Source organism: Lygodium microphyllum, chromosome 16, assembly GCF_053477565.2.
Source record: "Lygodium microphyllum isolate KBCC chromosome 16, Lygodium_microphyllum_v1.1.10, whole genome shotgun sequence".
NCBI classification, from domain to species: Eukaryota; Viridiplantae; Streptophyta; class Polypodiopsida; order Schizaeales; family Lygodiaceae; genus Lygodium; species Lygodium microphyllum.
This window is the reverse complement of record NC_141150.1, coordinates 61,142,939-61,287,117: the sequence shown is the minus strand read 5'-3', so window position 1 is coordinate 61,287,117 and position 144,179 is coordinate 61,142,939.

Here is a 144,179-nt window from a genome sequence, read left to right as displayed (position 1 = left end):
TCTAAATAGCTTTTGCTAGTAGTAATTTACTAGTTAAAACTAGTAAAATCCAAAAGTTTGTAGTTATCTCAACATTCTTACTAGTTATACAAGAAGTTACTATATAATGTTGTTGAATAGGGCTTTAATATTCAAGGTAGTAACTAGAAAAAAGAGCACCTGGACATTGTAGACCAAGAGTGAATTGGATCAGTTTAATCAACTGCCATACCACTACTTAGAGTGGAATCAATCTTGGAGCTACGACCACCAGGGGAAACTCCTTCTTCCAGTGTGAAGGCTTTGAGTGTTCAGCTTTAGAGGACTTCTAACTTAGAGTTGAACTTAAAGCCTTCAAGCTGAACACCAATCTCAACCAAGACAATCAAGTCCTCAAGCACAACAAATCCTAGATAATGACAAAAAAAAATTCCTAGTCTAATCAAACAGAAAATTTAGCTTGAAAATAACAAAACAAACAATCATGAAAACAATTAAGCATAAAAATTCCTACCTAAAAGATACATTATTAGGGATTTTTAGATTACATGAAAACATGTGACATATTTAGCCCTCACCCTAGTTTGTAAGTATTTATGCATAGTGATAGCTCTCATAAAACCATGAAACATCTACAAGCTAGTCAAAACTCAAGTTCAAAGATCTATCCCCAAGCTCAACACACGCCATATCCAAAAAATCAATGTCACATCAAACTCAAACAACTCCTCGTTAAATAAACAAAAACATCCATTAAATTCTGTTCAGAATGAACAAATTTTTTCAACTCAAAAACCTCAAAAAAACCCACACTATCTAAGAAAAATACATCATCTACAAAAATCTACATATCCCTCCCAACCACCCTAGAAGAAAACATGATAACTCTAGAGTTATTGAACAAGGTTTCAACCCTTTCTTTCTAGCCTAAGTCAGTCCACACATTTAAACAACTAGATACTTCAACACAAGTCGAGTCTCCATTACTACAAAATAACCAATCATATCATCACACACATCAAACCACATCACCTCTTAATAAACAACATCACATGATCCATTCTCATCAAGACATGGGTTTACTCTAGACTACCTAACCCCATCTCTTAACTCATCAAGAATACAAGTCTCCAACTTGTTTACCACATATCTAGAATGGTCACCACCTTTCATATCATCCTCACAATTAACTTCAAGAGAAACCTCACAAGAAACTAAAGAAGCTCCCAAGTCAAAAACATCACATCCAACATCATCACAAGGAAAAAATTTGGGGTCATAAACCTCATCCAAATACTCCTTAACTCCCCAATCTTCTACTACCACATCCCAATCACCTTCAATCTCCCTTTCTTTGGTTTTAGACCTCTTTTCTCTCAATTTTTCAATTCTTTTCATAGCCTTACTCAAGTTTTCTCTCACATTCTCATCGTTTTCACTCTCAATATCCTCAAAACCCCGATCTATATCTTCATAAACATCATTATCATGGGAAGTCAAATAAACTACTTGTTTTTTGGACAAAGTTTTGTCTTCTTCATTGTTTCCCAAATCAAATATAAAAGCATGAGCACACACATCAAGAAGTATGAAGTTAGATCCACTCCTAGCAACATCAACAATGTCACAAATAGAAGCCTCACTAATGCTTCTTAAATCGTCATAAGATAACTCACAAGACTTACCAAAGTCACAAACAATAGCATTACAATAAGAGTTCGAATCCATAACCTCAATACTCTCTTGATTAGCCTCTTCATTACTACACTAGACTAAAATAATCTCATTAAGAAACAACTCCAAGTCCTCAAATTCATTTAAAAATCTTCCTATTTCCAAGCCTTCCCTCTCGTGATCCTCTAAAAATATCAAAAAATTCATGATCCTCTAAAAATCTCAAAAAGTCCTCTTCATCTCTTAAACACTCATGTCTATCACTTTTCTCATCATCAGAGCAAACAAAAATAATTTGACTCTGTTGTCTCTCCCTATCACTCTATGGATTTACTCATTCTACTGCAATTGATAAGACTTCTTGATCAAATTACTTTTAGAACTCTCATTCTCACTATCATCTTCCTCAGAGTACTATCACTCTCTTCCTCCTCTTCTCTATCACTATCATCCTCATTCACTAGTTCTTTCCTTGAAGCCATATTGAACCTTTTTTCTATTCCTCTACAATCATAGATTGTTATGGTCCCTCTACCCCGATCTTGTATTGCACCCACCTTCCTAAGCAATGATTTACCAAGGATAAGAGGAAAAACTCCCACCCTTGCTAACATAACATGGAAATTGGTTTTCATAGATACACCATTAACCTTGATCTCCAAATTTTACACTACAAGATACAGGCCTCATGTCGACGTTCAAAGCAACAAAAATATTCATTAAAAAATTTATCCTCGTTGTTGCAAAAAATGTCAGTATTAGTGACGCCATATAACTGTTGCTATAATCGTCACTATAGGCGTCGCTATGAATGTCGCAAGTGCGACACCATAGAACCCTCACTATAATCGTCACTATAGGCGTCACTATCAGCGTATGCAATGCTGATAGCAACGCAAATAGTGATAATTTGCGATGCTAACTGCGATGCTAATAGCAACATGTGTAGTAAATTTGTGACGTTAATAGCGATGGTTATAGGGGAAAAAAATTTGTGGTAGGGGGGCCATACAAAAGAGTTACAGTAAAGTGTACAATGCTCCTCAAAATGAAGGCAAAGTGTACTTGAATCCATAAGAATGATACATAAAGTAAATATAAGATCGCGTAATGAAAGCAAAGGTAGAATCATGACAAGATACAAAGGTTGATAGTAACATAGTGCATAGAAAATGCCTACATAAATCACATGACCAAAAAAGAAGAGGATGTGCACTTCACGGATCCAAGGGCAAGCTATAGATCCTCACCATCCAAAATATCATCCCGTTGCAAAGGAGCATCGAACAGACTTTGCAAAAAAATAAACAACTACACATCAGTCCACCATATAATAATGTATTTTAATTAAAATCAGTAAGTATGCACAAGAAAGATGAGTGATTTACTGGGCCGTCAAGCCTATACAATCAATCAATCAATAAAACCTATATCTAATCGTTCAAAACCAATATATGGTAATATTACTAACATGGAGATAGCAGATGACAATCCAACAAATAATGATGATGTGCATGATGACACCATAATGGATGATATGCGTGATATAGTACAAGATGAACCTTGCGATGATGTTCAAGGAAACGCAGAAGAAGACAATAATGTGATTGTTGATGATATTGATGAAGTTATTGAGCAATATAGCAAGACATCTGATAGTGGGATAGACTTATTTGTTTCGTTACCTCTTGGTAACATAGACCTAGAAGTAGATAGTTTAGCAAGGGCTGATCTCATTGAAGATGAGATGGATCATTCACTGTAACATACTTAATTTGCTTATTGATTCAATATATGTGTATTCCTAATTCTATGCTTTTTATCATGCGCACACGTGCATATTCAAGAATCAATAGTCAATTTTAAAGCAAGCATTGAATTTTCCATAATAAAAAGGAAGTATCTTTTATCATCTTTAAGTACATAGAGAAATTACGAGATACATATTGCAATGCTTGCTACTAATTGTAAGGTTTCTGTTGCTTGCCGCTAATTACTTATATCAGGCTTGTCAACTGGAGGAATTGCCATTCATTAGAGAGCAATGAAAAAGTAATTATTAACTCTATCTTTTTAATTCAATGATTCAATGTGTATTCTTAATTCTATGGTTTTTATCATGCGCACATGTGCATGCTCAAGAATCAATTTCAAGTGGTTAAATAATTATTAACTTTGGTTTTTCAATTATGTGAATTGCTAATTTTAGGTGGTTAAATAATTGTGCGTCTGATAGCGCCTCTATATTAGCGTCTATTTGCGCGGATATATAGACGCAAAATTCGCGTCTATTTCCACACACGTTTACACGCATTTATAGACGCTCTGATAGACGCGCCCGACTTTGCACGTCTAACGTGCGCGTCTATGCCTCGTTTCTGTTGTAGTGTTTGTGTCGCTATTTGCATCGGTATTTGAGTCGCAAAAATACTGATGCAAATAGCGACGGTCCACAGGGGAAAAAAACGGGCCGAAATTGAGCGTGGCTTTATTTCGCGTTTTCACGTTTTGTGTTTCGAGAGCGAGAGCGAGGGAGAGAGCGACCGTCGTGAGAGAAGGAGAGGAAGAAGACTTGCCGCCGCCGCCGCCGTTGTTCGAAAGGAGAGGAGGAGCCTTCATCGCAAAGAGGAGCCGCCCGACACTCGCCATATCTCATCAGTGAGTCTCCCTCTCTCCTTCTTTTGCTTGTTTAAGGTTTAAATCACTTTCTCTTTTGCTTGTTTAGGAGAGAAAATGAGAGAGAAAGAGAGGGAGAGGGAGAGAGAGGGAGAGAAAGAGAAAGAGAAAGAGAAAGAGAAAGAGAGGGAGAGGGAGAGGGAGGGGGAGAAAATGAGAGAGGGAGAGAAAGAGAAAGAGAGGGAGAGGGAGGGAGAGTGCATTCTCTCTCTCCCTCTCCCTTTTGCTTTTGGAGAGTGTTAGGATATATTGTGAGAGGGAGAGGAAATGAGAGAGAAAGAGAGGGAAAGGGAGAGGGAGGGAGAGAAAGAGAGAGAGAGAGGGAGAAAGAGAAAGAGACAGAGAGGGAGAGGGAGAGGGAGGGGGAGGAAATGAGAGAGGGAGAGAAAGAGAAAGAGAGGGAGAGGGAGAGGGAGGGAGAGTGCATTCTCTCTTTCCCTCTCTCTTTTGCTTTTGGAGAGTGTTAGGATATATTGTGAGAGGGAGTGGAAATGAGAGAGAAAGAGAGGGAGAGGGAGAGAGAGGGAGAGAAAGAGAAAGAGATGTATACTCAAATGGATAGCTTTATGGAGATGTATGTCTACTCAAATGGATAGCCTTTGTCTACTCAAGATGTAGTCCACCTGTGTGTGTATATATTGGAACGATAACATATCCATGATTATGGTAATGGTATGCACTTTGCTTTTTTTATGGGTACCATTACATCGACTCCTTAAGAGGGCTAAAAATTGGTCATACACTTTATAAAGTCTAATTAGGAGATTTAAGATGCACGATAATAGACTTATCGATAATGGTATGCAATGTGCTTTGCCATGGGCCACGTACATTGGTGACTCTTTAAGATGGCTTAAAATTGGTCATATCCATCATAATGTCCAAGTAGGAGATCTAATTGTGATATGCATAATTCCTTGTTTTTGTATTAACTTTATAGGCATAACAAATTAGTAATCATGCCAACTAGTCAACGGAAGGACTAAAAGAAAATGATACCCTAGCTAATGATCATTATGGTACTTTATCAAAATGAACCCAAAAGTATTGCTATAGAAGAAGAATCCCTTAAATTGAGCATAGGATATTTTCTTCAAATGTTATGACTATGAGTAGAATTGATTGGAACAAATTCTATAACTATAGTTGATAAATTTCACAGATGGCATTAATTTTTATACATGGACCTAGGACAAAAAAACCACATTACTAAGATGCTTTTTGTTGAGAAGGATTTATTATTAGACTAAGAGATCCTCAATGATGCTCATAAATTTTGTTGACTAAGATGAATTATACTCAAAGCCCTCTAGTGTAGTTGTATAAGTAATCCTAGTAGAGCCCCTCTAAGATACTCAAAGTACATAACCTAGAGACCATAGCTAGGTATATAAGGTATAATGGCCATACAAGAAGACACCTCAATAATTGACTGATCACCACTAAATCCCAAAGAAGAGTTGTGTTCCATCCCCTTCAACTCTATATTCACCTCGTGAAGAACTTCATTAATCATAGCATCCTTGTCACCAATCTTTTTGTTGCAATGATGAAGTAACATATTCATCACTTTTCCTTTTAGCATCTAAGGCATTATCCAATCTTTTAGTCAAGTCCAAACATTTAGTCTTCAACTCATGAACCTTATGAACCAATGCTTTTTTTTTCACAATAATGAATAATTATCTACCGGGACAAACAAATCCTTGAGCATGGTATATGGCCGAGATATAACATCAATAAATCTCTCAACTACTATGTCCCATGCATTCTTTACATCAATCAGTAAAGCATTTCTTATATCTTGAAGTTTAGATTTCAACATCATGGATGCATCAATATCAACCTCAATGTTTTACAAAATTTGCTTCTCAATCTCTTGCAGAGGCTAAAACCTCTCAAGCAAGAGCTTATGGTCAACTTGCAACTTGACATACATCTCCATAAAGCTATCCATTTGAGCCTCGTTTTCCCAAATTGTATTACAAGTCATTAAATTGTTTGTTGTAATGTAGACAAGATGGAAAACGAAGAAGGTCTTGTTGTTCAAGATCGCGAGGCATATCTTAATCAACGTGTCCCATGTCCTTGCTCTCAATGCAAGTTGGCAATTAGACGAAAACGCCGATTGTCTATAGAACACGTACGACGATTTGGCGAGTTTCAATCTGAGATCATTGATCAGGCGATTGCGGATTTTCAGCAAACGGTAATTTGAAGTTAATATCAATCATGCATTGTACTCACAAGCTAATTGAAAACCATATACAATAAGATTGGGTTTTGCTAGCAAATTTTCTATCCAGGGAGGTGATATCTCGTCCCAAGGGGGAGTGCACCCTTTGCGGCCAATTAGAAGAGTTTGTGGGCATGCAATGGATGGAGTGCAGGAGCCAATCCACCACTCGCAAGGCCAATCTATACCGTCAATGCCAGAGGAGACAGACAACCTTCCAGATCTACCTACAATCTTGGAGCCTGAGATGGAGGCAATGATCGATGCATTGATTCCCATGGATATCGAGACTTCTGATCCGCTTAGAGAGGAAGCATCTATACCATTATATGATGGGTGCCGAGTATCTCGGCTGAAGACACTGCTTGCACTCTTAAGTGTGCAAGCAAAATATGGGTGGAGCGATACGAGTGTGACCGAGTTATTCAAGTACCTTGCACATAGGCTTCATTGATTTTCTTTTTTGACACTATTATTATTGAAATATCATATATTACTACCTGCAAATACCATACCTGAGTCTCGTGATGATGCACGACATGTTTTACGGAAGCTTGGCATGGACTACAATAACATCCATGCATGTATCAGCGATTGCATACTGTTGCGAGGAGAATACGAGACTATGGAGACATGTCAAAAGTGTGGTGCTCACAGGTATCGACAGGACTTGCAAGGGCAAACCATCCCTCAAAAAGTTCTCAGACACTTTTCGCTCATCCCCCACATAAACCACATGTTTCGTACATCTGGCATGGCGAGCTTGACAACGTGGCATGTGCAAAATAGGTCCACGAATGGAGTTCAACGAATATCAGCGGATTCACGCACATGGATCCACATTGACTCTACCTTCCCAGCTTTGCACGAGAGCCAAGGAATCTTCGGCTTGGTTTCGCAATGGATGGCGTGAACCCATTCGATCTGCGCTAAACTTCTTACAGTGTGTGGCCTATAGTCCTTGTCAACTACAACATCCCTCCATGGATTTCTACGAAGAAAGGAAATCTCATCCTTAGCTTGCTCGTCCCAGGCTGCTACAAAGTAAAAAATATGGACGTGTATCTTCGTCCATTAGTCGATGATCTTAAGATTTTGTGGGAGGAGGGGGTCACTATGCAAGATATGAGCAGGCGCGATGGTCGACGATCAGCCAATATTCGAGCCATTCTCATGTGGACGATGCATGACTTTTTGGGATTGGGAGAGTGCTCAGGTGAGCAGGCCTCCATTCTCACTGGTAATATCTATATTTTATCTCATTCAATCAAGTATTCACTAGGTCGTGGTGTTGGAACAGGTCTGGTTACCTCAGGTTATCATGCATGTCCATTGTGCGGGCCAGAGTTAGACTCCCGAAGGTCACGAACCATGAAGAAGATGGTATATCAAGGACACGCCGCTTTCTTGCGGGAGGATCATGAACTCAGGGAAGGTTTCCTTGGACGACCTCCAACACGTATGAATGCCACAAGCTGGTACGAGCTGAAAAATGGTCCACGCGGAATCACATCCAAATGGAATGCGACGGTTCTCAGTTTTCTACGAGTTGCCATATTGGACCCACTTATTGGTCAACCACTTGTTGGATCCCATGCATATTTTCAAGAATGTGGGCAGCTTGCTATGGGACCATATCACAGGAAATAGAAACACTATAGGGGTACGAATGGATTTGAAGGAGGTAGGTAAGATGGAGGCGCTTTGGCCGTAATCGAGTGCTGATGGTCACGTGCAGCTTCCTCATGCTCCTTGGGTTTTGTCCACTAAAGAAGATCACATTGTGAAGCAAGTAATCAAGTCTATCCACACTCCGACGAGTATGATGCGTTCTCTCAGGTCCGCATTTTCTAAAGATGACCAATTGTCGGGGCTAAAATCCCATGATTGGCATAAGATATGTCAAGTTTGTGCTATGAATGGATTGTAATTAGCGTGGGAATTTTGTAATTTGGAAAGTGGCCATTATTCATAATGCTTTCTCATTTGTGGCAGTTTGTCCTACCGATCGCGATCGCAGGATGCCGTACTCCAGAAATTCGGGGGGCCATTTACAAGTTGTCGACTTTGGTGAAATGGATCTCACAGAAAGAGATTAAGACGTCCTCTATTGAATCCGCGAGGCGGGGAGCAGTGGAGACGGTTTGTCTCTTTGAGAAATACCTACCCACTAGCATGCTCACGATACAAATCCACCTTCTTGTGCATCTTGTGGACGAAGTGGAGATTGCTGGACCTATCCATACGCGATGGATGTTCTTCCTGGAGCGCTTCATGAAAACTCTGAAAGGCTTTGTGCGACAACGAGCTCGGCCAGAAGGTAGCATGACCGAAGGTTGGTTAGTGTCAGAGGCGTTAGTGCATATTTCACAATGGCTACCAATGGTGGAACCAGACAATGAAATGCTATGGACGCTGAAGGACGATGATAGACTGACTGGAGATGTGGTGGTTGGAAATGGGGTAGAAAAAAGAATGGATGCCTCAATGGAAGAGAAGGTGAATTGCTTTTGTATGTTGCACCATGCCTCCATGGAGACGTGGCTCGCCAAGTACCAGATTGCAAGGCAAGATCGAGAGGAAGCGCGAGTTGAATTCCGACATAGTACGCATCATCGACCGATTCGATATCTCGAAGGCATGGAGGAGATGCCGCGGTTTATGTCAACGCGATGGTTGCATGGAGCCCTGACCGCAGCATCTCGCGAAGGGACAGAGGTCTCAATGGAGGAGTGGGAATTCTTGAGGGGATGTAGTCCAAAGGTGATGAGGGGTTTCCAATCTGTCGTATCTAAATTTTATATGCGACATCTAATTTGAGTGTTTCAATGTACAGTACAAAATATATAGTGCAGCGTGGTCGCACGGACGGCATTTTCGCGTGGAGCGTATTGACAAAATACGCTCCACAATGGACTGTGGTGTCATGGCAAGGTTCGAGCAAGAGAGCCGGCGACAAGCAACGGATCCAAACACGGTTGTGGATGAGATGGAGTATTTTGGGAACTTACAAAGTATGATTAGGTGGATTACCGTAGCTTCTCCATGATACTATTCGATGTGCAGTGGTTCAAAGTGGTACTTGGAGGAGCTACGGCAACAGTTTGACGAGGTCCATCTGGATTTCTCGAAATAGATTTCGAAAAAAGATGGACGAATTTGCGCGACACCTTTGTGTTGCCGGCCCATTGTGAACAGGTGCATGGAGTCATTTGCTTGCTAATTGTATCCACTTACTCAATTCATTGACCAATCTCTTATAAAGGTATATAAGATATGCATTTTAAGAGAGATTTTTTTAAAATGATTTATATTATTGTGCTTTGTATGATTTAAATTGAATATTCTAACATCATTTTTTATCTGTGCAGGTGACATTTTCAGGATGAGTCGAGAGATGAGTGATGAGGAGTTGCAGGACATCTTCGCACGCATGTCTCCAGACCTGCTCGTGAGATTTAGAGAGATGGCAGACCAGGAGCTGTCTCATTCTTCGTCAGGGCACTCTGTTAGATCTGCTTCAGTGCGATCAGATGCTTCGGCTTCGAGCAGACGATCTCGACGCTCACGACTTGGGCCAGAGGAAGGGAGTGCATCGGGATCAGGGGATGCTGCTCTGGAGACACGGATGTGGTGTCTCTGTCTCGTCGTTCAGCTAGAGCTGCGTCACCTCCAGGATTTGTCACACCTATGGGGACGTCTACTCCAGTTACTTCGGCTTTTGCTTAGCCGTCAACAAGTGGCACTCCTTTGGGTGCCACTCCAAGAGAGATTACCCCCGTCGGTACACCAGATGTAGAGGGGTCTCCTGGATATACCCAGGAGCGTGGACGCAGATGGGAGAGGACCCATCTTAGGCAGACTCCTAGGGGTTATGGATATCTGGTCGATAGTAGGTCAGGAGCCATCACCATGAATGATGAGGGGAGGAGGGTGATGGCTCGCATGAGAGAGTTGTGCCAACAAGTTTTTCGACACAACATCCTGGATCATTGGAAGAATATACCGAAGGGGAGCAAGGACTACATAGTAGCATCCTTGCACGAGGAGTTTCCGGTGCCAGCCGCAGTAGATAGATTCTCTACGGGCTGGATGATGGATTGCATGCGTGCATACATGTCACACAGACGATCCGATGCACGCAAGGCAGTCAAGAGTGGGGCTGCAAAGCCCGAGTGGTTAGATGCAGGCAACTAGCGCCGACTGAGCGAGGAGGCTACAGATTCTCTAGGACGTTGGAGTCAACAGCGCGAGGCGGCGAGGTCATGACTCGAGGCCAGAGTGGTCCATCATCTTGGGAGTGGTGGCCACAGGACATATTTGGAGGACTTTGTAAGTTTTTCTTTTGTTTTGCTTGTTTGTTTTTTTGAAATATTCTTTGTACTGACAATCATGTTTCTAACAGTTAGCATTTTGTTTTCTTTGCAGCACTCCATTACAAATCGCGATCTGATAGGCCTTGAGACTCGATATGCAGAGAGACACAGTCTCAATGCATTGATCGACCGACTGTATAGACACGCCGGCCCTGTAAGTCACTCATCTTTCTTGTCCGTAGTTACCATGAGATATTTGAATGCATTATTGTATGGTGGATTGATGTGTTATTTCTTTTTCTGCAGAGTCCGTTCGATGCTCCTTTGCGGCGAGACGAGCTTTCGAGGGACAAGGATTTGTAGCTCGCCCTTGGATCCTTGGAGCTCACACACCTTTATTTTTTAGTCGTGTGATCTATGTAGACATTTTCTATGTATTAGTGATATCCTATCATGATTGTACCAATCGCTTTTTATGCGATCATGTATTTATTTCATGTATCAGTTTTATGATTTCAGTATACATTCTTTTTGTTTGCAAGTGCTTTGTATACAGTAGTGCAGAAACTATTTTGTATGGCTCTCATACAACACACAATGCTATATGTGGCACGGCATCGCTATTGCTATCGCTATGCGTGTTGCAAAATGTCACTATCAACATTACTATTGGCGTCACTATCAGCGTCAATATTGGCGTCGCTATCAGCGACGCTGATAGCGATGCCAACAGTGATGCTAATAGCGACACTGATAGTGACATTTCTATGGTATTGTTAATAAGGACGCTTTTTGCGACGACGGGGGAAAATTTTGTTGTTTGTATTTTCGTCGCTTTAAACGTCGGTATAAGGCCTATATCTTGTAGTATCCGTTCCTCAACTACTCCAACAAAGAGAGGAAGCATAGAAAAGAAAGAGGAATATCCCAACCTCATCTCGACTCCACCTCTCACCCTCCAAACTGTAGAAGAAGAAGGGGAAGAAGAGAAGAATGCAAGATAGGAGAGAAGCTTCACTCTTCTAGTTCCTCACTTAATTCCTCTCTCACTCTCCCTCACCCTCACCCTCCCCCTCACCCTCGCCCTCAATGTGAAGCATAAGAAGATATGATACAAGGAGAGAGAAGAGAGCTCTCAAGTTTGCACATACAAGAATGATCTATGCATGCATCCTATGTTAATTTGAACACTTCAAAAAAGTGAATAGAGAGTTTTGCCCACAACCTCTTCCATTTTCTCCCTCTCCCTCCCTCTCCCTCTCCCTCTCTTTCTCTCTCATTTCCTCTCCCTCTCTCAATATATATACACAAATTATAAAAGCAAAAGGGAGTCCCTCTCTCTCTCCCTCTTTCTCTTTTTCTTTCTCTCCCTCTCTCATTTCCTCCCCCTCCCTCTCCCTCTCTCTTTCTCTTTCTCTCCCTCCCTCTCCCTCTCCCTCTCTTTCTCTCTCATTTCCTCTCCTAAACAAGCAAAAGAGAAAGAGAATTAAAAACTAAACAAGCAAAAGAAGGAGAGAATAGACTCACCAATGAGATATGGCGACTGTGGGGCGGCTCCTCTTCGCGATGAAGGCTCCTCCTCTCCTTCGCGAATGACGATGGCGGCAGCGGCGATGGCGGCGGCAAGCCTTCTTCCTCTCCCTCTCTCACGACAGTCGCTGTCTCTCTCGCTCTCGCTCTCAAAATAGTAGACGAAAAAACGTGAAATAAACCCGCGCTCAATTTCGGCCTATTTTTTTCCCTGTGGGGAGTTGCTATTTGCATCGCATTTTGCGACGCAAATAGCGATGCGACGTAAATAGCGATACAAATAGCGATGCCACTACCTGCATCGCTACCCGCCGTCGCTATAGGCTTAAATCCTTGTAGTGGGAGGAGGTGTATTTGGCTCATCCACTAGGGTTTTAGGTCCCCTCATTTTGAGAGCAAATTTTATAAGTTGAAGAAGATATTGTATGGGCTAAAACAATTCCCTAGAGCATGGTACCCTCGGGGGATTCACTATATATATATATTCTCTATATAACGTGCGTTCATGGCCTATTTATAAATATCCTAATCTATAAATTTTTATTGAATTAAAAAAAACCCTTTTCTATTCAATTTGTAAGTAACCCCTTTATATGACACCCTTCTATATGTAAAAAATGTATAAAAATTGTATTTTAAAAACCCTTTATTTTGAACTCACGTTATATATACATATACTCATGAGTGACTCCCCCAAGATGGTACCAATGGATGGATTAAAAAATTTTAGGCTTAAATTTCAAAAGTTGTACCTTAGATCCTAGCTTGTATATTTACAAGGATGGTGAAAAGTCTATAGTGATTGTTCTATATGCGGAAAACCTTCCTATTACAAGTGACTATGAAGATATGATCCATCAGACTCGAAAGACTTTGAGATTTGAGTTTTAAATGACAACTTGGGCTTGTTGCACTATTGTTTAGGGATTGAATTCTAGCAAGAGCTTGGAAAAATCTTCACATCTCAAAGAAAGTATACATAGGAGATCTTAAAAGCATTTGGCACAGCCGAGTGTAAGGACATAGCTACACCTATGAAGATCAATGTGAAGTTATCCGTCAAGGATACATCAACACTAGCAGACATTGGTAGGTATATGAGGTTCATTAGAAGCCTCATCTACTTGTGTAATACGAAGCCAGATATTAGTTTTGCTATTGGTGTTTTGAGTAGGTTCTCAAACCATGAGAAAGTCATTGGAAAGCTGGACTGCGGATATTCAAATACTTGAAAGGAACTCTTGACTATGGCATCACATACAGTTTTGGAAGTGCTCTTATGGGGAATTGTGTCTCAAATTGGGTAGGTGATAATGACTCTAGAAAATCAATTTCTATTTCTCTTTAAATTTAGGAATCTTCTCTTGGATCATTAAGAAGCAATCAATTGTGGCATTGTCTTCTACCAAAGCAAAGTACAACGTAGCTTGCTTTGCCACATGTGAAGCAATATGGTTAAAGAGAATCCTATGTTATATGGATTACTGGATAAATATCCAATAGTGCTAAGATATGACAATCAAAGTTGTATCGCCATTGCCAAAAATCTAGTTTTTCATGTACACACCAAATACATTGAGATCCAGTATCACTATGTCCATGATTTGATTGAGGATGGGATAGTAGAGCTTGTCTACTATCCAACAGAGGAGAATGAAGTAGATATATTTATCAAATCTCTTACAAAGGATCTCCTTTGAGTTCATATTTAGAGACTCGGTGTTGGGCCGAGGATATAGTTCACTTGCGAGTGGACATTGAGGGGGAGTGTTAGATATGCTTAATATGCCACCCTCATAAGGTGCTACAAATGATCCATGCTACTATAAGTTGTAAGGCCCATATTATGAGGAGAAGCCATGTGTGAGCATAGACGTTGGTTAGGTCTTGACTTGTGTGTTAGATGTGGTTTATGTGATTGGATGGAAAAAAGGTTACCTTTATGAATCTAGTCTTTGGGTTGAATAGACTAACTATGCTAGTAACAACTCAAAGAACAATGCATTGAGCTACTGGATATGAAAGTTATCACCACGGAACCCTATTTTGGGATTCGAGGGCAAGCAACCCTTGGCTAGGGGGTCTCACGAGGATCACACCCGTGAGAAAGGGGTCTAAGAGGGCATTAACGGCTCGACTATAAGGGAAATATTTGTTGGCCTACTAGGGAAGATTCATAACATGGTCGGATTAGGCCGAATAGATTACCTAATTCATGGGCAAGACCCCTCCAAAGACATCATCATTCTATCTTTCACCCAATCAAAGTTCTACCAACTACCCTTAGGCTCTTTGCCTATTATTTATCTAGATCGCCATTTAAGCTTCACAATGGAAGTACAGGGGTGGATAGAGCCATCTTTGTATTAGTTGGTTTGAAATTAAAGAAGTTTCTATTCTTCTCATATTTATAGTGTGTTCTTTACTCATTGCTCAGATTCTGTCTACTGAACAATATAATTTACACATGTATTCCCAAATCATAAAGTAGCATGCATAACAAAGCTACCTCACATGCTACAATTGCAACAGCTCTATACTCTGCCTATGTACTAGACATGGCAACTCTTGACTATTTATTGCTGCTCCAAGTAAGAGCCACACAGCCAAAGGAAAATATAAAACCACTAGTAGATCTCATGTCTGAAATACTACCAGTCCAATATGCATCTTTGTAACCATGCAAGTCTAATAGTATATTACACCATAGAATAACACATAGTTCGATGTGGACTTGACATATCATAGTGTACGCCACAATGCATCCATATGTAGCTTTCGTGGAAGATGCATAAACTGAATCTCAAAATCAACTCTGTAGTTTAGGACTAGCCTAGTATTCATCAAATAGATAAGGCTATCCAAAATCTTTTGATACATAGTGACATCTTCAATCAAGTCACCCTCATGTGCACTAAGCTTAGCATTAATATTCAAATGTATAAAAATAGGCTTGCAATCAATCATACCATACTTCTTTAATATGTCTGATTCATACTATCTCTATGATAACCATATACCCTATGAAGTCTTGATTATCTCTATGCCAAGAAAATAGCAAAAATCTCCCAAATCATTCATCTTAGATTTATTATTGAGGAGACTCTTCACATGGTCAATCTCTCTCATTATCACCCATAATGATCAAATCATTCACATATATAGTAATGGCTTCCATACCTGCATCACTCTCACATACATAGAGTGAGTGATCAACTTGTGCTCCACAAAATCCAATGTTGATAAGGTATTTTGCAATCTTGCCATGCCATGCCCTAAGTGCTTGCTTCAGCCCATATAAGGCCTTACAAAGCTTGCATACATAGTCTGGATGGCTCTCATTTATATAACCAGGTGGCTATTCCACATAAACTTCCTCTTGCAACTCCCTATATAAGAAGGCATGTTGTACATCCATTTGATACATGATCCAACCCTTTGATGCAACCACTCCTATGATACCCCTTATAGTGCCTATTTTAGCCATTGGAGAAAATGTCTCCTCATAATCAATACCATGAGTCTCTGCATATACTTTGGCAAACAATCATGCGTTATAATACTCAATAGATCCATCTAACTTATGCTTGTTGACCTTATAAACCCCATTTGTAGCCAGTACCTTTCTTGCCTTCAAGTAAAGTCACCAACTTTTATGTATCATTATCCATAAGTGCAACCATTTCTTCATCCATAGCACATACCTAATACTCATTACCTACTACATCCTCAAAACAAGTGGGTTTCACATCCTACACAATCTTAGCTATGTATACATAATGATGAGTTGCATAGCTATTATATGTCAATTGTTGCATTGGCTTTCTTACTCTACTTGATCTATGTGGACCTCAATTGCTACCAAGTGATTTAATATCCTCTTCTGCATTCTACACACCAGGTGTTTTAATAGACAGAATACCCAACTCTTGTTAAATGCAAGAAGTATATAGCACACAAGGTGCAATTAGCCATGAGACGGAGCCTAAATTTCAAAAATAGTATTTTTATTATCAACCACGATATAATGTCCATAAACCACATGCACATTTGACTTGCCAAATGATTGCAACACTTGTATTTATTAGCCATGTAAATCTGCAAGTCGATCATGATCCTACTGTTGAGAGAGAGAGAGAGTACGAGAGAGATACACAAGACATGCTCCCAAAGAATAATTCATATTGATGTAGAGTTAGTATATATAGGTGAGACCCAAGTCAAGTGAGAGATGATATATATAGTTGTAACATCCCCACTCAAACAAAGGTCTCTGGCTGCGAGTGAAAAAACCCTTGGGGAGAACAAGGGAAAAACCCGAGCCCCTACACATACCTACGATACAAAAATGATTTACTATAAAGTTTTCTTGAATACAATGATACATGCCTCAATCAGTGAGACAAGAACTTGGAACAATACCAAGTTCATGTCTTAATGAGCTAAAGCGAGCTTCACTAAGAGCTTTTGTGAAGATATCTGCAACCATTTGATCACTGGGACAATGCTCCACCATAATGGAACCTTTCTTGACTTCATGTCGAACATAATGATAATGAATAGCAATATGCTTTGATTTACTATGTTGTATATAGTCTTTGGTAAGACTAATAGCACTTTGGTTATCGCATTGAAGAGGTATACTAGATGATGAAGGATGTCCCAAATCTGCAAGTAGTTGTCGAAACCAAACTAGCTCGCGAGCTGCTAGTGATGCAGCAACATATTCGGCTTCAGTTGTAGAAACCGCAACACATCGTTGTTTCTTGCTGGACCAAGAAACCAAACATCCATTTACAAAGAAACAATTCCCACTTGTAGATCGCATGGATAAGTGTGAACTTGCCCAATCAGCGTCTGTATATCCAATAAGGTCAAGAGAAGTTGAAGAAGATAAAGAAGAATCCTCTCGACGACGATAAATAAGACCAAATTCCTTAGTACCCTTGAGGTACTTAAGAATACGTTTTGCAGTACTCCAATGAATAGTGGAAGGGGAAGAAAGATACTGTCCCAAAAAGTTAGCTGCAAATAAAATATCTGGTCTTGTGTTTAAACCAATAAATTGAAGACAACCAACAAGATTAGCAAAAGGTTGATGAATGGCTGATTCTTCATTGTGTGTTGTAGATGTACCCTTGGTAGAGCTTGAAAGAATGGGAGTGTTAGCAGAGTGCGCATTTGTCAACCCAAACTTCTTAACAATATCATTAATAAACTTTGTCTGGCGAAGAAGAAGAATGCCTTGTTGTCGGTGTCGTTGAACTTGAATACCCAAACAAGAATGTATCTCACCAAGATCCACCATTTCAAATGCACTCGATAAAAGCTTCTTCATAGCATCCAAGAAAGCAATATTATTTGACACAAGAATAGTATCATCAACATATAGAGCAAGAATAATAAAATATTTATCCTCCCTTTTGATGTAAAGATTTGGGTCAGCAAAACATGCAACAAAACCTTTAGATGTGAGGAACTGATCAATCTTAATATACCAAGCACGAGAGGCTTGCTTCAATCCATATAATGCACGATGAAGTTGACATACAAGATGCTCCTTTCCTGCAATCATAAAACCTTCAGGTTGCTCCATATAGATTTCTTCTTCAAGATCTCCATTGAGAAAAGCCGTTTTAACATCCATTTGGTGAATTTCTAGATCAAATAGTGTTGCAAAAGCCAAAATCATACGAACAGTTGTGGAGCGCACAACAGGAGAAAATGTTTCTTGATAATCTACTCCTGCAATCTGTGAGTAACCTTTTGCAACAAGTCGTGCTTTGAACTTATCAAACGAGCCATCAGCTTTGGTCTTGGTTTTATAAACCCATTTACATTTGATAGGAACACGATTTGGGGGGAGTTCAGTAAGAATCCATGTACCTTTGGAGATTAAAGAATCGTACTCAGCTTGCATAGCTTCTTGCCATTGATCCCTTTGAGACGAATTGATAGCTTCCATATACGATATTGGATCCTCTTGGACAGACATAGCATCATCAAAGACATCATATTCAATAGAATAGAATCCATGCTCTATCTCAATAGGAAGATCAACATAGATCTCCAAATTTTCATCAATTTTCTTTGGAGGTGAAGGAGGTTTATGATCATCAGAATTAGTAGAATCACAAAGCAAGTAAGGAAATGCACTAAGCAAAGATTGTGTATCATCTGAAACATCTGACGACCATGTGCCACCCATAGTCTTCTCATCAAATATAGCATCACGACTAATGATAACCTTTTGAGAAGAAGGATCATAAAATTTGTAACCTTTGGAATGATCTGAATAACCAAGAAAAATAACCTTCAAACCTGGAGGATCCAACTTATGTCGAGTGTCCTTGGGCACATGAATATAACCAATGCAGCCAAATGTACGAAAGTGAGAGACTGAAGGTGTCTTCCCTGTCCAAACTGTTATAGGAAGTTTACCAGCAGGTGCAGTAGTTGGAAGATGATTTTGAATAAAAACAGCTGTTAGAAGTGCTTCAGTCCAAAACTTTCGAGACAAACTAGAGTGTATAAGCATGCAACGTATAGCATTAAGAATCGTGCGATTTTTGCGTTCAGCAACACCATTTTGCTGAGGAGAATAAGGAACTGTAAACTCATGATGAATACCTTGATCCTTACAGAAGTCATCAAATAGATTGGATACATATTCACCGCCGTTGTCACTGCGAAGCGTCTTTATAGAGAATCCAGTTTGAAGCTCCACACTTATCTTGTATTGTTTAAATATAGATAAAGCCTCAGACTTATGTCGAAGAAGATAGACATGTGTGTACCGTGAGAAATCATCAATGAAAGTTATAAAATATCGATATTGAGACTTTGAGGCAGGAAAAGGACCACAAATATCGGTATGAACCAAATCCAAGAGAGCACAGGAATGTGAGGAAGTAGAAGTGTGGAAAGGCGAACGATGGTGTTTTCCAAGTGCACAGTACTCACATATTCCCATACGTGGATGAGATTTAAAATCCATACCTTGCACAAGACCATGACGATGAAGATCAAGAATTTTGGCAAAATCGGAGTGTGCAAATCGTTGATGCCATAATTTGCAATCTGCATCTCCAGGGGCAGTAACAACATTTGCAACTGTATCATTCAATGATAGCTCAAATAGATTACCATGTCGAGGAGCCACTGCTATAGTATGCCCGTCTTTCTCTATACGACATTGATTATGATCAAATCCAACAAACAAACCAAGATCAACTAGACGAGCAACAAAAAGAAGATTTCTTTGCAAATCTGGAACATGAAGAACTCCTCTTAATATTCTAGTGGATGAAACAGTCCCCAGATATAAATCACCCACTCCTTTGACTTGACAAGTCGTATCATCCGCAAGATAAACAAACTTCTTGACAGGAAGAGAATGATAATTGTGAAGCCACTGTGATTGGTATGTCATGTTTCCAGTGGCACCTGAATCAACGATGAATAGAGAACCATCATGAACATGAAGTACCTTTTCTGGAGAGATATCATAATGGACGAAATTGAGCTCCTGATGAGTATGATCATCATCAGTTGTAGTTTGTTGAACAATATAAGCTCGAGAACGTTCTTCATCATATCTGCGTTTATAACAACGACGAGATGGATGATCTGTGTGTGCACAATAATCACAAGGAGGAAAACTTTTGGACGAGCGAGGTTGCTTTGTAGTAACTCCATGCTCCTCATCATATTGACGTGCCCAGCAATCAGAAGCCACATGATCTTTCTTATCACAATAAGAACAATGTTTGTTAGAATAAGCAAGACGAGAAGATTTACTACCTGGATTAGGGCGTCCACCCTGCTGAAAACGTGAAGCAGGACGCTTGCGAGCAACAAAAGCAACATCAAAATCCCTTTGTTTCCGAGTGACCAAAACAGCATCAGATTTTTCCAAATGATGCTCATGACGTTGAGAATATTCAATAAGAGATATACATGCTTTGTCAAAGTGGATATCATCCTTGTTAGACAAAATAGTGATGATATTGTCATATAAAGGATCTTTGATGGTATGAAGAAGTTGAGTAACAATCTGATTTTTAGCAACAGGAGCGCCGGCAGCACCAAGCTGATTGATAATATCTTTAAAAGCCTCGATATGAGAGTGCATAGAGGTACCAACCTTATATTGAAGATTCTTCAAACAAGTTTGGAGATATAAAATTTCGGTGACCGATTTCTTCTCAAACGTTGAGATAAGATACTCCCAAATAGCATGAGAGGTTTCCAGATGAAAGACATCCAACATAAGTGAGTCAGGAAGTGCAGACAATATATAATGACGAGCGGCTTTGTCACGACGAATCCAATCAGTATGATCAATTTTCCATTGTTCAAATAATGGACCATCAGTAATCAGAGAATTGTTATTCATCACATCAATAGGTTGAACTGGGCAAGACAGGTCGCCCAAAACAATATCAAATAATTCGTCACCTTCAAGAATTAGCATCATCTTTGCTTTCCACCCAGGAAAGCCTTGTCCTTGGAAGAAGGGAACCGAACGTTGACCAGACGGATATCCATTAACAATTACGCAATTGGCCATGCCTGTATGTCGAGAGAAAACAAATAAGATGAGATCACAGAATCTGCAAACCATGATCAAGACGAGCGTAGTTGAGACGCATGACAATCAAAATAGGGATATGCACGTAAGAACGACGAAAAGTATTGAGTGACTAAAAAGAAAGCCCGAAATAGAGAGGCGTAACGTGCAAGACGAAACGACGCATATAAGAAAAGTGCTATTTCGGTCGGAGCAAAGAACGTGAACGATAATAAAACATCGCTAAAAATAGCAAGATGTTTGCTTGTCGTAATCAACATCATTAACGAAGACGAGCGATTAATAAACTGTAATTGGGGATTAACGAACTGTAATTAGAAATACAGTTTTAAATAAAGAATCGCAGATTTGAGCAGAATTGCTGTCTTGAATCCTGAACTGTCATAACTTTTGATCCAGAACTCCGATTGACAAGCGGTTTTGACAGGATTCGAGAGCACGACGAGAGCTACGCACCTGGGCCTGGTTTTGTTTTTAAAGACAAAATTAACTAATACTTCTAATTTGAACAAGTTCATGTATCAAATCATCACTTGTGCAAAGAATTCAATCAAGTATAAACAATGAAACAACTTATCTTCCTTGTTGTTGCTATGCATCCATAGCTCTGATACCATGTTGAGAGAGAGAGAGAGTACGAGAGAGATACACAAGACATGCTCCCAAAGAATAATTCATATTGATGTAGAGTTAGTATATATAGGTGAGACCCAAGTCAAGTGAGAGATGATATATATAGTTGTAACACCTACGTAAGTTGTAATGAAGCAACATAATGAAATCAAAAGTTAGTTTATTGCAATATATGATGGTTTCGTCTCTATTGCAAAAGTGAGATTCAATATAAGGCTTATTACATCTGATGAAGATCTTATGATTTCTAATCAACTTCGAGGTCTCAATGGGCTCTAAGTCTTTACCATCATTTGATTTTTGAGGAAAGCCAAATACTTAAGTTGTGAGATTTTTCTTTCTTTCTAGTTCCTCCTCTTCTTAATCCAACTCAAGGGAATTAGCTTGGATATGTGCTAGCTCATTTTGCAAAGGAAGCATCAACGATTGGGGTATCTCTTTTGAATGTGGCCTATCTCACCACACTCATGATACTTCCTTGGTCCTTTGAGTCATGATAGTTTTCCTCGATGTTTGCTACGTTGTAGTTTTCTTCAAGAAGTTATTCACCATTTGACATGATCAAGGATAGGGCTCATATACGTGCATCTTGCAAGTCAATTAGCCTTAGTGAATCTAAAGATGTATCCAATGGTTGCTTTAATCCATGGAAGAATAGCAACTATTTTCCATTGTATGTCTTAATCTAAACCATGTAATGCATTTATTTTTATCCTTTCAAGACAATCACAACTATTTTCCATCGTATCAAAGGTATCCTTAAAATATAAGAAATGGCATCTAAGTTTGACTTGCTAGGATAGGGATATTATTTCAATGTACTACTTCTCATCCCACACATGCTCTATCTCTTTGGTGCCATGATATTTTATTCTTGAGACCTCAACTCCTTGTATATTGTAATGAAGGAGACCTAGGAGAGAGGAGAGAAGGGAGATACTACAGAAAGGAGAGAGAATGATTGAGAAGATGAGAGAAGAAGAGAGAGAAAGACTAGCAAAAGAGAGAGAAATATTAAAAAAGGGAGAAAGAGAAGGGAAGCCATGAAAGCTGGAAGGAAGAGTAAAAGAGACTTCATTATTGATAAGTGATGCCCTAATTGGGTCTTTCAACACCTTAAATACCACAATAGCATAATTGGATATTCCCATGCTAACGCGTTGTTGTGACATTGTGCGTCCACCATTGCAAAGTTACTTTGGACTCTTCTAATGACCCTTGCAAACTTTACAAACCGTTTCCAGATTGGACAAGGTGTAAAATGTAGAGTGATGAAAATTGGCCATGATAAAGAGGCTCTAGATCTTTCTTTGTGTGGTTTGGAGATGAGCTCAATTAGTGGAGCTGAAGGATGATGGAATTGAGATGAAAAAGGGTGATATAGTTAGGGGAAGAGTATCAAAGGTGCTACTAGGATCTAGTGGATTCAAAGTACAACTTTGTCCATATCTATTTAGAAGAGTGCACATTATTCATCTATACGATGTTGTTCTTCAATCTCAAATCAATGGAAAACTTAATCAGAATTCCAATTTGACAAGGTTTGATGATTTAGTTTTAGCATTGGAGAAGCTAGAAGATCTGAGGTGGAGATGGAAGTGTAGGGCTTTGTCAAGAATGTGATAAAGAAAGGTTGCTTCATAACCCTTTCATTGCATATAGATGTGAGAGTTCTGACACCTTTATAGAGGTTCCAGCTGGTTACTTTCCTCCGGGAAGCTTATGAAAGGAAGGGTTGTGGATCTTGACCCAAATGCTGGCCGATTGGACGTATCACTTAAATATCTACAATGGAAGGGATAGAGGACTCAAAATCCTTACTGTTGAATTACATGAATATTGGGGATTCCATAGCCGGTGTGGTTTGACGAGTGGAATCATTTGGACTATTTATTGCTATTGATAACAATGCCATTGTTGGTCGTGTCACATCTCAGAAATATCAGATAACTATATCAAAAACTTGGAAGCACACTATGAAGCTAATGAAAAAGTTTGTGCAAAAGTGTTGAAGATTGATGATGAGAAGAATCCGATATATCTAGAAATGAAGAAAGCCTACTTTAAAGTTGTGGAAATTCCAAACCATGGCAGCAATTGAGAGATTTCTAGAGAATCTAAAGTGGGAGCATGTATACATCCTCATATATTTAAGGCAAAGGATCTTGTTGAGAGCATCCAAGAGAGAACAAATGGGGAATCCATATTATAGTTCAAGGAGAAGTGTATACCTCGGTATGATATGTTGGCACCTTCCTTGGATGAAACGACCACCTTGTGGAAGACAATGATGTTATTAAGAAAGAAGACATTAGTGCCCAATAGTGAACCAGCTTGTGATGGCATGCATGCGATTCGGCCTAATGAGAAGGATGGCATGTGTGTGTGGTGGCAGGCCAAGTAATGGTGGAAAAAATGAGCTGTGATCATGATACAATGTGGCATTGGGCTGAGATGCTACAGTAGGGACGTGGTGCTCACAAGCGGGGGCCGCAACATTATGCAGTGGGATGCTGGCATGGCAAATTACTGGCATGGCAAGCTGTTGGACAGTAAGGTATTGTTGGGCAGCAACTGTTGCGGCAATGCTTACAAGTAATGGGGCTAGCAAAAGCTCTTTTCTTCGTGTACTTGGTGAATTATGGCCTATTCCAATTGGTTGAATTGCAAAACCGAGCAATTCAGCCAATGACCATTCTAAGATGGCGTTGATTAAGGGCTGGGATGACAAGAGCTGGCGGCATAAATCGGGTGGAAAAGCTATTTGATTATGGTTTTTTACACTTGAGTTTTAGCCTTAAGGAAAAGCTAAGGCTTTAAAAGCCTTAGGCTTTTATAAAAAAACTAAAAGCATAGTGTGAGAGGAAGAGGAGGAAAAACTATAAAAGGAGGGACTAGAAGAGCTTGGGAGGCCATCAAATCAAGTGAGAGAGGCTAGAGGTGGAGCTCGTATTCCTCGCCATCTTCAAAGATTGTTATCAAATTCGAGAGAGAAGGCTTCAAGTCGATCTTTAAGCCCCTCGCCTACATTGAAGTTTCTGTCACACGAGTTGTTTATAAAGATTTTGAGCTTGAGCTCCTCGCCTCAATTAAGGGCCATCAAATCAAGTGAGAGAGGCTAGAGGTGGAGCTTGTATCCCTCGCCCTCTTCAAAGATCTGACCATCGAATTCAGGAGAGAAGGCTTGAGGTCGAGCTTTAAGCCCCTCCCCTACATTGAAGCTTCTGTTTTTGCGAGTCATTTATGAAGGTGGTTTGAGTTGAGCTTTAAGCTTCTCGCCTACTTTTTAAGGTCATCATCGAGATCCACAGAGTTGCTTTCAAGTCACGCTATGAGCTCCTTGCCCTCTTCAAAATTATCATCATCAATTGTATGAGAGTGGCTTGAGTTCAAGCATGATGTTCCTCGCCTTCCTTGAAATGTTTTCCATAAAATCTGATATCTGACCTTCTTCTCTTTCTCTTTTAGATTGAGAATTCATCCTTGTCTTTCCCATAACTCTTTTGATCTAATCCAAAAGTCTTATGAACCTATAGCTTGCCTATATTATTAATCAAGAATTTGTTTTCTCATTCAAAAATTCTTCTGGATAAGTTTTACTTCATTGAATTCTCCTATCACAAAGCGTCCCTGCCACGAGCAACTTTCACGAACCCTCGCACAAATTCCATGTGACATCTAGTAAACATGACATGAAAGCGTCGCTTTTTTGATCATTGAGATGGGAGAATCTTCGACTAATCCACCTACTTCATTGACAGTTTCTTCCTTTTCAACTGATGAGATGAAGACTTTATTACAAACTCTTTCTTTAGTCATTATGATGCACAATCAATAGATGTAGTTACCTATGCAGCAGGAGTAACAGTTACATCAGCAGACAGCTGTTGGATCAACAATGACGGTTGCATCAAGAACAAGATCATACGCATGGTGCAACCAAAGTGATCAAGGCTGTGGTTAGTGAGTGAAAATTATTTGATGGCCGGAATGTTCTAGTTGATATTAAAGCCTTTGAAAGCCAGATGTGCTTCTTCGCAGTTTCGACCAAATGGAGCAATGATTTCATTACGGCTTGCCATGCTTGCTATGTGGGTTAGAGTGACAGATTTATTTGTGCAAGACTCTAACTGGAATGTTTTCAAGAAAACCCTAAAAAATAAATATTTTTTGGAGAATTATGGTATTGCTATGCAAAATACATTCAGAGATGAATATTTTTTGGAGGATTATGGTATTGCTATAGATATGAATATTTTTTGGATGACTATGGTATTGCTACGTGAAAGACATTCAGAGAGTGGGTCTATCATCCCAAGAAAGGACTTGCTGCTTTTGAACTTTTGCGGAGTTTGAATAGCGATACAACTAGTTGGATACACTAGAGCAAAGAGCTCTGAACTCGGAGAAAGTGGACTTATTCTTGCAGGCGGCTAATCCTGCACTTTAGAATGAGTTGGGAGAGCTTCTTGAAGATGGTACACAGCCTATGGGATTGAAAACAAATTGGCAAGATGCTATTGATGCAATTTCTACTCTAGAAAAGAGGCAAAGATGGAAGGATCACTTTTGCAGAATGGGATGCAGTCACCATCAATGATGCCTTCTTCTACCTCGACCTCTCCTACTTCTTGTGTTGCACCATCCACTACTTCTTCTATTTCTCATCATGTGTCTATGCCTATGCCTATTCCTATGATAGACCATCTGCAATACCCATTGTCGAAGATATGATGGAGGAGATTTTAAAGAGCTTAAAAGACGTACAAAACAAGAGAACTAGAAGAGAGCAGCAGCCAGCTCAATTTTCAGCCCCAACTTCATCTATCCCTGCAAATTTTTCCATTATGGTAAAATCTCAGGGAGTCGAAGCACTTGTTGAGGATAAGTAAAAAAGAGATGATGATCTAGTTTTCCAGCCTTCTTCTTCAGAACTAGAGTAGAGTATGGCTGATGTTCAAAATCTAAAAGTACAGAAAGATCAAAAAGCCCCAAAGACAAAGGATTCAAAGCCAGAAAAGCAACCTGGATTTCGTCATCTTTCCAACATTGAGACGACTACAGACTTAAAGAAGAGTGAGGAGATTGATTCTGATAAGAAGGTTACTGATGGTCTTTATGACGAGCTATCATGTTCAGACACTATGAAGGATCCTTCAACATTGCTGAAAACTGAAAATCAAGAACTGTCATATGTCTTATAGGTCAATTCTCTGGCAATGAATTGCAAGATTGCTAAGTTCATGATGCAAGAAAATTTGGGTGCTGAGAATTCTCAACAAAAAGTGTTATTTGCTAAAATATTTCAACAAAAATATTTATATATTATGGATTTACAGTAGCAAACAGGATTTACAGCAGCTGAACTAAGCTATGAACCTCACTCTTGGGTTGTTTATATGCAGTCTAAAAAAGATATGCCTAATTTTTGTAAGTCAAAAGAGTTGGGTGATGTTTATACACAGTAAAATTTGCATTTACTACTGTATTTACAAAAAAAGTTGAAATTTTCAGATTGTAACAAAGAAGCCAGAGTACATACAAAATATAGGACAGTTGACAAAAAGGTTAAATTGCCTTTGGACAGTGTTGATGATTTGCCAATGTTTACGGCATGTATGGAGATGGATATGGATCTAAACGTCAATATGGTCAAGGCACAAATAAGACTTGTTCCATTGAAGGAGGAAAGAAAGATTGGAGTCACCAGATTGTATAAAGATAAACCAGCCAAAGAAGAACTGGATGCTATGATCGTCTATGGCAAGCCATTGGATGCAGTGATGATCTACAAAGACATATCTACTTTGATTCCTCCATATGATCCAAGTGGACGCTGTGTTAATCTATGTTAAATTACCTACTTGTCATATTACCCATATGATCCTCGTGGGAACAATGTTGTAAGTGGTAAAAAAGTTGGCACATGCCGAAGGATGTGCAGGTTTGGAGGGGGCCGATGTCATGACGCACTGCACATCCACCATTGCGAAGTTACTTTGGACTCTTGTGATGACCCTTGCAAACTTTACAAGCCATTTCCAAATTGAACAAGGCGTAAAATGTAGAGTGATGAAAATTGACCATGAGAAAGAGGCTCTAGATTTGTCTTTGTATGGTTTGGAGACGAGCTCAAGTAGTGCTTCAGTGGAGCACAGGGATGATGGAATAGACATGAAAAAGGGTGATATAGTTGGGGGAAGAGTATCAAAGATGCTACCAAGATTTGGTGGATTCAAAGTACAGCTTTGTCCACAACTGTTTAGAAGAGTACACATTACTGATCTATCCGATGTTGTTCTTCAATCTAAAATCAATGGAAGACTTAATCATAATTCCAATCCGACAAGGTCTGATTCGGTTTTAGATTTGGAGAAGCTAGAAGATCTGAGGGTGGAGATGGAAGTTCAGGGCTTTGTCAAGAATGTGACAAAGAAAGGTTGTTTCATAACCCTTTCACAGCATATAGATGTGAGAGCTCTGACACCTTCATAGAGGATCCATCTGGTTGTTTGCCTCCTGGGAAGCTTGTGAAAGAAAGGGTTGTGGATCTTCACCCAAATGTTGGCTAAATGGACGTTTCATTTAAATATCTACAACGAAAGGGATAAAGGACTCAAAATCCTTACTACTGAATGACATGAATATTGGGGATTCCATAGCTGGTGTGGTTCGGTGGGTGGAATCATTTGGACTATTAATTGCTATTGATAACAGTGCTATTGTTGATTGTGGCACATCTTAGAAATATCAGATAACTATATCAAAGCCTTGAAAGCACACTATGAAGATGATGACAAAGTTCATACAAAAGTGTTGAAGATTGATGATGAGAAGAATCGAATATATCTAAGAATGAAGGAAGTCTACTTTCAAGGTGTGAAAATTCCAGACCATGGCAGCAATCAAGACACTTCTAAACAATGTGAAGCAGGACTAGGTATACATCCTCATATATTTGAGGCAAAGGATCTTGTTTGGAGCATCCAAGAGAGAACAGATGGGGAATCCATATTACAGTTTGAGGAGAAGTGTATGCCTTTGGTGCACAAATCGGATGTTGTATGCGTACGTAGCAAGCGCTGGAAGGTCCCCAAGAACAAAGAACTCTACTTTTTGCTCAAAATCCAAGAGAATAGGCTTGCGTGACATGAAGCAAAAAGACCAATTGGGTACAATCTCCCCCCATGCGTTGTGTGAGCGCTCCACAAAGCATGTGTTTAATATTTTATTCATCTCCAAGCTCAAAAATAGCCCAAATTTACAATTAGCATGCTTTAGCTTTTTTGTTTGCTTTTATCCAAATAAAGAATAAAGCGGTTGGGCATCCCAAGAGTCAGGTTGTGCCCAAATACAATGACCAATAATGAATATCTAAATCGTGCGCCCATGCGCATACAAAATAATAAATATATGTCAAGTGCTTCAATAAATAAGGGTGTCAAAATAAATATTGGCGCCACGCCTAAGACACACGCCCATCAAAAATGATAATTTCTTCTAAATAACTTGAATACGCGCTATTGCCAAGTGCTTCCCAGCGCCACTGTCGCGTGCTCTACACATCAACTGAAGCATTCACAATTGTTAGAAAATAATAAAATTAAATCGACAAAACTGAATACCTAGCAGTCTTCAGCTACAAAAATAAATAAATACGTTAGAACTCTGTCCTAACCTTAATTTAATACGAGTGTGCACTCCAAACTCATAAACGTCCATTAATTTAAATATGTATTTTGTGGGATCACCCGCTATGGAATCATCCACTTGCACATTAAATTAACGTGATGCCCAAAAAGGGCGGCATCCCCATCAATTTTTCGCACAAGGAATCCACCTTGTGTACGAGCCCCCGCAATTAAATATAATTTTACAAAATCCACCGCAAAACCTCACGGAATCCACCGTGGAATATGCCTCCTGGCATCATATCCCCGGGGTGGGATAGCAATTGTCCTCAATTGCTATTAGCTCAGTTAGGGGTAAGCACTTAGATCGCGAGTGTGTATCCATTAGGCCTCTTTAACATGATGGTTTTTAAATTTCACCAAATATCTAGAGTATCCTACGGCCAGTTCTAGTGGTCATAAAGTTGGTATCTAGAATAGTCTCAGGTTCAAGGATTTCAATTTCTTCTTCTAACAAAGGAGGATTTTCATAGACATGGTGGACAGGTAATTGGCCTTTGAAAGGTCGTAACAAACTAATATGAAAAGTATTGTGGATTTTTCAATATTGGGGTAGTTCTAATTTGAAGGCATTGTCATTGATTTTGTGAATGATTTTAAAAGGTCCATAAAATCTAGGAGCTAACTTTACAACAGGGTGTTTCTCAACACTTTGTAGTCTTCGTTTTTCAATGCGTAACCAAACATAATCATCAACTGTGAAATTCATAGCTTTTGTTTTCTTGTTTTCTTGTTTAGTATATGATTGTTGGGCTTTCGCAATCATATCTTTAACTTCATCAAAAATAGTAGCATGCATATTGGCAATATCATCAGCAGCTTTAACTTTATTTGACAATGAAGTAATAGATGCAGGAAATCTATATCCATAAATGATTTCAAAAGGTGCTTTTCGTGTAGCTGTGGAGTGTTATTGTATGCAAACTGAAGTAAACGCAAGTGTGTATCCCATGTTTGTGGTTTTGAAATTATGTATGCACGTAAAAGATCCAAGATTGTACTGTTTGTAGCTTCTGTTTGCCCATTTGTTTCAAGATGAAATGCAGATGAAAAATCAATCTTTGTTCCTAAATTAGCAAACAAATTAGTCCAAAAATTATTGCAGAATCTAGAATCATGATCAGAAATAGTAACTTTTGGTAAACCATGATTAGTGAAAATAGTTTTCAGAAACGGTTGAGCAGCTTGAGATGCAGTTAATGTTTTCTTGCATGGAATGAAATATGCATGTTTGCTAAACCAATCTACAATAGCCCAAATCATATCGTAATTAGTTTGAGTCTTAGGCAAACCAGTAATAAAATCCATTGAAATATGTTCCCATGGTCTTTCAGGAATTGGTAAAGGCATTAAGAAACCATACTGCTTACCATGGTGTCACTTAACTCTTTGAAAAATTAAACACTCAGATACAAAGTTAGAAACATCAAATTCCAGCTGTGGCCAGTAGAAATCTTCAAACATGTATGTAAAGTGGAAATAATACCTCTATGTCCTTGATATGGGGGACAATGAATTTTGTGCAAAACAAATGATCTAAATGGAAGAGTTGCATATAACCTTTTCTCATAAAACATAAATCCATTAGCATAAGACAATGAATCAATTGGAATCCAGTTATTGGCAATTAATTTATTCCAATCAGCTTGAAAAATGGGGTCTTGATCATAGGTATCTTTCATAGGGATAAGAGAATCATCACAGAGATATTATGAATAGTTGGTCTTCTACTCAAGGCATCGGTAACAACATTTTCTTTTCCGGGTTGATATTGGATAAGTGGATGAAAACTTTGAATAAAAGCAGCCCATTTAATATGACGTGGCTGACTAAGGAGATGTTTGATACCTTGTTGGTCAATTTTAATCATGAATTCAGATCCCATTAAATAGTGCTTCCATTGACGTAAAGCTTGTACTACAGCTAGCAATTCCTTATCATAGGTAGAATACTTAAGTTCAGAGGGTTTAAGCTTGCAGCAGCTAGAGTAGGCTATGGGATGGGAATCTTGCATAAGGACAGCTCCTATTCCACATCCACTAGCATCAATGATTACTAGGAAAAATGGTCTATTAAAGTCATGGAGTTGCAATACAGGAGCATATATTAAGGCATGTTTTAATCAATCAAAAGACTTTTGCTGATTTTCAGAACAATGATATACAATACCTTTCTTTGATAATTTTGTCAAAGGTAATGCAAGCAATGAAAAATTTCTCACAAATTTTCTATAAAAGCTAGCAAGACCTAAGAAAGAACATAATTCATGCACATTTTTAGGTATTGGCCAATTCAAAATTGCTTCTATCTTTTTAGGGTCAACTTTAATACCTTCAGATGAAACAATATGTCCTAAGTATTCAATTTGGGTTTGAAAAAATTCACTCTTTTCATGGTTTGCATATAATTGATACTCTTTCAATAATTTGAAAACCAAAGATAAATGTTCATAATGCTCATTCTCATTCTTACTGAAAACCAATATGTCATCAAAGAAAACAATGACACAATGCTGATGCTTCAAAAATATGTGATTCATCATACGACTGAATGTGGCTAGTGCATTAGTTAAACCAAAAGGCATAACAAGGAATTCATAATGTCCAAATTGAGTTCTAAATGCAGTTTTGAAAATATCATATGTGTCCAGTCGTTCTTGATGGTATCCAGATTTAAGATCTATTTTGCTAAATATTGTAGCCCCTTGTAGTTTATCCATGAGGTCGTCTACCCTAGGGATCGGATATCTATTCTTGATAGTGATCTTATTTAGGGCATGATAATCAATGAACATCCTATAGGTGTTGTTTTTCTTTTTTACTAATAAGACAGGTGCACCAAATGGAGAACTACTGGGCCTAATGAGTCCTCGGGTTAAAAATTCTTCAACTTGAGTTTGAATTTCTTTCTGTTCAATTTGATTATGTCGATAAGGTGCTTTACATGGTGGTTGAGAACCTAGAATTAAGTCTATTTTATGATCTTCAAGACGTATGGGCGGTAAACCAAGTGGTAAGCTAGCAACAAAAAATCTTTAAATTCTGAAAGAAATTGTGCATGCCTAGGATGCATCTTATTTTCTTTAACTTCAATTTCATTCACCCAAATTAAGTAGGATTTGCTATCTTTTCTCAATGCACATTTAGCCTGTGTATGACTAAGCAATGGACAATTATCAGAAGTGTGCATACCATGCAATGTGATTTGTTTTCCATTAGAATGAATCTTCATTGAATGCATGGAATAATCTATATCGGGATTATATTGATGACGCCAAGGTATTCCTAAGATAATGTCACTAGATTGCAAAGGCACAACTAATAAATATCTACGTTCAACATAATCACAATTTTTAATTTATAAGTCATGTACTTCTTTTACTATTCCATTGTATCTAGTGTAAGAATGCAGCCTTGATGCGATAATGAGTGGAAACAGTATATAAATTCAATTCTTTAACTAATTTTGTAGAAATAAAATCATGTTGCTCCCATCATCATGTAAAACAATCTTTTCTTTGCCATGCACAAGACATTTCATCATTAATAAAGAATGGGGATTTGGTATACCTAGAAAAGTATCTGAAGTAGTGTCATTATCGTCATAGTCTTTTGTGAAATCTGGCATTTCTTCATGGTCTTCATCTTCAGTCGCTCCCAACTAGTTAATGTGAACAGTTGGCTTTTTGGATTGACAATTCACTGCTAGATGTCCAGGTTGATGGCATTTATAACAAACTATGGATTTGGCTTTACAAACATTATTGGTAATAACAGAAAGTTTAGAAATGTTGGGATTTGGCTAAAGAGATGGCTTAGGATTTGGATTTGTGTTTGATGGTAAAGCAGAGGGTCGTATCCAAGATTTACGAAATGAATATTGAACAAAGAAGTTTTGATTGAATCTTTGAAAGTTAGAATTGAATTGCTTTGTACCGAAGTTACCATTGTTTGAGAATTATTGTGGTCGTTTCTCTCATCCTCAAATTTTATCTTCAGCATCATGGGCTAAGGAAATCGCATCCTCGAGAGTTGTTGTCTTGAACATGTTCACTTCCACATAGAAGTGACCAAGTAAACCAGACATAAACTTGTGCTTATGGGTCGTCTCAGGTACATCTTCGAGCATTCCAAGTTGCAATAAAGCATTCCAGAAACACTTGATATATTGTGAAATAGGCTCGTGATCTCTTTGTTGCAGAAGATCCCAATGTTTAATTGCTTTTTCGTGGAATTGGGGTGGAAGAAAATTCTGCAAAAATTTCTTTTGGAAAGTCTCCCAAGTAGTAGGACAATCATGCTTTTGCGGACAAAAATCCACCATAGCAATGCTCTGTCCACTAAATGATTAGTGATTCGCTTAATTTTTTCTTTTTCGGCATACTATTCTTCATGGAATCAATCATCAAACTGACTAATAAAAGCAAGTATAGTCTTTCTATCCCATAACCCATTGAAAGTACAAAATTTAAAATTTATTTTACTTATCTTGGCTTCTTTTCGAATAGATTGTGCTTCAAGTGTCGCATCGATCATACGTCGTATAACATCTTCAGGTTGCGGTCCATCTTGATCGGCAGTAGATCGTTGAAGACTGGCCAATTGAGCTTGCAAAGTCTGACGTGCTCTTCGTTCCTCTTGAAGTTACATCATAATTAGATCTAGTTTTTGTTCCATCGTTGGTTCCGATAAATCACCTTCGACCATAAAATCTTCCATGTTTTGATCGGTCATCGTGTAAAATTTCAAGCAATCTCACACACTCGAAATCTTGTTAGCGGGATGAGCGTAGCTCAAGGTCGGGTTTACAAGGCTTGCTTTTCTTAAAAACTAGATTTTTAGCAATCTTTCTTCTCCACAATTACGGAAATTGATGTCGGCCTTCTTCCAAGTGGATACATCTTCTGTATAGTCTGCGTGTGATTCTCTGCTTGCTGGAATTTGGCTCTGTCGAAGTGCAGTCACGAACAGGGGCTTTAGAGAGGTTGAAACGAGTTCAGGAGTTACTGTGTGTGAACTGCTGCTATGGGAGATTAAAGAGTGGAAGCTTTTAAGCTTTAGAAAAGCTTAGAAACTTTAAGCTCGAAAGCTTAATGAATTTAATCAATCATTTTGAGGACGGTGGCATGTCCTGACTGTCGTCGACGACCGTGAGTGCATGTTGCCGTCGCAGTCGATTGAATTTTTTATCTTAAGCTTTCTTTTAAGCTTCTTAAGCTTAATCAAGTTAAACTTAATCAAGCTTCTTCTCTGTTCTCAGTTATGTCCAAGAGACTTACAAAGGATCTTCTCAGGTGGTCCTCCGCCATCACAGACTGGTCCTTCGCAACCCAAGTGCGTAGCAGGGGGTTCTTCACCACCAGGAACATGTTGGTATTGACAGATTGTCGTGAGACTGACTATAGAGCCCATTGGTTCCACGAGCTTTGCCTTCACGTGAGATGGTAAGCAATTGGAAGCCCTCGATCTCAGCTTCGGTCTGATACCACTGATGCGCAAATCGGATGGCGTATGTGTACGTAGTGAGCACCGGAAGGTCCCCAAGAACAAAGAACTCTACTTTTTGCTCAAATTCCAAGAAAATCGACTTGCATGACATGAAGCAAAAAGACCAATTGTGTACAATTTTCCCCATGCCTTGTGTGAGTGCTCCACAAAGCATGTATTTAACATTTTATTCATCTCCAAGCTAAAAAATAGCCCAAATTTACAATTAGCAGGCTTTAGCTCTTTTATTTTCTTTTGTCCAAATAAAGAATAAAGAGGTTGGGCGTCCCAAGAGTCGAGATGTGCCCAAATACAATGACCAATAATGAATATTTAAATCGTGCGCCCATGCACATACAATATAATAAATATATGTCAAGTGCTTCAATAAATAAGTGTATCAAAATAAATATTGGCACCACACCTAAGATGCGCACCCATAAAAAATGATGAATTTTTCTAAATAACTTAAATACATGCTATCGCCCAGTGCTTCCTAGCGCCACCGCTGTGACTGCTCTACACATCAACTGAAGCATTCACAATTGTTAGAAAATAATAAAATTAAACCGAAAAAAGTGAATATCTAGCAGTCTTCAACTACAAAATAAATAAATAGGTTGGAGCTTTGTCCTAACCTTAACTTAATATGAGTGCGCACTTCAAACTCATAAACATCCATTAATTTAAATATGTATTTTGCGGGATCACCCGTTATGGAATCACCCACTTGCACATTAAATTAACGTGATGCCCAAAAAGGATAGGCGTCCCCATCAACTTTTCACACAAGGAATCCACCTTGTGTACGAGCCTCGGTAAATAAATACAATTTTACGGAATCCACCACAAAACCTCACGGAATCCACCACAAAACCTCACGGAATCCACCGTGGAATATGCCTCCTAGCATCAGTTTCAGTATGATATTTTGGAACCTCCTTTAGATGCATTTTTAGATAGTGATGATACTCTTTGGGAAGATGATGATGTTGTTAAGAAAGAAGACATCAATGCATATTCAATTGGTGGTGATCTTGTAGCACATCAACTGTCTGGTGACGGTGCGCATGCAGTTCGACCTGATGAGAAGAAGGATGGCACACATGTGTGGTGGGAGGCCAAGTGATGGTGGCAAAAAGGAGTTGTTATCATGATACAATGTGGCATTGGGCTGAGATGCGATAGTAGGGACGTGGTGGTCACAACTGGGGGCCGCAACACTATGCCGTGGGATGCTAACATGGCAAGCTGCTGGGCAGTAAGGTATTGTCGGGCAGCAACTATTGTGGCAATGCTTACAAGTAATGGGGATGGAAAAAGCTCTTTGTTTCGTGTACTTGGTGAATTATGGCCTATTGTGATTGACCGAATTGCAAAACCAAGCAATTCAGCCAATGACCATTCTAAGATTGCATTGATTAGGGGATGGGATGATAAGAGCCGACGACATAAATCGGGTGGAAAATCTATTTGATTATGGCCTTTTACACTTGAGTTTTAGCCTTAAGGAAAAGCTAAGGCTTTAAAAGCCTTAGGATTTTATAAAAAAGCTAAAAGCACAACGTGAGAGGAAGAGGAGGAAAAACTATAAAACAAGGACTAGGAGAGCTTGGGAGGCTATCAAATCAAGTGAGAGAGGCTAGAGCTGGAGCTTGTATCCCTCGCCTTCTTCGAATATTGTCATCAAATTCGAGAGAGATGGCTTGAGGTCTAGCTATAAGCCCCTCTCCTACATTGAAGTTTCGCAAGTCATGTATATGAAGATTGGCTTGAGCTCCTTGCCTCATTGAAGGGCCATCAAATCAAGTGAGAGAGGCTAGAGGTGGAGCTTGTATCCCTCACCCTCTACAAGATCTTACCATAAAATTAGAGAGATCAGGCTTGAGTTCGAGCTTTAAGCCCCTCACCTACATTCAAGTTTCCGTTGTGAGTTTTTTATGAAGGTTGTTTGAGTTCAGCTTTAAGCTTCTTGCCTACTTTTGAAGGTCGTCATCAAGATTCACAGAGTTGCTTTCAAGTCAAGCTATGAGCTCCTTGCCCTCTTTGAAATTCTCATTATCAATTCTACGAGAGTTTCTTGAGTTTGAGCTTGATGCTCCTTCCTTGAAATTTTTCCCGTAAAATTTGATATCCCACCTTCTTCTCTTTCTCTTTCAGATTGAGAATTCATCCTCGTCTTTTCCATAACTCTTTTGATCTAATTCGAAAGTCTTATGAACCTATAACTTGCCTATATTGTTAATCAAGAATTTGTTTTTCCATTCAAAAATTCTTTTAGATAAGTTTTATTTCATTGAATTCTCCGATCACAAAGCGTCATTGCAATGAGTGACTTTCATGAACCCCCATGCAAATTCCATGTGATAGTATGCCCTAGCAATCTATCCCCAATATTTTACATTCCATCTTGACCCCAAGGGTTTTTCCCTCAAAAACAAAAAAGAGGACTTATTCGTGTGGCTCACAGGGGAAGGGGAATTGCTGAGTACTACTCTATTCAGCATTACAAAGGAGAATATAAGTATGGGGAAGTACAATCTCATGTGGAATTGGGGCATACAAATGTGTAAATGATGCATACAACATGTGCAAGTTGATACCATATGAGTTTGATGGCCACCAATTCTTGACAATTAGGGGCTAACAAACAATGGACAACATGTTGTCTAGAATTGGCTTGCTGGAGAAAATTGGTCATAACTTCCTATAGGCAGCTCCAATTGAGGCGTGTGGCATGTCAAAAAAAAATCATGAAGCATATTTTCAGCCTATATAAGTGACACTTTATTGTCATTAATGTAGGGTAAAAACTATTCTAAAATAGTGTACTATTTGCAAGTTTTTTGCAGTGTAGATTAGGGCAAAGTTAGCTAATCCTCAATCAAAATTGCACCCTTAAAGTAGGAGGAGGGCTACACTAGTGAAAGATTGATCGAGGTATGGCTTTTCTAAAACCATTCCTTTCCTTGAGATTTAATAGATAACCTACATAATAAGCATCAAGAGCATAAGGGTCACCCATACAAGCATGGATCCCATACTATCATTGAGATCAAAAGGATAATTCGATCCAATGCAACCGATGTAGCATAGAAGTGATTTATGGTGTCATCTTCAAGCACTGGTGGTGGCACAAGATCCTCAATGACCTACATAATAGCATGCACGGACTTGTCTATTGGAAGCCATTGTGCCATGTAGAACTGGAGCAGATGAGGTTGCAATCACTACTGCATTCACTGCATCAACCCCTGGGCATTGCATATCCATGAGCCCCACATTCATGGCTACTAGGTATTCAAAGTTAAGGGCCTTGAGATGATGGGGCACTTGGTCATGAAGCTGTAGTGACATGCTCTCATCATGGCATCATTTGTGAGAAGTATCATGTTGCTCATAAAGATGCACATGCTGCTCATAGTAATGATCAAGTGGCTGATGATATCGAGCACTCCATTGGAATGATGTTTCCCATGTACATAAGGCTGTCTAGATGGTTGTCCATGTATGTGACTAGAATGTAGCTCATAAGAACATACATAGTCATTAGATGCATACTGCTACTCAAAATATGCACAATCATCATATGCATGATGCTAACTATAAGTAGGCACATGTTGCTACCTTTCTGCATCAAACCCATTAGTAGTGGTCATGGTACTCATAATTTCGATGAGAATTCCCATGTCGATGCTCATAATCATGTTGAGCTATCCTTTGAATTGTAGCCATTTGAGCACCTTGAGTCGTAAGGGCTACAAGTTTGTCATTGATTGACTTGGCTTCCGTGTTGGTGATTGAGATGGTTGAGATCACTCAGTCCATCTTAGACATGAACTAACTGTGTTGATCAAGTAGTTGATTGTGGCTTTTATCTGGAAAAGTTTCTTGTCACCATAGAGTAGCATGCAATGCATTCATATGGGGATACCAAGAGTGAGAAAACGAATTGGGACTAGGAGCCATGACTAATTTGTTTTTGCAGATACTATTCTCTCTTTGTTGGTGCATTTTATCCATCAAGTCCTTATGCCTTTCTACATCCCTTGCATCAAGCCACTGTGAAGTGTGGAGCAAAGCTCTACATTCTTGTTCAACTAATATTTATTTTACCCTTTTCCCCTACCATTGAAGGTATACCATCCACATAGATCCCTAGTCACAAAATCTGAGATAACTTTGGCTAGGGAGCTCAATTGGGAACTTTCTAATTCAAAATTTAGGAAAGAGTGACCTCTATGAGTGTATGCAAAAATTTTTACAAAAAAAATATTCAAAATTTGTTGTGAACAATTTTGTGTGGCTGTACAAAAGGGGACTGCAACCTATCCCACACGACCACTGCACACAAAAGTGGTTGTAACCCTCCAATGCGAGCTTCGATCGGGGAGCTTTATAACTCTAGTCAAAGTTATTGATCCCATCTACGCAAGGATCATGGGTATATAATAACATGTATTATACAAAAAAATTTGTAATAAGAAATGTGTGGTTGAACTTGTAGTGTGGGAGTTGTGGCATGCTATATTCTTACACTTGGCTGGTGACATTGGGATGTTGTGAAGTGTATCATGAGGTACCTAAAAGGCATCATAGATATGAGTATTTGCTATGGTGGCCATGATACTACAATTGTGGGTTACACTAACTCTAACTATGCACGACATGTAGACAATAGGAAGTCTGCCTCGTCTGGTTGTGTCTTTACTCTTCCTGGAAGTGTTGTTTCTTGGATGTCCCCATGGTGTCTTCACTTGCTCTTAAATACATCTAAAATTGATTGAAAAATCAACAAAGGAAAACATCCTTGAATGGATGCACTCCATAAATATCTACAAAAATATGTATAAATGATATAAAGTGTGTAAGGATACTTTTCCATGCTCCCATACTAAACATTTATCTCATAGATTTATGTGATAATGTACTTATACTTTTTCTATCAAAGATGTTTCATGCCTTGTGAAATCCCTTGTTCTAAAGCAATTTATTTTGATTTGATGATTGTGATATAGCCAGATCATACTATACATTTCAAAGCCACAACACATACAAGTCAAAACTACCTGTACAAATCAACTCAATCTAGTTTACCCCATGGAGTCTTGATGATGTTTTGACTTCACAATAAATGGTTTAAATATCTTCCCCTGAAATAGCACTAATGGAATCCTCCCACTTTTGCACTACATGGGATCCAATTTACCTAGAAAACTTGCACTTGGGCATAGTCCAAGTAGTTCATCCCAAGCAATGTGCAAACCAGTCAACTTACCCATAGTAAGGTTTGATTTCCATTTGTTAGATTCTTTGACAAAATAATGTATCCTTACAAATTACCCATGCCATTTAAATTATTTATGTTAATATCTAGCCATTTTATATTAATTTAGAATCAAATAATGACTTCTAAAAACGCCTTTTAATGTTGAATTTGGCTACATGGTGATCTTAAAAGTTATCAATTCAAATGGACTACCATGTACTAGGGTAGATATCATGCATTCCATGCCTAGAAACATTATCCAATATTTCTTTAAACCCTATAAATAAAAAAAGATCCCTACAAACTGATCATTCTTCACTTCCTACTTGGTGTAGCTTGCTACATGGGTCATTAGTAAATATTATAAGATATGAAGAATAAGTAGTATACTATTTTAATAAAGGACCATACCTGCAACATGTTTGAGAGGGGAAGAATTTGCTCCCATGGACTCTTCCTTTCTTACTCTCCATGATGAAAGAAGCAAGGAACACATCATTTCTCTGCAATCCTTTGTCATGACTCTAATTATAAAAGTGATTAGAAATATCAACTAGAAGAATCCCTAAGTGATAAATCTCCCTATGCAAGTTAGTGATTCACAATAAGATGTATGGTAAACGCCATTGGATAAACTTTTGATTCTCCTCTGCCTTAAAAATGTCATGATATTTTCTTGGAGTGGATGGCCAATGACCGTATTGAATGGCTTGTGGAGCAAGTGTAAATACTTTTTCAACACAAGTATCTATATCTCTCTTTGTTGCATTTGATGCACCTTACATAAGAGCACTTATGTATTTTTTAATATATTCAATTTAAAAAAAATCAATTGAATCATAAACCAAATCCAAAGATAAATTGAAGCCATACATATCATACAATCTCCACAGTACAAACTCTCTTATAATCTTGCTTTCTTGAGTATATCTTCTCATTTAGCATGTGTGAATGCTTTCTTAGATTGTAAAATTGCTGCTTTCATTTCTTCTATGCTATGTTTTTCTCAAGGATATCGAGCTTGATATCTATTTCCATAAAAAAAATAGTGACCTTGAAATGATGAGTTATTATTATTTAGGATAGCTTGAGCTTTGTCCCTTCGACAAAAAGACTATTCTCCATTTTTAAACATTCCAAGTTTGCATTAGGCTAGGTGGTCACATGTGGCCATTATTAATATAGGACGTATCTTGCGAAATTGCATTTGTTGAAGTGGATTTTCAAAGATATGTTCAACTAGATAATTGTAAACACATTTACTCCCTCGATGAAGAGTTGTTGAACCTCCTTTATCAATGGTCTCAAAAAGATTCCAAATGTAGAACTTGAGTTATGAATCATCTTTGTGCTACTTAGTAGCAAAATTTGCATAGGAAGAATCCCAACCCTAGACCTTTTACCCCCATTTAAGATCATAATTTCTATTGCACCACAATCTTTTGGAGTTTTTTAAGAAGCTTGAAACCCTTCCCAATGCAAAAGAATAGTAAAGTTTTGAGGATCCCCCAACAAAAAAATCAATTTAGTGGAGTTAGTTGGTGAAATATATTTACCTTGCATAATCGTTGATAGTGTTTATTCATAGTACAACACTTATTGCATATAATATGTATTTCTTGCTAGATTCATTTCATCCCTATTGAAGTATTTTTTATTTTTTTGGAAAGGTGGAGTACACAATATTGCACAATGAGTTTGTGCAAATCATAGGTAGCTCGTATTCAACATCTGGATTCAAGAAGTCCTAAACCTTACGATATTTTGATCCATCCCGAAATTCAAATGACAAATTTGGATGCATAGAAATAGCTTGTCCAAGCCATTTGTCTATGTTGCACCACATTTGTAAAAACCCATGACAAAAGCTTTGAATTTTTACTAAAAATTGTAGCTTACTCTTAATAGGTAAATAGTCAAATGAAAGCGTGTCCTTTCAAGGCTTTTGACACTTTAGGCACTTTGAAGAAAAAATCAATAGTTGTGTTTCAAAACACTTTGCCTTCTACTTCTCAGACAAGAGCACTTTTCAACATTACCCACATATAAATATTCTCTTTTAGGCTTGAAAAGCTCTATCTCATGAAGATTATGTTCAGATAGAGAGACATACAGACATAGGGGCCATAAGCTCAAAGAGAGTAGTATACTCTCTTCTTGTCTTCATTATTCATTACACACACTAAGTCAAAGTACAACTCAACTACGTCTAGAGTGACCATGCCTTCTAACTGTAGTCAGTTTGTAAACCCAACTTAGAGCTTGCATAGCTGTCAACACTCCCCCTCAATTTCAAGTCACATCCTATATTCCAAGCAATGATCTAAAATGAGTGAACTTATATTTACCAAGTGATTTGGTAAAGATGTCTACCACTTGGTCTTCCATCTTCACATGAATTAGGTCTATCCTACCTCTAGTACCATCTCTGGTAAGTTACTCATGAATATGTATGCATCATGTGGGTTCAAAAAAAGATATTTTTAAAATACCATTTTTATATCTTTTTTACATACAAAAGGGTGTGATATAAAGGAATTATTTACAGATTTAATAAAAAAGAATTATGTTTTATTCAACAAATAATTCACAGATATACATAAATAGGCCTTGAATGCACGTGATGTAGAAGATATACATAAAGTAACTTCCCTGAGAGTACCATTTCCCTGATGAAATGGTAATGTACCTCTATGTTCTTTGATCTGGCATGATAAACTGGATTGCTTGCCAGGAGCACAATGCTCATGTTATCACAATACATCTTGACTAGTTTATCCACATAAATCCCCAAGTCATCCATCAAATTAACCAACCCAGCAGCCTCACATGTAGCTAATGTTGCCACCCTATATTCTGCTTTTGTACTTGAGAAAGAGCCATAGTAAGTTGTTTCTTACTACTCCAATTGACCATGCTACTTCCAAGACCAAATGCATATCCATTGGTTGATCTTCTATCATACACACAGCTAACCCAATATGCATCACTATAACTTGTAATCTCAACAGGCTTACCATGCTCATTGAACAAGGTAATGTACCCTTCATATATCTCAAGATCCTTCTCATAGCATCTAGATGAGGTTTCCTTGGCTACTATTGCATAAACTAGCTAATCAACCCAATTGCATAGCTCAAGTCAGGTCTAATGATAGTAAGATATATTAGAGTACCAACCATTTGTCTATATATAGTCACGTTCTCTATCACATTTCTTCTATCAACAACTAGCTTTACATTCTGCTCCAGTGGTGTGTCCATGGGTTTGCATTCTAGCATGGCATACTTCTTCAACATATTCTATGCATATTGCTCCTATAGCATCTATATCCCATGAGATGTACACATAACTTCAATCCCTAAGAAAAATTTCAACTCTCCCAAGTCTGTAATATGAAATTATTTTTGCAACATGGCTTTTATGTCATCAATGCCCTATATGTCATCATTTGTGTGATCATCAAATCATCTACATAGATCACCAAAATCACATATCCTGTCTCTATTTTCTTGGTAAATAAACTATGATCAGCTTTTCCCATCTGAAATCCAAGGGTCTGCAATAAGTAGAAACTGATCCTTGCATTCCATGCTCGTAGAGCTTGCTTCAAGCCATACAATTATTTCTTCAATCTGCAAAAACAAATCCAAATGTTACAACAATTATAAAAACAAAGGAAAGACAAAGAGAAGATTGATTCCATAGCTATCGAGGCCCTAGAAGAAGTTGGGCGGGAATTAAAACAATTTAATGGTCAAAATGTCTCTGTTTTCATTCGCTTGTATGTTGAGAAAATGCTCCTCTTTGGTGTACCGCAACATGTATGGAGTCGCTATTTTGCCAAACTATCCAAGCACGGTCTTCAAGAGAGAATCCATGGTCTTTTTTAGCAAGATGCGGATTGGGCTGCATTCAAAAAAGGCCTACGCGAAGAATTCTTCTTAGAAGACTCTAGCCTTATGACAAAGAAAAGTTTCACTATTTGGGTTGAGAAACCCAACAAAGGATTAGCTGCAACAACTCTATACCATGAGTTTGAAAGTAAATTTGTACAAGTTGATGCTGAAGACCAACAAAGTATGGAAGGTCAGAAGATTGAATTATTCCTTAAGGCTGTAGATCCCATCCTACAAGAGAAGATTGCTAGTCACCTAGAGGATACTACCTCCAAAACAGGAGTCAAAACTACATGGACAGATGTTACTGATGCAGTTAACATGATTGCTCGAATTAGAGAGCGGATGCGACTAAGATTGGGCTCTACTTCAACTTCAAAAACTCCATTAATGGAGCCTGTTCCACCTCTAAAAACCCCTATCTCTTTGGCTAATCATCCACCTCTTTCTTCTTATGTTCCTTCTATTCCACCTCTTAAAAATGATGTCATGGAGGAACTCATTAAAAGCATCCAACTCTTCTGTTCAACCTCTTAAAAATGATATCATGGACGAACTCATCCAACTCTTCTGTTCCTTCTGTTCCACCTCTTAAAAATGATGTCATGGACGAACTCATTAAAAGCATGTGAGATCTTCATCTAAATCTTACAGAAATTAGTTCTAAAGTGGAGAAGCTAGATGTCAAAGTTGAAGAACCAGGACGTTCATCAAGTCAAAGACCCATGAGAGAAGGCTTTAAGAGGCGATGTATTTGGTGTGACAGCCAACAACATGACAAGAGGGAGTGTTTTGCCTTCCTTGAGGTTGAAGCACAGAAGCTCGTCTTTTGGAAAGATGCAAAAATTCATGCAGCTGAAACTAGTCTTCCATTGGAGCCAAATTTTGGCAATATGTTGGTGGAATGAAGAAAAGATTAGAAGATTTAGATGTAAAGAATTCATTTGCAACAATTGATGCGGCTACCTATGGCTGCAAATTGAGCCAACTAAATCTAATTTGAAAGCATGTAAAGCTAATGTGCAATCTAAAGTATGGATGCAGGCATTAGATCAAATGGAATGTGGCAAACCAGCCAAAGATGATTTGACTAACGCTAGTCAATGCATTCGAGGAATAATTGGTTGGGAAGAACCGGTAGATTCTTTCTTTGACTTTGCACATTTGGCTGAATTCAATCATAAAGAAGTCTTGGTTAAAGAAAAGAGAAGAAGAGAAGATGAACCTAGCCCTTCCCCTTCTGGCCCCCTGAAATGAGTAACTAGAAGAACACCTAAACAATAAAAGCTTGCTGAAAATATAACCCCAAATCAAGAGATGGAAGATGTGCCACAAACAAAGAAGGCCGAAGGAAAGAAGAAAGGTAAGCTGCCAAGCTACAAATTACAGTCTGACATAGAATTTGCAAACCGATCTCAAACGAGTCCTCGAAGAACGAATTCTAGGAAATAAAATTGAGTTTACCTTAGGAGAAATTCTTGGAATTGCCAAACGTGAATTTCATGATGTAATTATTAATGTAATCAAAAGAAAAAGACAATATGTTGGTGATGATGCTAAAGAAACATTACATGCTTTTTTGCAAGCTCTTCAAGTATTTGTGCAGGATGAAGAGAAGCTGAATGCACAAGGAATTCAGCTTGAAGCAGTTTAAAAATTAATTGCAGCAATTGAAGTTGAAGATAAAGAAATCATGGAAGCAGAAATTGAAGAAGTAAAGACTGAAAATGTAATGGTCAACCAGTCTAAACCAATTGGACAACGTGCCTCTCAAAAAGAAGGACGTCTACAGCACATGCATAACGAGGAAGAAGCTCGATTCATTCTAGCAGTCATTACTCCCGTACGCATTGGGCAAGAGCAACAACGGAGACATCCGTCAAAATTTGAGAAAAAGAAACACCATGTATTGCACTCTTAGACCATTTTTTTGAGATAAAAACATGGCTAGAAGTCTCTATGAAAGTGGCAGATGGCCCATAGATGTTGATCTCGGCTAGCGAATGAGAGCTGTAAACAATTCTTCTGGAGAGTTATATGTTGCATGTCCTAATGTGTAGTAACTATTGGAGACATAAAAGATCATTTTCACTTCTTTGTGCAAGACTCTTGTAGTTACCTTATCATTCTTGGGCAACCTTACATTTCTGAAGCCTGCTTGGAAACAAAACCTCTTGATGATGATTCTTTCTATACTTGAATCCGAAGCAAAGACAATGAGCGATATGTCAAATTTCTTACTGTGTGTTAATCATAATTGAAACATAGATCAATTGCAAGATTTTCACTTCTTTGTGCAAGACTCTTGTAGTTACCCTATCATTCTTGGGCAACCTTACATTTCTGAAGCTTGCTTGGAAACAAAAGCTCTTGATGATGATTCTTTCTATGCTCGAATCCGAAGCAAGGATAATGAGCGATATGTCAAATTTCTTACTGTGTGTTAATCATCATTGAAACAGAGATCAATTGCAAGATTATCATGTGTCTCCTAATGCCCAAGAATTCAAGGGTTTTCGAGCTGCTTTGCTGTAAAAGGAGGCTATGGCAATGCTTCATGTAAAAAGATTGAGCCTCCTCATGTTACAGAAGTTGTATCTCTAGCAAATCTACATGTATATACACCCAACAGTATGGGTTGTTATAAGTCTCTTGCAGCCATAACTAAAGCCGAAAGAAAATATTTATGTCATGTAAAAAGGGAGCTGAAAACTTATGACATGATGGCTGAAAAATGAAGATATTTCAGGCATTTTTTTTGGGTTGATTACTACTAACACATTGGCTTAAATATATATAGTTGCTCATGTAGAAAATCAGACTGAAAATCTGTCCCTAGAAGTATGTACATTGGATTTTTATCAAAAAATTCAAGAATTTTTTGAACAAGAAGATATTGGTTTTCTCAACAAGGCTGAAGCACAAGTGGAGACAAAATACAAAAACAGTAGATAAGAAAGTCAAGCCTATGGCAGTTTCACTGCCTCCTAAAAGTCAAGGGCTGGCTGATAGGGCAGCAGATCAACCAAGTCTTCGTGAACCTACCAATATTGGTCACAAGTTTACATCGAAAAGTATGAAAGAGCTCAAAATTTGTGATAGTTCTTTTATTTTATCAGCTGAAAAACACTCTTTTATGCAAATGCTAATGAAACATAGTAAAGCTTTTGCATTTCAGCGAAGTGAAATAGGGTGTGTGGATCCAAATATTGTGCATTTCGCTGATGAATGATACAAATGCTCATGAACTAGACAGCTCTCTTCTCATCCTTGCTTCAAACCCATGCATAGGCAGACCCATCATCCAAAACTTTAGTCTCCATCCGAGACTCAGCAATTAATGGTTGCCCCAAAATAATAGGATAAGAGCAAGAGTTTTGTACAAAGAAATGATAAGACTCACCCACATCTCCAAAGAAATCTTCAGGTTTGAACAAGCAACATACAAATCTCCCACCATGTTGTTGGCCACACACATGCGCCAACCATGATCCACCTCAACTGGCCATCTACCAGTATCATATAATCCTCACACTATGACATTAATATCAGAGGCATGATCCAAAAGAGCAACACAAGGAGTCTCAGTCTCACGAAGCTTGATGACAATTTCTGTAGTTGCACGAGCCCACACTACAAGATATAGGCCTTACACCGACGTTAAAAGCGACGAAAATGTAAATAAAGAAATTTGCTCCCGTCCTCGCAAAAAGCGTCGTTATTGGCGATGCCATAGAACAGTCGGTATTAGCGCCATTATCAGCATCGCTATTTGCGTTGGTATCGATGCTGATAATGACGCAAATAATGACACTAATAATGACGCTTTGCGATGCTAATAACGACGCCAGTAATGACGCGTGTAGTAAATTTGTGATGCTAATAGTGATGGTAACAGGGAAAAAAATTTGTGGTAGGATAGCTATGTGCTTTATTTAGGCCATAAAAAATAGTTTCTACACTATGTACAATACTCGTGTAAATAAAGACAAATTATACTTAAATCATAACACTAATACATGAAATAAATACATGATCGCATAATGAAAGCGACTGGTATAATCATGGGAAGATATCACTACTACATAGAAAATGTCTACACAGATCACGTGACCAAAAAAGAAGGGTGTGTGAGCTCCAAGGATCCAAGGGAAAGCTATAGATCATCGCCATCCGAAAGCTCGTCCCATTGCAAAGGAGCATAGAACGGACTCTGCAAAAAAATGAACAACTACACATCAGTCCACCATACAATAATGCATTCTAATTAAACATGGTAAATACAAACAAGAAAAATGAGTGACTTATAGGGCTACCGCGTCCATACAATCAGTCGATCAATGCAGTGAGACCGTGCCTCTATGCATATTGAGTCTCAAGGCCGGTCGGATCGCGATTTATAATGGAGTACTGCAAAGGAAACAAAATACTAACTGTTAGAAATAGGATTGTCAGTACAAAGGATATTGCAAAAAAATAAGCAAGCAAAACAAAAGAAAAACTTACAAAGTCCTCCAAATATGTCCTGTGGTCGCCACTCTCAAGTTGATGGACCACTCCGGCCTCTAGTCGTGCCCTCCCCGCCTCGCGCTGCTGTCTCCAATGTCTTGGAGAATCTGTAGCCTCTTCCCTCAGTCGGCACCAGTCGTTTGCGTCTAGCCACTCGGGCTTTGCAACCCCACTCTTGAGTGCCTTGCGTGCGTCCGATCGTCTATGTGACATATATGCACGCATGCACTCCATCATCCAGCTCGTAGAAAATCTATCTACTATGGCTAGTACTGGAAACTCCTCATGCAAGGATGCTACTATGTATTCCTTGCTCCCCTCCATTATATTTTTCCAATGTTCCAAGATGTGCCGAAAAACTTATTGGCATAACTCTCTCATGCTAGCCATCACTCTCCTCCCCTCATCATTCATGATGATGGCTCATGACCTATCATCTACAAGGTAGACATACCCCTTTGGGGTATGCCTAAGATGGGTCCTCTCCCACCTGCAACCATGCTCCTGGGCATATCCAGGAGACTGCTGTACATCTGGTATACCAATCGAGGTAGTATCTATCAGAGTAGTACTCATAGAGATGCCACCTGCGGACGGCTGAACAAAAGCCGAACAAAAGCCGGAGTGACTAGAGTAGATATCTCCACACGTGTGACAAATCTCGGAGGTGATGCAACTCCAGCAGAACGATGAGACAGAGACACCGTGTCCGTGCCTCCATAGCAACCACCTGAGCCACGCTCTCTGGAATCGCCACGAGAGCGCGGAGTAGCACCTGTATCCCAAGCCGACCGCAGGTTCACTGCATCCGTCTCTCTACAGCATCCCCTTGACCCTGAAGCACTCCCTCCATCTGGCCCAAGTCTGGAGCATCGACCTCGTCTGCTCGAAACTGAAGCATCTGTTCGCATCGAAGTAGATCTAATAGAGCGGCCTAACGATGTCCAAGACAGCTCCTGGTCCGCCATGTCTCTGAATCTCGCCATCTGATCTAGAGACATGCACATGAAGATATCCTACAACTCCTCATCACTCATCCCTCGACTCATCCTGATGATCTAGGTATCCACAAAGGTCACCTACATAAACAAAAAATGATGTGAGCATAATCAATTTAAATCATACAAAGCACAGTAATATAAATCTTAGAAAAATGATCTTACTTAAAATGTATATCTTATGTACCCTTATAAGCGATAACTAGTCAACAAATTGAGTAAGTGGATGCTCCAAGTATGAAGCATCCTATGGTCCCATGTCAATCCCTAACACAACTCGGCATAAACTAGAAGGTCGATAGACATGTCACCACAAAAGGATGAGTCCACCTTGTTCTCATGGACTCCTGTATTTCCATCATTGTTACTCGATGTTGGCTCCTCTACATGCTCCAAGCTTTCGGTGGCCTCCACCCCTTGCAATATCGGCCCCTCTATTTGCATATTGTCCTCATCTATGCTCGGAACATCGCTTTGATCATATACTCTCACACTTCGGGGAGCTGAAGGTATAGCATACCACCATTGAGGTTATCGGGGGTTTGGATAGAAGATTACCTATTCACAAACACGTACAAGAGAGATTTAACTATTGTGACATGTACCATGTCGTAATACAATTAACAGACAAATGAGTTCATGCACCTGTTCACAATGGGCCGAAAAGACAAAGGTTTCGTGTAAATCCGTCCATTTTTTTCAGAATCTATTTCGAGAAATCCAGATGGACCTTGTCGAACTGTTGCTCCAGCTTCTTCAAGTACCACTTTGAACCACTACACATCGAATATTATCATGGAAAAGCTACGGTAATCCACCGTAACAATACTTTGCAACTTTTCAAAATACTCCATCTTATCTATAACCGTGTTTGGATCTGTTGCTCATCGTCAGCTCTCTTGCTCAAACCTTGCATTTATTTTGTACGTTGTGGAGTACATTGAAACACTAAATTAGTTGTGGAGTACAGTACCCCATTTCCAACCACCACATCTCTGGTCAGCCTATCATCCTCCTTTAGCGCGACCATAGCATACTGGTGTCTGGATCCACCGTTGGTAGCCATCTTTAACCATGTTACCTTCTGGCCGAGCTAGTTGTCACACAAAGCCTTTCAAGGTTTTTATGAAGTGCTCCAAGAAAAACATCCATCGCGTATGGACAGATCCAGTAATCTCCACTTCATCTACAAGATGCACAAGAAGGTGGATTTGTATCGTGAGCATGCTGGTAGGCAGGAATTTCTCAAAGAGAAAGACCGTCTCCACTGCTCCCCACCTCGTAGATTTAATAGATGACGTCTTAAACTCCTTCTGTGAGATCCATTGCACTAAAGTCGACAACCTATAAATGGCCCCACGTATTTTTGGAGTAAGGCATCATCCGATTGCGATCGATAGTTCAAATTGCCACAAATGAGAAAGCATTATGAACAAGGACTACACTCCAAATAGCAAAATACGCAGGCCACTTACAACCCATTCGTAGTACAAATCTGACATGTCTTATGCCAATCATGGGATTTTAGCCCTGATAATTGGTCATCTTTAGAAAATGCAGACTTGAGAGAACGCATCATACCCGTCGGAGTGCAGATAGACTTGATTATTCGCTTCACAATGCACTCTTCTTTAGTGGACAAAACCCAAGGAGTGTGAGGTCGCTGCACGCGACCATTAGCACTTGACTGTGGCCAAAGCGCCTCCATCTTGCGTACCTCCTTCAAATCCATTCATGCCCCTATAGTGTCTCTCTTTCCTGTGATGTGGTCCCATAGCAAGCTACCCACGTTCTTGAAAACATGCATGGGATCCAACAAGTGGTTGATTTGTAAGTGGGTCCAATATGGCAACTCGTAGAAATTAGAACCGTCGCATTCCGTTTGGATGTGACTCTGCGTGGACAATTTTCAGCTCATAGCAACTTTGGCCATTCATACGTATTGGAGGTCATCCAAGAAAACCTTCCCTGAGTTCATGACCCTCTGGCAACAAAGCGACTTGTCCTTGATATACCATCTTCTTTATGGTTCGTGACCTTCGGGAGTCTAACTGTGGCCCGCTTTAATAGACATGCATGATAACTTGAGGTAACCAGACTTTGTGGCGACTCGGGATGAGTAAGCTAAGGATGAGATGTCCTTTCTTCGTAGAAAGCCATGGAGGGATATTGTAGTTAACAAGGACTATAGGCCACACATTGTAAGAACTTGAGTGTAGACCGAATGGGTTCACACTATCCATTGCAAGACAAAGCCAAAGATTCCTTAGCTCTTGGGAAAAGCCTGGGAAGGTAGAGTCAATATGGCTCCATGTGCGTGAATCTGTTGATATTCGTTGAACTCCATCTGTGGATCTATTCTGTGCATGCCACTTTGTCAAGCTCGCCATGCCGAACGTACAAAACATGTGGTTTATGCAGGGAATAAGCGAAAAGTGTCTAAGAACTTTTTGAGGGATGGTTTGCCCTTGCAAGTCCTTTCGATACCTGTGAGAACCATACTTTGGACATGTTTTCATAGTCTTGTATTCTCCTCGAAACAGTATGCAATCATTGATATATGCATGGATGTTGTTGTAGTCCATGCCAAGCTTTCGTAAAACATGTCGTGCATCATCATGAGACTGAGGCATGGTATTTAAAAGGGATAATATATGATACTTCAGCAACCTGAAAAAAATCTTTAAACACCTTGAAAAAGCATAAGTGTTTTTAATGATAGTACCGAAAAGAAATCAATGAAGCGTACGTATAAGGTACATGATCAACTCGATCACACTCGCATCACTCGACCCGTATTTTTCTTGCACACTTAGGAGTGCAAGCAATCTCTTCAGGCAAGATACTCGGCACCCATCATATAATGGTATGGATGCTTCCTCTCTAAGCAGACCAAAAGTCTTGACATCCATGGAAATCAATGCATCAATCATTGCCTCCATCTCAGGCTCCAAGATTGTAGGTAAGTCTCAAAGGCTATCTGTCTTCTCTGGTATTGATGGTGTAGATTGGGTAGTGCCTTCCAAGTGGTGGATTGGCTCAGGCACTCCATCCATCGCACGCCCACGAACTCTTTTAATTGGCCGCAAAGACTGCACTCCTTGGGACGAGACGTCACCTCCCTGGATAGAAAATTTACCAGCCACACCCAATCTTTTTGTATGTGGTATTCAATTAGCTTGCAAGTACAATGTATAATTGATATTAACTTTTCTTATCGTTTACTGAAAATCCAAGATCGCCTAATCAATGATCTCAGATTGAAACTCGCCAAAGTGTCGTACGTGTTCTATATAAAATCGATGTTTTCGTCTAATTTCCAGCTTATATTGAGAGCAAGGACATGGGACATGCTGATTAAGATATGCCTCGTGATCTTGAATATCAAAACCTTCATCATTTTTCATTTTGTCTACATTATGACAAACAATTTGTTTTTGTTATCATTCTTTTTTTCTTTCTTAAATTGTTTGAGAAGGGATTTGTTCTCTTGTAACTCAACAAAAATTAACATATATAAAGTCTCGACCCATCCACCCACAAAATTAACGTATGTCGGAGTGTTTCCCGTCTTGTGGTATTGCACGAGACCTCGCCACCACTCTCTCTTTGTTTTTTATCCATTCATTATCTCCTCTTCTTCCATCTCTCTCTCTTTTTCTCTTTCTTTATTATGGTGTATGTTTATTCTCTCTCTCTTGTTCCTTGTTCCTTTTTCTCTTCCTCCCCCTCTCTCATTTTCTTTTACAAAACAAATCTCTCTCTCTACTACTACAGTAACAACAACCACAACTACTACTACAACAACAAACAAGAAAAGAGAAAAAAACTACTATTACTACCACTACTACAACAACAACAACAAATAAGAAAACTAGACAACAATAAACAAGAAAAAAAAAACTATTACTACAACAACAACAACAAACAAGAAAACCACTACTACTACTACAACCACGACTACAACTGTGATCACAACTACGACTACAACCACGATTATGATTACCACTACCACTACCACTACCACTACCACTACCACTACCACTACCACTACCACTACCACTATAATAAACAAGAAAATAAGAAAAAACTACTACTACTACCACTACAACAACAACAACAACAACATATAAGAAAACTAGATAACAATAAATAAGAAAACAAAAAAAACTATTACTACAACAATAACAACAAGAAAACCACCACTGCTACTACAACCACGACTACAATGACTATGACTACGACCACGACCACGACCACGACCACGACCACGATTATGACTATGACTATCACTACCACTACCACTACCACCATAATAAACAAGAAAAGAAGAAAAAATAACAACAACAACAACAACTACTACTACTACAATAACAATAAACAAGAAAAGAAGAAAAAACTACTACTACTACTACTATAACAAAAAACAAGAAAAGAAAAAAAAAAACTACTACTACTACTACTACAACAAAAAACAAGAAAAGAAAAAAAAAAGTACTACTACTACTACTACAACAAACAAGAAAACAACAACCTCTCCCTCCTTCTCTCTCTCCCTCCCTCTCCCTCTCCCTCTCTTTATCTCTTTCCCTATTATGTTTAATGTTTTTTCTCTCTTACTCTCCCTCTCTCTTTCCCTATTATGTTTAATGTTTTCCTGTCTCTCCTCACCCTCTATTTCTTGTCCCTCCCTCTACCTCTTCCTCTCCCTCTCTCATTTCCTCTCCCTCCCTCTCCCTAAATCGGTTTAATGTTTTTTCTCTCTCATTTCCTTTTCTCTTCCTCTCCCTCTCTTATTTCCTCTCCCTCCCTCATCCTCACCCTCTCCCTCTCTTTCTCTCTTTCTCTATTATGTTTAATGTTTTTTCTCTCTCCTCTCCCTCTCTCATTTCCTTTTCCCTCTTCCTCTCCCTCTCTCATTTCCTCTCCCTCCCTCTCCCTCTCCCACTCCCTCTCTTTCTCTCTTTTCCTATTATGTTTAATGTTGTTTCCCTCTCTCTCTCGTTCGTTCTTTCCTTTTCTCTCTTCCTCTCCCTCCCTCACCCTCACCCTCTCTTTCTCTCTTTCCCTATTATGTTTAATGTTTTCCTGTCTCTCCTCTCCCTCTATTTCCTATCCCTCCCTCTACCTCTTCCTCTCCCTCTCTCATTTCCTCTCCCTCCCTCTCCCTAAACCGGTTTAATGTTTTTTCTCTCTCCTCTCCCTCTCTCATTTCCTTTTCTCTTCCTCTCTCTCTCTTATTTCCTCTCCCTCCCTCATCCTCACCCTCTCCCTCTCTTTCTCTCTTTCCCTATTATGTTTAATGTTTTTTCTCTCTCCTCTCCCTCTCTCATTTCCTTTTCCCTCTTCCTCTCCCTCTCTCATTTCCTCTCCCTCCCTCTCCCTCTCCCTCTCCCTCTCTTTCTCTCTTTTCCTATTATGTTTAATGTTTTTTCCCTCTCTCTCTCATTCGTTCTTTCATTTTCTCTCTTCCTCTCCCTCCCTTACCCTCACCCTCTCTTTCTCTCTTTCCCTATTATGTTTAATGTTTTTTCTCTCTTTCTCTCCCTCTCTCTTTCCCTATTATGTTTAATGTTCCCTCTCTTTCCTCTTCCTCTTCCTCTCCCTCTCTCATTTCCTCTCCCTCCCTCACCCTCTCCCTCTCTTTGTCTCTTTCCCTATTATGTTTAATGTTTTTTCTCTCTTTCACTCCCTCTCCCTGTCTCATTTTCTCTCCCTCCCTCACCCTCTCCCTCTCTTTGTCTCTTTTCCTATTATGTTTAATGTTTTTTCTCTCTCCTCTCTCTCTCTCATTTCCTTTTCTCTCTTCCTCTCCCTCTCTCATTTCCTCTCCCTTCCTCACCCTCTCCCTCTCATTCTCTCATTTCCTCTCCCTCCCTCACCCTCTCGCTCTCTTTCTCTCTTTCCCTATTATATTTAATGTTTTTTCTCTCTCTTCTCCCTCTCCCTCTCTTTCTCTCTTTCCCTCCCCCTCTCCCTCTCCCTCTCCCTCTCTTTCTCTCTTTTCTTATTATGTTTAATGTTTCCCTTGCTTTCTCTCCCTCTCTTTTCTCTCCCTCCCTCTCCCTCTCTTTCTCTCTCATTTCCTCTCCCTCTCTCAATACATATGAGTTTTAACAAAAACAAGCAAAAGAGAGAGAAAACACAAAAAAAAGCAAGAATGAACAATGTACTCACCGTAAAGGCTCGAAGAAGGGTTTGGCAACTCCTCTTCGCGGACAGCGGCTCCTGTTCGCCCTCCATACACTTCCTCCTCTTCTTCACGAATGGCGGGGGCGGCAGTGAGAAGCTTTCCTTCTCCCTCTTTCTCTCTTTCTCTCCCTCTCAAATGCAAGATGTTCACTCTCCCTTTCGCTCTCTCTTTCGTGTATGCGTGCAAAATAATGCACTCGGATTTCGGTCCGCATTTTTTTGGTCTGAGTATCATCACTATTTGCGTCACTATTAGCGACGCTAATAGCAGTGCAAATAGCGACGCCGCTATTTTGCGTCAGAAAGCGCCGTCGCTATACCTCCATATCCTTGTAGTACCAGTGACTTTGAGAAAAATGGCTATGAGATACCAATCTAGGCACATCTTTGCTCTCATTATATTGTACGAGCTGAAGAAAAGGATAAAGATACTTCTTGGACTGCATGCATAGAGCTCTATCTGTAGACTCCTCAATAGTCTCCTCTTCAGAATCAATCTCCTCAATCTGCAACCCATAGAGAATAGCCTCGACTACAGCTAAAGCCTCTCGATGGATCATATATTGCATTGGCTCTTCAATGATTTATCGTTTTCTTTTTATGATATCAATAATAACATCATGAAACTCTCTTTTGGAAATCCCCACCAAGTGTAAATTCAATTTTTCAATTAAGATTTCAATCCTCAAGTACCTTTTTCATGTCTGTGGATGTCTCGATGTCGAATAGCAACTTGACACCAGGTTACTTTTTTGACTTTGGATCCTTTGTCTTTGAGGCCTTTTGGTCTTCTTATACTTTTGGCTTCTATACATCAGCCATACTTTGCTCCGAAGAAAAAGGTTGAAGAACTGGCTCACTCCTCCTAGTCGCCTTCTTCGATCCTTCAGGTTGATCATTATCTCTTTTCCGATTTTCTTCAACAAGTGATTCAAATCCTTGAGATTTTGCAATGTAAGCATAGATAGAAAAGGCATCTACGTGATCATTCCATCCACTCCATTTTGTAATTGCATCTCCTATGGTTAAAAGTTCAGATGATGAAGCTTTACCTTTCTTTTCTGCATGCAGTGCATAGGACCATGAAGGAGACTTATCTTTCGGCAACTGCTCCAATTAAAGTCCATACGCAACATCTTCTCTTGCCACCTCTTGCTTTACATAAGCAGAGCGTAAAAGAAATTCCTCCAATAATTTCTTCATACCTCTTATGCCAAAATTCGTTTTAAGTAGTTGCTTTGTATCTCCGAAATATATCATCCTATCCTTCAAACCACCAACTTCAGTCTTTTCGCTTCCTTAAAGTCTTGACAGTCCTTGCACTCATGGTTTGGACTATCGTACCATATGCAACAATGAACATGATCGTTTCTAGAAGAATTCATAGGAGTAAAATAGGTTGGGATAGAAGTTGGAGCTGGGTTAAGTAGTTGTTGTTCTCTTATGGTCATCTTAATTTGAAGATCTTTTAAGTTCTTTGAAATTTCCTCCACCATGTCTTCGATAGTTGGTTTGGCATATGGTCTAACAACTGCAGCAAGAATAAGCTTAGGCATAGGCATAGAAGTAGGCATAGACAGAGGATAAGAAGTAGGAGAAGAAGTGGAAGGAGCAACACGAGAAGTAGGAGAAGTAGAGGTAGGAGAAGACATCGCTAGAGGTTTTTGCATATCGTTTTGTAAGCGAGCCTTCCATCTCCGCCTCTTCATCAATATGGAAACCGCATCAATAGCATCTTGCCAATCTGTCTTCAATCCCGTAGGTTGCATACGATCTTCAAGAAGCACTCCCAACTCATCCTAAAATGTAAGATCGGTCGCTTGCAAGAATAACTCCACTTTTTCTGAGTTTAGGGCTCTTTGGTCAAGTGCATCCAAATGGTTGTAACGTTCTTCAAACTTGCACAATAACTCAGAAGCAAGAAGTCCTTTGTTGGGCTGATAGACCCATTCTCTGAATGTCTTGCGCATAGCAATACCATTATCCTCCAAAAAATATTCATCTTTAAGTGCCTTCTTGAAGACATTCTAGTTTGAATCTTGCACAAATAAATCTGTCACTCTGACCTGCAAAGCAGGCATGAAAAGTTGAAGGAAATAGTTGCTCCAGTTGGTAGAAACTCCGAAGAAGTGCATCTAGCTTTTAAAAGCTTTAAGATAAGCTACGACATTCTGGCCACCATCAAATAATTTACGCTCACTTACCACAGCCTCAATCGCCTTGGTTGCACCATGCATGTGCTCTTGTTCTTGATGCGGCATTCGTTGTTGATCCAATTGTTGTTGATATAACTATTGTTGCTGCTACATTGATAATTGCATCTGTTGATTCTATATCATAATAGCTAAAGAAAGAGTTGCAATAAATTCTTCACCTCATCAGTCGAAAAGAAAGAAGCACTTGATGATCAAGTGTGTGGAGTATTTGAAGAGTCTTCCATCTTGACAATCAGAAGCGACGCTTTCAGGTCAGGTTCACCAAGTGTCGCACGGGATTCTCGTAGGGGTTTATGAATGTCACTCGTCACAAGGACACTACCTGAGATAGAAGCAAAGGATATCAAGAATCGTGTGATGGGGGGATGTGCTTGAGTTGACGCGCCAAACACACATTGTATACACAAGAGAAAGCTCACTCAAGAACACAAGAAGAGAGATGGAGGCCAAAACATTTTCTTGTTAATTTTTCTTCTTCTTCCACACACTATACAATGTACACAAAGTATAGATAAGATACAACATAAAGGAAAGTAGCCTTCTAAGTCAAACAGTAAATAACGGACTACACTAATCGACTAGCATTATATCTTGCCAGCTGTAGGTAGGTGTAACAAACTAAATATAATAAGTGATAAGTCAATGGCCATGTGAGTGTCATAATAACCACCAATGTGCTAAGTGTAGACATGGAAAATCATCTAGTCAAGTGGTCCATGATCAATTTCCGCATGTGTTGAGCTTGCCATGTCAATAGAGGATGATGAAGAGTACTCAACTTAAGGAAAATACGTAAAGTAGAATAATCAAATACATTAGTGAGCAAGGTATGTTGGAACAAGTCATGTAAACATTCAAACTTACTTTGTATTTGGGAACAAGATACAAAGAAACAATCTTCCAAGGTAAGAGATCCACTCCATGGTATAAGCACAAAAATGTAGAAGTAAAGCAGTATTATAGAGAAGGTGTGGATAGAGGATAACACAATAATTGTAAGATGACATGTGATGAGTATGCAAGAGCAATTTGATATGCATCAATTGGATGATTAGTACAATGATAAAGCATCCTTGTTTTAATGCTTTGGTGAAAGTTATGAACTTGTTGAAGCCTTGATCTTGTTGTGGCCTTATGTCGTCTTCATGTCCTTTGTTTATCTCTGCGACGGTGACAATCAAAAAGCTTTTACCTCATAGTGGTAAACTGTCATATACGAACAATCAGAGGATATTGATTTTCAAATGCCAATGTATAGATCTTTAGAAGCTTTATCAGAATTTTGTCCCTTAGCTTCACAATTAAGCGGAGAATCTTGTTGAGGAATGTGTGAATCTAACATCTTATCCAATGTCATAGTAGTTGATCCAAGGGCAGTGAATATGAGGCACGAGAAGAACAATATAAACACCAGCCTGCCAAGCAGCTTGATTATGCTTCGGTTGAGTATGCCAACATAGTTGGTGGCAAGCAAGTACCCCATTCCACACATCATCACCAGGACCTCGGCGATGGCCAGCACTGCAAACTCGACAGATTTAGCAATGGAGATAGTGTGCTGCAACATTGCGAGAATCTACAAGGTTACCGACATTTCTGCTATGGCTTTATCTTATAAAAGATGCCAATAGTATTTGAGTTGTTATGATTATATATAATAGACGAATAAGGCCTGAGAGGATGATGGCCTATATGTTGTAATTCTAAGAAGCTCGCCACCAAATGATGCATTGGTTGTGAGCTTTTCTGCAAATTTAGAACCAAATCAAAGGTCCATCGTGGCTGACGATGTACTTGGGACAATAGATTTGAATGGAGTAGAAGAGTCAGCCATTATATGTGGTGAGCTCTATTATTCTTTTTTCTCTTCATGTTGTCAGACAGTAAGTCCCTGAGTCTCTTTCATGAGTGTTGCCTCGTCCATGGCGATGATGATGATGGTCTCGAGGTCGTCTCATCCTCGTCCTCATCCTCTGTCACCCTCTTTCCCTGTCGATGATCTTCTTTATACTTTTATAGCCTTTGCCATATCTAATTTTCGCATAGCTTTTCTTTCTCAGCTTTTCTCAAAGCTTTTTGTGTTTTTATCATGCTTCCTCAGACATTGTTGTTATGACATCGTTGACTATGTCAGTCATGTATCAGTTTGGTCAGCAACGGTTTTTTCCATATTCGGATTATTCTTTGGTTGAAGTAGCTTTCAATCTTACTAATCATACTCATTTCCATCTAAGCTTTTAGCTTGCTAACAATCAAGATTGTTTTGACATGTTTAGTCAGATTTCAAGACACTTTTGTAGGTATATTGTCTTTAAATTATCCATGGATATTAAACACCTTTCCATTGCACGAAGTGCAACAACAGGTTTTTAAGTGGAAATTTAGACCAATCTCTTTCTTCATATTTCAATTAATACCAAAAGAGACCTTTGTTCCAGGTATGTATAATCCCAATAAGTTTTGTCAAAACTGAATATAACGTTTGACGATGCTGCAAGTTGTTTACATGTTATCAATGCACACATTGTCTCTTTGGCCAAAACAAGTCTTCTTTCAAGATATCTTGTATCTTAAATATCCATGAAATGAGTGGATAACTTTAAATTTCATAAACTACTAAAATATTGATCCAATTTTGATTACGAATAGCCATATCATCTACACTCGCAACATCTAAATTACAATCTTTTCCTCAAGTCCACGAGTTTTCAAAACAAAAACCTTCATGTGGACCAATTATCCATGCTTTGTGCCCTATCAAGAACATGCTTTGAAAAAGAACTTCGTGCCCAATCATCATGCAGTTTGCAAATTAGAGTCCATGCTATGCAATCAATCAAGCAATGCTCCCACACAAAAGATTATGAATGCATTGAAGAAATCGTGCCTAGCATAACTACATGTGCTCATACGTCATGCAAATGTAAACACAAAAGATACACACAATGAAAAATAAACTCATAATGTAGCTGATTAAAGAGTTCAAAATCTTGGCAAAAGCCTCCACCCTCAAGATTGCAGTGGTAGATGTGCAACGTCACGACAATGTATTCTATAGACAAGGGATGCTTTCGTCTGATTCCAGCTTGCATTGAGAGAAAGAACACGAGACAGGCTGATTAAGATATGCCTCACAATCTTGAACATCACGACCATCATCGCTTTCCATTTTGACTACGTTACGACAAACTATTGGTTTTTGTTCTCATTCTCTTTTTCTTTCTTAATTTGTTTGGCAAGGGATTTCCTCTCTTGCAACTCAACAAAATTAACATCAACTAAAGTCTTTGTTTCTCCCCCTTTCTTTGCACATTTCTTTGTGCTCATCATTTTATGTTGTCTCCTCTTCTCTTTCTTTCTCTCTCTATCTATCTTTGTTGCCTCTCTCTTTGTTTTGCTCCACCCCCTCGTGTTTTCTCACTCATTCTCCTCTCTCCCTCGCTATCTATTTTCCAATTTCTTGGTTATCTTTCATGCTTATTCTCTCTCTTCGTGACAAACCCTCTTTTTTTTTCTTCTCTCTTCACGACAAATCCTCTTTTTGTTTCTCTCCACCCCCTAATATTTTCTCCCTCATTCTTCTCGAGTCCCTCCCTCTCTCTCTCTTTCTCTCTTTCTTTGTTATCTTTCATGTTTATTCTCTCTCTCTCTGTCTCTCTCGTTCTCACTTCCTTTTCATTTTTTCTTCTCCCTCTCTCTTTTTTCCTCTCTTTCTCTCTCAATGCACCTCATTCTAAAGAAAATAAAAAGAACAAGAATAAACCAATAAGAAGAGGATGGTCGGCTCATCTCCTCTTCATGATAAACCCTCTCTTTGTTTCTCTCTACCCCCTTGTGTTTTCTCACTCATTCTCCTCTCTCCCTTCCTCCCTCTCTCTTTCTCCATTTCTTGGTTATCTTTCATGTTTATTCTCTCTCTTCACAACAAACCCTCTTTAATTTGTTTCTCTCCACACCCTCATGTTTCTTACTCATTCTCCTCTCTTCCTCCCTCTCTCTCTCTCTCTCTCTCTCTCTCTCTTTGTTATATTTCATGCATATTCTCTCTCTCTCGTTCTCTCTTCCTTTTCCTTTCTTCTTCTCCCTCTCTCATTTCGTCTCTTTCTCCCTCAATGCACCTCATTCTCAAGAAAAAAAAAAAACAAACCAATAAGAGGAGGATGGATTGTTCGTCTCCTTTTCACGACAAACCTTCTCTTTGTTTCTCTCCACCCTCTTGTGTTTTCTCACTCATTCTCCTCTCTCCTTCCCTCTCTCTCTCTCTCTCTCTCTCTCTCTCTTTCTCTCTCTCTTTCTTTGTTATCTTCCCATGTTTATTCACTCACTCACTCTCTCTCTCTCTCTCTCTCTCTCTCTCTCTCTCTCTCTCATTATCTCTTCCTTTTCCTTTCTTATTCTCCCTCTCTCATTTCTTCTCTTTTTCCCTCAATGCACCTCATTCTCAACAAAAACAAGTAAAAGAAAAGAACAAAGAACAAGAACAAACCAAGAGGGGGCAATATACTCACCGCAAATACCCGAGGATGCATTCTTCATCTCCTCGTCGTGATGGCCCCTCTTCTTCTCTCGTGCACTTCCTCCTCTTCTTCGCAAATGGTAGTGATGGCGGCCACGGCAATGAGAAGCTCTCCTTCTCTCGCTATGCCCCTATATCCTTGTAGTAGTGGTATATGGTTGTCCCAAAGGTCGTATAGCTCAGATATGTTGTCCAAGTATGGTATGATAGCATGTAAGCCTCTTTTAGTGCCATTGGAGGAAAATGTAAAGTTGAGTGCTGATATTGGGGATCATATAGAAGACCTACCATGTTCAAGAGAACAATAGGAAGTCTGATTTATATGACTATCATAAGGTCAGATTTAAGTTATGCTATTGGCCTTGTCAGTCAGTTTATACACATGCCTAGAAATCCTGGATGTTGACTTACCATCTCTCCTCGAAGAGGATAATAGTCCAAATATCTATCAAGCTCTAGAAGCATCACACCATGAGGACTAGCATCTAGCAATGCATGAGGAAATTTATGTCCTCCACCATAAAAATGCATCGTACTTGGTTTTGTTACCTTTGATAAGAATGTCAAGTCTAGCAAATGGATTCTACATAAAAACTACAATCCAAATGGTATTATGAAAGAGTTGAAGGCTCAACTTGTCACTTGAGGTTTTTGTCACACACATATGGTATTGATTATGCAAATGCATATTCTTGTACTCTCAACATTACTTCCTTCTATCACCATTGCTTTATTGAACCTAATCTTCTCCTTCTCATATTGTACTACAACAAAAAGGCCTCTTAGACGTACTTTTAGACGTGATTTTTGAATTGAGAGAAAATCTTACGGGCGTGTCTACCCGCCCGTCTATTTGCGCATCTACAAACTCGCATCTATAGTCTCATGTATGGAGAAATTTACACGCAGAAATAGACGCGTAATAGACACGCATATACATGCGTGAATACAAGCGCATTAAAAAACCAAAATTGTTATTTATTTAATTTCTTTTGTGTGTCTACCAGTGCGTCTACATGGCAAATTAGACGGGCATATAGACACGCCCATAGACGCGCTTTTACAAGTGCCCATAGACGTGAACGCAAAACAAAAAATCTCATTTTTTTAAAAAATATATTTAATTTGTTTTTTTTTAATTTGAATTATGTAGCGCGTGTATGAACGCATGTACTCTGCATTTTAGACGCGCTTATAAACGCACGTTTTCTGCAATTTAGACGCGCAGATAGACGCGCAAAACAGAACTGGAACCCTCCCATACATCAAATTGTGCATTTGGAAAAAACACAATGGATCTGAAAGCACGATAATTGAAAACAAAAGTCCATATATTCATTATAGATAAAAAATATTTACATGGGGAGCTTAAGTGCTTGCGACCTAAAGCGTGGCCGCAAGCAGTAGGCTCAAAGATGGATAATAGATATACAAGAAAACAAGGCCATAGAGGAGGTATGGTGCTCCTCTACGAATCTGAAGAAGAAACATCTTTGCTACCACTACCATGGCTACTAGCGTCGCTATCCCCCTCCTCCCTATGCTCCACATCGGGGTTCGCCTACACACACAAAAGATCAAGGTTACTTATGTACACATGGTGGAGAAAAAGTTATAATTAGCTATACTTTTAATAGGAAAGTAAGAAAAATATACCTCCTCTGGCTGTCGAATCCTCATAGCCCGGTTGTATTGGTCCTCAGTGATGAGACTCTCCTCATAGAAGTGAAGCCATGTGGCGGCGCAGTTATGGCCTCGATGGTAACCTACCTCTCTAGGAGTAGGTATATTCCTACCAACGATAGTAGTCTCCAAAACAATTATGATATATACAAACAATTATGAGACACAATGTATTATAATAAATTATATAAAGAATTGAATAAAATATAAATTTTAAAAAACTAGAAATCAAAATATACTTACAAACTCTGCCTCCCACGACTCTCTGCCGCCCGATCCGTAATGCGACGATCCCATGGTTTCCATTTGGATGCGTTGCGCCTCTGCGTGCTAGCGACTCTTCACTTTCTCTGCTGCTTTCTTCTTGGCTTTCTTCCACTCTATGCGGTGGCACATAGGTGGTTGGCTATAGGCTCCATGCCCCTCCTCCTGTCTCCATAGTGAGTTCCTAGTGCGTGTCATGAGGTGGGATCTTTTGTTGTGAAGCAAATGCCTCACTTTTGTGCGTCCCCAATCATCCGAGAATCGCTAAACCTCAGGATTTGGGTACCTCCTATGGACTGCCCTCAACACCTCCTACCACAAGCCGCTTTTCTGATTTTTGAAGTAAAGGAAACAATCTTTATACGTCACATGCACAACGCTCCTCATGTACGCCATTACATCCCTTCCTTCATCATCATGGAAGATGCCACCAGTATTTGTAACTCTATAGTACTGGCATACAGGCTCCTCTACGTGATCTTGTGGTCAGGGTGATCGCTCGCCACCTCCTAGGCAACCCCCACACAAGCCTCACCTTCCCCCTCGACTCTCCCTCCTCCCTCTCTATCGACTACCCTCTGCCTCGCTGGATGCACGTGCTCTGCAAATGCACGTGTGTCGGCTGACGCTTGTGCTTCAGCCGATGCATGTACTGGTGCTGCATGTGGGGGACCTGCAATTGGAGTTTGGACATTTGGTGTTTGGGAAGTAGTGTCAGGTAAAGACATCACAGGCGTTCCAGACATGACGCTGAACACCTCGTCTATTGTGGGAGAGCGGCCAAGGTGTTTGGTCATCTCTCCCATGAAGTCTTCCCTACTAGGAAAACCTCAAAAAAATGCATTGACCCCTCTGCCGAACAAGCCCAATGTATCATTGATGCGATCAAAATCCGAGTCATTGCTAGATGAACCAAGATGCGACCTCTGAAAAAAAAACACAGGAAAAAGAAAAATTTGTACAATTCCAGAAATAAAAAATTATTTTTTATCAGAGCTGGCTGACGCGTGTATAACCGCGTCTAAATTGCAGGATAGGCGCGCTCTCAAACGCATGCCTAAAGTCAACCCTCTGGTTAGAGTGCATGTATATCCGCATCTGAGATGCAGTATAGACGCGCTATCAGATGCGATTTCTGCGTCAATGCTTCTGGCGCGTGTGTATCCTTGCGTGTGGAATGCAGAATACACGCACTTGGAGACGCGACTATGAAGTCAAAGCTTCTGGGCAGGGCACATGTATTCTCGCATCTCACATGCAGAATATGCGCGCCTGGAGACGCGACTTTGAAGTCAAAGCTTCTTCTGTGCAGAGCGCGTGTATTCTCGTGTCTCCGATGCAGAATACACGCGCTCTGAGACGCGATCGCAGACGCAATGATAGTAAACATAGCTTCGCGTTTATCCTTGCAACTGTATTGAAATGCAGACGCACTGGCAAACGTGCTCAATCAGCTGATTTAAATCCAATGATCGCCATTCATGATTCATTTGTGCTATACAAAATGCAATCATAGATCCTAATACACAGAGAGAGAGAGAAAGAGAGAGAGAGAGAGAGAGGACTCACATTGGGTGTTTGGTGTGGTGGGTGGTGGCGCTTCTTCCTTCTCCTTCTTCCTCTCCTTGGTGAGTTACTCTCCCTTGATGCTTGCTTACTGCTTGTTGTCTCCTCCCTTTGCTTCCTCTTCCTCTTGTTCTCCTCTCTCTTGTTCTCTCTTTTTTCCTCTCCTTGGCTTTCCTTTTTCCCCTCTTGTCTCTTTGAAGTGAAAGAAGAGGTGAGTCATGAGGAGGTGAGGTATGAAGAGACTGCATGTCGGCTAAACTCAAGCTTTAGAACACGCAAAAAACGCACGAAAGGAAAGGTGCAATTTGAAAAGAAATAATTCAAGTATATTTTGAATTTTGACGTTTGCGTCTATTTTCGTGTGTATATGCGCATCTAAGTTTACGTAAATGCGCATATAAACGCGGCATTAGATGCACAAATAGATGTAGATTTAGACGCGTGGGTAAACGCAGATATAGAGCACATTTAGCTTTTATCATGAATTTTTATTTCGAAGATAAGTTTTGATAGTAAGTTCTTATCATAAGTTTTTATGTATTTATGATAAGTTTTGTGTATTTAAAATTGAGATCTTAGAATAATTAATACACCAGCTTGAAGTTTTTATGTAAACATATGAATAACAAATTTGATGTTATCATGAATTAGGTTTAATCATGTCAATTAATTTGTTTCTATAAGTTATATTTTATATAAATAATTGACATGTTTGATCTTAATCTTTTACTACTTCTTGGTAGCATAGACCTAGAAGTAGATAGTTTAGCAAGGGCTGATCTCAGTGAAGATGAGATGGATCATTCACTGTAACATACTTAATTTACTTAATGATTCAATGTATATTCTTAATTCTATGGAAAATATCATGCGCACACATGCATACTCAAGAATCAATAGTCAAGTTTAAAGCTAAATTGAATTTTCCATAATAAAAAGGAAGTATTTTTTATCATCTTCAAGTAGAGAAATTACGAGATACATGCAATGCTTGCTACTAATTGTATAATAAGGTTTCTATTGCTTGCCGCTAATTACTTATATCAGGCTTGTCAACTGGAGGAACTGCCATTCATCAGAGAGCAATGCAAAAATAATTATGAACTTTGGTTTTTTAAATATATTAAGTCCAATTTCAGGTGGTTAAATAATTACACGTCTGAAGACGCGTCTATATTCGCGTCTATTTATGCGAATATATAGACGCAAAATTCGCGTCTATTTACACGCTCTTTTACACGCACATATAGACACAATGATAGATGTGCCCGACTTTGCGCGTCTAACATGCGCATCTATGCCTCGTTTCTGTTGTAGTGTTGATACGGCCTTTCTTCATTGGGACCTTAAGCTCACAAGGCTCTCTATGGCTTAAAATAAAACCTAAGGTAGTGATACTATAAGATTCACCACTATCTTAAAGAAAACAATTTCCACTACATTTGGACTAATTATAGTCTCTATATAATTAACAAAAAAGACTTCCTCATCATTTTGGGGTGTTGTATGGATGATATCTCTATTACAACTTCTTCTGAACAAGCTTCTCTCTACCAATTTATTAGTGCCACACATTCTAATATGGAAAGTGCTTGTCTTTCTTATATCCAAGTGAAATACAGCCATCATTATGCTAGAATACATCAAGAAAGGTAAATCAATTTATTTCTATATCAATTTTCTTTTAAATGTTGTTCTTACTTTCCTGTTCCACCTCCTCATTTCTGGATATTCTTATCCTCTTTTCAACCTTTTTGTCCTAGCTACCAAGTGGACACTTTTCCAATCTATCACATTGACCTCCTAATGGGGCATTTGTATATAAATCATACATGTGAATACAACATCAATCAGTCTTCACTCAATTATCAATCATTATGCTTTCCATTCCACTATAGTATTCTCTCAATCTCTATTTTCGCACACAAATTAGTTCAATCCCTTAGAAGTTAAATGCTCTACTCTTCTGTCCAAGCTTAGGGGGGCAATACAATCATACACCAATTGAAAGCTTGTTATCATCATGTCTTTCACTTTTTTCATATCTTGAGATCTATTTATTGCTCTATTCATATGCTAAATCCTATGTCAAAACATTTGATCTTTTACAAGCATACCCTCGCTTGTGGGGGACCCATGAATGTGCATTGTAAAACATGTAAAGCAAACAATCATGTGTAAGTGGTCAACATAGAGTGAATGAGACTTTGCCTTTCATAGTCAAAATTATCTATGTTTTACTTTCCATTTCTCTTAATTTTCATAATGAGAATCATCTATGTTTAACACACCATTTCTCCTAATAATGTGTGGGTCGCCAATAGGACTACATGAAACTTTGTCCTTCATAGTCAAAATTATTTATATTTAGCTTTTGATTTCTCTTAATTTTCATTCATAGTTAGTGCTTATAGTCATATGGTGCTATTAAGATGATTCTTGTAGCTCGTAGAACTAATGTTCATAACTTAGAGTTGCATGTATGTTTCTTATCTAACAATGCAACTCTTCATCAAAGACCACTAACATAATTATTTTAGCACAATAAGCCGTGACATGTAGGACTTCTCAAATAGTAGAACACTATTATTATTGAGAGACTGATAAATTCACATAGAATATTCAATTTTTTATATATAGAGAGAGAGGCGTCGATATGTATTGAAAAGCGAATAGACGCACGCCCACACCCAAACCACTATGCCACGAGCCCATTGGTGAGGCATCGGATATATGACGTATTGCCCGATGGCTGATAGATTGAGAGAGAGACGGGCGTATTGCCTGATGGCTAACAGAAAACCAGTACTCAGCGTACTGCTCTAATGCAGTTTCATGCAGAAGAAGCTAGAAGAGCTTTACTTTCTTATTGATAAATGGTGTCTGTGGAATACAGCACCTACTGGATGGTATCAGAATATCAATTTGAGGTTGCGAGTTCAAGAGAGATCAAGCTAAACGAAGAAGTGGAGGACGTGCTGGAAGACGTGGTCGTCGCCGGGGGTGCGCAGGTTAGTCACGTGCGAGTAGCCGGAGGCACCAACGAAGGAGCCGGTGCCGCCGACGACGGGGATGTCGTAGGAGCTGAGGTTGATGTTGGCCTGGCCATGGAGGCAGAAGGTGCCGTTGTAAGTGCCGTCGTCGTAGGTGATGGTATTAAGGACCAAGATGGTGGCGAAGGCCGGGTCGAGGCCGTTGTACGCTTCAAAGCCCCGGATGGAACCCAGCTGCCGGGAAGACGCCGCGTCCAGTCCGGCGGTGATTTTGTAGTCGAAGATAGCCGTCTGGCCGAAGGTGCCCGTGAGGGAAGGGTTGGACGGGCTCGTTGTGTAGGTAGCCGAGCTGGTCAGGGCGTGGACGTAGAACTCCAGGGTAGGAGGGAACCTGGGTTTTAACCTATAACTACTAGACAGATCCTTGGACGACCGCGCCCCGCTACTGTCGACAGCCATCGACAGTAATAGAGCTACAATGACGAATGAGGTCGTATTCCGCTGTGAGTTCAGCCGCCCAACCACCGCCGTCGGATCAGTGCCGCCTTTGAAACGGCCAGCTGCCGCGGCCATGTAAGAACAGCGATCGAGATCGATCGAGCTGATAGAGATCAAGAGAGACAGAGAGAGAGGATCGCGAAGAGAAAGAGAGAGAGAGAGAGAGAGAGAGAGCGAGAGAGAGCGAGGAGAGAGAGAGAGACAGAGAGAGAATCAGAACCCGAGATACCTAGAGAGAGAGCAATCGCTGCACCTTCGATCGATCTCAGTTCTCCGTCGTGGCCAGGAGCGCCTACATATTTATACGCAGGATCCTATGCGGAAATCGTCTTTAATCGACAAGCTCCCTCCCTCGCCGCGACTTATTCTTCTGTAATTTGCATCGGAGACCAGTGCTTAACTAATCTTTTTAATCTCACCGTGAGCGATAAGCACGCATTTCTAGGTTGTGCGCGTGTGTGTATAATAAAGCGGCCACGCGCTAGACTTCTTATGGCAGTGCTGATGATCTGATGGTGTAAGCGGAGCCCGAGTCATTTACAAACCTCATCTGCGCTGCAGACTGATATTGAGCATTGTATCCGGTGGCGATCTCTGTATTTGCCACGTAGCGAATTATAACTCGTTCCGACTTTGCAGTGCCATCTTCAACTCAGGATGGGACCTGGTCATCATCGATGCCAGTCTGTGCACTTACGTTATCGCATCACAATATTATAACTGTATTGCTAAAACTAACACAAGTTTTTCTACGATGTCATTGTTGAGAAGAAGGTTTTGTTCTATCTTTTGACTTTGAAGAGGTCATTTAGCCCTTATCTTATGCAAGTTGTTCGCTAACTATATGTTGCCTTTCGGGAACCCGACCGAACTCCTTATGCATGGTAATCGATCGGAAAAGGCCGGCTGCAAGGCCCTACGATGCATGTACTCGTGTACAATAATATTTATACAATAATATTGATAAACCCGCTGACGAAATCACAATGGTTTCCTCATCCATATGATCTCAATGCTGTACAATCTGATAGAAAATTTTCTACTTGTGTGATTGTTGACGAGGGTTTTGCTAGGTGGCGCTAAATTGGCCCCATTACCCTAGTAAGAGTGTATTTTGAACTTTGAGGTGTTATTCAAGCCATTTAGAGCGATTAGAAAAAATAGGAAGAGAGTAGCTTTGAATAAAGAAATCATGATTGGGTTAGATCTTTTGTCCTTGATCAAGCTATGAGAGGTCTTGCCAATTCTACCTGGCTATGGGCATAAGGTCAAGTTCATGTTGTTTATGAAATTGACCAATTCTTTTGGGTAGAATGCCTAATGCACTCCTTTTGATGTTGTCCAAATATTTTTCTTTCCTACACTGATATCATTTTCTTCACATGTAAAGAAATGTTTGAATTATAGTTAAGAAATGAATACAATCAAAATAGATGCATAGCTTTCTACTCTATGTTGACTTCCTACTATCGAATTCAAACCTTAGGATAGTGCAATCTAAGACCTTCAAAAAAATTGATTGAGAAATAAATAAATGTATGTTGTACTATCAATATCTCAAAGCGCTTGGCTGTATGATGCAAGTAATATCCCTAGCATGGCCAAGGAGAGTATGTAGGTAGAGCAGTCAATGTTATGGGGGGTGGAGGACGAGGAGGGCTTGGAGCATGCAAAGGAGACTAACACGAGCAATGTAGACGAAGAGACAAGAGTATAAGAATTTTTCTAGAATAAAGTGGACTCCTCTTTTTATGGAGACCTATGCGCCATAGACCTTCTAGTGTACATTGAGCTATGTCAAGAGCTTCACATGGAGTCATAAGACTAGTCATATTTTCATAACATCATTTTTTGTAAAGTTATGTTATTGTGCTGTATCTTCACCCTTATATTGATATCACTAATACTATTTTTATGATCTATCCTAATAGTCATATTGAACTTTTTCTAACATGTGTGTAGATAGTATTTGAATATGATTTTTAGGTCATTGTAAATGTTTTGATAAATTTTAGTGATGGTAAATTTGTTTTCAAATTGAGCAAAATTTGCTCAAAGTTGTTCCTACAGAGTTGAAAGAGGAGATCGAGGAGAATATTATATCGTTTCATAGGTTTGGTCGCATTTTTGTGCTTTCTTTTCATTTTTGGTCAGAGAATATTATATCGTCTCATTAAAAAAATAATTTTTTTAACATTAAAAATAAATATATCATTTTTTTATGCTTTCTTTTCATTTTTGATAGGTCGCATGACATACGTGATGATTTGGAGGATAACATGCTTTTCTTGGAAAACGCACCAATCTTAGAAAAAGCCTATTCTGAATGCATAAAGTTGTTTTGGTAGAAAACTTGAACAAAAAGTTATCTTCATCATTCTCTTGTTTTAAAAACTCAAGATTGAGACTATAAGTGTGACAGCAATTCACTACAACAGAAATGAGGCATAGATGCGCATATTAGACGTGCAAAGTCGGGCGTGTCTATCATTGCGTCTATATGTGCGTGTAAAAGAGTGTGTAAATAGACGCGAATTTTGCGTCTATATATCCGCGTAAATAGACGCTAATATAGACGCACCTTCAAACGCATAATTATTTAACCACCTGAAATTTGACTTAATATAATAAAAAAACCAGAGTTAATAATTATTTTTGCATTGCTCTCTAATGAATGGCAGTTCCTCCAGTTGACAAGCCTGATATAAGTAATTAGCGGCAAGCGACAGAAACCTTATTATAAAATTAGTAGCAAGCATTGCATGTATCTCATAATTTCTCTACTTGAAGATGATAAAAAATACTTCCTTTTTATTATGGAAAATTCAATTTAGCTTTAAACTTGACTATTGATTCTTGAGTATGCACGTGTGCGCATGATAAAAACCATAGAATTAAGAATACACATTGAATCATTAAGCAAATTAAGTATGTTACAGTGAATGATCCATCTCATCTTCAATGAGATCAGCCCTTGCTAAACTATCTACTTCTAGGTCTATGTTACTAAGAGGTAACGAAACAAATAAGCCTATCCCACTATCAGATGTGTTGCTATATTGCTCAATAACTTCATCAATATCATCGACAATCACATTATTGTCATCTTCTGTGTTTCCTTGAACATCCTCGCGAGGTTCATCTTGTACTATATCATGCATATCATCCATTATGGTGTCATCATGTACATCATCATTAATTGTTGGATTGTCATCTGCTATCTCTATGTCGGTAATATTACCATATATTGGTTTTGAACGATTAGATATAGGGATGACATACCACCATCGGTTATTGTTTACCATTGGATGATACACAACCTATATTTGAAAAACAAAAGCAAGAAACTTAAATACTTATTATATTGTGTATATATATCACATGTATACATATAAAAAATTTAGCTTTTGCATATATACATGCCCGCATTATTGAGGTAGTACTAATGTGTCATTCTTGTTTTGGTGAAATTTTGTAGAGTCAATGATTACAAAACCACTTGGATAATGTCTGATTGTGCAATGCTCACCATTTGTTACCACTTCTTTAAACCACTTCACATCTAGTACATATATAAAGAATCGTCTGAAGTCAAGCTTCAGAATATCTTGGATCAAGCCACAATAACCTTCCATGGTACCATTGGCATCCTCGAAGTGAGCAAGGACACCACAATCTTGGGTATTTCTCTTTTCATCTATACGTTGAGTTCGAAGATGTTTACCCTCACACCAAATAGCATTGAATAATGTGCACTAGTAGTAAAAGATTAAGATCAAACATGTCAATTATTTATATAAAATATAACTTATAGAAACAAATTAATTGATAGTATGTCTCACCTTTGATAAGCAACCTCGTGCGTATTTCCACTCTTCTTGAGATATATTAATTTCCTCCTCTTTTTCCATTCTCTCCATTTCCTCATGTAACCAATCTATATCAATATGATGTGGGAGCGCATTTAGATGATCTGGAAATGAGACATTACGTCCATATCTGGGGCAAAATGCTTGTCTTTCACTTTTTCTTCTTGCCCTTGCTTCATTATATAGTGTCACCCATTTGCTCATTACATCACTATTGAGCACACAAAAACTATTTAACTTACGAAGTTCTTCTTTTGTTAGCACTTTACTCATTCCTTTTCCTTGAGGTATTATAGAGGTCATCCTCAAGTCTTCATCATCTTTCCATAGTCATGGTTGAGAGGGGTCCACTTCAACAAGATATTCAGAGATATAAACAAGGGATGATTGCACTAACCAACCCTCAGCCATGCTTCCCTGAGGCCATGCTTTTTGCCTCACAAAATCTTTCAAGGTTTTCATGAAGCGATCAAGAAAAAACATCCACCTTGCATGAACTACGCCACAAAGTGCGATCTCATCAATCAAATGTACGAGTAAATGTAATTAAGTAGTCAAAATGGATCGAGGAAAAATTTACTCCACCAAACAAACCACCTCAATAGATAATACTCGAGCATCTTGCAATGTGTTTGGATCAATTTCCTTCGAGCTCATATATCTGTCAGGATGTATTTGAGAATTGTTTATTTTTGTGTAGAAATTCAAAGATATATAATGAAAAAATACAATGTATACACACCTCACAAGCTCTCCCATCTTGTAAATGATATCACGTATATCTTTGGATACACAATGGGATATGCTAGTAGGAAGTACGAACTGAATGTAAACAATATTCATAGATCAAATGATTAGTTGAGGAAAAAGACATCATACCCCAAAGTTTACACATAGTTACTCCACTAATTACTATATTCATGGTTAGAGATACCCTTACTTGAATCATTTTGTGCCAATCGTGGAACTTCAAACCAGATAGTTGCTCCACACCTCTTTTCTTTTTCTTTATGAAGGCTCCCTTGAGACATCTCATACATCCTGTGGGTGTTCGAAAGCTACATATTTGTTCCTTCACTATTTTTTCCTCGTTCTTTGACAACATCCAAGGTGCATGGGGTAGCTCAATCTTTCCTCTGGGTCCAATGCGTGGCCAGGCTCGTCTCATGCGACCAATGTTACGTAAATCATCCCTTACATTGATTGAATCAAGAGCCCCTATCAAGTGATCCCATAATGTAGATACAACATTTTTGAATATGTGCATGGGGTCCAACAAGTGATTGATCTTGAGTTCAATCCAATATGAAAGACGAAAAAATATAGAGAACCTAACAAACAAATAATATATTATGCAAACAATTCATCATGCTAAATACTTTAAAGTCAATCGAGGGAAATGCACTTCTTATCGACTCATGCCGAGTGGAGGGTGGCTGTCAGCATTAATCCATCTCTCCTTCCAATCTCGAATGGTTAGAGATTGTGGAGTCATTCCATTAGTAGGGAGAACATATTTGGGATGGTCAATAGGAAGAAATCGATGATGATTGTCGTAGATAACCTTCTTTAATCGTGCCGGCCTAGAGGAAACTAGAGAGGGACCGCAAATAGGACATGCATGATATCCTGATGTGGTTAAACCTGAACAAATAAGTGAATTAATAAAATGCAATTGATTTAAGTCTTGAATTTCAAATATAGAGTTATATACATGTACCTGAACACTCTCCATATCCTGGAAAGTCATTCATGGTCCACAACATTATGGCCTTCAACGTGAAATCTCTAGAGGACGCAGATGCGCTTGTATCTTGCACCTCAATACCTTCCCATAACATTTCTAACTCTTCAATCAAAGGCTCTAAGTAAATGTCCATGTTTTTTACCTTGTGCTTTCCAGGAATCAGAAGGGACAACATTACATGTTCCTTTTTAATTGCCATGGATGGAGGAATATTATAGTTCACCAATACCACTAGCCATACATTGTATGATGTGCTTTTGATGCCAAATGGATTGATTCCATCCATACCTAAACCAAAAATCTCAAATTTCTTGGCTCTTCTTTGAAAACAGGCCACAAATTATCTATATGTTTCCATGCAGGTGTGTCTGCAAGGATCCTCCATTTTCCATCACTTGAACGATGACTAGCATGCCATGACATGAGCTTTTCAATAGACTTACACTTGAACATAAGTTTTATACGTGGAACAATCGAAAAATATCGCAAAACCTTACGAGGCACATCCATTGACTTCATCTCCACTTCGTATCTTGATTCGCCACAAACAGGACACTCTCGTGCGAACTCATGAATCCCACGAAATAAGACACAATCATTGATACATGCATGGATCTTGACATAATCGAGGCCTCCCAGAGATGTCAAGTAATGTCTTGCTTGCTCTCTCTTAGTTGGCAATTTGTTTCCTTTTGGAAGCATTTGTGATAATAACCTACATGTATTTTTAAAAATGAGTTAAAAAACCACCAACATATATTTGTGTCTGATTTTAAAATAGAATAATTAATATTATGATTCATAAGCCAAACTGAATTGATACCTACTTCAATAACGCATTCAAACTGACATTACTCCATCCTGTTACAACTATATATATCATCTCTCACTTGACTTGGGTCTCCCCTATATATACTAACTCTACATCACTATGAATCATTCTTTGGGAGCATGTCTTGTATATCTCTCTCGTACTCTCTCTCTCTCTCTCAACATGGTATCAGAGCTATGGATGCGTAGCAACAACAAGGAAGATAAGTTGTTTATACTTGATTGAATTCTTTGCACAAGTGATGATTTGATACATGAACTTGTTCAAATTAGAAGTATTAGTTAATTTTGTCAAAACCGCTTGTCAATCGGAGTTCTGGATCAAAAGTTATGACAGTTCAGGATTCAAGATAACATTTCTGCTCGAATCTGCGATTCTTTATTTAAAACTATAATTCTAATTACAGTTCGTTAATCCCCAATTACAGTTCGTTAATCCCCAATTATAGTTCGTTAATTGCTCATCTTTGTTAATGACGTTGATTACAACAAGCAAACATCCTGCTATTTTTAGCGATGTTTTATTATCGTTCACGTTCTTTGCTCGACCAAAATAGCACTTTTCTTATACGCGTCATCTCGTCTTGCATGGTACGTCTCTCTATTTTGGACTTTCTTTTTAGTCACTCAATACTTTTCGTCGTTCTTACGTGCATCTTCCTATTTTGATTGTCATGCGTCTCAACTACGCTCGTCTTGATCATGGTTTGCAGATTCTGCGATCTCATCTTATTTGTTTTCTCTCGACATACAGGCATGGCCAATTGTGTAATTGTTAATGGATATCCGTCTGGCCAACATTCGGTTCCCTTCTTCCAAGGACAAGGCTTTCCTGGGTGGAAAGCAAAGATGATGCTAATTCTTGAAGGTGACGAATTATTTGATATTGTTTTGGGCGACCTGTCTTGCCCAGTTCAACCTATTGATGTGATGAATAACAATTCTATGATTACTGATGGCCCGTTATTTGAACAATGAAAAATTGATCATACTGATTGGATTCGTCGTGACAAATCGGCTCGTCGTTATATATTGTCTGCACTTTCTGACTCACTTATGTTGGATGTCTTTCATCTGGAAACCTCTCATGCTGTTTGGGAGTATCTTATCTCAACGTTTGAGAAGAAATCGGTTACCGAAATTTTATATCTCCAAACTTTTTTGAAGAATCTTCAATATAAGGTTGGTACTTCTATGCACTCTCATATTGAGGGTTTTAAAGACATTATCAATCAGCTTGGTGCTCTAGGAGCTCCTGTTGCTAAAAATCAGATTGTTACTCAACTTCTTCATACCATCAAAGATCCTTTATATAACAATATCATCACTATTTTGTCTAACAAGGATGATATCCACTTTGACAAAGCATGTATATCTCTTATTGAATATTCTCAACGTCATGAGCATCATTTGGAAAAATCTGATGCTGTTTTGGTCACTCGCGAACAAAGGGATTTTGATGCTGCTTTTGTTGCTCGCAAGCGTCCTGCTTCACGTTTTCAGCAGAGTGGATGCTCTAATCAAGGTAGTAAATCTTCTCGTCTTGCTTATCCTAGCAAACATTGTTCTTATTGTGATAAGAAAGGCCATGTGGCTTCTGATTGCTGGGCACGTCAATATGATGAGGAGTATGGAGGGACTACAAAGCAACCTCGCTCGTCCAAAAGTTTTACTCCTTGTGATTATTGTGCACATACAGATCATCCATCTCGTCATTGTTATAAACGCAGATATGATGAAGAACATTCTCGAGCTTATATTGTTCAACAAACTACAACTGATGATGATCATACTCATCAGGAGCTCAATTTCGTCCATCATGATATCTCTCCAGAAAAGGTACTTCATGTTCATGATGGTTCTCTATTCATCGTTGATTCAAGTGCCACTGGAAACATGATATACCAATCGCAGTGGCTTCATAATTATCATTCTCTTCCTGCCAAGAAGTTTGTTTAACTTGCGGATGATACGACTTGTCAAGTCAAAGGAGTGGGTGATTTATATCTGGGGACTGTTTCATCCACTAGAATATTAAGAGGAGTTCTTCATGTTCCAGACTTGCAAAGAAATCTTCTTTCTGTTGCTCGTCTAGTTGATCTTGGTTTGTTTGTGGGCTTTAATCATAATCAATGTCGTATAGAGAAAGATGGACATACTATAGCAGTGGCTCCTCGACATGGTAATCTATTTGAGCTATCATTGAACGATACAATTGCAAATGTTGTTACTGCCCCTGGAGATGTAGATTGCAAATTATGGCACCAACGATTTGCACACTCCGATTTTGCCAAAATTCTTGATCTTCATCGTCACAGTCTTGTGCAAGGTATGGATCTTAAATATCATCCACGTATGGGAATATGTGAGTACTGTGCACTTGGAAAACACCATCGTTCGCCTTTCCACACTTCTACTTCGTCACATTCCTATGCTCTCTTGGATTTGGTTCATACCGATATTTGCGGTCCTTTTCCTGCCTCAAAGTCTCAATATCGATATTTTATAACTTTCATTGATGATTTCTCACAGTACACACATGTCTATCTTCTTCGACATAAGTCTGAGGCTTTATCTATATTTAAACAATACAAGATAAGTGTGGAGATTCAAACTGGATTCTCTATAAAGATGCTTCGCAGTGACAATGGCAGTGAATATGTATCCAATCTATTTGATGACTTCTATAAGGATCAAGGTATTCATCATGAGTTTACAGTTCCTTATTCTCCTCAGCAAAATGGTGTTGCTGAGCGCAAAAATCGCACTATTCTTAATGCTATACGTTGCATGCTTATACACTCTAGTTTGTCTCGAAAGTTTTGGATTGAAGCACTTCTAACAGCTGTTTTTATTCAAAATCATCTTCCAACAACTGCACCTGCTGGTAAAATCCCTATAACAATCTAGACAGGGAAGACACCTTTAGTCTCTCACTTTCGCACATTTGGCTGCATTGCTTATATTCATGTGCCCAAGGACACTCGATATAAGTTGGATCCTCCAGGTTTGAAGGTTATTCTTCTTGGTTATTCAGATCATTCCAAAGGTTACAAATTTTATGATCCTTCTACTCAGAAGGTTATCATTAGTCGTAATGCTATATTTGATGAGAAGACTATGGGTGGCACATGGTCGTCAGATGTTTTAGATGATACACAGTCTTTGCTTAGTGCATTTCCTTACTTGCTTTGTGATTCTACTAATTCTGATGATCATAAACCTCCTTCACCTCCAAAGAAGATTGATGAAAATTTGGAGATCTATGTCGATCTTCCTATTGAGATAGAGCATGGATTCAATTCTATTGAATATGATGTCTTTGATGATGCTATGTCTATCCAAGAGGATCCAATATCGTATATGGAAGCTATCAATTCGTCTCAAAGGGATCAATGGCAAGAAGCTATGCAAGCTGAGTACGATTCTTTAATCTCCAAAGGTACATGGATTCTTACTGAACTCCCCCCAAATCGTGTTCCTATCAAATGTAAATGGGTTTATAAAACCAAGACCAAAGCTGATGGCTTGTTTGATAAGTTCAAAGCACGACTTGTTGCAAAAGGTTACTCGCAGATTGCAGAAGTAGATTATCAAGAAACATTTTCTCCCGTTGTGCGCTCCACAACTGTTCGTATGATTTTGGCTTTTGCAACACTATTTGATCTAGAAATTCACCAAATGGATGTTAAAACGGCTTTTCTCAATGGAGATCTTGAAGAAGAAATCTATATGGAGCAACCTGAAGGTTTTATGCTTGCAGGAAAGGAGCATCTTGTATGCCAGCTTCATCGTGCATTATATGGATTGAAGCAAGCCTCTCGTGCCTGGTATATTAAGATTGATCAGTTCCTCACATCTAAAGGTTTTGTTGCATGTTTTGCTAACCCAAATCTTTACATTAAAAGGGAGGACAAATGTTTTATTATTCTTGCTCTATATGTTGATGATACTATTCTTGTGTCAAATAATATTGCTTTCTTGGATGCTATGAAGAAGCTTTTATCGACTACATTTGAAATGGTGGATCTTGGTGAGATACATTCTTGTTTGGGTATTCAAGTTCAACGACACCAACAACAAGGCATTCTTCTTCTTCGCCAGACAAAGTTTATTAATGATATTGTTAAGAAGTTTGGGTTGACAAATGCGCACTCTGCCAACACTCCCATTCTTTCGAGCTCTACCAAGGATATTTTATTTGCAGCTAACTTTTTGGGACAATATCTTTCTTTCCCTTCCACTATTCATTGGAGTGCTGCAAAATGTATTCTTAAGTACCTCAAGGGTACTAAGGAATTTGGCCTTATTTATCGTCGCTGAGAGGATTCTTCTTTATCTTCTTCAACTTCTCTTGACCTTATTGGATATACAGATGCTGATTGGGCAAGTTCACACTTATCCATGTGATCTACAAGTGGAAATTGTTTCTTTGTAAATGGATGTTTGGTTTCTTGGTCCAGCAAGAAACAACGATGTGTTGCGGTTTCTACAACTGAGGCCGAATATGTTGATGCATCATTAGCAGCTCGCGAGCTAGTTTGGCTTCGACAACTACTTGCAGATTTGGGACATCCTTCATCATCTAGTACACCTCTTCGATGCGATAACCAAAGTGCTATTAGTCTTACCAAAGACTATATACAACATAGTAAATCAAAGCATATTGCTATTCATTATCATTATGTTCGACATGAAGTCAAGAAAGGTTCCATTATGGTGGAGCATTGTCCCAGTGATCAAATGGTTGTAGACATCTTCACAAAAGCTCTTAGTGAAGCTTGCTTTAGTTCATTAAGACATGCACTTGGTATTGTTCCAAGTTCTTGTCTCACTGATTGAGGCATGTATCACTGTATTCAAGAAAACTTTATAGTAAATCATTTTTGTATCGTAGGTATGTGTAGGGGCTCGAGTTTTTCCTTTGTTCTCCCCAAGGGTTTTCCAGAGACCTTTGTTTGAGTGGGGATGTTACAACTATATATATCATCTCTCACTTGACTGGGGTCTCACCTATATATACCAACTCTACATCAATATGAATCATTCTTTGGGAGCATGTCTTGTGTATCTCTCTCGTACTCTCTCTCTCTCTCAACACATCCATAAATTGTTTGCAAGTTAAGTATCTCGAGGGATGCACAAAGAATGGAGTATGTACAACCTTCATACAATAGAGTAGATGATGCTACGTATAGTGGATCATCTGGCTTCGTAGAGTGACCCTCTCCCTGAACCGGTTGCGAAAATAGATGGTGTACCATGTTGTCCAAAATCTCATGCTCTACAACTTGATGGGGCATTTCATGAGGGCTACTATCATGGTCGTCCGTCTCCACTCTTCTTGAAGACTCTACCTCCTCGCGTCAACATTTTGTAGCCTCTCGACGCCCGGGAGGGAGCATCTGAGGATGTGGCACCGCATCTTGCTCAACCACAAAAGGGAGTTTCATGTACGTTGATATATATTGAGTAACATATACTAGCAATCTTAGTGTTAAAAAAAACAATGAATACCTGTGATTTTTCTCGGTCCCATTCTCCATACATGCTGAGGTGTGACATTGCAACTCGACATGCTCAAAAAATACACCCTCGACAATGATCACACATGCATTTAATTTTTCGTTGTAGCCATGCATCTTGATTATGAAGACGTAATGTTTCATCCTCACATGAGGATGTGCTCATTGACTCATCAGCATGCACCGCACTAGGTGATGACGACGACATGATAAAACCTAATTCATGACAACATCAAAATATTTGTCATTCATATATTTACATAAAAACTTCAAGTTAGAGTATTAATTATTCTAAGATCTCAATTTTAAATACACAAAACTTATCATAAATACATAAAAACTTATGATAAGAACTTACTATCAAAACTTATCTTAAAAACAAAAAATTATGATAAAAGCTAAATGCGCGTCTATACCTACATTTACGTACGCGTCTATTTACGCATCTAACTTCGCGTCTATACATGCGTTTACATAAACTTAAACGTGCATATACACGCGAAAATAGACGCAAACATCAAAATTCAAAAGATACTTAAATCATTTCTTTTCAAACTGCGCTTTTCCTTTCCTGCATTTTCTGCGGTTCCGAAGCTCAAGTTTAGCCGACATGCAGTCTCTTCATTCCTTACCTCCTCATGACTCACCTCTTCTTTCATTTCAAACAGACAAGAGGGGGAAAAGGAAAGCGAAGGAGAGGAAGAAAGAGAGAACAAGAGAGAGGAGAACAAGAGGAAGAAGAAGCAAAGGGAGGAGACAACAAGCGGCAAGCAAGCATCAAGGGAGAGTAACTCACCAAGGAGAGGAAGAAGGAGAAGGAAGAAGCGCCACCACCCACCACACCAAATACCCAAGGTGAGTCCTCTCTCTCTCTCTCTCTCTCTCTCTCTCTCTCTCTCTCTCTCTCTCTCTCTCTCTCTCTCTCTCTCTCTCTCTCTCTCTCTCTCTCTCTCTCTCTCTGTATTAGGATCTATGATTGCATTTTGTATAGCACAAATAAATCATGAATGGTGGTCGTCGGACTGAAATCAGCCGACTGAGTGCATTTGCCAGCGCGTCTACATTTCAGTACAGACGCAGGGATAGACATGAAGCTATGTTTGCTGTCATTACGTCTGAGGTCGCATCTGAGAGCATGTGTATTCTACATCGGAGACGCGAGAATACACGTGCTTTGCACAGAAGAAGCTTTGACTTCAGAGTCGCATTTCTAGGTGCGTGTATCCTGCATGTGAGATGTGCGAATACACGCGCCCTGCCCAGAAGCTTTGACTTTAGAGTCGCATCTCCAGGCGCGTGTATTCTGCAGTCCACACGGGAGGATACACGCACGCCAGAAGCATTGACCTAGAAATCGCATCTGATAGCACGTCTATACTACATCTCAGATGCGGATATACACGCACTCCGGCCAGAGGGTTGACTTTAGGGATGCATTTGAGAGCACGTATATCCTGCATTTTACACGCAGTTATACACACGCCAGCCAGCTCTGATAAAAAACAATTTTCATTGCCTAAACGTTATTGTGCTTATTGTGTTTCTTTATATTGATAACTAAAGCAAACTAAGAACAAAAACACAATGGGCATGGGGTGTAGATCTAGTTTTTTAATCAACAATATATTTTTGCAATGATGAATGTGACCAATCCCATGTTTGTGTTTATAAATTTTCTTGATTCATGATCAAAGTTTTAGAAGCTTTAGCCTTCCAACGTAGTGAATTAAGTAGCATTATACTTTCGATGCCATATTAGAGAATTTGGGAATCTTCCAAGCTCCACTTTCAAATAAGGAGTAAAGATTTGACCAAGTGGCTAAATCTTAACCCCATATTTGAGAGTGGGACTTGGGGGGATTTCTTGTATAGTATCTAGGGAAATTTTCACCTCCAAGTGTCTTAATTTATGAGAAGCATTACCACTTAAGTTTTATGCTCAATGTCTAAAAAAAGCTAGATTATTAGCACTTTCAAGTGCCATGAGCATCCATGTATTTTTTCTATGGGATTTCCACACCTTTGTTTCACTTAAATGGACCTTAGTAAGTGCTTGCAAAATACACTTGAAGAAAATGAAAATGTGTGAGCATCAAAAGCCTTCTCTTACATAATGATTCTAGGCTCACTAAATGATTTTTCATAATTAATGTTGGATTGGATCAAGGATTATGGCTCTTTGAACATGTTTATGTGTGGATGAAGGTAATAAATGATTTTTTGTATGCAAATAAATGTGATATAATGGAGAATGAGAAGTCAAGGAATTATTGGACTACAAAATACAATAGAAAATGAGCCATTTTGGAATTTTTTATTTCTGAAATTGTACGAATTGTCCTTTTCCTGTGTTTTTTTTGCAGATGTCGCATCCTGGTTCATCTAGCAATGACCCGGATTTGGATCGCATGAATGATACATTGGGCTTGTTCGGCAGAGGGGTCAATGCATTTTTTGGAGGTTTTCCTAGTAGGGAAGACTTCATGGGAGAGATGACCAGACACCTTGGCCGCTCTCCCACAACAGATGAGGTGTTCAGCGTCATGTCTGGAACGCCTCTGGCATCTTTGCCTGGCACTACTTCCCAAACTCCAATTGTAGGTACTCCACGTGCAGCACCTGTACATGCATCGGCTGAAGCACAAGCCTCAGCCGACGCATGTGCATCTGTAAAAGCACATGCATCCAGCGAGGCAGAGGGTAGTCAACAAAGAGAGAGAAGGGAGAGTCGAGGGGGAGGACAAGGCTTGTGTGGGGGTTGCCTAGGAGGTGGTGAGCGATCAACCTCACCAGTAGATCACATAGAGGAGCATGTACGCAAGTACTATAGAGTTACAGATACTGGTGGCATCTTCCATGATGATGAAGGAAGGGATGTAATGGCGTACATGAGGAGCGTCGTGCATGCGACATATAAAGATTGTTTCTTCTACTTCAAAAATCAGAAAAGGGGCTTGTGGCAGGAGGTGTTGAGGGCAGTCCATAGGAGGTACCCAAATCTTGAGAGTCAGCAATTCTCGGATGATTGGGGACGCACAAAATTGAGGCATTTACTTCACAACAAAAGATCCCACCTCATGACACACGCCAGGGACTCACTGTGGAGACAGGAGGAGGGGCGTGGAGCCTATAGCCAACCACCTATGTGCCACCGCATAGAGTGGAAGAAAGCCAAGAAGAAAGCAGTAGAGAAAGTGAAGAGTCGCCAGTACGCAGAGGTGCGACGCATCCAAATGGAAACCATGGGATTGTCACATTACGGATCGGGTGCCAGAGAGTCATGGGAGGCAGAGTTTGTAAGTATATTTTGATTTCTAGTTTTTTGATCTATAATGAATACATGGACTTTTGTTTTCAATTCTCGTGCTTTCAGGTCCATTGTCTTTTTCCCAAATGCACAATTTGATGTATGGGAGAGGAAAACAAAAACCAGAGAGTATGTGGTTGCACATGCTCTCTGGTTTTTTGTTTCCTAGTTCTGTTTTGTGCGTCTATCCGCGTGTCTAAATTGCAGAAAACATGTGTTTATAAGCGCGTCTAAAATACAGAGTACACGTGCTCATACACGCGCTACATAATTCAAATTTTAAAAAAGAAATTAAATATCTTTTTTTTAAAAAAGAGATTTTTTTTTTTCATTCGCGTCTATGGGCGCTTGTAAAAGCGCGTCTACGGGCGTGTCTATATGCCCGTCTAATTTGCCATGTAGACCCGCTGGTAGACGCACAAAATAAATTAAATAAATAACAATTTTGGTTTTTTAATGCGCTTGTATTCACGCATGTATATGCGCGTCTGTTACATGTCTATTTCTGCGTGTAAATTTCTTCATACATGTGATTATAAACGCGAGTTTGTAGACGCGCAAATAGACGGGCGGGTAGATGCACCTGTAAGATTTTCTCTATATTCAAAAATCACGTCTAAAAGTGCGTCTAAGAGGCATTTTTGTTGTAGTGATTGTGATTGTGATTGATATTGTGAGCCAAAGTGCAATTGAGAGTGAGATTTTGATTCTATCATGTATATAAGAAGTTAGCTCGGGGTGTGCAGGAGGTTCGAACTGTGCATCGAAGTGCAATTTCCGATTGTGCTATCTATTACTTCTCTATTTCCTTCAAACTCTAATACAGATTTCTCTTTCTGTCTTCCTACTAATGTCTCTCTTCTATCCAAATTTTGTTTATTTTTATCCAATTGTGACTAGTCATGTTGCAATTTTCTAATTATGTAGGTTATTATTGATGATCTAGAGAGAGCACAATGAGTTGAGTGATTATAGATAAGGAGCTATTGGATATCTTCACATGTATATCTTTAGATTAGATGGCACGCTTCAAAGATATGGCTAACTAGGAGTTCTCTAAGTCATCATCTCGGCATTTTGTACATTCTACCTTAGTATGCTCCAATGCATCAATCTCCAATAGACAGAGTAAACACTCTTCTAGACTAGACGTGAAGAGACGCTCAGGGATACCTTGCTTGATTTGGCAAAGAGAGTGGTTGGGGTATATGCCTTGGAGAGCCACAAACTTTCTCTCCTTGTCATTCTAGGGGTGGTTCGTGGGGGGTGCCATAGAGATGCAGATGTTGTGACTCCATAACTAATTTCTAATCCTTACTTCTGTACTGATTCTAGAGAGGGTGGCTCAAGTGAGTGTTGTGGAGACATTGATACATTGTTTCCATCTCATCAATCAAGTGGAGACTTATCACCTCCAAGGTTGCTATACATGTTGGAACACCTACTGCCTTGACTCTAAATTTTGCTTAGTCGTCCCTATGTGTGGTAGCACTATGGGTCCTATTTTGAGAGATACCACCCTTATAGATATGCTAAATGAACATGGGTCTCCTGGTTATGCCTAGAAACATAGTTGTAGGTAAGAGAGGGTGCACTTTAGATGTACCCCACTAGGGTATGGATACCTAGAGGATGAGAAAACCTATGATATGCTCACAAATGATGAGAGAAAAAGGGAGATGGCATGCATGAGGGAGTTGTGCCAAAAATATATAGGCACAATATTCTAGACCCTTGAAAAAATATACTAAAGGGAAGCAAGGACTATATGGTAGCGTCCTTTCATAAGGAGTTCCTATACCTATAGTGGCACATTGATTTTCCACAAGATGGAAGATGGATTGTATGCATACATACATGTCGCATAGATGATGAGATGCGTGCAAAGAAATCAATAGTGGTGCTCCAAAGCCTTAGTGATTGGATACAAAGGATTGACATAGACTCAAGAAGGAGGCCATAGACTCTCCAAGACAATGATGGCAACAATGAGAGGCAATGAGGGCATGGTTGGTGTGCATCGTCTCAGGAGTGGTAGACAAAACTTATTTGGAGGATTTTGTAAGTTTTATTTTGGTTCTGACCACTTTCTTATTTGGTATACTACTTGCACTAATAACCTCATTTCTAACAATGCTATTTTATTTTTCTTGCAACACTCAATCACAAATAACAATACTACATGTTTGGAGATACAATATGTAGAGAGACATGGTCTCACTGCACTCATCAATAGATTACATGTGCATGATCATAGCCCATAAGTCATACATCTTTCCTATTTTCAATTATTAGTTTTTTTGTGATTCATTATGTATTATGGATTAGTCTCTTGTTATTTATATTACAGAGTCAATTTGATGTAATAGATTTATTCTCAAATTTTACTATTAAAACTCCCATATAGCTTGTGAGATTGAAAGATTACATACATCAAGCATAAGAGATTCTTGAAGAGCAGAAAAAATATACTAACGAGCTATTGTGTCACGTCTAACCCACTCATTATAAGAAGTTTTCCATTCTTCAAAGATAGATCCTTCAATTACAAGGGTATTATCATGAGCATGATCAATTAGTTGAGGCTGACATTCATAATTACCAAGAACAATATCATGCAAGATATCGCCTTCAAGAATTAGCAACATCTTTACTTTCCATCTAAGGAATCCTTGTCCTTTAAAGTGAGGGGTAGAACTTTGTCCAAAAGGAAATCCATTGACGATTATAAAATTTGACATATCTAGCTGAGAGAATACGTATAATATGAGATGACACAATTTGCACATCATATACTAAACGATGATGAAAGTGGAGGACAACAAGTCGTACGCAGCAGAAGCTATATTGTAAAGAAAGGTGTTTTATTCAAAAATCATATGCTAAAATAAAGTGGTGCAAGATGGATGAAATATGGGCAAGAATAAAGCGGCCCAAAATAGACAAAACATGGGCAAGAGTAAAGCAATCCAAAATAGAAGAAACATGTACAAGAATAAATCGGCCCAAAGCAGATGATAAATATGAGCAACAATCAAAACTTTATCACTTTACTTTTTGGCTAAGAGAATAGATAATGATCTGGTTAATTTTAGTGGAAGTTCAAAAGTGAGTGATCATGATGAAACCTGTGTCATAGAAGTATGCAGGAAAAGTTGTTGTCTTGTTTATTTTCCTGTTTCAAGTCCAATTTATCTAAGTTGATATAACTCTTGACATAGAACTCGAAATTGAGCATGGATTTGCCTCGAGGGGTTCACTATATATATATTCTCTATATAACGTGCATTCATGGCCTATTTATAAATATCCTAATGTGTAAATTTTTCTTGAATAAAACATAACCCTTTTCTATTCAATCTGTAAGTAACCCCTTTATATGACACCCTTCTGTATGTTAAAAATGTATAAAGATGGTGTTGTAAAAACCCATTATTTTGAACTCACGTTATATATACATATATTCATGAGTGACCCCCCCCCCCCCCCCCCCCCCGAGGGATTTGCTAGGAAGAAAGCATGTGAGTCCTAACACATCACAAAATTTGGTTCTTGAGAAAGACATTTTCTTAGGAGTTTTCCAAATAGAAACTTTTAGGGTGTCCAAGCAAGGCATATCTACAATTTAACATATTTACAATCTAAACGATGATCAAGTAAACTTCTTCGATGCTTAAAATTCATATTATAAGATACTCATAACATACACAATACATCAAATTTAAGCATGAAAAAAACATGAATCAAGAATTAAAGAGATACTACATAGGTATACTTCCTGATTGTCTTCTTCAAGGTATTGGTTGTAGTCAATCATGATAGCTCTAATACCATGTTGAGATGTAGAGAGAGAAGATATGTAGAGACGCTAGAGAGAGTTAGAGACAGAGACAGAGACAGAGACAGAGAGAAGAGACACATCATGTATACTTGCAAAGACTATTTCATATTGATCACAATCGATATATATATGGGTGAGACCTAGTCTAGATAGAGTAAGCTATATATAGCTCCAACATAAGCAACAGAGAAAGGCATTTACACAAGAAAGCCCAAGGCTCCTCTAGAGTTGGTACATGCTAACTTGTGTAGTAAAATGCCTACACAGGCCTTGGGAGGATCTTTTTATTGGATTATAGTAACTTAGAAAAGTACAAAGGCAAATTAGTTGCATAAGGATTTTCACAAGTTGAAGGATTTGATTTTTAAGAATCATTTTCTCCAATTGCTAGAATGACCACTAGTCATATAGTACTTGTAGGGGCCACTCATAAGTAGTGTCTAGTTTACAAAATGGATGTTAAATCAATATTTTTGAATGGAGACCTCAAGGAGGAGGTGTATTTGGCTCATCCACTAGGGTTTTAGGTCCCCCCATTTTGAGAGCAAAGTTTATAAGTTGAAGAAGATATTGTATGGGCTAAAACAATTCCCTAGAGCATGGTACCCTCGGGGGGTTCACTATATATATATATTCTCTATATAACGTGCGTTCATGGCCTATTTATAAATATCCTAATCTGTAATTTTTTATTGAATAAAACAAAACCCTTTTCTATTCAATTTGTAAGTAACCCCTTTATATGACACCCTTCTATATGCAAAAAATGTATAAAAATTGTATTTTAAAAACCCCTTATTTTGAATTCACGTTATATATACATATACTCATGAGTGACCCCCCCCCTCCCCCCCAAGATGGTACCAATGGATGGATAAAAAAATTTTAGGCTTAAATGTCAAAAGTTGTACCTTAGATCCTAGCTTGTATGTTTACAAGGATGGTGAAAAGTCTATAGTGATTGTTCTATATGCGGAAAACCTTCCTATTACAAGTGACTATGAAGATATGATCCATCAGACTCGAAAGGCTTTGAGATTTGAGTTTTAAATGACAACTTGGGCTTGTTGCACTATTGTTTAAGGATTGAATTCTAGCAAGAGCTTGGAAAAATCTTCACATCTCAAAGAAAGTATACATAGGATATCATAAAAGCATTTGGCACAGCCGAGTGTAAGGACATAGCTACATCTATGAAGATCAATGTGAAGTTATCCTTCAAGGATACATCAACACTAGCAGACATTGGTAGGTATATGAGGTTCATTTGAAGCCTCATCTACTTGTGTAATATGAAGCTAGATATTAGTTTCGCTATTGGTGTTTTGAGTAGGTTCTCAAACCATGAGAAAGTCATTGGAAAGTTGGAATGCGGATATTCAAATACTTGAAAGGAACTCTTGACTATGGCATCACATACAATTTTGGAAGTGCTCTTATGGGGAATTGTGTCTCAAATTGGGTAGGTGATAATGATTCTAGAAAATCAATTTCTATTTCTCTTTAAATTTAGGAATCTTCTCTTGGATCATTAAGAAGCAATCAAATGTGGCATTAAGACCATATTGGGGAATATGGGAATTTCCCATAAGTTTGGGACACGTGGTCAAATCTTTGGATTTGTCATAACTTGAACACAATAAATCCAAATCGAGCGCTCTATAGGCCAATAAATTCCTTTTTTTAAGCGCTTTCCAATGATAGGTCACATCATATGGTTTTGAGAAACTTATGGGCATGTTATCCAGGTGCCACCTTTTTAGTATTCAAAAAATGGGAATTGGGAGATTCCCGAACTCACTAATATTGTGTTCATTGTCTTCTACCAAAGCAAAGTACAACGTAGCTTGCTTTGCCACATGTGAAGCAATATGGTTAAAGAGAATCCTATGATATATGGATTACTGGATAAATATCCAATAGTGCTAAGATGTGACAATCAAAGTTGTATCGCCATTGCCAAAAATCTAGTTTTTCATGTACACACCAAATACATTGAGATTCAGTATCACTATGTCCATGATTTGATTGAGGATGGGATAGTAGAGCTTGTCTACTATCCAACAGAGGAGAATGAAGTAGATATATTTATCAAATCTCTTACAAAGGATCTCCTTTGAGTTCATATTTAGAGACTCAGTGTTGGGCTGAGGATATAGTTCACTTGCGAGTGGACATTGAGGGGGAGTGTTAGATATGCTTAATATGCCACCCTCATAAGGTCCTACAGATGATCCATGCTACTATAAGTTGTAAGGCCCATATTATGAGGAGAAGCCATGTGTGAGCATAGACGTTGGTTAGGTCTTGACTTGTGTGTTAGATGTGGTCTTTGTGATTGGATGGAAAAAAGGTTACCTTTATGAATCTAGTCTTTGGGTTGAATAGACTAACTATGCTAGTAACAACTCAAAGAACAATGCATTGAGCTACTGGATATGAAAGTTATCACCACGGACCCCTATTTTGGGATCCGAGGGCAAGCAGCCCTTGGCTAGGGGGTCTCACAGGGATCACACCCGTGAGAAAGGGGTCTGAGAGGGCATTAACGGCTCGACTATAAAGGAAATATTTGTTGGCCTACTAGGGAAGATTCATAATATGGTCGGATTAGGCCAAATAGATTACCTAATTCCTGGGCAAGACTCCTCCAAAGACATCATCATTCTATCTTTCACCCAATCAAAGTTCTACCAACTACCCTTAGGCTCTTTGCCTATTATTTATCTAGATCGCCATCTAAGCTTCACAGTGGAAGTACAAGGGTGCATAGAGCCATCTTTGTATTAGTTGGTTTGAAATTAAAGAAGTTTCTATTATTCTCATATTTATAGTGTGTTCTTTACTCATTGCTCAGATTCTGTCTACTATACAATATAATTTACACATTTGTATTCCCAAATCATAAAGTAGCATTCATAACAAAGCTACCTCACATGCTACAATTGCAACAGCTCTATAGTCTGCCTATGTACTAGACATGGCAATTGTTGACTATTTATTGCTGCTCCAAGTAAGAGCCACACACCCAAAGGAAAATATAAAACCACTAGTAGATCTCATGTCTGAAATACTACCAGTCCAATATGCATCTGTGTAACCATGCAAGTCTAATAGTATACTACACCATAGAATAACACATAGTTCAATGTGGACTTGACATATTATAATGTACGCCACAATGCATCCATATGTAGCTTTTGTGGAAGATGCATAAATTGAATCTCAAAATCAACTCTGTAGTTTAGGACTAGCCTAGTATTCATCAAATAGATAAGGCTATCCAAAATCTTTTGATACATAGTGACATCTTCAATCAAGCCACCCTCATGTGCACTAAGCTTAGCATTAATATTCAAATGTATAAAAATAGGCTTGCAATCAACCATACCATACTTCTTTAATATGTCTAATGCATACTATCTCTATGATAAACATATACCCTATGAAGTCTTGATTATCTCTATGCCAAGAAAATAGCAAAAATCTCCCAAATCATTCATCTTAGATTTATTATTGAGGAGACTCTTCACATGGTCAATCTCTATCTCATTATCACCCATAATGATCAAATCATTCACATATATAGTAATGGCTTCCATACCTGCATCAGTCTCACATACATAGAGTGAGTGATCAACTTGTGCTCCACAAAATCCAATGTTGATAAGGTATTTTGCAATCTTGTCATGCCATACCCTAAGTGCTTGCTTCAGCCCATACAAGGCCTTACAAAGCTTGCATAATGATGAGTTTCATAGCTATTATATGTCAATTGTTGCATTGGATTTCTTACTCTACTTGATCTATGTGGACCTCAATTGCTACCAAGTGATTTAGTGTCCTCTTCTGCATTCTACACACCAGGTGTTTTAATAGACAGAATACCCAACTCTTGTTAAATGCAAGAAGTATATAGCACACAAGGTGCAATTAGCCATGAGACAGAGCCTAAATTTTCAAAAATAGTATTTTGATTATCAACCACGATATAATGTCCATAAACCACATGGACATTTGACTTGCCAAATGATTGCAACACTTGTATTGATTAGCCATGTAAATCTGCAAGCCGATCATGATTCTATGTAAGTTGTAATGAAGCAACATAATGAAATCAAAAGTTAGTTTATTGCAATATATGATGGTTCCAACTCTACTGCAAAAGTGAGATTCAATATAAGGCTTATTACATCTGATGAAGATCTTATGATTTCTAATCAACTTCGAGGTCTCAATGGGCTCTAAGTCTTTACCATCATTTGATTTTTGAGGAAAGCCAAATACTTAAGTTGTGAGATTTTTCTTTCTTTCTAGTTCCTCCTCTTCTTAATCCAACTCAAGGGAATTAGCTTGGATATGTGCTAGCTCATTTTGCAAAGGAAGCATCAACGATTGGGGTATCTCTTTTGAATGTGGCCTATCTCACCGCACTCATGATACTTCCTTGGTCCTTTGAGTCATGATAGTTTTCCTCGATGTTTGCTACGATGTAGTTTTCTTCAAGAAGTTATTCACCATTTGACCTGGTCAAGGATAGGGCTCATATACATGCATCTTGCAAGTCAATCAACCTTAGTGAATCTAAAGATGTATCCAATGGTTGCTTTAATCCATGGAAGAATAGCAACTATTTTCCATTGTATGTCTTAATCTAAACCATGTAATGCATTTATTTTTATCCTTTCAAGACAATCACAACTATTTTCCATAGTATCAAAGGTATCCTTAAAATATAAGAAATGGCATCTAAGTTTGACTTGCTAGGATAGGGATATTGTTTCAATGTACTACTTCTCATCCCACACGTGCTCTATCTCTTTGGTGCCATGATATTTTATTCTTGAGACCTCAACTCCTTGTATATTGTAATGAAGGAGACCTAGGAGAGAGGCGAGAAGGGAGATACTACAGAGAGGAGAGAGAATGATTGAGAAGAAGAGAGAAGAAGAGAGAGAAAGACTAGCAAAAGAGAGAGAAAGATTAGAAAAGGGAGAAAGAGAAGGGAAGCCATGAAAGCTGGAAGGAAGAGTAAAAGAGACTTCATTATTGATAAGTGATGCCCTAATTGGGTCTCTCAACACCTTAAATACCACAATAGCATAATTGGATATTCCCATGCTAACGCGTTGTTGTGACGTTGCGCATCCACCATTGCGAAGTTACTTTGGACTCTTCTAATGACCCTTGCAAACTTTACAAACCGTTTCCAGATTGGATGTAATATTTCTGTTAAAAATATTATAAAGGCCATGTGAAGTATCGGGAAAATGAAAAGGTAGCATTATGGTTTGGGATGGGTTAGTCTAATCTAATACACTCTCCACTGAGCCCAAACGAGACATAGCTTAACGAAACCGCGTATTTCTCATAAGAACCTCCTCTTGGGAGGAGGATAAGGGATAAATATTGGATTTAATGCAAATTTTTTTATTACCTTCCCCCAGCCGAAGAGTGGCTGAGGGAAGGGGATGATGCTAAAATGGGAGAGTGTAGAGGTGGAGGGGAGGGATCACATGCAGGATCCACGTGGGAGAGGGAGGCCCTACCCCCCTCTTCCCATAAATACCTCCTCTTCTAAAGATGACGAAGAGAAGAAAGGGTGATACTGATAGACCGTGAGGGAGAGTAGAAGACTGCGACAACTACCACCGTGTGGAGGACGAATTGCTGTGCCACGCCAACAGTAACGTGTGTGGAGGAAAGAGGGGGGAGTAACGGGACGCCCTGCTGTGCCATGGAGGGAAGGGAGAGGAGAAGTCGTTGTGCTGCATGAGGTTTATGCCGAGATGTTGAGGAAGAAAGGGCCGTCGTGGAGCACCGCTGGGCTGTGTACGCCACCACACGGCAACGCCATTGCCGCCGAATCCACCACCTAGACCAGCTCTACTAGCGCTGCAATCCTTATCCCCGCCGACTCCCTGACAATCGTTCGGCATCCCCTCATTTCGTTTTTTTTTTTCATTTTCTTCTTCTTTGACCACGTGCATTTAGGGGGGAAAATAGAAGCTTCCTAAGTTTTGGAAGCTTCTTAAAGAAGCAAGGCCTAAGACCTTGTACACACGGGACCATTCCAGGAGGGGGTTTAAAAGCCCTCCCTTAAAACCTATTTTCCCACAGGCCTAAATCCCACAGTTTCATTCGCAAGAGGCTTTCCTCAAATAGGCTTAAAAACCCATAAGCCATTCGTAAGCTCTTTTCCCTCAAGTACCATTCGTAAGGTCCTTTTCGCAAAAACCCTGTGCCTAAATCTATAAGTCCCTTCTGGTGTTAAAACCCCGTGTTTCACCCCCTCATATTCTTTTTTGACACACCCCCTAAGCCCTTTTTGAACCTGTGTTCCCTTTTTCCCTTCCCCATGCTATAAGCCTTCAACCGTTACTTTTACCCCTTTTTCACCCCGAGTTAAAATCCCTAAAACCTTTACTACTTCATGTCCCAAAAAAAAACCTACTAAAAATCCCCCTTCCTATACCTTTTACCCCAAGCCTAAAGTTCTCCCAAGGGCTTTCATAGATGGTTGTGAAGCCACACTCACACATAACCTTTTTCACCGTGATTTTATCCTATAGACCCTTTTTCTCTTAAGCTTTATAAGCCTTTCCCTCTCCGAAGAAGCTAAGATTTTAGAGATCTTATTATCCCTTCTCGTGGTCAACCTTTTGAACGACTCCTTGCCTCCAAAGAGAGACGGTGGAAATCCGGAAGAAAGAGTAAAAACTGCCTTCACATTCAAACTGCGATGCCGCCTAAGAAAGTCCAAGGAGTAGCTGCGGGAGGGTCATCTCCTAGTATCCATGTGGATATCTCACCCCAAAACCAGGTTTTTTTTTCTTCTTGGTTTTATATCGTTTTAAGTCAACCATGCAAAGATGAATTGTTTAGGATAGGATATATTTTTCTGAGTTATTTTTTAACCGATTTACATTGTTTTAGGGGAACAGAATGGGACTATGCCTTATCGCAAAGAGGTTGAGCTTTGCATCCCTCTCATTTCCCATTCTCCTTGAACCAAGTGCAGCGTAAATCCGCTTCGGATCTGGCGTTTCTGCGTAAAGTAGTCCGCTTGGGTCCAACGCTAGGTTGCTCTTAGATAATGACCAATCAGGATAACCCTAATTCTGGTCGATCCTAAGTGGGAACGGCTAGGATACTTCCGCTACGTGGCAAACGCGAGAAGACCTAGATCGCAAATCCCGTAACATTCCATGGGAGTGCCGGGCGGAGCTTTCTAGACATCCTTTCCGATGGGCTGCTAAGACGTGTCCTGGATGATACTAGTGGACACGTTACATTGGACAAGGTGTAAAATGTAGAGTGATGAAAATTGACCATGATAAAAGGGCTCTAGATCTTTCTTTGTGCGGTTTGGAGATGAGCTCAATTATTGGAGTTGAAGGATGATGGAATTGAGATGAAAAAGGGTGATATAGTTAGGGGAAGAGTATCAAAGGTGCTACCAGGATCTAGTGGATTCAAAGTACAGTTTTGTCCACATCTATTTAGAAGAGTTCACATTATTCATCTATACGATGTTGTTCTTCAATCTCAAATCAATGGAAAACATAATTAGAATTCCAATCTAACAAGGTTTGATGATTTAGTTTTAGCATTGGAGAAGCTAGAAGATCTGAGGGTGGAGATGGAAGTGTAGGGCTTTGTCAAGAATGTGCTAAAGAAAGGTTGCTTCTTAACCCTTTCATTGCATATAGATGTGAGAGTTCTGACACCTTTATAGAGGTTCCAGCTGGCTACTTTCCTTTGGGAAGCTTATGAAAGGAAGGGTTGTGGATCTTGTCCCAAATGCTGGCCGATTGGACGTGTCACTTAAATATCTACAACGGAAGGGATAGAGGACTCAAAATCCTTACTGTTGAATTACATGAATATTGGGGATTCCATAGCCGGTGTGGTTTGACAAGTGGAATCATTTGGACTATTTATTGCTATTGATAACAATGCCATTATTGGTTGTGTCACATCTTAGAAATATCAAATAACTATATCAAAAACTTGGAAGCACACTATGAAGCTAATGAAGAAGTTCGTGCAAAAGTGTTGAAGATTGATGATGAGAAGAATCGGATATATCTAGAAATGAAGGAAGCCTACCTTAAAGTTGTGGAAATTCCAAACCGTGGCAGCAATTGAGAGACTTCTAGAGAATATAAAGTGGGAGCATGTATACATCCTCATATATTTAAGGCAAAGGATCTTATTGAGAGCATCCAAGAGAGAACAAATGGGGAATCCATATTACAGTTCAAGGAGAAGTGTATACCTCGATATGATATGTTGGCACCTCCCTTGGATGAAACGACCACCTTGTGGAAGACAATGATGTTATTAAGAAAGAAGAAATTAGTGCCCATTTAATTTGTGGTGATCTCAAAGCACATGAACCAGCTTCTGATGGCATGCATGTGATTCGGCCTAATGAGAAGGATGGCACGGATGTGTGGTGGTAGGCCAAGTGATGGTGGAAAAAATGAGCTGTGATCATGATACAATGTGGCATTGGGTTGAGATGCTACAGTAGGGACGTGGTGCTCACAAGCGGGGGCCGCAACACTATGCAGTGGAATGCTGGCATGGCAAGCTATTGGGCAATAAGGTATTGTCGGACAGCAACTGTTGCGGCAATGCTTACAAGTAATGGGGCTGGAAAAAGCTCTTTTCTTCGTGTACTTGGTGAATTATGGCCTATTCCGATTGGTTGAATTGCAAAATCGAGCAATTCAGCCAATGACCATTCTAAGATGGCATTGATTAAGGGCTAGGATGACGAGAGCTGGTAGCATAAATCGGGTGGAAAAGCTATTTGATTATGGTTTTTTACACTTGATTTTTAGCCTTAAGGAAAAGCTAAGGCTTTAAAAGCTTTAGGCTTTTATAAAAAAGCTAAAATCACAGTGTGAGAGGAAGAGGAGGAAAAACTATAAAAGGAGGGACTAGAAGAGCTTGGGAGGCTATCAAATCAAGTGAGAGGGGCTAGAGGTGGAGCTCGTATTCCTCGCCATCTTCAAAGATTGTTATCGAATTCGAGAGAGAAGGCTTCAGGTCAATCTTTAAGCCCCTCGCCTACATTGAAGTTTCTGTCACACGAGTTGTTTATAAAGATTTTGAGCTTGAGCTCCTCGCCTCATTGAAGGGCCATCCAATCAAGTGAGAGGGGCTAGAGCTGGAGCTTGTATCCCTTGCCCTCTTCAAAGATCTGACCATCAAATTCAGGAGAGAAGGCTTGAGGTCGAGCTTTAAGCCCCTCCCCTACATTGAAGCTTCTTGTGAGTCATTTATGAAGGTGGTTTGAGTTGAGCTTTAAGCTTCTCGCCTACTTTTTAAGGTCATCATCGAGATCCACAGAGTGGCTTTCAAGTTGAGCTATGAGCTCCTTGCCCTCTTCAAAATTATCATCATCAATTCTATGAGAGTGGCTTGAGTTCAAGCATGATGCTCCTCACCTTCCTTGAAATGTTTCCCATAAAATTTGATATCTATGGTACATAGCCTATGGGATTGAAGAAAAATTGGTAGGATGCTATTGATGCAATTTCTACACTAAAAAAGAGGCAAAGATGGAAGGATTACTTGCAGAATGGGATGCAGTCATCATCAATGATGTCTTCTTCTACCTCAACCTCTCCTACTTCTTGTGTTGCACCATCCACTACTTCTTCTATTTCTCATCATGTGTCTATGCCTATGCCTATTCCTGTGATAGACCATCTGCAATATCCACTGTCGAAGATATGGTGGAGGAGATTTTAAAGAACTTAAAAGACGTACAAAATAAGAGAACTAGAAGGGAGCAGCACAGCTAGCTCAAGTTTTACCCCCAACTTCATCTATCCCTGCAAATTTTTCCATTATGGTGAAATCTCAGGGAGTCGAAGCACTTGTTGAGGATAAGTAAAAAAGAGATGATGATCTAGTTTTCCAGCAGCCTTCTTCAAAACTAGAGTAGAGTATGGCTGAATTTCAAAAGCCAAAAGTACAAAAAGATCAAAAAGCCCCGAAGACAAAGGATTCAAAGCCAGAAAAGCAACCTGGATTTCATCAGCTTTCCAACATTGAGATGACTACAGACTTGAAGAAGAGTGAGGAGATTGATTCTGATAAGAAGGTTACTGATGGTCTTTATGATGGGCTATCATGTTCAGACACTATGAAGGATCCTTCAACATTGTTGAAAACTGAAAATCAAGAACTGTCATATGTCTTACAGGTAAATTATCGGGCAATGAATTGCAAGATTGCTAAGTTCATGATGCAAGAAAATTTGGGTGCTGAGAATTCTCAACAAAAAGTGTTATTTGCTGAAATATTTCAATAAAAATATTTATATAGTGTGGATTTACAGTAGCAAACAGGATTTACAGTTGAAGTAAGCTATGAACCTCACTCTTGGGTTGTTTATATGCAGTCTGAAAAAGATATGCCTAATTTTTGGCAATCAAAAGAGTTGGGTGATGTTTATACACAACAAAATTTGCGTTTACTATGGTATTTACAACAAAAGTTGAAATTTTTAGATTGTAGCAAAGAAGCTAGAGTACATACAAAATATAGGACAGTTGACAAAAAGGTTAAATTGCCTTGGGACAGTGTTGATGATTTGCCAATGTTTACGGCATGTATGGAGATGGATATGGATCTAAACGTCAATATGGTCAAGGCACAAATAAGACTTGTTCCATTGAAGGAGGAAAGAAAGATTGGATTCACGAGATTGTATAAAGATAAACCAGCCAAAGGAGAACTGGATGCTGTGATGGTCTATGGCAAGCCACTGGATGCAGTGATGATCTACAAAGACATACCTACTTTGATTCCTCCATATGATCCAAGTGGATGCTGTGTTAATCTATGTTAACTTACCTACTTGTCATATTACCCATATGATCCTCGTGGGAACAATGTTGTAAGTGGTAAAAAAATTGGCACATGCTGAAGGATGTGCAGGTTTGGAGGGGGCGGATGTCATGATGCACTGCGCGTCCACCATTGCGAAGTTACTTTGGACTCTTGTGATGACCCTTGCAAACTTTACAAGCCATTTCCAAATTGAACAAGGCGTAAAATGTAGAGTGATGAAAATTGACCATGAGAAAGAGGCTCTAGATCTGTCTTTGTATGGTTTGGAGACGAGCTCAAGTAGTGCTTCAGTGGAGCACAGGGATGATGGAATTGACATGAAAAAGGGTGATATAGTTGGGGGAAGAGTATCAAAGATGCTACCAAGATTTGGTGGATTCAAAGTACAGCTTTGTCCACAACTGTTTAGAAGAGTACACATTACTGATCTATTCGATGTTGTTCTTCAATCTAAAATCAATGGAAGACTTAATCATAATTCCAATCCGACAAGGTCTGATTCGGTTTTAGATTTGGAGAAGCTAGAAGATCTGAGGGTGGAGATGGAAGTTCAGGGCTTTGTCAAGAATGTGACAAAGAAAGGTTGTTTCATAACCCTTTCACAGCATATAGATGTGAGAGCTCTGACACCTTCATAGAGGATCCATCTGTGTTGTTTTCCTCCTGGGAAGCTTGTGAAAGAAAGGGTTGCGGATCTTGACCCAAATGTTGGCTAAATGGACGTTTCATTTAAATATCTACAACGAAAGGGATAAAGGACTCAAAATCCTTACTACTGAATGACATGAATATTGGGGATTCCATAGCTAGTGTGGTTTGGCGGGTGGAATCATTTGGACTATTAATTGCTATTGATAACAGTGCTATTGTTGATTGTGGAACATCTTAGAAATATCAGATAACTATATCAAAAACTTGGAAGCACACTATGAAGATGATGACAAAGTTCATACAAAAGTGTTGAAGATTCATGATGAGAAGAATCGAATATATCTAGGAATGAAGGAAGTCTACTTTCAAGGTGTGAAAATTCCAGACCATGGAAGCAATCAAGACACTTCTAAACAATGTGAAGCAGGACTAAGTATACATCCTCATATATTTGAGGCAAAGGATCTTGTTTGGAGCATCCAAGAGAGAATAGATGGGGAATCCATATTACAGTTCGAGGAGAAGTGTATGCCTCTGCTGCACAAATCGGATGTTGTATGCGTACGTAGCGAGCGCTAGAAGGTCCCCAAGAACAAAGAAATCTACTTTTTGCTCAAAATCCAAGAGAATAGGCTTGCATGACATGAAGCAAAAAGACCAATTGGGTACAATCTCCCCCCATGCCTTGTGTGTTTTCCACATAGCCATACGACAAAAGATCTCCTCTAAGAGAAAAGTACACAATGTATTTGTTGTCTTGGTAGGTAGAGCTCTCCCTTCCACTTGATTAGTCAAGACTTCATGGGAAAGTACAAGATACCTCGTTTGCCAAAGACCTATACACATCGTGACTAAATCCACTACCCACTTAAAATGAAGAGACAAGGAATATATGGGTTGCAATCCATCCCCATGTCTCACATATGAATACATTTGACATGTCATACATGTTTCCACAAAGTGAGAAATATCCTTAAGTATCCATTTTTTAAGAAAAGCCTATGGGCTTTCCTATTGATCTTCTTAAACTCCTCATCCGACCACTCTTCTCTCTTTGTTAATGTGTTGAGGTATTGACCAATGCTTAGCCACTCTTCTACATATCTGTCTTCTAGAAACACCTCTACACAAGATAAAGTATTTTCTCTTTGCTATCCAAGCTTTTGTTAGTGCTGTAGCAACTCCTTGCATTACTGAATTCACTCTTACAATGCTTATACTTGATAAACGAGCTACTCTATTTACTGTATTTAATGTTGTCCGTACATTCATGAGAGCTGAACCTATAGTTACAATAGTTTCCAATTCAGTTTCACCAATCAAAATATCATTTTCAGCAATAAGAAAGTCATCTTCTTCCTTCTCATCCATCATCCCATCTTCATTCTCATAGCGTGCTCGAGATAACATATCTGCCACCCATTGGGTTATCTCTTCCTGCAATATACTAAAATTTAGGCATTCAAAGATTTGAGGTATGCAATCCACCGAAGCATAGCAATGTCCGGAGTAGCACAACTAGTAATCATACCCAATATCAACAAAAAATTAGTGTCAATGACTACAGGAGTACCCATAAAATAATGCTTATCACATTTAAGGGCTATCACAATTTCTCTAATTCTCTTTTTAGGTGTGGATACCTTCTTTGCCATTTGGTCAATACTTTAGCACCAAACTGAATTCCATATCTTTGCCCTTCCTCATCATCTTGCCCAATTGCCTATCCAATCTCGATTGGGCTCATATCAATAGTAATAATGATAGGCTTCCCCTGTGAATAATCATCCTTTCTCAATGTAGGAGAAGCTTTCAAGAGCCGCTTCAATTTCTTCATTGCTTTTTGATACTTCCTTTCCTAGTGAATCCTTTGACTTTTCCTCAATAGCATATATAGAGCATCAGCTACATGTGCAAAGTGAGGGATCCATATCAAATAGAATACACATGCACCCAAGAATCCATGCACCTTAGATGCCTTCATGGATACATCTTGCATTCTATTAATCACATCTATTGTCACTAGTGATGGTCTTTGTCCATAGGGCCCACATATATGCCCAAGAATCAAAACCTCTTCAACTCCAAAGGATGACTTTTTTCCAGAAAGAGTTAGATACACATGTTCTAGATGTGTCAAAATTCTTTCACAATTAACATTATGGTCTATAATAAATTGTCTACATCCATGAGCATCCATCTCTTCATTCTTTTCCACTACACATCCTTTGATCGAAACATCATCCAAGAAGGGCATTGTCAATTGTGGTATAAAATCCATAAGTATCCTATTCATAGCATTTTTCATGTATGCCATTGAGTGTGTTGCACCCTGTGGGAGAGTACACATTCATACTAACCCCAAAGGAGTCTTCATGGTTGTGATATCCCTGCTCTCAACTGCAAGTTGAAAATGATCATACCTCGAGTAAATATCTCCCATAGAATAGATCACTCTTCCTACAAAATCCTCTGCAAATTCATCAACCATAGGACATGAATCCACATTTCTTATAGTCACTTTATTGACCAACTACATGTCTTATACAAAACCCTAAATCCCTTTTTGGGCGGTCATCCCCTTTTCCCCTTTTTTACATGGCCAACCGTAGCCTAGGCCCTTTTTCCCATTGTCCTTCTATCTTCCTAGCTTCTTTTCCACCACCTGTCTACATTTACAAATTGCACGGGTGAGAGCCCGGCGCTCCTTGAATTAAACCATGATGCGCTTGCGCTCTTTTACAAAAGTTTTGACTTGTGCTTTTCCTTGTGCACCTTTGTCTTCCGTTTCTCTTTGCCTTGGCCTTTGTCTTTGTCTTGTGTTTTATCTTTCCGGATTTTCCACCGCCTGGCACTCTTTTACAAGATTTCAGGGTGTGCCTTTGTATTTTAAAATGCACCTTTCCCCTTTTGCATTTGCCTTGGACTTTTTAAGGTTGCCCTTGCGCTTTTGACATTTTCTCCTCTTCTTTCTTCAGTCGGGCTACCTTTTTTCTGCCTTTTCCCTCGTCTTTTTTATTTCATTTTTCTTTCTTCGTGTTGGGGTTAACATTACCCCCTCCTAGACGAGTGCCAGTCCCATGGCACTCACCATCGTAGGTAGCAGGCATTTAGCATGCACCGAAGACGTGGGTGGCAAGGACGTCTGTGGTTGCCATGGGTGAGTGTTGGTAGTGGTGGGAAGGAAGGTCATTGGGGGCACGTTGGTGGGTTAAGTGGTAGGTGGTAGGGCAATAGGAGTTGGTGGTAGGACTGTGCTTTGGGGGGGGGGGGGGGGGGGGTTGCACTGATGGAGTACAATGGCAGGCTTACAAGGTGATATGGATAGAAATTCAGAGTTGAGTGTTGATGAAGAGTGAATGATACCCTCATTGGAGTCTTCTATAGTTGCAATTGAAAACCTCTCATAGGTGATTTCTTCCTAGGGGTATTGCTAGTCCTCTTTATCGTGCACAAGACATAGTTCAATTAGTTTGGGAGACAGGTCGAACTCTAAGCAAGCTGAGAGTATTGTCCTGCACTTGAGGACCCAAACTATGTATATATTTCGGTGCAGATATTATGTGAGTGCTCGTGCATACTTAGATATTACGTAGGTAGAAGATTGGGGGCTGGTTTTTCATAATGACGTGTGGATGAAGCAATAGCCGTCCATGGTGGGAGGAAGTACACGTGAAGGTGCATGCGACATCCTATGCATTGTGATCGCACGACGTAACATAATAGAACACAAGGCTATTGCACTATCGGTAGCTGGTAGACATTGGGTCTGTGCGATGAGGACAGTGTACTTTTCATGGCCTTTCATGCAGTGCTTACCACAATTGATTGATGATGGTATCAAGGCAGAGTGCAAGAGCGAATTATGTGAATGGGTCAGGGTGACAGGTCTAACCATAGGCGGGACAAGCTCGGGCCTGCCCTTGATGTGCCTTGAACTATTGTGGGTGATGTTAGGGGGCTAGGGGACTAGGGATGGAGCTTGCCGACCAAGGTCACTGGACGCACCTAATTTGAGGACCCCTAGGCGCGGTGCTGTGATCGTGGGTGCTTCTTATCTTTGTTTTTTTTTTTGCATGAGTACAACCATTGCACTATGTTGAGGCTATGAGCCTTTCAATGGGTTGGGAAATGTCAAGCTTCTAAGGCTCAGGAAATAGGTGTGACAGTGATGATTGTGCCCTAGCATCGTTGTTAGAGGAGCCGTTGTTGCGATGTTGGTACGATTGAGGTAACAACCGTCATGAGCTCACTGTAGAGCTTGACCCAAGAAGAGAGCCTATCCCATGACTATGCTTTCATTCGTGCAATGTGGGCGCTCGCAAGGGTGATTTTTCGCGTTCGGCAGCGTGGCTTTGTTGCTGTTCTTTGTGCGGTTGGTGGTCTTGCGATGGCTTGGGCATCAAACACGTTTGCATAAAGACCTGTGTCATCCTGCATCCACTTTAAGAATGCTATGATGCTGATTGCAATGCCTATTTTCGTGCTTTTTGAAGATGTGGCATATATTAACGATAGGCAAAGGAAGTGTGTACAAGTGGGGAGCCTGCCCCTTTAATCATCAAAGACAAAAAGTTATGGCGGAATGGCTTGTTAAGCTGCTTGCATATCGTAGGGGCTACTCGATTTGCACAAGGTGAGGTGAGTTCGGGTGGTTAGGCGACTGAGGCTCGGCTGGCGAGGGGCTCCTATGTGGTTGGGCAGGGAAGATGTCGTCCGGACGTGAAGGGTGTAGTCTCTGGCCACGACCGTTTCCAATATGCTTTTGAACAAGGCATCGAATTCTTCCTTGTCTCGAGCAGCCCTTTTAGCCTTTGAGCACCTGGTGCCCGAGCGTCCGTTGGGGTTTTGCACGTCTGGTGTTGCCACATCTTGTGTGCTTCTTTGAGCTTCAACTCCCCTGGCCCAGGGATTGTTCGGCCTTCGCCCAGGGTGGTGTCGCTTGGGACCTCATTTATTTGCATACCTTTTGAGGGTGGGCATGTAGCGCACCAGCGGCAGAGGGGCATGTGCTGCATGTTCTCGTCGTCCGTGGAGGGCGTCTTTGCAAGCCAGCTGCCCTAGGTTCTCCATGTTTTTCTCGTGTAGGGGGGCCTGCAAGATGCGAACCAAGGGTTAGGCATTGATACAGAATAAAACCATTCGCATGGGAGGGATTATAGTGTGGGTTATCAAGCGCATATGACAAGAAGGGGAGGGGTGAGACGTGCAGTGCTTGTTGTAGAGGGATGGCCCCCATGATGATGTTCATTTAGCCTCCAACCATTAGCAGATCTTGGCTCATGTTGAGTTACATGGACTGGTGGTCATGGATTGGGGTAGGGCTCATCCTCGAAAGGATAGACCGAAAAGGGAAAGGTGTATAGAAAGGGACTGCACCCTGCCTACATCATCAAAGATGTTGGTCAAGACTTACCATGGTGGAAATGAGGGGTGCATGCCCTCCGCCCGGAGGTGGAAATGGTCACGCCGAATGGCAGTCAACACTCGAAGGGAAGTTGGTGCCACATAGGTTGGGTCTCTTTGAGATTGCCATTTGGCCAATCGCTCCTCTGAGGCTGTCATGATCTGGGCTCCTAGTTTGGCCATTGCAACGTGATTTTCATACCAATGCTGTTCAAAAGCTCTCAACCTAAGGATATGCCTGTGCAATCCACCGTGGGTGGCTAGCTCAACTAATACTCGATCTACGCAAGTAAATGCTCTAAGGGCAACAAAAGACACAACCACTTCCAATTGCCCCAAGGACTTGACATCGCCATCCACCAATGGTAGCAAGTCCACTGAACTAGCTGCTAGTACTTCAAATTAGGGATCACAGCAGTCACAGCCCTTGGCCATGACAGTGCCCCTTACGGAACATGTCCTTAGTAGTTTACTTGTGGAGGAGGTGTCGCAACCAACTTCATTAACAACTCCAGCACTTCCAAAGTGCCTAAAGCCTAGGCTGGAGGAGTTAAAAACATGGGAATTGACTGAAGAGCTAGACTCTCCCAAAAGGAAGACAGTTGTATCCTCACAACTTGGTGAGGCTAATCAGCAAGCCACGACTATGTCCCATGAGGATACACTAGAGAAAGGAAATGTTGAGGCCCAACCCAGCCCATCAATGGTTGACCTAGTCCAAGGTCTTGAGTCGTTGAGAGATGCACCTTCATTGACCAGGAAAAAGAGGAGGAAACAATGAAAACAACAACAATTGCAGGTGGTTGTGGACCCCAAGAACATTGAGACGAAGAATGCTGGAGAGCTGATGAATAAAGTATCGAGTCCATCCACCGATGAACCCATTGATGCCTCTCCTAATAGCGGTAAAACCTTAGACACATCCGTATGCTCTGAAAAATCAAAGCAGTCGTTACCATCAATGATTGCTGGCAACGCTCAATCCACCGACAATAGAACTTGCATTGACCAATCAAGAGTGGATATAACATTGTCACAACAAGGTGACAAACCTATACCGGTCACAACCAAGGAGAACCATGATGCAATAACGAAGCCTCAGGAGAAACATGGAAACCCCAAGAGCATGAGAAATCCTAGCATTGGCCAAACTTGGGCGTCTAGGCCTGAGCCCCCAGCTACGCTAAAGCCCAGGCAAACTCCTAGAACCTTGCATGAGATAGCAACGGAGCAAGCCCTCGTTGAACATAGAAGTGTCACAGAGTGCTTAACTGAGTTGGACACTAAGCTCAAAGTGTTCGCACCTATCTATGTCCTAGAAGACATGCGTGCGTTCCCTAAAGAGCAGCTGGAAGAATACTTGCCATTTCCCTTATCTTGGGAGGAGCAAGAACATCTTGATGAGCACTATAATAGGCTCCTGTATGAATGCATGCAACTCATCTCTAGTGGGGAAGCCGACGAACTACACTTAACGGTCACATTCAATGATGCACTCTGCCAACCAAATCTCTTAGAGATAGAGCAACTAAAGCAACTATCAAAGGGCATCCATCGGTTACCTGCGTAATACCCTTGAGCATGTAGCAACGCTTTGGATATCCATCACGGCGTTGTGCTCACCTTCCATCGACGCCTTCATCTATAAGGCTTGGGCTTCTTTTGGGGTCTTCTACGATATTTGTAAGTCCAAAGCCCTTCCTTGGCATTGTCTCTTGACCTTCTTGTTTCAAGCGTGGCCTCACTCACTGGTTCTCGTTGTTCGACCTGTGCTTGTATCAGCTCTTCCAACAAGTCCTTGATGTCGATATTAGGCTTGACTGTTACGTCAGCACCTTCCTTGCCTTTCCCTAAGGTTCGATGAGGTCACCCTTACTAAAGATTGTGACTATCCTCACACCCAGTAGTGTCAGGTGTATCCTCTGTGCTACATAGTCAGCCTCACATCTGGTCGCCCTTTTGAAGGGTCTTCCCAGGAGGGTTTCCTTACCATATTTAGCATTATTTGGAGGAACATGAAATAGGATAGGAAAGATTTCAGTTTCAATTGTTGCAAGGATATTGCACTTCCCTATGAGTGCTTGTGAAGGTCCCCCATAAGGGCTAAGAGTTGCATTAGTCGGTGTCAGCTCTGGTTGGCCTAGTAGGGTCCATGCCTCATAGATCAAGACATTAAAATCTGCTCCTTCATCAATCAGAGCATCGATAGTATGCTCTCTTTTCGTGGTGAGTTTGACCCTAAGATAAGCAGGTGGCACTATGTCTTCATCCTCCGGGTCTTGGCTTGTAAATTTAAGCCTTCTAACAAATGCCCTTGAGTCCCCAACTACACGATCAGATGTGGATTCTCCATTGATGTCTTGGCTTGTCGGTGCAGGGCTATTCAAGGAGCATCTATTATCAGGACTGTCATATCTAGTCATTCTCGCTATTGTAGCCTGGTGTTGTTGCATTCCGCTTTGATTAGATATAGTACGAATGCAACACGTATGTGTTTTTGTAGTGTGGTCTCCTTGCCCTTGTTGGCTAGATTGGTTCATTGAGGTTCTGGGGTCTCTGTTTCTCTCGGTTTGGGTATAGGCTTTTGGTTGTTCTTTTGTCAGTGAGGATCCACGTTCATGTAGAGCCATAACTACACTAAGGTCTAATTTGGGGGGCCTATCATAGCGCATGTTTCCTCTCCAACCTAATTGGGGGAGGCGCAAAGGGGGCAGAGCCCCCTCTGCGGGGGTTCAGGGGGGGGTAGTTCCCCCTGGCCCGCAGGGCCGTTATGGTAAATACCATGCGCAATGTGGAGGACCGTTTAGCCAAATTTTGAACTAATGTTCTAAGTTTCAACCCAGTGATGGGTCTGCGATATGCCTTTAGCTCTACGTAGCCTTTGGGGTTAATTTCAGGGTTCAGGGTTTTTCTAATATGTTGCCTCGTTTGTTTTTTGCCAATCAGATTTTAACTGCTCAGTGTTGTGCGTCTAGGTCTTCGGGTCTCGCTGTTGCCTACTCCAGGCTGCTAAGCAGCTGCTTCCTACGATTTCGTCTATTCCATGTGCCAGAATCAAGTTCTGAGCGTCAAAGGGACTTTCGACTGTTTGTGCTGCTGAGCTCCAGCCGGGTCAGGTCAAATTTTTGAGAAGTTGACAACAATTTACACTCGGCCCAGCTGGTCTGAATTGCAGGGTCCAAGTGGGTCACTCGGACGGGCCGAGGGCCGAATTCGTGACTCGGACAGGGTAGACTCAAACGGGCCAAATGGTCAATTCGGACGAGGTCACTCGGACAGCGGGCCGAGGCACTTGGACCGAGGGCCGAATTTGACACGTGGCAAAGGGCCGAATTGGTCGATGGTCTGAATGGTCGACTCGGATGGGCCGAGTATGTCTGGCGAGTATGTCTGGGCCGAGGGTTGATTAAGGTTTTGGGCCGAGTGGGCTGAGCGGAATAGGGCTGAGGGCTGATTCTGGGACTCGGCCCAGAAGCGGCTGCTCGGACGGGCCGAATGCAGTGCAACGTCAATAGCGAGATGTTGATCTTGCTCAATTCGTGCGATTTACCCGATCGTAGCAAGCATAAACCCCCAGATCCTATCTAGGGGGATAGGGGAAGGGATTCATATACCTGAATAGAGCAATAGGTTCGTCGATGGCGAGATCAGAGCGAATCGTGAGATGGCTCTCTCTCTCTCAACTGAAATGGTCACAAATGAGCTCTCCCTTGGCCTTTTGGCTCTTATGCCCCCTCCCGGGTATGATGTTGATGCCCCCAATCACTCACTTGCTGACCTTAGGCATCACAAGCGAGCTTTTTACCATTTTTTTACACAATTTTTGCCCTGTTTTACCCTGTTTTGCAACAATAAACCCTAATGCTTATTTTCTTGGTTTTTCTTCGTTTTCTCCTACTCTAATTCATCCAATTCACGAAGTAAATACCTACACTACTCCGTCTCACAACATAAATCTCAAAAAAGAAAAAAACCTACTTGCCAAGGAGATCGAATACCATCTTCAACCCCCTCACTTCCTACCTATCTCAAGCATCGGTTCGGGGAAAGCCCTTACTTCAATGCTCGATTCAAAGCACGCAAGCACTCAAGGCTTGAATCCGTTGGTCCCGGCAATGGAACCAAAATGTGGAAGCTTTCGCTCAACCGCCAAGACCCACGGACCGCTTGTCGCTTCAAGAATTCCAAGCCGAGCACTAATGGCTACCTCTCACATAGCCGACACACCATCCATATCTACGAGTGTAGTGAGCTTACCTCCATGCTGTTCGAGTTACCTCCTCTTCTGTGCACTCCGGTAGCTCCACGATCCAAATGCAAGCTTCAAGTAAGCTCCATCCTCAAGCCCCATGCTCCAAGCTCCATCACTGCGAGCAAGAGAAGAGAAGAGATGAGATGAGAAGAAAAGAGGAGAAGATGGAGAGCTTCTCCACCCCACGGTCCCTCACACTCACTCCCTCACACTCTCACACTCCCTCTCTCAAGCACAAGCTCAAGCAAGCAAGAATAAGAAGAAGAAGAAGAGGAGGAGAGCTACTTTTGGCCACACACAAGAATGAGCTTCTCATTCACTTTTCAACTTTATGCACAAAACCCTTAATCCCTTTTTGGGCGGTCATCCTCTTTTCCCCTTTTTTACATGGCCAGCTGTAGCCTAGGCCCTTTTTCCCATTGTTCTTCTATCTTCCTAGCTTCCTTTCCACTGCCCATCTACATTTACAAATTGCACGGATGAGAGCTCGGTGCTCCTTGAATTAAACCATGATGCGCTTGTGCTCTTTTACAAAAGTTTTGACTTGTGCTTTTCCTTGTGCGCCTTTGTCTTCTGTTTCTCTTTACCTTGGCCTTTGTCTTTGTCTTCTATCTTAGCTTTCCGGATTTTCCACTGCCTGGCACTCTTTTACAAGATTTCAGGGTGCGCGCCTTTGTATTTTAAAATGCACCTTTCCCCTTTTGCATTTCCTCCTCTTCTTTCTTCAGTCGAGCTACCTTTTTTCCGCCTTTGCCCTGCGTCTTTTTTATTTCATTTTGCTTTCTTCGTGTTGGGGTTAACAAATAGCTGGCGCCTCATATAGAAAGGGAGTGGATGAGATTTATCCATGTTATGTGGTGCCTCATGAGGTGATATTTATTTTAGAGGAATGCCGCAATTCAACATATGGGGGTCCTTTCACTAGATGGCTTTACGTGCTAGATATTAGTGGCATAGTTTTTCAAGATGCTTTTGACTATGTAAAGTATTGTAGTATCAGTCACAAAGGCATGATACAAGGGAAATTTATAAGTAGCCTTTGTCTACAAATGTAGAAGCGTATCATTGTTGCGACTAATTATTGAGCACAATAAAACTACACCTTACAATCCCCAAGACAATGGATAGATAGAGAGCACTAATAAGCAATTTATGGGGATTTTATCCAAGACTGTATCAAAGGGAAACACTACAAGATATAGGCCTTATACCAACGTTAAAAGCGACGAAAATGTAAATAAAGAAATTTACCCCCATCATCGCAAAAAGCAACGTTATTGGCGATGCCATAGAATAGTCGGTATTAGTGTCGTTATCAGCGTCATTATTTGCACCGGTATGAGTGTCGCAAAGTCGTTATTTGCATTGGTAATGCGACGCTGATATCGACGCAAATAACAATACTTATAATGACGCTTTGCGACGCTAATAATGATGCTAATAACGATGCATGAAGGTAAATTTACGACGCTAATAGCAACGGTAACAAGAAAAAAAAAAATTGTGGCAGGGCAACTTGTAGTACTATGTGCTTTATTTAGGCCATATAAAATAGTTTTTGCACTGTGTACAATGCTCGTGCAAATAAAGATAAAGTGTACTTAAATCATAACACTGATACATGAAATAAATACATGATCGCATAATGAAAGCAATTGATAAAATCATGGCAACATATATCTACTACATAGAAAATGTTTACACAGATCACGTGACCAAAAAAGAAGGGTATGTGAGCTCCAGGGATCCAAGAGCGAGCTATAGATCCTCGCCATCCGAAAGCTCGTCCACCGCAAAGGAGCATCAAACAGACTCTGCAAAAAAAGAAACAACTACACATTAGTCCACCATACAATAATGCATTCTAATTAAACATGGTAACTATGGACAAGAAAGATGAGTGACTTATAGGGCCGCCGCGTCCATACAATCAGTCGATCAATGCAGTGAGACCATGCCTCTCTGCATATCGCGTCTCAAGGCCAGTCGGATCTTGATTTGTAATGGAGTGCTGCAAAGGAAACAAAATACTAACTATTAGAAACACGATTGTCAGTACAAAGGATATTGCAAAAAAATAAGCAAGCAAAACAAAAGAAAAACTTACAAAGTCCTCCAGATATGTCACGTGGCCACCACTCCCAAGATGATGGACCACTCCGGCCTCTAGTCGTGCCCTCACCACCTCGCGTTGTTGACTCCAACATTCTAGAGAATCTGTAGCCTCCTTCCTCAGTCGGCACCAGTCCTTCGCGTCTAGCCACTCGGGCTTTGCAGCCCCACTCTTGAGTGCCTTGTGTGCATCCGATCGTCTGTGTGACATATATGCACGCATGCACTCCACCATCCAACCCGTAGAAAACCTATCTGTTGTAGCTGGTACCGAAAACTCCTCATGCAAGGATGCTACTATGTATTTCTTACTCCCCTACAGTATGTTTTTCCAATGATCCAAGACGTTGTGCCAAAAAACTTGTTAGCACAACTCTCTCATGTGAGTCATCACCCTCCTCCCCTCATCATTCATGATGATGGCTCCTGACCTATCATCTACAAGGTAGGCATACCCCTCTGGGGTATTCCTAAGATGGGTCCTCTCCCACATGCGACCATGCTCCTGGGCATATCCAGGAGACCCCTATACATCTGGTGTACCAACCGGGGTAGTATCTATCGGAGTAGCACCCATAGGGGTACCACCTGCGGATGGCTGACCAAAATCCAGAATGACTGGAGTAGACATCTCCACAGGTGTGACAAATCCCGGAGGTGACACAACTCCAGTAAAATGACAATATGAAGACACCGCCCACGTCCATACCTCCACAGCAACCACCTTAGCCATGCTCTCTAGAACCACTACAAGAGCGAGGAGTAGCACCTGTATCCCGAGCCAACCGTCGCGGGCTCATTGCATCCGTATCTCTGCAGTATCCCCCTAACCCTGAAGCACTCCCTCCGTCTAGCCCAAGTCTATAGCATGGACCTCGTTTACTTGAAGCTGAAGTATCTGATCGCGCCAAAGTAGATCTAATAGAGCGGCCTGACGATGTCCGAGACAACTCTTGGTCCGCCATGTCTTTGAATCTTGCCATCGAATCTAGAGACATTCGCATAAAGATATCCTACAACTCCTCATTGCCCATCCCTCGACTCATCCTGATGATCTAAGTATCCACAAAGGTCACCTGCACAAACAAAAAATGATGTTAGCATAATCAATTTAAATCATACAAAGCACGGTAATATAAATCTTTAAAAAATAATCTTACTTAAAATGCATATCTTATGTACCCTTATAAGCGATTAGTCAAGGAATTGAGTAAGTGGATGCTCTAAGTATAAAGTATCCTATCGTCCCATGTCAATCTCCTGACATAACTCCGCATAAACTGGAAGGTCGATAGACATGTCACCACAAAAGGATGAGTCCACCTCGTTCTCAAAGAATTCTTGGACTCCTCCATGCCCTCGGGATATCAAATCGATCGATGGCACGTACTGTGTCGAAATTCAGATCGTGCTTCCTCTCGATCTTGCCTAGCTTGCTAGTACTTGGCGAGCCATGTCTCCATAGAGGCATGGTGCAACATACAAAAGCGATTCACCATGTCTCCATAGAGGCACCATGTCTCCATAGAGGCACCATGTCTCCATAGAGGCACCATCGCTTTTGTATGTTGCACCATGTCTCCATAGAGGCATGGTGCAACATACAAAAGCGATTCACTTTCTCCTCCATTGCAACATCCATTCTTTTTTCTATCCCGTTTCTAACCACCACATCTCCGGTCAGTCTATCATCATCCTTCAGCGACCATAGCATACTGTTGTCTGGATTCACTGTTGTTGGTAGCCATTGTGAATATGCACTAGCACCTCAGACACCAACCAACCTTCAGCCATGCTACCTTCTGGCCGAGCTCATTGTCGCACAAAGCCTTTCAGGGTTTTCATGAAGTGCTCCAAGAAGAATATCCATCATGTATGGACAGGTCCAGCAATCTCCACTTCATCTACAAGATGCACAAGAAGGTGAATTTGTATCGTGAACATGCTGGTAGGCAGGAATTTCTCAAAGAGACAGACCGTCTCCACTGCTCCCTGCCTCGTGGATTCAATAGAGGACGTCTTAATCTCCTTCTGTGAGATCCTGGTGCATAGATCGGATGCCATATGCGTGCATAGTGAGCGTCGGAATCTCCCCAAGAACAAAAGAACTCTACTTTTGCACAAAAAACAAGGAAGAAAGCTTGCACGACATGAAGCAAGAGACTAATTGGGTACAATTTTTTTCCATGCCTTGTATGAGCGCTCCACAAAGCATGTATTTTATATATTATTGATCTCCAAGCTCAAAAATAGCCCAATTTACAATTAGCACGCTTTACCTTTTGTGTTTGCTTTTGTGCCACTAAAGAATTAAAGCTATTGGGCGCCTAGGAGCCAGATACAATGTCCAATACAAATATTTAAATCGTGCACCCTACGCATACAAAAATAATAAATAAATATCAAGTGCTTTAATAAATAAGCGCATCAAAATATTGGTGCCATATCTAAGATTCGCGCCTATCAAAAATTGATAATAATATGAATACATGCTATTCTCCAATGCTTCCCAATGCCACCGCTGCTTGCTCTACACATCAATTGAAGCATTCACAATTGTTAGAAAAATAATAAAATTAAATCAACAAAAGTGAATACCTAGCAGTCTTCAGTTACAAAATAAATAAATTGGTTAGAACTCAATCCTAACCTTAATTTATTACGAGTACACACTCTAAACTCATAAACATCTATTAATGTAAATATGTATTTTGTGAAATCACCCACTTGCACATTAAATTAACAAGATGCTTGAAAAGGATAGGCATCCCCAGTGGATTCCATGAGATTTTACGGTGGATTCTGTAAGATTTTATTACCGGGGCTCATACACAAGGTGAATTCTTTGTGCGAAAAGTCGATGGGTTACGCGATTTAGATAATTCGTTCTACTTGTCTTGCGACAAGGACGAACCATCCCTAGAGATGTTAACTTGATCTTAAAGGAGAAAGCTAGTTGTAACATCTCACAATTCACCTAAACGCGAGATTCATTGCTTCTACGTACCCCTAAATTCACAATAACCCTAACTTTTCTTGTTAAGATCAAAACGCATGTTAAATTGCGGCATAACTTCCATTGATCCTACTAGGACTTGTATTCAAGAATCATGCCCACAATTCTTTTTCTAAGCTTTTAAGATTTCATGCTTCAATTAAACCATGCAGCCTTTCCCTAAATACAACTCTTGATTAATGAAATTTTTCATATGACAAATGTGCAACATGCACTCCTTTCCTGACTACAACGTAGTGAAATTCATGGCAAAAAAACTAGAGTTGACCTATTCCATTTTACAATCACATACCACACGCAAATTCCTAGAGTCATTTCCATGCTCTTCTATTTCTTACGAGGTTAATGACTTCCCCTAAATCATTCAATGAATACTTGTCTAAAAATGTGACGTGCGATTAATCTTTCCATGCCTAGTCAAAGGTGCACTTTAATAATCTCAACCTTATAATGATAGGCAATAGGTGTTCTAGGCCGTCACTTTGACATGCACGACAAGGCATCATACTATTAAGGACGTTAAATGGATAGACAATTTCTTTATATGACCCAATTTCATGTCATGAACTAATTCTAATCATTGTTCGAATAGTCGATTTATTTCCAGTTGCATTTAACTTGACTAGATGATTTTAAGCATGCATAGGTGCTTCCTAATCTATGAAGTTATCGTGATTAATACAATGCTTTTGCGTGGAATCAAAATTAGTAAAAACCTAGACTTGTGGACTCCGGGAAATATCCACGTAAATACTAGGAGAAGATCCTCCCGCAGGCGCGCCTTGTGACTTTTTAGGGGCCATCGTAGGCATGATTTCGGCTTGTGGTTTGCCTTCGCGGTCTACCAATTTACTCACCTTGGTATGCAGCCTTATGATCTTTGCCTTTCTCCATCATACATAGGAGATTCCTTCGCGGGACTTGAGATGAACGGTGCTTGCGGAAAAAGGGGCTTTATGAGCTTCTTTAGGAAGAAACCGGGGTGGCTAGGAATGGGTTTACGGATGGCTTGTGGGCTTTGAAGCCTATTTGCGGAAAGGCTCTTACGATGGGTCTTGCAGGAAGGGAGCTTTATAAGCTTCTTCTTCTTCTCTTCAAAATTCTTGGCTAGGGATGATTGGTGGGAAGGGGGCTTTATAAGCTTCCTTTCCTTCTCTTCAAAATGTCGGCTAGGGATGGGCTTATTGGGGGATCAAGTGAGAAGGGGGTTTAAGGAAGCCCCTCTTCTTCTCTTAAAGAACCGGGCCTAGGGGGCTTGTGGGAGATTTGGTAGAAAGGGCCTTATAGGCTTTCTCTTCAAAGCCCGAGGGGGGGAAAATTGGGCTTTTGGAGGTTCTAGTGGGAAAGGGTGCTAAGAAAGGCCCCCCTTTAGAAGCTTCCAAGAAGCTTCTGGGGGCGTGTGATGTAGGATCACGTGGAAGAAGGATGAAGGCAGGAGAGCTGGCGCAGACTCCACAACTCCTCCTCTCGGCAGCAGCTGGCGAACTCATGGCAGCAGCGGTGTCGACTTCCGGTGGTTGCTCAGGCTGCAGGCGGCATAGCTTTACTCCCTCCCTCATATGGCAGCATCACGACCCTTAACTCCCCTCCCTTTCTGTAAGGACTTCACCCTCTCTCACGGCCAGCAGAGTGGAATCACCCACTTGCACATTAAATTAACAAGATGCTTGAAAAGGATAGGCATCCCCGGTGGATTCCATGAGATTTTACGGTGGATTCTGTAAGATTTTATTACCGGGGCTCATACACAAGGTGAATTCTTTGTGCGAAAAGTCGATGGGGACGCCTATCCTTTTCAATAGCAATTCGTCAATTTGATTTTGAATTTCTTTCTGTTCAATCTGGTTTTGTCTATACGGTGCTTTACACGGTGGTTGTGATCCAGGAACTAAATCTATCTTATGATCTTCAGGACGTACAGGTAGTAATCCAGTGATGCCAGGATGCATATTTCATGGTGGATTCCGTGAGGTTTTGCGGTGGATTCTATAAAATTTTATTACCGGGGCTCATACACAAGGTGAATTCTTTGTGCAAAAATTTGATGGGGACGTCTATCCTTTTCGGGCGTCTTGTTAATTTAATGTGCAAGTGGGTGATTCCATAGTGGGTGATTCCGAAAAATACATAGAGTGCGCACTCGTAATAAATTAAGGTAGGATCGAGTTCTAACCAATTTTTTTATTTTGTAGCTGACGACTGCTAGGTATTCACTTTTCTCGGTTTAATTTTATTATTTTTCTAACAATTGTGAATGCTTCAATTGATGTGTAGAGCAAGCAACGGTGGCGTTGAGAAGCATTGGAAAATAGCATGTATTCAAATTATTATCAATTTTTGATGGGCACGCATCTTAGGCATGGCGCCAATATTTTGACGCGCTTATTTATTAAAGCGCTTGATATTTATTTATTATTTTTGTATGCACATGGATGCACGATTTAAATATTTATATTAGACATTATATTTGGGTACCGCCTGACTCCTTGGGTGCCCAATAGCTTTAATTCTTTAGTGGCACAAAAGCAAACACAAAAGCTAAAGCATGCTAATTGTAAATTGGGCTATTTTTTAGCTTGGAGATCAATAATATATAAAATGCATGCTTTGTGGAGCGCTCACACAAGGCATGGGAAAAAATTGTACCCAATTAGTCTCTTGCTTTATATCGTGCAAGCTTTCTTCCTTGTTTTTTGTACAAAAGTAGAGTTATTTTGTTCTTGGGGACCTTCCGGCGCTCACTACGCATGCATATAATGTTCGATCTGTGCACTAGATCCATTGCACTAAAGTCGACAACCTGTAAATGGCCCCACATATTTCTGAAGTAAGGCATCCTGTGATCGCGATCGGAAGTACAAAATACCACAAATGAGAAAGCATTATGAACAATGAGTATACTCCAAATAGCAAAATGTGCAGGTCACTTACAATCCATTCGTAGTACAAACCTGACATATCTTATGTCAATCATGGGATTTTAGCCTTGATAATTGGTCATCTTTAGAAAACATAGACATGAGAGAACGCATCATACCCGTCGAAGTGCGGATAGACTTGACTATTTGCTTCACAATGCGCTCTTCTTTAGTGGACAAAACCCAAGGAGCGCGAGGTAGCTGAATGCGACCAATAGCACTCGATTGCGTCCAAAGCACCTCCATGTTGCCTATCTCCTTCAAATCCATTCGTGCCCCTATAGTGTCTCTCTTTCCTGTGATGTGGCCCCATAGCAAGCTGCCAACGTTCTTGAAAATATGCATGTGATCCAACAAGTGGTTGATCTATAAGTGGGTCCAATATGACAACTCGTACAAAACTGAGAACCGTCCCATTTTGTTTGGATGTGACTCCGTGTGGACCATTTTCAACTCGTACCAGCTTTGGCCATTCATACATGTAGGAGATCGTCCAAGAAAACCTTCCCTGAGTTCATGACCCTTTGGAAAGAATGCGTCGTGTCCTTGATGTACCATCTTCTTCATGGTTCCTGACCTTCGGGAGTTTAGTTGTGGCCTGCACAATGAACATGCATGATAACCTAAGGTAACCAGACCTATCCCAACACCTCTATCCAGTGAATACAAACTTGAACAAGCTATGATAGATATTACCAACGAGAATGGAAGCCTATTTACCTAAGCACTCTCTAAATCCCGGAAAGTTATGCATCGTCCACATGAGAATGGCTCAAATATTGGCGGACCGTTGACCATCGCGCTTGCTCATATCTTGCACGATGACCCCCTCCTCCCACAAAATCTTAAGATCATCGACTAATGGATGAAGATACACGTCCATATTTTTGACTTTGTAGCGATCGAGAACAAGTAAGCTAAGGATGAGATGTCATTTCTTTGTAGAAATCCATGGAGGGATATTGTAGTTGACAAGGACTATAGGTCACACATTGTAAGAAGTTGAGCGTAGACCAAATGGGTTTACGTCATCCATTGCAAGATCGAGCCAAAGATTCCTTAGCTCTCGGGCAAAGTCTGGAAAGATAGAGTCAATGTGGCTCCATGCGCATGAATCCACTGATATTCGTTGAACTCTATCTGAGGACCTATAATATGCATGCCACGTTATCAAGCTCGCCATGCCGGACGTACGAAACATGTGGTTTATGCAGGAGATAAGCGAAAAGTGTCTAAGAAATTTTTTAGGAATGGTTTGCCCTTGCAAGTCCTGTCGATACCTGTGAGAACCACACTTTGGACATGTCTCCATAGTCTCGTATTCTCCTCGAAACAGTATGCAATTGTTGATACATGCATGGATATTGTTGTAGTCCATGCCAAGCTTTCGTAAAACATGTCGTGCATTATCACTCACAAGACTCAGGCATGATATTTGCAAGTGGTAATATATGATACTTCAGTAACCTAAAAAATTTTATAAAACACCTTGAAAAAGCACAAATGTTTTTAATGATAGTGCCAAAAAGAAATCAACGAAGCGTATATACAAGGTACCTGATCAACTCGGTCACACTCGCATCGCTCCACCCGTATTTTTCTTGTACACTTAGAAGTGCAAGCAGTGTCTTCAGGTGAGATACTCGGCACCCATCATATAATGGTATGGATGCTTCCTCTCTAAGCGGATCAAAAGTCTCGACATCCATGGGAATCAATGCATCGATCATTGCCTCCATCTCAGGCTCCAAGATTGTAGGTAAGTCTCGAAGGCTGTCTGTCTCCTCTGGTCTTGATTTTATAGATTGGGTAGTACCCTCCAAGTGGTGGATTGGCTCGGGCACTCCATCCATCGCACGCCCACGAACTCTTCTAATTGGCTGCAAAGGGTGCACTCCTCCTTGGGACGAGATGTCACCTCCTTGGATAGAAAATTTGCCAGCCACACCCAATCTTTTTGTATATGGTATTCAATTAGCTTGCGAGTACAATGCATGATTGATATTAAGTTTTCTTACCGTTTGCTGAAAATCCAAGATCACTTGATCAATGATCTCAGATTGAAAGTCGTCAAAGCATCGTACGTGTTCTATAGACAATCGACGTTTTCGTCGAATTGCTAGCTTGCATTGAGAGCAAGGACATGGAACATGCTAATTAAGAAACGCCTCGCGATCTTGAACATCAAGACCTTCATCGTTTTCCATTTTTTCTATGTTACGACAAACAATTTGTTTTTGTTATCATTCTTTTTTTCTTTCTTAAATTGTTTGAGAAGGGATTTCTTCTCTTGTAACTCAGTAAAAATTAATGTATGTAAAGTCTCAACCCACCCACCCACAAATTAACGTATGTCAGAGTGTTTCTTGTCTCATGGTGTTGCGCCGGACCTCGCCACCACTCTCTCTTTGTTTTTTATCCATTCATTATCTCCTGTCCTTCCATCTCTCTCTCTTTTTCTCTTTCTTTATTATGTTGTATGTTTATTTTCTCTCTCTTGTTCCTTCTTTTTTCTCTTCCTCCCCCTCTCTCATTTTCTTTAACAAAACATATATCTCTCTCTACTACTACAACAACAAAAACTACTACTACTACAAATAAGAAAAGAAAAAAAACTACTATTACTACCACTACTACAACAACAACAACAAATAAGAAAACTAGACAACAATAAACAAGAAAACAAAAAAAACCATTACTACAACAACAACAACAACAAAAAACAAGAAAACCGCTACTACTACTACAACCACGACTACGGCGACTACGACTACAACTATGACCACAACTACGACTACGACTAGGACCACAACTACGACTACGACCATGACCACGACCACGACCACGACTATGACTATGACTACGACTATGACAACGATGACCATGACCATGACCATGACTATGACTATGACTACGACCATGACCACGACCACAACCATGACCATGACCACGACCACGACCATGACCACGACCATGACCACGACCATGACTATGACTATGACTATGACTATGACTATGACTATGACTACAGCTACGACGATGACGACCATGACCATGACCATGACCATGACTACCACTACCACTACCACTACCACTACCACTACCACTACCACTACCACTACCACTACCACTACCACGACCACTACCACTACCACTACCACTACCACTACCACTACCACTACCACTACCACTACCACTACCACGACCACTACCACTACCATACCACTGCCACTACCACTACCACTATAATAAATAAGAAAAGAAGAAAAAACAACAACAACAACAACTACTACTACTACTACTACTACTACTACTACTACTACTACTACTACTACTATTACTACTACTACTACTACTACTATAACCATGACCACGACCACGACCACGACTACCACTACCACTACCACTATAATAAACACGAAAAGAAGAAAAAACACCAACAACAACAACAACAACATGACTACCACTACCACTACCACTACCACTACCACTACCACTACCACTACCACTACCACTACCACTACCACTACCATACCACTGCCACTACCACTACCACTATAATAAACAAGAAAAGAAGAAAAAACAACAACAACAACAACTACTACTACTACTACTACTACTACTACTACTACTACTACTACTACTACTATTACTACTACTACTACTACTACTATAACCATGACCACGACCACGACCACGACTACCACTACCACTACCACTATAATAAACACGAAAAGAAGAAAAAACACCAACAACAACAACAACAACAACAACTACTACTACTACTACTACTACTACTACTACTACTATAAACAAGAAAAGAAGAAAAAACTACTACCACTACCACTACCACTACCACTACCATTATAATAAACACAAAAAGAAGAAAAAACACCAACAACAACAACAACAACAACTACTACTACTACTACTACTACTACTACTACTACTACTACTACTACTACTACTACTACTACTACTACTACTACTACTACTACTACTACTACTACTACTATAAGCAAGAAAAGAAGAAAAAACTACTACTACTACTACTACTACTACTACTACTACTACTACTACTACTACTACTATTATAACAATAATAAATAAGAAAACTAAACAATAATAAACAAGAAAAGTAAAAAAACTATTACTACTACAACAACAACAAACAAGAAAACAACAATCTCTCCCTCCCTCTCCCTCTCCCTCGCTTCCTCTCTTTCCCTATTATGTTTAATGTTTTCTCCCTCTCTCGCTCGTTCTTTCTCTCCCTCTCTCACCCTCTCCCTCTCTTTCTCTCTTTCCCTATTATGTTTAATATTTTTTCTCTCTTCCTCTCCCTCCCTCTTTCCGTATTATGTTTAATGTTTTCTCCCTCTCTCGCTCGTTCTTTCTCTCCCTCTCTCACCCTCTCCCTCTCTTTCTCTATTTCCCTATTATGTTTAATATTTTTTCTCTCTTTCTCTCCCTCCCTCTTTCCCTATTATGTTTAATGTTTCCCTCTCTTTTCTCTCCCTCCTTCTCCCTCTTCCTCTCCCTCTCTCATTTCCTCTCCCTCCCTCACCCTCACCCTCTCTTTCTCTCTTTCCCTATTATGTTTAATGTTTTTTTCTCTCTCCTCTCCCTCTCTCATTTCCTTTTCTCTCTTCCTCTCTTTCTCTCATTTCCTTTCCCTTCCTCACCCTCACCCTCTCTTTCTCTCTTTTCCTATTATGTTTAATGTTTTTTCTCTCTTCCTCTCCCTCTCTTATTTCCTCTCCCTCCCTCTCCCTCTCCCTCTCCCTCTCTTTCTCCCTTTCCCTATTATGTTTAATTTTTTCCCTATTATGTTTAATGTTTTTTCTCTCTTCCTCTCCCTCTTTCATTTCCTTTTCTCTCTTCGTCTCCCTCTCTCATTTCCTCTCCCTCCCTCTCCCTCGCCCTCTCTTTCTCTCTTACTCTCTTTCCCTATTATGTTTAATGTTTCCCTCTCTTTCCTCTCCCTCCCTCTCTCATTTCCTCTCCCTCCCTCTTCCTCTCCCTCTCTTTCTCTCTTTCCCTATTATGTTTAATGTTTCCCTCTCTTCCTCTCCCTCCCTCTCCCTCTCCCTCTCTTATTTCCTCTTCCTCCCTCTCCCTCTCCCTCTCTTTCTCTCTCATTTCCTCTCCCCTCTCAATACACATGAATTTTAACAAAAATAAATAAAAGAGAAAGAGAAAACACAAAAACGTAGCAAGAAGGAACAATGCACTCATAGTAAAAGGCTCGAAGAAGGGTTTGGCGGCTCCTCTTCGCGACGTCGGCTCCTCTTCGCTCTCCATACACTTCCTCCTCTTCTCCATGAATGGCAGCGGTGGCGGTGAGAAGCTTTTTTTCTCCCTCTTTCTCTCTTTCTCTCCCTCTCCCTCTCAAATGCAAGACGTTTGCTCTCCCTTTCACTCTCTCTTTCGTATATGTGCGCAAAATAATGCGCTCGGGTTTTGGCCCGCATTTTTTTCGTCTAAGTACCGTTGCTATTTATGTCGCATTTGCGACGCTAATAGCGATGCAAACAGGGATGCCGCTATTTTGCGTCGGAAACCGCCGTCGCTATACCTCCATATCCTTGTAGTGAAAGCGGCTTACAACATGACGTTCAAAAGAGTGACATGCCACATCCCATTCAAGTTCCTATGTGGAGAAGAGTGTATCTTTCCCTTGGATATTGAGTTGCCTATCGTGAGATTTACTTTGAATCATTCTTTAGGTGAGGAAAAAGCATTACGAGAGCAATTCACTCCTCTAGCACATCTTGATGCAATCAAATTGTAGACTCTATTACATCAAAAGGTAGGGATGAAAGTGCTACATGAAGTACATGCCATGAAGTATGAATTTGTTAAGGGTAAATTGGTCATGTACTATGATGCATACCCTAAGCTATTCCTAGGAAAGTTAGAACTTGAGTGGGATCACCTTTATAGAATTTTTTGTATAGGGAAGAATGGCTCTATGGTCCTTTTAGTAGACTTGCAAGGGGTAGAGTTTAATACTAAAGTGAGCTTCAATAAGCTAAAGCGCTAGTATGTGTGGGGACTGATATAGAACTTGATGCCTTTGTAGGTCTTCCAAGATCTAGCTTAAACTTACAGAGTGTACGAAGGCTATTGGAAAGGAAAAGTGATTCCTTATCTTGAGCATCAATACTTATAGCAACGCTTCCACCAAGGTAGAGTCATTTGGTTGTAAGAGTTACCACATCATTGAGTAGCTAGCTATATCTTTCACATGGGACATTAAGGTTTTTTGCCATCATTCTTGTAGGGTTCTTTTGAGTGTCCCTATTGAGTTTAGTGATTTTTATTGAGTTTAGTGATTGTTCTAGGGTTCTTTTAAGTGTCCCTACTATTGTAGGGTTCTTTTAAGTATCCCTATTGAGGAAGGAGGGATTGCACTTATCACACATTCTCTCTCTCGACTAGACTTTGATTATCATAAGTGGGAGTAGATTGACCAGTATGGTATGGCACATCAATGAAGCCTTGGTCTGTACATTGTATTTTGATGGAGCTTCCAGAGGGCCCAATAAACATGCAAGTGTAGGGGTTATCATTAGAGACCCCTATCGTAGAGTGATTATGAAAATGTGAGCTTATTTAGGCACTACTTTCACTAATAATATAGCAAAATATAAGGCCTTACTCATGGGGCTAAATTTAGCCAATATGGTGGCATTCGTCATTTATTGGTGAAAGGCGACTCGCAATTGGTGATTAACTAGTCAAAAAGGACCTATAGTGTGAGGGACTCGCAATTGGTGATCAACTAGTCGAAAAGGACCTATAGTGTGAGGGACCCCATTTTGCATATGTATTATCATGTAGCCATGTACATGCTGGAGATCTTTTACTCAGTGACTTGTCAACTAATTCCCTATTAGTGGAACCACTTTGTAGATTCCTTGGCTTATTATACCTTATGTTGAAGATGTGTTTCTTAATTGTGGTCCTGAGAGTCTTCTAGAATTACACAATGATATCAACCCAGGGCAACTTTGGAGAATGCTTATTGTCATGTCCTACTTTGGCTGTTGATGGTTAATGTAGATAATGAGTTAGGTAGCAATTGATTACCTTCTGATCCTTTCAAAGATGCATTGGATCATTTAATGTCATATTCATTGGATGCTCCTTGCTATCTACGTAGGGCGTTTTTGCCAATAACTTGATGTATCTAGTGTAGGGCCTGAGTAGCCCATCCCTTGGTCTGGTTTTTGTGCTTCAAGAGAGATCTTGAGGTGATCAAGGGATTAAATCAACATTATTTTGTTGAGATTATTTTCCTTTCCCTAGTGTGGATGCTTTTAAATTATGTGTTGTTGTTTGAGTTTGGTTTTGCACGTTAGTCCATTCATAGTCTAGGATGGTGTTTTGTGCATTAACATGAACTTTCTTCAATAGTAGGTGTTTCTATCACCTTGTCTCTTATTGGCTTTTGCTTTACGTTTTAGAGGAAGGGGCAAGACTCACTTGTGTATCATCTTCCATGGATTTGGGGCCAGGACTTGGGCTCGGGATTGAGTTTCCTTGCTAAGTCAAATGCCTTGTGATTGCTAGTTTCTTACTGGAAGGTGCACATGGGATGATCTCGGGTGCCATCCTTGTTTCAGTTTGATGGTCAATAGGTGGTTGTCTTTCTTCTATAAGGTAGCTTGCCTAGTTAAGAGGATTCAGTTTGATTGCTTATTTGATAAAGTCCCCTTATATGTAAGGGGATGGGTTTAGAGTGTAGCCTATGGGCTAAAATTTATTGTGAGTCCCATCACAAATAAGTAAAAGGGAAAAAAAAATATGCTAGTAGATACTTGTTTCCTTGTGAGGGCTTGGTAGATTCTTGGGTTCAAGTTTAGGCCTGAGGCCTATGCTCTATCCCCCTTGGAATAAGACCTAGTCGTGGGGGTAAAAGAGGGGAAAAATTATTACATATGTGTGTCACCTTGTGAGGTTCTGATAGGTTTTTTAGGTTTGAGTCACAGGCTCATGGTCGATGCATTGATCTTTTTGGGAGACTACAATCAAAGAAGTGACCGATGAGCCATCCCAACTAAGAAAAGGGGGAAAAAAAAGAAGGCTCTTTGTGATGTTGGATTGAAAGTAACTTTCTCAAGGGATAATGGGTTTAGTATTATGTGTGGGGGGGATTGTCCCCTAGGTCGTTATCTAGCTAGGCTAGGATATCATTTGGGTCACCCTATGAGTGTGTGATAGCAAGGATACTTATTGAGTGTCATTCTCTTAGGGGGACCCTCATTTCTTGGTCCTAGTCTTGGCCATTGGATCCATGGTCTATGGGGTTGAATGTTTTATCTTTTCTTTGTCCTTTAGTTATTTTTATTCCTGTCCAATATGCATTCACGTTTTATGTTGCATTGGCAAGTTTGATTTGTAGATTGGATGAGGTGGGTTGCCCTATCCCCATGGTCACCCCCATTTGACATAGAGTGTAAGGTGCACTTTGAAAGATTTTAGAGCATTTTTCATGAATTGATAAAGTGTTTTTAGTGGAAAATTAAAAGCTTCAAAGAGGCAATTGGTGGAAAGCATTTGAAGCACATGATGTGGGTCATTTTAAAGTTAAATGCAAACCAAAGCACAAATTCGAGTCAACAAACAAGGAAAAGCATCTAGCTATCATTTAGACATTAATTTCATGCGTTTGAGGAAAAATTTCATGCCCATAGATCTTAATTTATGAAGAAACATGGTTTGGCAGCCAAAGAGGTCAAAAAAGGGCCAAGATTTCTTTTGACTCTTCCTATCTCATTATTTTGAACATGGGTAGAAGTCCTAATCATGTGACAACCCAAAGATTTGACGACACAGACTAATTTTTATGGGGGCACAGGCCAAAGGCTGAAGGGGAATTAATCAAACATGAAGAAATGAGGAATTGTGGAGAGAGAGAACAAGCAACAAGAAAACATGGCCCTATATTTCCATGCTTTTGTTAATCATTACGCATAAGATCTCCGTCATTTTTCATGTGAAACATGAGCAATGGATCCCTCTCTCTACCTCTACACAATGATGTTATTTTTGTGGCATGATTTGAAGAATAAAGCATGCTAGATTTTCACTATTTCTCTCTCCTATGCATTCTAGTGAGATTGTAGTCTTTCTCTCTCCTCCCTTCTTCCTACACACATAAAGTATGTTTCTATGAGAGAAGGGGGATGGGAGTGAGAGAGGGAGAGGTGAGAATTGTATAAAAAAGACTATCCATGGTATGTTGTTGGAGTTTGTGGAGGATTTTCCAAGCATATTATTGGTTATCTCAACCATCAATGGCCTTGGATTCCACATGGTTCCTTATACGTATTACGATGCATAAGCGGTCTAAGTGTCAGTGCTCTAATTTTTATACCAAACAAAATCCAAATAAAAAACTATTTAAGCAGTTCATAAAGGAAGGCTTAAGCTAAATTTTTAGCACTTCACACATTTTGCTTGTAGTTTTTTTTATTCTTAAAAAGCAAAATAGGATTTGCACGACAAGAGACAAAAAGACAAATTGGGTGCAATCTCCCCCCGTCCTTGTGTGAGCGCTTCACAAGCCATGTATTTATAGATTTATTTATCTCCAAGCTAAAATATAGTCCACTTTACAAATAGCATGTTTTTTGTTTGATTTTGCCCAAATATAAAGTAAAGAGTTTGGGCATTCAAAAGTCGGGATGTGTGCCCAAATACTATGTCAAATAATAAAATATTAAATCAAGCGTATATACTCATACAAGATAGTAAATGTTTGTCAAGCGCTTTAATAAATAAGCATCCTTAAATAAATATTGTTGCCACGTCTTTAGTGATAAGGTGCACGCCCATCAAAATAATTCTTCTAGGCATTTGGATTCACATCATCGCCTGGTGCTTCCCAACGCCTCTAACATCTGCTCTACACATCAACTAAAACATTCACAATTGTTAGAAAATAATAAAAAAATACTTAAAAATAATTAAATATGTTATAACTTTTCCCTAACCTTAATTTAATTTGAGTTTAATTTGAGTGCCCACTCTAAACTCATAAACTCTATTAATTTGATATGTGTTTTGCAAAATCACCATCTGTGGATGGAATCACCCACGTGTACATTAAATTAATCTAACACCCGAAAAGGACAGGCATCCCCATCAACTTCTTGCACAAGGAATCCACCTTGTCTACGAATCTCAATAAATAAATAGTTCTATGGAATCCATCAAAAAATCAACTGTGGAATATGCCTCCTAGCATCATACCCTTGGGGTGGGATAGCAATTGTCCTCAATTGCTATTAGCTCAATGTGGAGCAAGCAGTGAGGGGTAAGCACTTAGGTTACGGGCGTGCATCCATTAGGCCTCTTCAACATGATCATTTTTAGACTTAACCAAATATCTAGAATATCTACAGCTAGTTCTAGTGGTCATAAGGTCACTGTCTAGAATAGTTTCAGGTTCAAGGATTTCAGTTTCTTCTTCTAACAAATGAGGGTTTTCATAGACAAGGTGGACAGGTAATTGGCCTCTAAAGGGTCATAACAAACTTATATGAAAAGTATTATGGATCTTCCAATGTTTGGTAGTTCTAATTTAAATGCATTGTCATTGATCTTGTGAATTATTTTGAAAGGTCCATAAAATCTAGGTATTTGAAAGGTCCATAAAATCTGGGTGCGAACTTAACAACAGGGTGTTTCTCAACAATTTGCAATCTTCTCTTTTCAACACGTAACCAGACATAATCATCAACATTGTAACTCATGGCTTTTCTTTTCTTATTAGCTTGTTTAGTGTATGATTGCTGGGCTTTCACAATCATGTCTTTAACTTGAGCAAAAATATTAGCATGCGTATTGGCAATATCATCAACAGCTTTAACTTTATTCGACAATGATGTGACAAGTGTAGGTAACTATGTCCATAAATGATTTCAAAAGGTTCTTTATGAGTAGGTATGTGTGGTGTATTATTGTATGCAAATTGAATTAGATATAAATGTGTATCCCATTTTTGTGGTTTTGAAATTGTATATGCACACAAAAGATCTAGAATTGTACTATTAGTAGCTTCTGTTTGGCTATTGGTTTTAGGATGAAATACAGGTGAGAAATCAATCTTAGTACCCAAATTAGCAAAAAAAGTAGTCCAAAAATTATTACAAAATCTAGAATCGCGAGTAGAGATCATCACTTTTGGCAAACCATGATTAGTAAAAACAATCTTCAAGAACAATTGTGCAGCTTGAGATGCAGTTAGTGTTTTCTTGCATGGTAGAAAATATGCTTGTTTACTAAATTGATCTACTATAGTCCAAATCAAAATCAAGATTACCTTGTGTATTAGACAAACCAGTTATAAAATACATTGAAATATATTCCCATGGATGGTCAGGAATTGGTAAAGGCATTAACAAACCACATTGCTTACCATGGTGTCAGTTGACCCTTTGGCAAATCAAACACTCAGAAACAAAGTTAGAAACATCAGATTCCAATTGTGGCCAGTAAAAATCTTCAACCAATGTTCTTAAAGTGGAAATAATACCTCTAGGTCCTTGATAGGGAGGACAATGAATTTCATGCAACACAAATGATCTAAATGGAACAGTGACACACAATCTTTTCTCATAAAACATAAATCCATCAGAATAAGATAAAGAATCAATTGGAATCCAGTTATTAGCAATTAATTTGTTCCAATCAGCTTGAAAATTGGGGTCATGGTCATAGGTATCCTTCATAGGAGTAAGGGAATCAAAACATAGAATGGAAATATTAATGATACTTGGTCTTCTACTCAATGCATCGGCAACAACATTTTCTCTTCCTAGTTGATATTGGATAAGTGGATGAAAACTTTGAATGAAAGCAGCCTATTTAATATGATAGTCAAAAATTTGTGGCTAACTAAGGAGATGTTTAATACTTTGCTAATCAGTTTTAATCATGAATTCAGATCCCATCAGATAGTGTTTTCATTGACGTAAGGCTTGAACTACAGCTAGCAATTATTTATCATAGGTGGAAGACTTCAATTCAGAAGGTTTAAGTTTGCAACTAGAATAATCTATGGGATGTGAATCTTGCATGAGGACAGCTTCTATTCCTGATCCGCTAGCTCCGCTAGCATCAGTGATACTAGAAAAAATGGTTGATTAAAATTGGATAATTGCAATGCATGTGTTAAAGCATGTTTCAACAAATCAAAAGACTTTTGCTGGTTCAGACCAACAATACAAGACATCTTTCTTTAACAATTTCATCAAAGGCAATTCAAGTAATGAAAATTTTCTCACAAATTTTCTATAAAAGCTAGCAAGACCTAAGAAAGAAAGTAACTCATGCACATTTTTAGGGATTGGCCAATTCAAAATTTCCTCTATCTTTTTAGGATCATCACGAATACCATAAGAAGAAACAATGTGACCTAAATATTCAATTTGGATTTGGAAAAATTCACTCTCGTTAGGGTTAGCATATAATTGATTCTCTTTCAACAATTGGAAAACTAAAGATAGATGTTCACAATGCTCATTCTCATCCTTACTGAAAACCAAAATGTCACCAAAGAAAACAATCACACAATTCTGATACTTCAAAAATATATGACTCATCATATGATGAATGTAGCTGGTGCATTGGTCAAACCGAAAGGCATAACAAGAAATTCATAATGGCCAAACTGAGTTCTAAAGGCAGCCTTAAAATTATCAGGTGTATCCAATTGTACTTGATGATATCGAGATTTGAGATCTATCTTGCTAAAAATAGTGGCCCCTTGTAGTTTATCCATGAGGTCCTCTACCATAGGGATTGAATGTCTATTCTTAAGAGTGATTCTGTTTAGGGTGTGAAAATCAATGCACAACCTATAGGTATTATTTTTCTTCTTAACTAATAGGACAGGTGTACTAAAAGGAGAACTACTAGGCCTAATGAGTCCTCGATTCACAGCTCTTCAACGTGTGTTTGGATTTCTTTCTGTTCAATCTAATTATGTCTATAAGATACTTTACATGGTGATTGAGAACCTGGGATTAAATCTATTTTATGGTCTTTAGGACGCGTAGGTGGTAAACTAGGTGGTAAATGAGCAACAAAACAATCTTTAAATTGTGAAAGAAATTGTGCATGCCTAGGATGCATCTGATTTTCCTTAGCTTCAATTTTATTCATCCATACTAAATATGATTTACTACCTTTTCTCAATGCACGTTTAGCCTGTGTGTGACTAAGCAGTAGAAAATTATCAAAGGTGTGTAATCCATGTAATGTGATTTGGTTTTTTGTTAAAATGAATTTTCATGGAATGTGTAGAATAATCTATATCAGGATTATATTTGTGACGCCAAGGCATTCCTAAAATAACATTACTAGCTTGCAAAGGCACAACCAAGAAATTTTTACGCTCAACATAATCACCGATTTTAATCTCTAAGTCATGAACTTCTTGTGTACCATTGTATCTAGTACCTAAGAATGCAGCCTTTATGTGATAATGAGTTGGAATAGTAGGTGAGTTCAATTCTTTTATCAACTTTGCAGAAATAAAATCATGTGTGCTTCCATTATCATGCAAAATAATCTTTTATTGACCATGTCAAGATTTTGGGAGAGAAGGAAGGAGTCTCACTTGTAGCTTTCTTGCTTGCACAATGGGGGAATACACACAAAGCTGGAGGCTGAAAACAGTTTTCCTCTTCTTAGTTGTGTAAGCCAAAAGAACTCAAGTACATATAAATAGAAGAACCCTATATATGGGTCTCAAACCAAACTCAACTAACTAAGGTGGCATACTAACTGAGCCACGAACTAGAGTAGATAAGGATAGCTGTCATCTAGCTATTATTCATGGGCGGTGTACCAACCGCATCTGCAACTGACAAGTCGGTGACATAAATGTACAACGGTCACCCTGGCGTATCACGAGTGGAGCTCGATATCTCAACACTCCGCCTCGAGCTCAATCCCAATTCCTGCATACCAAGCAGGTCTCTGAACTTGCGCAGCTTCTCTGGACCCAATGCCTTCGTGAATATGTCAGCTACATGATCCTCTGTGCTGACATAAACTAGATCAATAAGACCTAGTAAAACCCTCTCCCGCACATAGTGATAATGCACCTCAATGTGCTTTGTTCTAGCATGATAGACTGGGTTATTTGCCAAGTGTATACTACTCATGTTATCACAATAAATGACGACTAGCCCATCTGTAGGCTGATGCATATCATAAAGTAGCTTATGCAACCAAGCTACCTCACATGCAGCCATTGTTGTGCCCCTATGCTCAGCCTCTGTGCTCGACAAGGCAACTGTAGGCTGTTTCTTGCTGCTCCAAGTGACTGCAGCACTCCCAAAAGAGAACACATATCCACTGGTAGATCGTCTATCAGAAATACTACCAGCCCAATCAGCATCAGTGTATCCATACAATTGTATCTGAACCCCAGTCTCATAAATTAGTCCATACTGCAATGTGGACTTCACATACCTGAGTATGCGTCTAGCCGTATCCAAATGCGGTTTCCTTGGAGCCTGCATAAACTGACTTACCAATCCAACAGCATAGCTCAGATCTGGCCTGGTAATAGTCATATAAATCAAACTTCCTACTATGTGTCTGTACATAGTAGGGTCTTCCAGAAGCTCACCTGCATCTGCGCTCAGCTTCACATTCTGCTCCAAAGGAACTGAAATAGGCTTACAGCCTGTCATCCCATATTTGGAGAGCATGTCCAATCCATACTGCCTCTGCAAGAGCCGTATCCCACTTGGTGATCTAATCACCTCAATGCCCAAGAAATAACGCAACTCTCCCAAATCCTTCATCTCAAACTTCTACTTCAATAGCATTTTCACATGAAGGATATCTTCATCATTGTCACCTATCATTATCAAATCATCAACATAAATGACAAGTAGCATAATATCTTTCTCTGTTTTTCTCACATAAAGTGAGAAATCTGCCTTGGAAATCTGAAAGCCAATAGTGACAAGATACTGTCCTATCTTGTCATACCATGCCCTAGGTACTTGCTTCAAGCCATACAAGGCTTTCTTCAACCTACAAACAAACTGAGGATGAACAGCATGCTGTAACGTGTCCACTAGAATCATCCAGGACATGTCTTAGCAGTCCATCGGAAAGGATGTCTAGAAAGCTCCGCCCGGCATTCCCATGGAATGTTACGGGACTTGCGATCTAGGTCTTCCCGCGTCTGCCACGTAGCGGAAGTATCCTGGCCGTTCCCACTTAGGATCGACCTGAATTAGGGTTTTCCTGATTTGGTCATTAGCTAACAGCAACTAGCGTCAGACCCGAGCGAACTACTTTACGCAGAAATGCCAGGTCCGAAGCAGATTCACGCTGCACTTGGTTCAAGGAGAATGGGAAATGAGAGGGATGCAAGGCTCAACCTCTCTGCCATAAGGCATAGTCCCGTTCCGTTCCCCTAAAACAGCGTAAATCGGGTAAGACGTAACTCTAGGTCATCGCTCTCATTTATTCGTTTTGATGATGATGATCATCCCGCTGTTCTTCGAGATTTTTGAGAAAAGTTCCCGGCTAACCGGGACCGCCCAACCGTAGGACGGACCCATGGCCCATCCTCCGCACTTTCCTCAGTTTGTTTTAGTTATGTAATTATCTAACACATTAATTTGACATATAACAATCAACTTCTTTAATTACTCCTGTTAAGCACTGGTTCCTTCACGTAATCTTATCACGTGACATAGAAAAACAATATCAGACAAATTCTTTATTATCATTTCATCATTTTATCTTTGAAATACAAGGAGTTCCGCCCGTAGGCTTGTCCATAATCCGCCCGAAGGCTATCTAGTGATTCCCAGGGATCACTATACCAAGCTTCCACCCGTAAACTAGTATGCGGGCCTCAAGATCCAATCCCAAGTCACATTAGCCTCTTGTGCAGGACCCGAAAGGCGAGGGATTTACGGCCAGAGCCCCCCTGGCACCCAAGCGTCCTCCTGCTCCAAGTAGAGCTCAATGGAAAGACCTCTCGCGGCGGGTTCGGTCCACGTTCCCGGCGCGGTCAACAACCCCCTTGGTTAGGGTCAGGCAGGCAGTCGGGGGTAAGTGAAGCTGCCTCTCCCTTCAAGCCTTCAACCTGAAGCTTTAGATATCTTTTCATCCTTTAGTTCCTTGAGCAAACAATGCAAACAGTGCTTTCTAAACTGTTACAAGCACAATCAATTCCAGTGGTCGTTTATTTGGGCAATTTCTAAGGAGTGAATCCTTCTCTCCGAATGCATCCAGCATTCGATCCGGGATCAATTGCGACTTGGCAAGATCCCCAAGTGGTTTGTTTGTTCACCCTATTGTCCTTGGGTTAGGGCCATACCCTGTTAACCCAACTTAACAAATACCTTAGGTTTTATTGACAGTAAATCCTGGCGACCATGTCGCTCCAATTTATTGATTGATCATTTGCTTCCAAGCAAATACCTAACTTTCCTTTTACTTGGCAATTATTCCCCAAGAAAGGTGATGTAACAGGATGATTACTCATCCTCTTGCAAGTTAAACTTACGAAAGAACTTGCCAACCTCATTTCAAGAAATGGCAAAACTCTCTTGTGAACAAATCACAAGTCTATGCGGCGTTGCAACTTATTGCACAAGTGTCGCATCTATTCCATGGGATCATTTCACCCATTGAATGGCGTTTTCTGGTCACGGAATTATCTCCAGACGAGAAGCAGGGTTTAGGGCGTCTTCTTACCCAACCCATTCCTAATTACACTAGGCCGACTACGTTCGGTCCTAGGAATTTCAACTCAATCCGAGTTTCATCATTTGAACGAGTGATCCTTAGGATAGAAACCTTAGATCGTTTTATGCATGAGCGTACAATTGTCCCTACATTCTGTGAATGTGGGTAGGACCTTTGGTTTAAGGGTTCGTCTTGGTAACAGGTGTGTGAAACAAGGTCAAGTCCTTAATGTGCTAAATCCTAGTTAGCACTTGGGTTATTTATCGTATCGGTTGAGCCATCCTATGCGAATCCCTTGCGGGTTACGCGATTTAGATAATTCGTTCTACTTGTCTTGCGACAAGGATGAACCATCCCTAGAGATGTTAACTTGATCTTAAAGGAGAAAGCTAGTTGTAACATCTCACAATTCACCTAAACGCGAGATTCATTGCTTCTACGTACCCCTAAATTCACAATAACCCTAACTTTTCTTGTTAAGATCAAAACGCATGTTAAATTGCGGCATAACTTCCATTGATCCTACTAGGACTTGTATTCAAGAATCATGCCCACAATTCTTTTTCTAAGCTTTTAAGATTTCATGCTTCAATTAAACCATGCAGCCTTTCCCTAAATACAACTCTTGATTAATGAAATTTTTCATATGACAAATGTGCAACATGCACTCCTTTCCTGACTACAACGTAGTGAAATTCATGGCAAAAAAACTAGAGTTGACCTATTCCATTTTACAATCACATACCACACGCAAATTCCTAGAGTCGTTTCCATGCTCTTCTATTTCTTACGAGGTTAATGACTTCCCCTAAATCATTCAATGAATACTTGTCTAAAAATGTGACGTGCGATTAATCTTTCCATGCCTAGTCAAAGGTGCACTTTAATAATCTCAACCTTATAATGATAGGCAATAGGTGTTCTAGGCCGTCACTTTGACATGCACGACAAGGCATCATACTATTAAGGACGTTAAATGGATAGACAATTTCTTTATATGACCCAATTTCATGTCATGAACTAATTCTAATCATTGTTCGAATAGTCGATTTATTTCCAGTTGCATTTAACTTGACTAGATGATTTTAAGCATGCATAGGTGCTTCCTAATCTATGAAGTTATCGTGATTAATACAATGCTTTTGCGTGGAATCAAAATTAGTAAAAACCTAGACTTGTGGACTCCGGGAAATATCCACGTAAATACTAGGAGAAGATCCTCCCGCAGGCGCGCCTTGTGACTTTTTAGGGGCCATCGTAGGCATGATTTCGGCTTGTGGTTTGCCTTCACGGTCTACCAATTTACTCACCTTGGTATGCAGCCTTATGATCTTTGCCTTTCTCCATCATACATAGGAGATTCCTTCGCGGGACTTGAGATGAACGGTGCTTGCGGAAAAAGGGGCTTTATGAGCTTCTTTAGGAAGAAACCGGGGTGGCTAGGAATGGGTTTACGGATGGCTTGTGGGCTTTGAAGCCTATTTGCGGAAAGGCTCTTACGATGGGTCTTGCAGGAAGGGAGCTTTATAAGCTTCTTCTTCTTCTCTTCAAAATTCTTGGCTAGGGATGATTGGTGGGAAGGGGGCTTTATAAGCTTCCTTTCCTTCTCTTCAAAATGTCGGCTAGGGATGGGCTTATTGGGGGATCAAGTGAGAAGGGGGTTTAAGGAAGCCCCTCTTCTTCTCTTAAAGAACCGGGCCTAGGGGGCTTGTGGGAGATTTGGTAGAAAGGGCCTTATAGGCTTTCTCTTCAAAGCCCGAGGGGGGGAAAATTGGGCTTTTGGAGGTTCTAGTGGGAAAGGGTGCTAAGAAAGCCCCCCCTTTAGAAGCTTCCAAGAAGCTTCTGGCGGCGTGTGATGTAGGACCACGTGGAAGAAGGATGAAGGCAGGAGAGCTGGCGCAGACTCCACAACTCCTCCTCTCGGCAGCAGCTGGCGAACTCATGGCAGCAGCGGTGTCGACTTCCGGTGGTTGCTCAGGCTGCAGGCGGCATAGCTTTACTCCCTCCCTCATATGGCAGCATCACGACCCTTAACTCCCCTCCCTTTCTGTAAGGACTTCACCCTCTCTCACGGCCAGCAGAGTGGAATCACCCACTTGCACATTAAATTAACAAGATGCTTGAAAAGGATAGGCATCCCCGGTGGATTCCATGAGATTTTACGGTGGATTCTGTAAGATTTTATTACCGGGGCTCATACACAAGGTGAATTCTTTGTGCAAAAAGTCGATGGGGACGCCTATCCTTTTCAATAGCAATTCGTCAATTTGATTTTGAATTTCTTTCTGTTCAATCTGGTTTTGTCTATACGGTGCTTTACACGGTGGTTGTGATCCAGGAACTAAATCTATCTTATGATCTTCAGGACGTACAGGTAGTAATCCAGTGATGCCAGGATGCATATTTCATGGTGGATTCCGTGAGGTTTTGCGGTGGATTCTATAAAATTTTATTACCGGGGCTCATACACAAGGTGAATTCTTTGTGCAAAAATTCGATGGGGACGTCTATCCTTTTCGGGCGTCTTGTTAATTTAATGTGCAAGTGGGTGATTCCATAGTGGGTGATTCCGAAAAATACATAGAGTGCGCACTCGTAATAAATTAAGGTAGGATCGAGTTCTAACCAATTTTTTTATTTTGTAGCTGACGACTGCTAGGTATTCACTTTTCTCGGTTTAATTTTATTATTTTTCTAACAATTGTGAATGCTTCAATTGATGTGTAGAGCAAGCAACGGTGGCGTTGAGAAGCATTGGAAAATAGCATGTATTCAAATTATTATCAATTTTTGATGGGCACGCATCTTAGGCATGGCGCCAATATTTTGATGCGCTTATTTATTAAAGCGCTTGATATTTATTTATTATTTTTGTATGCACATGGATGCACGATTTAAATATTTATATTAGACATTATATTTGGGTACCGCCTGACTCCTTGGGTGCCCAATAGCTTTAATTCTTTAGTGGCACAAAAGCAAACACAAAAGCTAAAGCATGCTAATTGTAAATTGGGCTATTTTTTAGCTTGGAGATCAATAATATATAAAATGCATGCTTTGTGGAGCGCTCACACAAGGCATGGGGAAAAATTGTACCCAATTAGTCTCTTGCTTTATGTCGTGCAAGCTTTCTTCCTTGTTTTTTGTACAAAAGTAGAGTTATTTTGTTCTTGGGGACCTTCCGGCGCTCACTACGCATGCATATAATGTTCGATCTGTGCACTAGATCCATTGCACTAAAGTCGACAACCTGTAAATGGCCCCACATATTTCTGAAGTAAGGCATCCTGTGATCGCGATCGGAAGTACAAAATACCACAAATGAGAAAGCATTATGAACAATGAGTATACTCCAAATAGCAAAATGTGCAGGTCACTTACAATCCATTCGTAGTACAAACCTGACATATCTTATGTCAATCATGGGATTTTAGCCTTGATAATTGGTCATCTTTAGAAAACATAGACATGAGAGAACGCATCATACCCGTCGAAGTGCGGATAGACTTGACTATTTGCTTCACAATGCGCTCTTCTTTAGTGGACAAAACCCAAGGAGCGCGAGGTAGCTGAATGCGACCAATAGCACTCGATTGCGTCCAAAGCACCTCCATGTTGCCTATCTCCTTCAAATCCATTCGTGCCCCTATAGTGTCTCTCTTTCCTGTGATGTGGCCCCATAGCAAGCTGCCAACGTTCTTGAAAATATGCATGTGATCCAACAAGTGGTTGATCTATAAGTGGGTCCAATATGACAACTCGTACAAAACTGAGAACCGTCCCATTTTGTTTGGATGTGACTCCGTGTGGACCATTTTCAACTCGTACCAGCTTTGGCCATTCATACATGTAGGAGATCGTCCAAGAAAACCTTCCCTGAGTTCATGACCCTTTGGAAAGAATGCGTCGTGTCCTTGATGTACCATCTTCTTCATGGTTCCTGACCTTCGGGAGTTTAGTTGTGGCCTGCACAATGAACATGCATGATAACCTAAGGTAACCAGACCTATCCCAACACCTCTATCCAGTGAATACAAACTTGAACAAGCTATGATAGATATTACCAACGAGAATGGAAGCCTATTTACCTAAGCACTCTCTAAATCCCGGAAAGTTATGCATCGTCCACATGAGAATGGCTCAAATATTGGCGGACCGTTGACCATCGCGCTTGCTCATATCTTGCACGATGACCCCCTCCTCCCACAAAATCTTAAGATCATCGACTAATGGATGAAGATACACGTCCATATTTTTGACTTTGTAGCGATCGAGGACGAGTAAGCTAAGGATGAGATGTCATTTCTTTGTAGAAATCCATGGAGGGATATTGTAGTTGACAAGGACTATAGGTCACACATTGTAAGAAGTTGAGCGTAGACCAAATGGGTTTACGTCATCCATTGCAAGATCGAGCCAAAGATTCCTTAGCTCTCGGGCAAAGTCTGGAAAGATAGAGTCAATGTGGCTCCATGCGTATGAATCCACTGATATTCGTTGAACTCTATCTGAGGACCTATAATGTGCATGCCACGTTATCAAGCTCGCCATGCCGGACGTACGAAACTTGTGGTTTATGCGGGAGATAAGCGAAAAGTGTCTAAGAAATTTTTTAGGAATGGTTTGCCCTTGCAAGTCCTGTCGATACCTGTGAGAACCACACTTTGGACATGTCTCCATAGTCTCGTATTCTCCTCGAAACAGTATGCAATTGTTGATACATGCATGGATATTGTTGTAGTCCATGCCAAGCTTTCGTAAAACATGTCGTGCATTATCACTCACAAGACTCAGGCATGATATTTGCAAGTGGTAATATATGATACTTCAGTAACCTGAAAAATTTTATAAAACACCTTGAAAAAGCACAAATGTTTTTAATGATAGTGCCAAAAAGAAATCAACGAAGCGTATATACAAGGTACCTGATCAACTCGGTCACACTCGCATCGCTCCACCCGTATTTTTCTTGTACACTTAGAAGTGCAAGCAGTGTCTTCAGGTGAGATACTCGGCACCCATCATATAATGGTATGGATGCTTCCTCTCTAAGCGGATCAAAAGTCTCGACATCCATGGGAATCAATGCATCGATCATTGCCTCCATCTCAGGCTCCAAGATTGTAGGTAAGTCTCGAAGGCTGTCTGTCTCCTCTGGTCTTGATTTTATAGATTGGGTAGTACCCTCCAAGTGGTGGATTGGCTCGGGCACTCCATCCATCGCACGCCCACGAACTCTTCTAATTGGCTGCAAAGGGTGCACTCCTCCTTGGGACGAGATGTCACCTCCTTGGATAGAAAATTTGCCAGCCACACCCAATCTTTTTGTATATGGTATTCAATTAGCTTGCGAGTACAATGCATGATTGATATTAAGTTTTCTTACCGTTTGCTGAAAATCCAAGATCACTTGATCAATGATCTCAGATTGAAAGTCGTCAAAGCATCGTACGTGTTCTATAGACAATCGACGTTTTCGTCGAATTGCTAGCTTGCATTGAGAGCAAGGACATGGAACATGCTAATTAAGAAACGCCTCGCGATCTTGAACATCAAGACCTTCATCGTTTTCCATTTTTTCTATGTTACGACAAACAATTTGTTTTTGTTATCATTCTTTTTTTCTTTCTTAAATTGTTTGAGAAGGGATTTCTTCTCTTGTAACTCAGTAAAAATTAATGTATGTAAAGTCTCAACCCACCCACCCACAAATTAACGTATGTCAGAGTGTTTCTTGTCTCATGGTGTTGCGCCGGACCTCGCCACCACTCTCTCTTTGTTTTTTATCCATTCATTATCTCCTGTCCTTCCATCTCTCTCTCTTTTTCTCTTTCTTTATTATGTTGTATGTTTATTTTCTCTCTCTTGTTCCTTCTTTTTTCTCTTCCTCCCCCTCTCTCATTTTCTTTAACAAAACATATATCTCTCTCTACTACTACAACAACAAAAACTACTACTACTACAAATAAGAAAAGAAAAAAAACTACTATTACTACCACTACTACAACAACAACAACAAATAAGAAAACTAGACAACAATAAACAAGAAAACAAAAAAAACCATTACTACAACAACAACAACAAAAAAAAACAAGAAAACCGCTACTACTACTACAACCACGACTACGGCGACTACGACTACAACTATGACCACAACTACGACTACGACTAGGACCACAACTACGACTACGACCATGACCACGACCACGACCACGACTATGACTATGACTACGACTATGACAACGATGACCATGACCATGACCATGACTATGACTATGACTATGACTACGACCAGGACCATGACCACAACCATGACCATGACCACGACCACGACCATGACCACGACCATGACCACGACTATGACTATGACTATGACTATGACTACAGCTACGACGATGACGACCATGACCATGACCACCACTACCACTACCACTACCACTACCACTACCACTACCACTGCCACTGCCACTGCCACTGCCACTGCCACTGCCACTGCCACTGCCACTGCCACTGCCACTGCCACTGCCACTACCACTACCACTACCACTATAATAAACAAGAAAAGAAGAAAAAACAACAACAACAACAACAACAACTACTACTACTACTACTACTACTACTACTACTACTACTACTACTACTACTACTACTACTACTACTACTACTACTACTACTACTACTACTACTACTACTACTACTACTACTACTACTACTACTACTACTACTACTACTACTACTACTACTACTACTACTACTACTACTACTACTACTACTACTACTACTACTACTACTACTACTACTACTACTACTACTACTACTACTATAACCATGACCACGACCACGACTACCACTACCACTACCACTATAATAAACACGAAAAGAAGAAAAAACACCAACAACAACAACAACAACTACTACTACTACTACTACTACTACTACTACTACTACTACTACTACTACTACTACTACTACTACTACTACTACTACTACTACTACTACTACTACTACTACTACTACTACTACTACTACTACTACTACTACTACTACTACTACTACTACTACTACTACTACTATAAACAAGAAAAGAAGAAAAAACTACTACCACTACCACTACCACTACCATTATAATAAACACAAAAAGAAGAAAAAACACCAACAACAACAACCACTACTACTACTACTACTACTACTATAAACAAGAAAAGAAGAAAAAACTACTACTACTACTACTACTACTACTACTACTACTACTACTATTATAACAATAATAAATAAGAAAACTAAACAATAATAAACAAGAAAAGTAAAAAAACTATTACTACTACAACAACAACAAACAAGAAAACAACAATCTCTCCCTCCCTCTCCCTCTCCCTCGCTTCCTCTCTTTCCCTATTATGTTTAATGTTTTCTCCCTCTCTCGCTCGTTCTTTCTCTCCCTCTCTCACCCTCTCCCTCTCTTTCTCTCTTTCCCTATTATGTTTAATATTTTTTCTCTCTTTCTCTCCCTCCCTCTTTCCGTATTATGTTTAATGTTTTCTCCCTCTCTCGCTCGTTCTTTCTCTCCCTCTCCCTCTCTTTCTCTCTTTCCCTATTATGTTTAATATTTTTTCTCTCTTTCTCTCCCTCCCTCTTTCCCTATTATGTTTAATGTTTCCCTCTCTTTTCTCTCCCTCTTCCTCTCCCTCTCTCATTTCCTCTCCCTCCCTCACCCTTACCCTCTCTTTCTCTCTTTCCCTATTATGTTTAATGTTTTTTTCTCTCTCCTCTCCCTCTCTCATTTCCTTTTCTCTCTTCCTCTCTTTCTCTCATTTCCTTTCCCTTCCTCACCCTCACCCTCTCTTTCTCTCTTTTCCTACTATGTTTAATGTTTTTTCTCTCTTCCTCTCCCTCTCTTATTTCCTCTCCCTCCCTCTCCCTCTCCCTCTCCCTCTCTTTCTCCCTTTCCCTATTATGTTTAAATTTTTCCCTATTATGTTTAATGTTTTTTCTCTCTTCCTCTCCCTCTTTCATTTCCTTTTCTCTCTTCGTCTCCCTCTCTCATTTCCTCTCCCTCCCTCTCCCTCGCCCTCTCTTTCTCTCTTACTCTCTTTCCCTATTATGTTTAATGTTTCCCTCTCTTTCCTCTCCCTCCCTCTCTCATTTCCTCTCCCTCCCTCTTCCTCTCCCTCTCTTTCTCTCTTTCCCTATTATGTTTAATGTTTCCCTCTCTTCCTCTCCCTCCCTCTCCCTCTCTTATTTCCTCTTCCTCCCTCTCCCTCTCCCTCTCTTTCTCTCTCATTTCCTCTCCCCTCTCAATACACATGAATTTTAACAAAAATAAATAAAAGAGAAAGAGAAAACACAAAAACATAGCAAGAAGGAACAATGCACTCATAGTAAAAGGCTCGAAGAAGGGTTTGGCGGCTCCTCTTCGCGACGTCGGCTCCTCTTCGCTCTCCATACACTTCCTCCTCTTCTTCATGAATGGCAGCGGTGGCGGTGAGAAGCTTTTTTTCTCCCTCTTTCTCTCTTTCTCTCCCTCTCCCTCTCAAATGCAAGACGTTTGCTCTCCCTTTCACTCTCTCTTTCGTATATGTGCGCAAAATAATGCGCTCGGGTTTTGGCCCGCATTTTTTTCGTCTAAGTACCGTTGCTATTTATGTCGCATTTGCGACGCTAATAGCGATGCAAATAGGGATGCCGCTATTTTGCGTCGGAAACCGCCGTCGCTATACCTCCATATCCTTGTAGTGAAAGCGGCTTACAACATGACGTTCAAAAGAGTGACATGCCACATCCCATTCAAGTTCCTATGTGGAGAAGAGTGTATCTTTCCCTTGGATATTGAGTTGCCTATCGTGAGATTTACTTTGAATCATTCTTTAGGTGAGGAAAAAGCATTACGAGAGCAATTCACTCCTCTAGCACATCTTGATGCAATCAAATTGTAGACTCTATTACATCAAAAGGTAGGGATGAAAGTGCTACATGAAGTACATGCCATGAAGTATGAATTTGTTAAGGGTAAATTGGTCATGTACTATGATGCATACCCTAAGCTATTCCTAGGAAAGTTAGAACTTGAGTGGGATCACCTTTATAGAATTTTTTGTATAGGGAAGAATGGCTCTATGGTCCTTTTAGTAGACTTGCAAGGGGTAGAGTTTAATACTAAAGTGAGCTTCAATAAGCTAAAGCGCTAGTATGTGTGGGGACTGATATAGAACTTGATGCCTTTGTAGGTCTTCCAAGATCTAGCTTAAACTTACAGAGTGTACGAAGGCTATTGGAAAGGAAAAGTGATTCCTTATCTTGAGCATCAATACTTATAGCAACGCTTCCACCAAGGTAGAGTCATTTGGTTGTAAGAGTTACCACATCATTGAGTAGCTAGCTATATCTTTCACATGGGACATTAAGGTTTTTTGCCATCATTCTTGTAGGGTTCTTTTGAGTGTCCCTATTGAGTTTAGTGATTTTTATTGAGTTTAGTGATTGTTCTAGGGTTCTTTTAAGTGTCCCTACTATTGTAGGGTTCTTTTAAGTATCCCTATTGAGGAAGGAGGGATTGCACTTATCACACATTCTCTCTCTCGACTAGACTTTGATTATCATAAGTGGGAGTAGATTGACCAGTATGGTATGGCACATCAATGAAGCCTTGGTCTGTACATTGTATTTTGA